At 40.9% G+C, this 144,179-nt stretch overlaps 3 protein-coding genes across 5 annotated transcripts; 1 reads left to right on the forward strand and 2 right to left on the reverse strand.

The window, feature by feature from the left end:
- Window positions 1–4,611: 4,611 nt before the first annotated feature.
- RNASEH2B (ribonuclease H2 subunit B) lies at window positions 4,612–41,925 on the forward strand. Of its 3 annotated transcripts, none has more exons than XM_089680323.1 (11): window positions 4,619–4,865; window positions 14,924–14,995; window positions 18,446–18,553; window positions 21,974–22,050; window positions 22,560–22,677; window positions 28,122–28,186; window positions 32,936–33,041; window positions 39,242–39,323; window positions 40,178–40,220; window positions 40,510–40,584; window positions 41,743–41,925. In XM_089680323.1, exons 1-11 carry the CDS (start codon window positions 4,802–4,804, stop codon window positions 41,848–41,850), a joined length of 918 nt encoding a protein of 305 aa, XP_089536449.1. In that variant the 5' UTR covers window positions 4,619–4,801; the 3' UTR covers window positions 41,851–41,925. The 3 variants fall into 3 exon arrangements, with proteins under 3 accessions (XP_089536451.1, XP_089536449.1, XP_089536450.1); XM_089680324.1 differs by lacking the exon at window positions 4,619–4,865 and adding an exon at window positions 12,577–12,714; XM_089680325.1 differs by lacking the exon at window positions 40,510–40,584 and having other exon boundaries at window positions 4,612–4,865.
- A 10,587-nt stretch (window positions 41,926–52,512) lies between these two features.
- Window positions 52,513–83,036, reverse strand: LOC149459948 (putative guanylate cyclase soluble subunit beta-2). Its single transcript, XM_089680353.1, has 12 exons — window positions 82,938–83,036; window positions 80,453–80,552; window positions 78,854–79,050; window positions 74,970–75,078; window positions 74,051–74,154; window positions 72,410–72,626; window positions 70,787–71,107; window positions 67,440–67,588; window positions 66,816–66,962; window positions 61,833–61,987; window positions 55,487–55,656; window positions 52,513–52,649 (listed from the first exon to the last, which is right to left on the reverse strand). The coding sequence occupies exons 1-12, from the start codon at window positions 83,019–83,021 to the stop codon at window positions 52,513–52,515; spliced, it is 1,890 nt and encodes a 629-aa protein (XP_089536479.1). The 5' UTR covers window positions 83,022–83,036.
- A 21,833-nt stretch (window positions 83,037–104,869) lies between these two features.
- CUNH13orf42 (chromosome unknown C13orf42 homolog) lies at window positions 104,870–111,684 on the reverse strand. The gene is made up of 3 exons (XM_089680355.1): window positions 111,115–111,684; window positions 107,425–107,572; window positions 104,870–105,844 (listed from the first exon to the last, which is right to left on the reverse strand). Exons 1-3 carry the CDS (start codon window positions 111,517–111,519, stop codon window positions 105,624–105,626), a joined length of 774 nt encoding a protein of 257 aa, XP_089536481.1. The 5' UTR covers window positions 111,520–111,684; the 3' UTR covers window positions 104,870–105,623.
- Between the last annotated feature and the right edge of the window lie 32,495 nt (window positions 111,685–144,179).

Genomic DNA, 144,179 nt, shown 5'->3' on the forward strand with positions numbered 1-144,179 from the left:
ACAACACTCTCATCAAAACCCTCTCATCCAGTCCTTGTCAACTCTTTTTTACACTTAATTCCTTACTCCACCCCCCATTGCCTCCACCCACCAACTTACTTACTGCACAGGAGATTGCCAGTCATTTCAAGAACAAGATCGACACAATCTGTGATGAGATCTCCAGTGTCAAGCTTCCTCCTCCAACCAACATACCAGGCCCAAAACCATGCTCAACGCTTTCCTCCTTCGATCCTGTTACCACCGAGGAAGTTACAGAACTCCTTTCCAAGGCTCACTCCACCACCTGTCCCAACACGATTATTGCAGCCTCCTTCCTGCTCTATCCTAAACTCTCTAACCCACATCTTCAACCTCTCACTGTCCATGGGCACCTTTCCTTCCCCGATTAAACATGCACTGGTTACCCCATGCTTAAAAAACCCTCGCTGAACCCCCATTGTTTGAATAACTTAAGACCCATCTCCCTGTTCCCATTTGCCTCCAAGCTTCTCAAGGGCCTTCTGCACAACCGTATGAACTGCTACCTCACCACCAACAATCTTCTTGATCCCCTACAATCTGGCTTCCGCCCACAACATTCCACTGAAACTGCCCTACTAAAACTCACTAACAACCTACTAATGGCTAAAACCAATGGCCATTACTCCATACTCGTACTCATAGACTTTTCCGCTGCCTTTGACACAGTCGACCACTGGCTCCTCCTCAGTAAACTCCACTCTATTGGCCTCCGTGACTCTGCTCTCTCCTGGTTCTCCTCTTACCTTTCTCAGCGAACTATCAGCATCACATACAACAACTCCTCCTCTGCTCCTCTTACCGTTGGTGTACCCCAAGGCTCTGTCCTTGGGTCCCTCCTTTTCTCTCTCTACACCTCCTCCCTGGGCCAATTGATAACCTCCCATGGCTTCCAATACCACCTGTATGCTGATGACACCCAGATCTATCTCTCCACTCCCCAGCTCAACCCCTTAATCTCCTCATGTATAACAAATCTACTAAGCAACATATCAGCATGGATGTCACATCACTACCTTAAACTCAATCTTTCCAAAACCGAGCTTGTAATATTTCCTCCACTGCATTCCTTTTCCTTCTGTACTGAAATGTATTGTAATTGTACTGTCTCCCTTATACTGTAAAGCGCTGGGCAAACTGTTGGTGCTATATAAATCCTGTATACAGTGGGGATCGAAAGTTTGGGCACCCCAGCTAAAATATGAAGACCATATTTGTACAAGTATCTCTTTCTAGTGGAATAGTGTACCACAACTCCAGTGTCTGCCAGATCTATCTGGAGGGATCGTGCAGTCAAACGTGGGTTTTGAATTGTTTTTCTCACAATCTTGCGAGCTGTTCTGTCTGATATTTTTCTTGGTCTTCCAGATCTTGCTTTAACTTCCACTGTTCCTGATGACTGCCATTTCTTAATTACATTTCGAACAGAGGATATTGACATCTGAAAACGCTTTGCTATCTTCTTATAGCCTTCTCCAGCTTTGTGAGCGTCAACTATTTTCAGTTTCAGTTTTCCTGACAACTGCTTAGAAGAACCCATGGTGCTGATTGTTGGGGCAAGGTCAGATGAGTCTGGGCATTTAAAACCTTTGAGATTGACATCACCTGGTCTTCCCAGACGATGATTGAGAACAATCCATGACACTGGCAGGTCTCAGCTTTGCAAAGGGGGCAGTGCATGCTATAAATTCTGCAGGGTGCCCAAACTTTTGCAGACGCCATTTTTTTGTTTTCTGTTATTTTGAAAGTGTAAATGATGGAAATAAAATCTAACTTTTGTTGACATATTATAAGAATGTCTAATCTGTAATTTGATGCCTTTTGGAGATTTTTCCATCTTTCCTTGGCTTCTTTATGCACATTAATACAAATTTTTAGCTGGGGTGTCCAAACTTTCGATCCCCACTGTAATAATAATAAGAAATTAATTTAAGAAATTTCTCGTGGGTATCCAAAACAATGCTGGAAAGCTTTTCATCAATAAGAAAAAAGTGTAGACGGCGGCAAACTTCTGTAAAGGATATAAACTACTATTTCCAAGCTTTTGCTATGGTTTGTTTTGCTGCCAGTAGTACATAAGTAGCCAACTTAAATTGACATTTGGTGAGACCTGGGGGTATCAGATGTAGAAGGACATGACAAGAGTCCCTTGGGAAAGGGCAGGCTAATAATGAGTGTAGGAGTTTAAGGACCTTTGTCCAGTACAGTATCCTCGAAAACAGGTGCCGGGGGCAGATGGGTGAAGGTGTGCCAGACGGGACGGGACCAGGTACCACCTTGTGACAGTTTTAACCTCCCTGGCGGTATTCCCGAGTGTAGCTCGGGGTTAACTTTCAGTACCAAAAGCGGTAACCCCTGAGCTACACTCGGAATTGCTCAGGGATTCCCTCAATCACTTACCATGTCCTTCGCTCCCGCGATGTCCCATCTGCAGCGTCCCCAGCCATCTCCTCCGGACGATGGCGGCATCCATCTTCCAGTCCCTGCGAGCATTGGGACATACGGGGGACGGAACTGGCGGGAAATTAAAAAATTTTAAAAGTGACATTCACTCAATACACTAAAATCACATAGTAGAACATTACTGTATCAAACCATTTCACATACATTTTGTCCCTAGTGCTTTGTCCTGTGTTCTGCCTGCATTTTTACTGTTCTTTCTGCCTGGAAACTGAGAAAAGTCCATGCCGTCCAAAAAGCGTCCCTTTAGGTCAAAAGCGATTTTAGACCAGCTAGAGAACAACGATAGTGAATTAGAACCACTTGCAGAACTGAGTGATGATTTGTGGTGAAATTCGTCATCAGACACTGAAAACGATTTTGTGACTAAGTGATGTGCGAACTTGGCGCTCTATTTCAAATTTCAGTGTTTTTGGTTTGATTACATTATTGAATTAAATTTATTATTATATTATTTTTTATCATTATATCATCGTTTATGATTGTGTTTCAAATTTTAACATACCCGGGATGTTTATTAGACTCTTGTTTGGACAGATTTCAGTTATTCCTAAGAATTACAGGCCTACAATAAAAAAATGACATATTTCCATGCAAAAAAATATACCGCTTTGAGCACAGAAATATTGACATAATCAGACCGCTAGGGAGGTTAAAGGCCAATTCAATAGTAAGAATATTGATGGAGCAGGAGGTCAAGGTTGTTCATATTTGTGAAGAGCAACCCCTATCTTTGGTGCTATGAAGATCTCTTTCCCACCTGGAAACGTAAGTGTGTTTGTTAGGATTTTGAAGGGTGTTTAATCGGGAGCAAAGGAAAAATATATGTATGGGGGAAAACGGTGTCCGGTGACAAATATGTTTGAACAGGGACAGTTGGGTCGTCGGTTCTTTGTCAAAAAGCACTTTAGTCAACCAATGTTTGATTTGTTGGAATCAGAAGAGTTCAGTGTTAGGGGCTTGGTATTTGTCTCTTATTTCTGCCCAGGTGTAGATAGGCCGACCAGTGAGGAATGAGTGGACACAATGAAAGTTGTGGGAAACCCACCAATGAAAGGCACTAGGGGACTCAAGGCCTGGAGAGAACAGAGGGTTGCCCTAAGGGGGGAGAAGTCGTAGATGAGGAGAGATTAGTCCACTGGAATATTTGGCGGAGTCCCATATCTGTAATGAATGGACCATTAAGCAATCATACAACTGTCATTGGTTATATCACATCTCCGCTACATTATGTGAAGTGACTTTTTGTAAACACTACACAGCGCATTTTGGGGTCAGTAGACTTCAAGGGACACCTGGCAGAAACGCATGTAGTGCATTTTTTATGCGGTTTTTTTTTTACAATAGGAAAATATTAACTTTGATGTGAATTTGGATGGGTGCCACTTTTTTTTTTTTTCGAATAGGAAAGTATGACAGTTCTGTTCATGTAGTGTGAGTCTGATGCGACTTTACACTCTCGGGCACTCAACTAGCATCAAAGTTGCATCCAAGTCACACCCATCCAAGGAAGCATCAATGTCGCAGCCAAGTCGCACCCATCCAAAGTCACATCAAAGTCAATACTTACCTATTGGCAGAAAAAAAACTCAATGAAAACGCAGATAAAACGTGTTCAAAAACCGCAAAACGCACTGGAAAAACACAAATTGCAACACGCAATAAATCAAATAAATTGATATGAACAGGAAAAATATTCCAAAAATCCACATTGCAGACGTACTTATAACGCAGCAATGGGATGGACATGGATGACCCGCTCAGGCCCAGTGGAGGGAACCCATGTCACCTTTTCCAGGGCAATAGGACAAAGGTCGGTACATCAACCCCCAGAAATGTGACGTCCCGGCTCCCCCATTTGTCAGATTATAGAAACATTCCCGTAAACTGTGCCTGATCCCGCAACAGTAAATATTAGCGCTGGTTGGCTACCGCAGACGCCAATATCTTAAACTGACCAATCAGATTCCACCTTTCCTTAGATCTCCGTCTATAGCCTCTCCCCGCATTCTGCAGGAAGCCCGGCGATATCCTCTTCCTGCAACATTGTAAGCACATGTGGCATGTACCAACTCCCGGAGGGGGCGGGGCTATACTTTGATAGTGGGAAATAGTACAGGATGATAGGTACAGTCCGCCCAGCTATTGATCAGAGTACCACACACGGATGAGTCTATCACTCCCTCACTGGCCTGTATATATTTGTGTCCTCCTACTCAGCGGAGTAGGTTAGAGCTGACACCCCCTCCCCTCTTCCCGGTGATGGACTGATCCGGAGGGCGCCAAGTGTAGCCTGCCTGTCTCTTTGCGGTGTGTCGGGATGATGTCCAGGAAGAAGAAGGTCGGGGATGTGCTGAGCGATCAGTGGGTGCTTCTAGCTCCAGGTACTGGCACCTCCAGGCTCTGTAGTCTCATCACCCAGCACAGGGTCCTGGATACAGAAGGGGGCCAGGGGCACGTGACTGCTGAGTAGAAACTATGAGGGGGATTTATCATGGTAGCCAATCAGCTTCCAGAATGTGGTGCGAGAAAGGCACACTGTATGGGCACACACTGCCCTTGTTTGTTGTGATTGGCTGCCATTAATTGGTAATGGAACCCCCAGTGCATCTAACAAAGGCAGAGCGTGTGTGGTCACCGGACCGCACATTACCATGTAGTTTGGTACAGCACAATTTTTAAAAGTTGTTCCTGAACAGGCTGTAAAAAATGGAATGTGTGCGTGTGCGCAAATGTGCATGTTTCTGTGAGAACTGGACCAAAAACTGGGCAATAAACTTTTTTTTTTTTTCATTTTGAATACAATAAAGAAGGGTTATACCTGCTGTCAGGCTTTTTCCCACCTGTGTCCCATTGCGGTGATTTCCCATCACTAACTGTCCCATTGCCAAAACAGGAAGTGAGGAAATCCCTGCAATTTAAAGAGGAGCTCCAGTCCAACCCCCCCTCCCAAAAAAAAAAAAAAATAAATTCAACAAATCCTGTAGCTGCTGACTTTTAACACTTGCCTACTGGCCTCTTATATCCCCTTCCTTACCAGGCCAGCTTTCAGCGCTGTCACACTTTGACCATTGCGCAGTCATGCAACGTTGTACCCATATGACATTTTTATCATTTGTTTTCTCACAAATAGTTTTCTTTTGGTGGTATTTACTTGCTGCTGGGTTTTTTATTTTTTAGAAACAAAAAAAGAGCACACATTTTGCAAAGGGATAATTTTTCTCCTTCACTGATGTGTATTGATGAGGCAGCACTGTTGAGCTGGCACTGACTGGTACTGCTGGGTGGCACGGGTGGGTGGCACTGCTGGGCACTGATCATCAGGGCCCTGATGATTGGTGCCGATCCCTCATCTGACACACTGACAGCCGAGACTCGGCAATTGCATTTCCAGGTGATCAGCGTGTCATTGGACACGGCTGATCTAGTGGTAAAAGGCCGCTGTGATTGGCCTTTTACCACCTCATGTGATCAGCTGTGTACGTAGGACACAGCGATCACGGAGATCACTGGGTGACCGCCCCTGGGGGCACGCAGGAGAGCACGTTCTAGGAGGACGTCATATGTCGTCCACCCAGAACTGGCTTCCACAGTGCTGCTGTCATTTGGCTATTTGCAGTAGGCAAGAGGTTAATATAAGGACACTTACCTATCCAGCAGGGATTTACCGATACTAGTTCCAATACTATGCTTTGCACAAGTACTTGTGCAATGCTCCAGTTCCTTTATGGTGCGATCTGAGCCCATACAAAATGAATGTGGTGCCTTTCTTGTCTGAATCATATGCGGTTTTCCTGCAGGTGTGCAATTAGAGCCATTCATTTTGTGTGGCTCGCACCCACAGGGAATCCTCATGGGAATCGCAGTGCATTTATTTTATAAGGGCTCAAATCGCACCACAAAGGTATTGGTAATACTTATTGGCGAGTCATTGAGCACAAGTTTTGGTGCTCAAACTCGCCGATTTAAAAAAAAAAAAAAAAAAAAAAAAACGGTATCTGTGCAACCCTACTGTCCAGGGATCCAGGTATGTCCTCAACTGAGCCAATTTTTTAATCGGCTTCAGGTCCAGGTGCCGGGATCTTGGGTAAGGCCGGCCATACATGGGTCGATTTTCGAACAATTGTTTGTTTGAAAATCGGACCAAAGAATATTCGGTCAATTTTCACTCTGTTAGTGGGGCAATGGCACCTGCCGATTTTTGTAGTTCCTCCCCATTTCCTTTATCGGGCATTCTGGAAAATTCATGAAAAACGACCGATTTTCGAAACTATTGGTGGCACCATTGGATTACAGAACGAACGAATCGTTCGGAACTCGCCCCCTGTATGGCCTGCTTAAGGGAAACTGGAAGTAAAGGCTTTCAGCTTTACTACTGTGCATATGCTCTGCACATTGTAAATGGGCTAGCAGTCTTCTGGGATCTGTGATGTGTCCTAGAAGGCTGCGGGGGGAGGAGCAAGAGCCGAACTTCGGTGTCCTGACCAGAACCAGGTACTCCCTCCCCCCCAAAAACATGTCAAATGTGGCAGTGGGGAGGGGGGTTAAGCAAACAGTACTTCTCCTTTTGGGCGAAGCTCTGCTCCCCCCAGGTCACCAGAGCTAGTGTCCCCATTGGAAGATTTCATCTCTATTACTTTTCTGGGGACAACCCAAAACTTGGGATTTTTTCTTTTACTTTCAATGATAATGGTGAACAGGACAAACAGAGAGGGGGAATCTCCCTAATTGGGGTACAGACTGCAATAAAAACAAAAATAAAAAAAAGTTTTGCCTTGAGTTATACTTAAAGTGAACAAGCTGAAGCTGGTTGGTTACTCTGTGCTGAGCTGCATTTTGCTGTGTGTTCGGTCACATCGGAGTTTCTTGCAGGTAGCCCATAGAAGTGGATGCAGACACAGTAGCCACACGGACACAGAATTTGACATGTGGGTGTATGGTTCAAAACGCAGACACCGAAACACCCCCCCTCCCCCCACAGCAGATTTTGGCAGCCGCTGTGTCTGCATCCATTTCCATGGGTTGCTTTTGCTTACATACACACAGCAAAATGCAGCTCAGTGCCTGTCTGACCCCTAGGTTCACATTTTTGTATGTGTGGTTGATGCGTTTTGGGTTTTTTTTTTAGATGATTTTTGTGTGTTTTTGATGTGCTTTCAGGCTTCATGTATTTTTTTTTTTTTGGTTTGAAGAGGCTGCATTTCTGATGAACCTCCATTGAAGTGTATGGAGCCAAAAACACGCTGTCCTGGGCGTATAAAAAACAAACAAACTAAAAACCTGCATAGATGTAAACAGGACCCATAGGAGCTAATGTTAACTAGGTTATAGGGCCTTTCTGCATTTCAGCAAAAAGCACAAAAAAAATGTACAGGTGTGAACCTAGCCTTAACCACACACTGTAGTTTACTGCTACAGTGCGTGCCGGCTGGGCAAAATCATGTGTATATGTACACCATTTTGCTTTTCCAGGTAGGGGGCATGCACGCACCTGCCTGTCTACCCGTGCTGTCATTGGCTCCCTGACATGCTGATCGGCATGCCATGGACAGTGATTCATGGCCAAGACCAGCCGATCATCGAAGCTAGTGACAGGACAGAGATATGTGTTGGTAAACAACACAGATCTCTACTGAAGCGGGGACATGCTCGTTTTGTCTTCCTGCAAAGCAGGGAATCAAAAACTATTGCATCCCCTAATAAAACAGTACACTTAAAATATAGTTAGGCACACAGTTAACCCTTTGCCCCAAATGTTAACCCCTTCCTACCCTGTGTCAGTACAGTGTCAGTGGATTTTATTAGCACTGATTACTGCATTAGTGTCACTGGGGATGCATTTGGAATCTATTGCTGTGAACCTACATCATGTTTTCAAAGGAGCTATGCATGCAAGTGAAACAGCCATTGTAAGGCTTCAAAAATGAAACAACTCCATCAGAGAGATGGCAGTATCATTAGGAGTGGCCAAAAGTTTGGTACATTCTGAGGAAAGAAGAATGCACTGATGAGCTCAGCAACTTAAAAAGGCATGGATGTCCACGGAAGACAACAGTGGTGTATGATCACAGGATCATCACAGGATGGTAAAGAAAAACCCATTCCCAACATCCAGACAAGTGAAGGACACTCAATACAATCAAGAGAAGACTTCATGAGAGCAAATACAGAGGGTTCACCACAAGGTGCAAACCATTCATAAGCCTGAAGAATGGAGAAGCCAGATTTGACTTTGCCAAGCACATCTAAAAAAGCCAGACCATGAAACTAAGATTAATCTGTACCAGAATGATGGGAAGAAAAAAGTGTGGAGAAGACTTGGAACAGCTCATGATCCAAAGCACACAACGTTATCTGTAAAACATGGTGGAGGCAGTGTGATGGCATGGGCATGCATGGCTTCCAGTGGCAGAGGGTCATTGGTGTTTATTGACGATGTGACAGAAGCAGCCGGATGAATTCTGCAGTGTTTAGAGATCTGCTGTCAGCCTAGATTCAGCCAAATGCAGCAAAGTTGATTGGACGTCATTTCACAGTACAGATGGACATTGATCCAAAACACACTGCAAAAGTAACCCAGGAGCTTTTGAAGGAAAATAATTGAAATATTCTGCAATGCCCGAGTCAATCGCCTGATCTCAACCCAATTGAGCATGCATTTCACTTGCTGAAGTCAAAATTAAAGAACAACTGAAGACAGCTGCAGTTAGAGCCTGGCAAAGCATCAGAAAGGAGGAAACCCTGTCTTTGGTAATGGGTTCCAGACTTCAGGCAGTCATTGCCAGTAAAGGATTCTCAATAAAATATTAACAATGCACATTGTATTTATTATATTAATTTGTCCAATTACATTTGAGTCCCTGAAAATTGAGGGACTGTATATAAAAATGGTTGCAGTTCCTAAAATGTGTACTTGATCTTTATGTTCAACCACTTGAATTAAGTCTGCACTTTAAATTCATTTGGATAGTTTTGTTTGAACTTCTTCCGTGGGCATACAGAGCCAAAAGTATGAAAATTGTTCCTGTGTCCAAATATATATGGACCTAACTGTATGACTTTAAAGTGATACTAAAGGTTCACGTTTTTTGTTCTAAAATAATAAACATGTTATACTTATGTGCACTGCAATGGTATTGCACAAAGCCACCCTGAACCTCCTCTTCTGGATTCCCCCACCAGCACTGTCCACTCAGCCTCTTTGTGTGCTCTCATAACAAGCCGCTTGTTATGGCGGCACACATGCGGGCACACTCCCGAACTCGTCTGTGTGCTTCCATAGAGGCACACACGTGTGCTTCTCAGCCTTGCTCACTCCTCACAGGATTTGATTGAAAACAGCAGGGGCAAATGGCTCCCATTGCTGCCTCTGTGCCTGTGAGAGCAGGGAGAGCAACCAGCGTAAATGAGCAGAGCACTGGATCGAGAGAGGGCTCAGCTAATGGAAGGGTTCATACCTTTAATGCAGGTAATGCATTAAGGCAAAATATCTTTTGGCTTTAGAACCACAATTATCCACAGTTACATATTTTTTTGCAAAGTTCTGACTAAGCCATATATAAAAAGTGATGCTAGATAGCTTATAATAACCCTAAAAATTATTTTAGGCCTGAGGGTTCGTTAAAGCTCCCAAACTTTTTGTATTTTCTGAAAGCAGAGACCCTGGAGAATAAAATTGTGGTAGTTCCAATCTTTTATGTCACACAGTTTTAGCACAACAGTTTACCAAGCACATATTTTCAGTGCAGTATGCATTAAGGCTTGGGCACACAAACAATATATTACTCCTGTTTTTTGGCAAATTACAGAGGATGACATTGCATAAAAAGATTCACGGTGGTGAAGTGGTTACCGCTTAGCATCACTAGGATCATCGGTTGAAATCCCAACCATGGCACTATCTGCCTGGAGTTTGCATATGCTCCCTGTGCCTGCGTGGGTTTCCTCCCACACTCCATAGAAATGCTGGTAGGTTAATTTGATCTGTCTACAGATGAAACTCGAAAAATTAGAATATCGTGCAAAAGTTCATTTATTTCAGTAATGCAACTTAAAAGGTGAAACTAATATGAGATAGACTCATTACATGCAAAGCAAGATAGTTCAAGCCGTGATTTGTCATAATTGTGATGATTATGGCTTACAGCTCATGAAAACCCCAAATCCACAATCTCAGAAAATTAGAATATTACATTCAATCAATAAAACAAGAATTGTACATAGAACAATATCAGACCTCTGAAAAGTATAAGCATGCATATGTACTCAGTACTTGGTTTGGGCCCCTTTTGCAGCAATTACTGCCTCAATGCGGCGTGGCATGGAAGCTATCAGCCTGTGGTACTGCCGAGGTGTTATGGAAGACCAGGATGCTTCAATAGCAGCCTTCAGCTCTTCTGCATTGTTCGGTCTCATGTCTCTCATCTTTCTCTTGGCAATGCCCTATAGATTCTCTATGGGGTTCAGGTCAGGCGAGTTTGCTGGCCAATCGAGCACCATAATCCCACGGTCATTGAACCAGGTTTTGGTGCTTTTGGCAGTGTGGGCAGGAGCCAAGTACTTCTGGAAAATGAAGTCAGCATCCCCATAAAGCTCGTCTGCGGAAGGAAGCATGAAGTGCTCCAAAATCTCCTGGTAGACGGCTGTGTTGACCCTGGACTTAATGAAGCACAGTGGACCAACACCAGCAGATGACATTGCTCCCCAAATCAACACAGACTGTGGAAACTTCACACTGGACTTCAAGCATCTTGCAGTGTGTGCCTCTCCATTCTTCCTCCATACTCTGGGTCCTTGGTTTCCAAATGAGATGCAAAAGTTGCTCTCATCAGAAAAGAGGATTTTGGACCACTGAGCAACAGACCAGGTCTGTTTTTCTTTTAGCCCAGGTAAGACTCTTCTGATGTTTGTTGTTCAGGAGCGGCTTGACAAGAGGAATACGACATTTGAAGCCCATGTTCAGTATCCGTGTGTGTGTGTGTGGTGGCTCTTGATGCACTGACTCCAGCCTCAGTCCACTCCTTGTGAAAGTCCCCAGTGGCCTTTTCCTGACAATCCTCTCCAGGCTGCGGTCATCCCTGCTGCTTGTGCACCTTTTCTTCCACACTTTTCCCTTCCACATAACTTTCTATTAATGTGCTTTGATACAGCACTTTGGGAACATCCAACTTCTTTTGCAATTACCTTTTTGAGGCTTTCCCTCCTTATGGAGGGTGTCAATGATGGTTTTCTGAACAACTGTCAGGTCAGCAGTCTTTCCCATGATTGTGATTCCTACTGAACCAGACTGAGAGACCATTTAAAGGCTCAGGAACCCTTTGCAGGTGTTATGGCTTAATTAGCTGATTAGTGTGGGACACTTTGAGCCGAGAATATTGCACCTTTTCACAATATTCTAATTTTCTGAGATTGTGGATTTGGGGTTTTCATGAGCTGTAAGCCATAATCATCACAATTATGACAATTCACGGCTTGAACTATCTTGCTTTGCATGTTAGAAATTAAATTTTATGATTCGGCACTTATATTGATGGCAAGCTTGCAAAATATTTGGTTTTTGTGATTAATCATAATTAATATTAATATGTGTGAATGGTCTTTTGACAAATGGTAGTATTACAATTCTTCAATTATAGCTGAGACCGAAAGATATGGGTAAGTTAGCTGAGACCAGCTAAACCAGCTGAAGACTATATTTAGGCATAGCTGGTTAAAAGTCTCTGGTAGTAATATGTCAAGGGTATTAGGAGTACTCATTATAGACTTACTATTACATAATGTATTTTAATAATATCTGTGTGTATTTAGTATACATTTCTAATATTGATACATATAGATTAGTGATTATACATTGATATGTTGTAAAGATATAATCTTTAAATATGAATAGCTGAGGTTACATCATTAGCTTATAGTATTATGTACATCAGCATACATATGTTCCTGTCCATCAAAAACATTATGTGAGTGTCGTCCCCTCCCTTCTATGCCATACAAGGTATTAAGAATCTCTCGCTACTACACACTCGTTCTGCATAAAAGGTCCATAAGGGACAGAGGACGAGAGCTCACACACGCTAACACTGACACTCTTTCATACATAACACACACGCACACACACGTATGAGAAGCTGGAACAGGTGCTTGCTGCAAGACAATATCGTCACTTCCGTCTATTTCCGGTTTCTTCCCTAAGTCTCGTGAAGGACAAGGAGAAGATGGACGTTGCACATGGTCAGACAGTTATGACAATAATAGTGACTTTTTCTTTAAACTTCTGCTTGATATTTCTACAGTAGTTTTATCTACATGGAACTGTTCATGATACACTTAACATTGTTATTTTAAGCCATTGTGTGATAGAATAAAATCACACTTTTATTTTTTATTTCAACGGCTCTTTCATTCATAATCGCCTCAAGACACTGAAGAAGTATTATGTGTCTAAAAATCCAACACATGTAATGAGTCTATCTCATATATTAGTTTCACCTTTTAAGTCGCATTACTGAAATAAATGAGCTTTTGCACGATATTCTAATTTTTCGAGTTTCACCTGTATATTGGTCCTAGTATGTGTATGTATGAATGTAATTTAGGGACCTTCGACTGTAAGCTCCTTGAGGGTTAGGGACTGATGTGAACATACAATATATGTGTGTAAAGCACTGAGAAAATTGACAATGCTATATAAATACCTGTAATGAATAAACACCCCTGTATAAAAAGATACCAAACCTGTCAAGTTGTCAAGCCTTAAAGTGGTTCTAAATTTAAAACCCTTTTTTACCCTAAAGTGACAAAGGCATTTTTTTTTCTATATAACAAACCTGTCATACTTGCTCTGGGTGCACTCAGCAGAAGGGAGGGGCCAGGAGCACCGGAGGTGGACCCAAGAAAAAGGTGCAGTGGTTTTTCACAGAGCAGCCCCAATCCTCCTTTTCTTGTAATGGGGGCACCCAAGCAGGCTCTGTCCTGAGCCACTGTTCTACGTGTCCATTCACACACTGAGGCATGGCTTGGCCCCACCCCCGTTTTTTCTTCATTTGCTCACTGGCTGTGATTGACAGCAACGGAAGCCAACGACTCAGCCAATGAGGGAGAATCTTTGGAGAGCTGAAGCTCTTCTGCACATCGTTGAATCGCAATAGGGCTCAGGTGAGTAGTTGGGGTGCCTGCTGCACACAGAAGCTTTTTAACCTTCATGCATAAAGGCAAATAAACCTTGAGTCTTTACAACCACTTTAATGCATCTCCTACATTTGGGGTGAAAAGTGGTTTGCCATCTGTTGTGCCCCCCCCAAACACCTGAGTCAGCAGTCACAGAATGCAGCTGCTGGTGCAAGCGAGCCCCTAGATTTGATGGCTGCGTTCATTTTAGGCTAAGAGCATTTTCTGCAAATGAAAAATACCTGGTGATCCTGCCACAAATGTACTGTCCTTTTACCTTCCTGTGTACTGAACTGAAGTCTCAAACATGTTAGCCTTCCTAGTTCATCCCTGTGAGCTACACAGCATCTCCACTGTGCTATACAGATGAGGAGAAGTGGAGTTGTTCTGTCATCCTAACACACTTTTTGTCCTAGAGTGACAACACTGACCCTCCATAGAGACAGTACAGTGAGAGTGCGTTGTCACTTTGACTGGAAGTGTGTTTGCTAGGTGGATCACCAGCCGAAAATAAAGGCAAGGGAAAATAAATAATGCATTCACCACATCTAAGGACTGGTAAGCTGCAATTTACTCCCTTCTAAGTATTTGCTGCCCTTGAATTTAACATTAAAAACAAAAAAAATAACGAACAAATATCCCCATTGGAAGCTTTTCTCTCAATTTCTATTCTGGTGGTAACACAAGATTTTGAATTAATTATCTTTAGTCCCATTTACATTGATCATCAAGGCAAATCTTCCTAATGGGGGACACAGAAAGTGATAAAAACCTGACTGAAATTTGAATCCCTCAATACTATATCCAAAACAAAACGTCTTTGCTTTGGATAAAGGAAAATGTGCCTCAGAGTAAAGTACACTTATCCTTTTAGTACCCTGACCTATTCTAACCTTTCCTGCCCCTCCACAGTCCCATCCTTATTTTTATCCAACATCCACAGTTCTGCTTATTTACACCTAGCACTGCAAGTCTTCATTATCCTGGCCACATACGCACAGTTAGTGCCTATAGACTTCTATGCAGCCATCTGATTGTCTCTAGCCTCGAAACACAAACTCTGAGAAGCCTATGGGGCAGCGCTGGGCAAAAACAAACAGCAAAACCGTAGCCATGGGATTGAGGTAAATTATGTAGAGGGGGAGGTTAGGGCAAGGGGTCAAAAAGCCAAAAATAGAGTATAATATGCAGCTACCCTTCATTATTTATAATAGACCATACGATATACAGTATATATTGTAAGCTTACTCATTCATTCTTTGTTTCCTTACAGAAACCTTAAAGGATGATGCAAAGAAGCCACGCAGTAAAACGTTATTTGCAAAGCTGCGCAGTCCGTTGACAGGTACCATGAAATACTGCTTTTTAGCTCCTTTACAAACTTTTTGCAATATGAGTCAAATTCTAAAATCAGTAGACTTCCTTTGCTAGATACAGTGCCTTGAAAAAGTATTCATACCCCTTGAAATTTTCCACATTTTGTCACGTTACAACCAAAAACATAAATGTATTTTATTGGGATTTTATGTGATAGACCAACAAAAAGTGGCACATAATTGTGAAGTGGAAGGAAAATGATAAATGGTTTTCAAAATTTTTTACAAATATCTGAGAAGTGTGGCATACATTTGTATTCAGCCCCCTTTACTCTGATACCTCTAATTAAAATCTAGTGGAACCAATTGCCTTCTGAAGTCACCTAATTAGTAAATACATTCCATCTGTGTGTAATTTAATCTCACTATAAATACAGCTGTTCTGCGAAGTCCTCAGAGGTTTGTTAGAGAACATTAGTGAACAAACAGTATTATGAAGGCAAAGGAACACACCAGACAGGTTAGGGATAAAGTTGTGGAGAAGTTTAAATCATGGCTAGGTTATAAAAAAAATAAAAATAAATAAATCCCAAGCTTTGAGCATCTCATGGAGAACTGTTCAATCCATCATCCGAAAATGGAAAGAGTATGGCACAACTGCAGACCTACCAAGATATGGCCATTAACCTTACTACCTTAACTGACAGGCCGGGCAAGTAGAGCATTATTCAGAGAAGCAGTCTAGAGGCCCATGGTAACTCTGGAGGAGCTGCAGAGATCCACAGCTCAGGTGTGAGAATCTGTCCACAGGACAACTATTAGTCATACACTCCACAAATCTGGCCTTTATGGAAGAGTGGCAAGAAGAAAGCTTTTGTTGAAAGAAAGCCATAAGAAGTCCTGTTTGCAGTTTGCAAGAAGCCATGTGGGGACACAGCAAACATGTGGAAGAAGGTGCTCTGGTCAGATGAGACCAAAATGGAACTTTTTGGCTTAAAAGCAAAATGCTATGTATGGCAGAAAACTAACACTGCACATCACCTGAACACACCATCCCCACCGTGAAACGTGGTGGCAGCATCATGTTGTGGGGATGCTTTTATTCAGCAGGGACAGGGAAGATGGTCCGAGTTGATGGGAAGATGGATGGATTCAAATACAGGGCAATCTTAGAAGAAAAGCTGTTAGTCTGCAGAAGACTTGGGACTGGGGCAGAGGTTCACCTTCCAGCAGGACAACGACCCTAAACATACAGCCAGAGCTACAATGGAATGGTTTAGATCAAAGCATGTGTTGGAATGGACCAAAGTCCAGACCTAAATCCAATTGAGAATCTCTGGCAAGACTTGAAAATTGTTGTTCACAGACGCTCTCCATCCAATCTGACAGAGCTTGAGGAATTTTGCAAAGAAGAATGGGCAAACATTTCACTCTCTAGATGCAAAGCTGGTAGAGATATCCCCAAAAAGACTTGCATCTGTAATTGCAGCAAAAGGGGGTTCTACAAAGTATTGACTCAGAGGGCTGAATACAAGTGCAAGCCTCACTTTTAATTTTTTTTTTTTTGTAAAAAAATATTGAAAACCATTTATCATTTTCCTTCCACTTCACAATTATGTGGCACTTTGTGTTGGTCTATCACATAAAATCCCAATAAAATTCATTTGTTTTTGGTTTTAACATGACAATGTGGAGAATTTCAAGGGGTATGAATACTTTTTCAAGGCACTGTAGATCATTTTGAAAATATGTGAGCATACAAACTTGAGTTTGAGCTAGTGAATTAGTGTGGTGGCCACTCCCTATCTTTAGTGGTGATTACTCCTTAAAGCTTTTAAAGTGGTTGTAAACAAAAAAAATAGATTTTGCCCCTGCAATGTAATGTTATAATTTGCTAGTATGCATTGCATACTAGCACATTATAAAAGACTTGCCTATGAAATAAGCCCTTCAGTGGCCTTGGCTGTGGTCACTTGAAATGCTGAGGCCATGATGATGTCACTCCCTCTGCACACAGCCCTGAAGGAACAGCGTACCCATAGCCCTTGATGGCGCCGGCTGCCGCTCACTAGAATGTCTCCTAAACAGTGCATGTTTAGGAGATACTCATTTTACTTAAAGGTAAGCATTATTATAAGTTTAACTAGGTAAAAGTATAACAAATAGTTACTATCTTTAAGGCCTAATATTCAGGGTGTAACATGTTATGAAAGGACTGGTCCGCTCCCCCTCGCTTTGACAGCTAGCAGGGGATCTTTTCCTACTGCTAGCTGTCAAAATTTAAATACAACACAGTTGTGCGGGGCTCTGCCCGCTTGTCCGTGTCACTCATTCACATTATTCTGTGAATGAATGAACTACCAGTCCAGACAGCCTTAGCAGTTATCGGCTTGTAGTTCTCAATGAACTACCATGGTGCTGTGGTAATTCATTGATTCTTCCTGTCAGTGTATCTGCTTGCTCAAACGGGATGTATGGGCAAGTAGATATACTGACAAGTCTGCAGGAGACCTGCATCTCCCAACGATCTGCGAATCGTTGATGCTATGCTTTCCAGGCTCCAAAAACAAAAATTAATACACTTTATTTTTGAATAAAAAAAAAAAATATGCATTTATTATTTCTTGTCAAGAGGTGAACTTCTAGTGTTTTTGGCCATGTGCATCCTGATTCTTCGGTTTTGGTCCAGAATTTTCATTTCGGTGCAGCACTAAACTGAATGAAATTGAGCTGTGGGTGGCCCTGTCAGAACCCACAGCTGTCAGGATACAGTAGCCGGCAGGGGACATTACTCCTAAAACGCTGTTTTACATCGATGGGAAAATCAATAGATTTCTCTCCTTCAGACCAGGGACTGAACAAGAGAAATCTTATGTGTGGCCAGATTAACAGAATTCCAGAATGCTGCTTGATTGGCTGGAAGCTTTCCAATTCCCGCCATCTCAAAGCTTTTTATATCTTTAAATTTCAAACCTTTAACATGGTAGTGATTGTCAAATAAAAAGCAATTTCCTCCCGGGACACACGAGTGGCAATTCAGTCAGCACAGCTGCTGGTGTGAAAGAGCCCTTAGAAATAGTTCTGGCTGGACATAAATTTAAAAAACTGTTTGGTTGTTATAATAGGTACATACAGTATGTAACTATATGGGTGCATGAGTGCTGTTTATGTTCTGTTTGTTCTGAGTTGTACCATATCACTTTTACTAATATCACTTTGCTCACTGAACCCCATAGAAAAAGTTCCAGCCAGTGCATTTGTTTTTCTCATGATTGCTTAAAGAATTCAGGCTTGTTTTGTCAAGTTATAACATCGGCTGTTCTTGGATCTGGAACTTTCACTATATGGCTCAGGTTGTCTTTCAAGTGGTTTCTGTTGTTTCATTCATTTTATGGTGCAGTGTTGCTGTGTATGTGAGACCTGTCATATAATGAAAAATACATGAGATTTGTTTTTAATTTTTTTTTTTTACTTTATAGAAAAAGGCAACATGTACCTGTTTATTAACTCTGGACAGCAGGTCTGTGAAGTGAAAGCTTTCCAAGAAGAATATCGATCTTGGTTCATAGGTCAGACAGTTCAACAAGGTAAGAGCCCTTAAAGCATATCTTAACCCAAATTCAAATGTTGAACTTATTGAAACATACCAATGTTTAAACTGTCTTTACTTTTTCATCCGTCGAGGTGCACAGGAAGCATTAAACCATTGAGTTATACTGATGCCTACAGGCGGATTGGACACTGGCAAACAAAAAATCTTGGCCAGCTGAGGATAACCCCTCCCACTTCCAGCATACCTCAATTTTTGGCTAGTGATCTAATAGTTGGTCTTTCCGTAGCTCTGCTGTACTAAGACTGTTTGTCTGTTTTTGTCGATCAAGATTCTGTATGATACTGCTTGGGCTTAGTAAAAAAAAAAAAAAATAACCCAAATTAGTTTATAACCAAAAATTATAATTTTTCAAAAACAATTTTTTTTTTTTAATATTTTTTTTAACATACTGTCACCCTAGCAGTACAGTGTCACCATAGTGACACTGTACTACTTGTGGGGGGTGATGATTTTTTTTTTTTTTTTTTTACACCCATAAAGGCTGTAAAAGCAATCATTTCTCCTTCTCTCTGGCTCTTTTCTTGCAGCCATTGAGAAATACTGTGAGAGCTGTGATTGGTCACAGTTTGCCACATGGCACAAGGCTGTTGTGAATAGCCTTGTACCATGTGACCTCTGTGATTAGACACATATTTCACTAGTAGTAAGCAATGATGTCAGCAAGTGACATCTTGTTTACTACTATTCATGTGATCACTGATTGGCCAATCAGTGATCGCATAATCAGGACCTCACACAGCGGTCCCGTACAGCAGGCACTGGATCGTGGTGCTGCGCACTCCCAGGGAGCACGCACAGGCAGTGAATGCGGGGCAATCTATAAACGGCCAACCACTTTGGCACTGCTCCCTTCCGACTGTTTATGTACAGTGTGGTTAAAGCTGAAGTGCTTAACTGGGCACTTACCATTCTGGTTGTGTGGATGTGCCTCCTCCCCTGATACCAACCTTATACCCCCCCCCCCCCCCCCCAGCAGATGCGGGATCTTCTTTCTGCTCACCAAAATTTAAAAACCGAGTTCTGTAAATGAATGAACTGCATCTACTGCCAGCCTCCTCAGCCAATGGCTTGTAGGGAGGATGCTGGTGAGGTTCACTGATTCTTCCTGCCATTCAGTAACTGGTACAGGCAGACAGCTGTACTCAGGGTCTGCAGGAGCCTGGTATTGCAACCATAATCTGCAGAGTAAAAAAAATTAAAAATGCAGTTTTTTTTTTTTGTTTGTTTTTTTTTTTACCTGCAAAAAGATGTGCATTTTTATTATTTTTTGTAAAAGGTGAAATTTGCCTTTTAGGCTACGTTCACACTAGCGTTGTGTGCAGGCGACAGGCGTTTGGGAAGCGTTTTTACCGTTTCCCAAACGCCTCTGCCAATTCTGCACATTACAGCACTTGCTGTTCTAACGGGAGCGTTTGCGTTGCGTCGCGGCAAAACGGACGCCTCTGGTCGAGTCAGGAGGCTTTGAAGCCTCCTATTCTCGTCTATGGTGCCGCTCCGCAAATGCCCGGCCGGCATTTGCGGTGCGGTTGCGGGGCGGTAACACCACTCAAACTGCATTATAGGCATTTGTGGGGCGTTAACGCTCGGCAAACGCCTAGCAACCGCCGCTAAACCGCGCCAACGCTTGCCAAATGCTATAGGGGCGTTTGGCAAGCGTTGGTAAAACAGCCAAGTGTGAACGAGCCCTTGGGAACCCAACCAAAAAGCAGATGGAAGCACTCTCTAAAGCTCTATTCTCACTGGCAGACTGTAACCTTGACCTGATTTTGTCTGTGCCCTTTACTTTTTCAGACCATGTCAAAATCTTTTAAGAGATCTAACTGCTGCTGAAGCTGAGTACACAATTAAAAAAAAAAAAAAAAAAAAAAGCTTTTTATCTACTTGGCCTTGGAGGGGCAGATTCTTGAGACCAGCTCTTGACAACATCAAGGATTCTACTGGGGGCAAGAGCACCCATCTTCCTCAGCAAAAAAAACATGTTTTTTTTTTTCATTCTCTTGGCTCCTGTGCATCTATTTATGTTTTGAACATTTGTACAAATCTAACCCATGTAGTGCATGTTTAACTATTTGTATGAATTCCAGACCCCAGTGGAACAAATGTGCCTACAAATGTTTTACACATGTGCAAACACAATTACTAAACATAGGGGATCTGATGTGCATAATATTTTTTTTGAGAAAATGTTAGCTGCCATAGGTCACAAAGGGCAGTGATGGCAAGAACAAATATAATAAAATAGAAGTAGCTCAGAGTTCCAACAATTCACAAAATAGGAGACTTGGTGCACCACCATGTAATCTTATTCCGGCAAGGATCAGTGCAAGGGGAAAACAATTATAATTCCTGCAAAATGCCTGGCAGACAGGTAAATCACAACATTCAAGTAGCAGCAGGTATTCGCACTATAGTTCCCAGAGTCCTGATATCGACATTCAGAATGTACTAGCACTACAAGTCTCAGTGTCTTAATATCAGCATACAACCGGTATTAGCACAACAAGGTCCAAGATGGATAGACGGATGTAATCCTCAGCGCGGCTTCCAGAGTAGTGCAATTGCTGTATTCCGCACGTGGCTCTTTAAAATGAACAGAGAATCCTATTCAACTCAGCTTTTGTTCTGTCCCTAAGCAAGAAGGTTTCCAAGACTCTTCAGCAGTGCATTTCTCTGTCTATCACTGGAGCACATTCTGAGTATTCTCTCCTTTTTTTCTAAAGCAGCAGGTTTTCAAACCAACGTTCATACACAAATTCTCATTATATTTGATGACTGTACGAATGACGTTCGAAAGCACTTTAAAATGTAGTTTGCTTTTAACAGTTGATTTTAGAATGAAGGAACTTGAAGAATGAAAACCACATACACTGCTAGAAAAACTTTCCTTCCTGTTTCAAATTTTCTTGTCGCTGCAGTCGAAAGCCAGCCAGCAGGGTCAATTTGACCCTGGTAATAATTAGAAAATTGAATGAACGTTCTAGAATGAACATCTAGTGTATAGCCAGCTTTTGCACAAGTCTGTTTAGCAATCAAGGACCTGAGCCCAAATGTCCTCCCTATTTCCTTGGTGCATGATATGTTAAATCTTGTGCAACCTGCTGAGGAACCTCATCTCTAGATCACCAACCAAACACCCACTTCCCATTAGGACATTCCCTTAGTGGCATTCACTAATCTTCCATGCACATTAGCTGACTAATGCATATAATGGCTTTCTTTACAAATGTATTTTTATTATGTAACATAATTTTGTAGAGGTTATTGATTGAACTTCAAAATATTACTGATACTACCTTTACAAGTGCATGCTAAAAAATGCAAACTAATGAGATAACAACATAGATGGTATTTACTGTCACAAATACCTTTTCTCGTGTTATTTTCTGTGTTCTAGATGGCAGGTTGCTATATGCAACTCCAGTGGATCCTCTGTTTTTGGTGATCTACTACTTAATAAAGGCAGACAAAGAGGTATAGTAGTATTTCTTTACACATAAACAAGAGATTTAAAAGCCAGTTTGTATGTGTTCGTGATGAGCATGTGATCTTACACACAAAAGTATCTTTTTTTTTTTCAGCCTGCTCAACCTGTTATCATTTACTCACAAGTATTCTATTTAAAATATTTTGATACATTTTGTATACACACCCAAAAGGAAGTGCATACCTTTTGACCTGACATCTTTTGCTTCCTATAATAGCTCTGAATGTTATGCAAACAAAAATCAGTTACTTAATTGTTCTCCACCCATTTCTGATTCACAACTGGAAAAATATAAACCAAAACTTTTAGTTTGTTGGATGACTTCAACACTCTTTCTGTCTCAGAGTTGAGATTTAGCTATTGGGAGGGGTGATGGCTTTCAGTCCACTAATTTAGCAACTGGTTAAACCAACTTCTTTTGCTTCCAACATCCCCTTTTTATATCATTTAAAATTTAGCATTCTCATTTTTAATACTTTTAGTTTTTGTCTTTTAGCAAGGAAAATTTCAGCCAGTGGAACAGATTGTGATGGATGAAGAGTTTCCATCTTGTAACTTGTTGCTGCAGTGCACTCAAGTAGAGAAGTCCCTCCATCATGTGACAGAAGAAAAAGGTGCCTTCTTACATTTCTTGTGATATTAGGGAAATTGTTGTAGTATTACATATCAAAATGGGCATTAGGAAAACAAGCCTTCACATTTCCAAAATATTTTTGCCATTTCAAGAACAAGTGTCTATGTTTAAAATGGGATTACAGGTCCTTGTTTAGACATACTCAACATTTTATCATGGTGAACAAAAGCAAAACAGGGCGCACTCTCTTCGTGTATTACCATGGTGAAACACAAATTTATTTAAAAGCATAAAAATGCATACTCACAAACCAAAGGAGGATAAAAACAGAGAACTGTTGGTAATGACGGTTCAAAGTGACAGTAGACCCTTGGTGAGGTAGACTACCGCGTTTTGGGAGATGTGCTCCCTTCTTCAGAGCTTTGAACCGTCATTACTGACTCTTCTCTGTTTTTATCCTCCTTTGGTTTGCGAATATGCATTTTTATGCTTTTAAATAAATTTGCTTCACCATGGTAATGCACAAAGAGAGTGCGCCCTGTTTTTCTTTTGTTCACCAGTATCAAGATTCCCCAATTTAAGGGCTGCACCTCAACGAATGACAGTTACAGCAATCCTAGTCTGCATGAAGATTTGAGCGCTGGTTTCGTTTGTTTATTTCAACATTTTATCATACATGAATAGTTTCATGTGAATTTTGCATTTTCTGAATGTTCAATGGTATTTCCTGGCCTTCTTTCTCAATTCCTATAAATTAAAATTGATTCCACCTTCCTGGATAGCTTAAAGTGATATTAAGGGCATTTAAAAAAAAAAACAAACACGTTATACTTACCAGAAGTGTGGAAATTTTTTTTTTTCTTTATAACTACTTGTCCAAGGGACTAAATGGGGGTCCCTATCTACTTGTCCTGTTTCGAAAATAAATCCTTTTAACCAAAACGGTATTTAAATCTGAGGTGCTTTTAGGAATGTCTGGGGCCTTTTTAAATGAAAGAGGCTTTATGGTGACTTTAAACTTTTAATGGTTTTTAACATTGCACTGTTTATCTCTTACCACCCTGCCTGTCTCCAGCACCGCACCCGGGGACTAGCAGGGAGGGGAGAGACCCTTTTCATCAGAAGGGAAGTGTCGGGCTCTCTGAACGCTCAGCAGAAGCGCATCTGCTGAGTGAGTAAATCTCACTCCAGCCCCAATGAGAAAAAACAAAATGTATTCCTTCAGGTTACCCTCGCACACAGCACTTGGGGGCTCAGTACAAGCGCATACTGAGCAGCCACATCAAGCTCTGGTATCTGTTATGCTAAAGGATAAGTTCACTAAAAAAAAAAAAAAAAGCAATGCTAATTTTTTTTTGCAGGTTAGTTTTACTATTATTTATTTTTTAGGAGCCTGGAAAGTATTACACCAGATCGCTTGTGCAATGCAGGACTCCTGCAAACTGTCAGTGTACATCATACAGGCAGCCAGTTTCACACTGACAGGCAGAATTAATCAGTGGTAATGCTTTGAGAACTACATGCCGACAGCCAAAGGCTGTTGGTACTTGTAAATTGTTCACAGAACTCTGAATGAATGACACGGCTGTATGGGCAGAGCCCCGCATGGCCGCGCTCTTTTCAAAATGGTACAGATGGTATGGGGAACTTCTCCCTGTACTGCTGTCACACAGATAAACGGGCACTTTACAAGGGTGTGTGTGTTGGGAAGCATTTGGGCGGAAGCAGGAAATTATAAGTTACGCAACCCTGCTTACCTGCTCTGTCCAGTGGTTTTGTACAGAGCAGCCCCGATCTTCCTCCGGTGCTACTGGCTCCTGCCTAGTGGCCCCAGAGCAAACCGCTTGCTATGGGGCACCCAAGCAGGGTCGCTCCTGAGCTGCTGCTCTACATGTTCATCTACTCATTGGGTCACTAGCTGTGATTGACATTGATCTCAGCCAACGAGGAGGAGAGTCCCCAGAGAGCCTAGACTCTTGTGCACATCGCTGGATCGTGATGGTGCTCAGGTATATATTGGGGTGGGGGAGGTTGAAATGGCTCCTGCACATGGAAGTTTTATTTTACCTTCCAGCATAGAATGCATGAAGGTAAAACACCTTGAGCCTTTAAAGCGAAGCTTCAGAGAAACTGCTAGCTACATCATTGAATGTATATGTGGACATTGACTCTCCCACCCATTCACAATTTAAAAAAAAAAAAAAAATTACAGAAAACCTTACTCGCCTCAATTTCATATGACCCTTTGCAGTACAATTCTTTTTTGCTGCCTGTCATTGTGACAGAATCATGCAGCCAGCGGACTCTTCGATACCGTGAGAGGACCCTGCTGATAGACAGCAAATGGAAATTATCCACTTTACCAGGGAGGGAGCATCCTGCTTTTAGAAAAAGCCCACTCTGGTACAAAAGAAAGATAACTGAGGACCCAGCATGTCATGTGACCAGATTCAGGTAAGTATTTGGGCCATTTAGTTTATTTTTAAAGCTGAACTCTGGGGAAAAGAAAAAATCCTCCCTTGCAGCAGAACTGCACTCATATTGCAAGGGTTAAATACTTGGCTATGTCTCAGACACAGGAATAGCACTTTTACTTCTCTGATTCTTGCTGCCCTATTCCCCAGTGGTGGACTGTTCATCAGCCCTGCATTGGCCATGTTGTCCTAGGACATCTGAGCCCCAGGGTGCAGAGGGACAAGAGGTTTCTTGGAACGGTATAACAGTGCAGAGGAGCCAGCTGGAGTGGAAGATTGAGTAAGTGAAAGTGCTTTTTCAAGTCCCCTAGACATAAATGCAGTTGCACATGACTCTTGCAGTGTGGGCACAGGCCCACAGCAAGGGAGCACTTTTACTTTTCTTGGAATTAAGCTTTAATCTAAATAGAGAATTAGCTCAAGGTGGGTTAAGTTTGAAGGGAGAAGGGGTGTTTAGCCTGGGGATCATATTCAACCCTCTATAGTATTTTTTTTTTTTTTTTAAATTTCCCTTTAACCAGTCTTGTGATTTACTCCATCTGCCTTTTGTTGCTCCAGTGCCTGAAGCATGTCAGATTGACATCACTCTGCATATGTATTTTCTCACAGTGTAATCTCTCATTCTCACTGACATATTTGCTGTGCAGGGGATTGCAGAGGAACGTTCAATTACTTGTTTGCCTAAAGTTGCGCTTTGAAGAGCACCTGTCGTGAAAGGAATGTGTACCTTTCCATGCTTGCCTTAATACTTCACAAACCTAGAACAAACATGCAGCAAATGAAAGACAGAGAAAACAATGAATTCCTTATTTGATATACAGTATTTGTTCTGTGATCAGAATGATGGCTCAGTATCTATATCACCAGGAGTCGCCTGCTGTTTCAGGGTTTGCCTTAAGTGTTGTGTGATGGTCTACAAAAAACATGAATGATTCTGCAGGAGAGAAAAAAAAAACTATATAAGTATCAGAATAAGGTCTCATTCACACTGAGCATTTGCTCAGCTCCTCTGAACGCTCCTCTGAAGTTGCGTAAAATCACAGTAAAAGCCATGTATTGATCATACATTAATGCATTCTGTTGACCAGAATATTAATTTATTCTGGCCATTAGAGTGCATTAATGCGCCTAGCTTTTATGTACATGCTGCCTTTTTTCTACCCTAAAGCTCCTCTCCTGAACTCGCTTGTGATGTGGTGTTTTTTTTTGGTTTGTTTTTGTTTTTTCATCCTGTAAATGCTGTTCTTCTAATACACCTGTAAATGACTATACAGTTGTGACCAAAATTATTCAACCCCCACTGAAATTGAGTGTTTTGGCCAGTTTGACATTGCTTTTGATCATTCAGTCATCTTGCTTACATTTACATTAAAGAGGCACTTGTAGGTCAGACAAATATAACATAACAGTTATAATGAAATAACCACAAATGTCTTTTCTGTGCTCACAGCATTATCAGTTTTATTCAACCCCCAAGTGACATTCAATCTTAGTACTTAGTACAGCATCCTTTTACAGTTATAACAGCTTTTAAACGTGAAGCATAGCTTGACACAAGTGTCTTGCAGCGATCTACGGGTATCTTCGCCCATTCTTCATGGGCAAAGGCCTCCAGTTCAGTCACATTCTTAGGCTTGCGCACTGCAACTGCTTTCTTTAAGTCCCACCAGAGGTTCTCAATCGGATTTAAGTCTGGTGACTGCGATGGCCACTCCAAAATGTTCCAGCCTTTCCTCTGCAACCATGCTCTAGTGGACTTGGAGGTATGCTTGGGATCATTGTCCTGTTGAAAGGTCCAACGTCTCCCAAGCCTCAGGTGTGTGACGGACTGCATCACGTTTCCATCCAATATCTCCTGGTACTGAAGAGAATTCATGGTACCTTGCACACGCTGAAGCTTCCCTGTACCTGCAGAAGCAAAACAGCCCCAAAGCATGATTGACCCTCCACCATGCTTCACAGTAGGCAAGGTGTTCTTTTCATCATAGGCCTTGTTCTTCCTCCTCCAAACATAGCGTTGATCCATGGGCCCAAACAGTTCTAATTTTGTTTCATCAGTCCACAGAACACTATCCCACAACTTTTGTGGTTTGTCCACATGGCTTTTGGCATACTGCAGTCGACTCTTCTTATTCTTTGGAGACAGCAAGGGGGTACGCCTGGGAGTTCTGGCACGGAGGCCTTCATTACGCAGTGTGCGTCTTATTGTCTGGGCTGAAACTTCTGTACCCACATCTGACAAATCTTTTCTCAGTTCCTCAGCAGTCACACGGGGACTTCTCTCCACTCTACGCTTCAGGTAGCGCACAGCAGTCGAAGTCAGCATCTTCTTTCTGCCACGACCAGGTAGCGTTTCAACAGTGCCCTTTGCCTTGAATTTGCGAATGATGCTTCCTAAGGTGTCTCTTGGTATGTTTAACATCTTTGCAATCTTCTTATAGCCATTGCCCTTCCTGTGAAGAGAAATCACCTCTTCTCTTGTCTTCCTGGACCATTCTCTTGCCTTCACCATGTTTGTAACCACACCAGTAAATGTCTAGAAGGAGCTGAGTATCACAGTCATTTTAAAGCTGCCTAATTGGTGCTTATTATGCTTGATTGCTGCTCGGTGACATCCACAGGTGTTTTCAATACCTGATGGAAAGCACCTGTATGAACCTCTGTTCTTCAGAGTGGTAGTCTTTAAGGGGTTGAATAATTGTGGCAATGAAGAAACCACATAAGAACCATTTACTACTGTATTACATAAACAATTGATGTCATTTTAGTTGCATTTGGGTAGTTACAACGTCCTTGTAGGATTTGATTCTGAATACAATTCCAAATGTACACTATAGTCCCTAAACCCCTTTACAGCATTGGGGGTTGAATAATTTTGGTCACAACTGTACATAAAGGTGCGTTTAGGGGCATTAAAAAAAAATGCCTGTCTGTAAAAGTGGCATTTTTTTAAAGTGTGCATGAGCCCTATATCTAAATTAACATTTGTCTTTCCATTTTTTTTTTCTAGAAATTGGCAGCAAGAAGTTTTTTAAATACAACAAAGAAAAAACATTAGCATGGCTTAAGAAAAAGGTGACTTTTTTTTCTTTCACATTTTACCATCATCGTGAGTGCAGTTACTTTTTGGTGAAGTTGTTGTATTGACTAGTTTACATTTCAAGTAATGTTCTATGTGAGCTACAGATGGACTGACTAAGCTATCCATGCTATTTAAAGCAGAACTACACTGCATCTGAGCACCAAAAATTCATTTTCAATATTTTTAAAGCAAACTCCTCCATCTATCCGTGCTTTATTTTGCTGAAAGATCACTTTGGAAAACGCCCCCTAACATTTCTGGCCATAGCCGTCTTGAGTAAGGGCAAAGGTTTCATGTAGCATTTTTTACTTATTTTAATCCATCTGCCCTTAGCTCAGGCATGAGGTTGTGCTCAGGTGTGAAACCACTCCTTCCCTCTTGAAGACTCCTGAGATATATTACATGATTTGGTGTAACAAAGGTATAGCGAGCGCTACAAGCAGGTTTGTGTAAGCAGCTAGAACACCGAAAAAGGTAACCAACCAACCTTACAATAATCAATAAAAGGAGAAAGATAGGTGCAGCGCTTGAATCTGAGTGCAAAAGGAATGCTCTGTGCAGGTATATATGCATATAAATATAAACGCTCAAGAAAGTAGGTACAATAGTAAACAGTGCGCTAATCAATGAGAGAATGTTAAAGCACACACACAGTCCACATCCCAAGTCAATGGTTGTAGGAGGGGTGAAAAATCCTAGGAGCAAATAGAGTGCGCACTCACCAGAAGTGCGTATAAAATATGCATGTAGAGAGGTATACTCTTCAGAATGTCTCTGGCATCAAAGCTCTGGTCAGATCGCACTCCACACCATCCTCTGTCTCACCACGAAGAGCAGTAACCAGGGTTCATCAAACAGTATGGGCGTCAAAGGTACTCCTTAGTCCAGATAGGCACTGTGGGAGATGGTGCTCTCAAGGAGAGCCCAATAAAGGACACCACATAGTGTGATGCTGTTTGACTTAGGTTTATTAGTCAAAGCAAATACAAAAAATTACTGACCATAGAATGTTGGCCACATGTAGTGGCTAGATGTCCATGTGCTGTAGCCCCCCCAACGCGTTTTGTGCGATGCACGTTCTCAAAGGGTGCAGGGCTTACAGCAGGACATCTTACCCCATCTATTTATACACAGAAATGGCAATCGCGCTAGTCGCGGCGGCCATTTTGCCGGCGTCATGCGCAGTACCTCTGCGCCATTTTGCCATGGATCACTAGGGAGAATACACTTGTTTCCCCTAGTGTCCATTAAAGCCATACAAGGCGGCGCCATATTATAGGTAGGAAATATATTCGATGTCTCTCACTGTTTACTATTGTACCTACTTTCTTGAGCGTTTATATTTATATGCATATATACCTGCAGAGAGCATATTACATGATTTGCCTATGCCAGAAACCAGGAAGTAACTGAAGAAATGTAAAAAAAAGTTTAAAACCAGTAAATATAATATACATTCTCATCTATTTACTAATGCTAGCAGCTTAAGGTTTAAAAATCGTCAATGTTGATAGATTGAAGTTCTGCTTTAATCACTGGGTTTACTCCTTTTGGTGAACATGGTGTAATGTCTTAAATTGGGAAAGGGGTCACCTAAAAGGGGTTTTGTAAAGGAGAATACTGTATGAGTTTAAACCCATCTGTCTTTTTAAAATATTGAATATAGATGGTTTGTTTTCTGTAGGTTGCTGTTGTCCTAATTAACCTCCCTGGCGGTATGATTCTTTCCGATTTTTTTTGTGCTGAAAGCGGTACAATTTTTTTGCATGGAAATATGTAGTTTTTTATTGTAGGCTGTAATTTTTAGGAATAACTCACTGAAATCTGTCCAAACAAGAGTCTAGTAAACATTCCGGATATGATAAAACTTGAAACACGAAATCATAAATTATAATTTAATAAATAATCATAATATAATAATAATAAATTTAATTCAATAATATAATCAAACCAAAAACACTGAAATTTGAAATACAGAGGCAAATTCGCACATCGCTGAGCAAAGTCGCAAAATCGTTTTCAGTGTCTGATGACGAATTTCCCCACGAATCATCACTCAATTCTGCAAGTGGTTCTGATTTTCTATCGCTGTTCTAAAACCGCTTTTGACGTAAAGGGACGCTTTTGGACGCCATGGACTTTTCTAAGTTTCCAGGCAGAAAGAACAGTCAAAATGCAGGCAGGGCACAGGACAAAGCAGTAGGGACAAAATATATGTGAAATGCATTGAAACAGCAATGGCGCCCGTATGTCCCGACGTCACAGGGACCAGAACACGAAAGCCAGATGCCGGCATCGGCCGGAGGAGATGGCCGGGGACGCTGCAGGGGACACATCGCGGGAGCGAAGGACAAGGTAAGTGCTGCAGGGACCCCCTGAGCAACACCGCATGGTAAGCCCGAGTGTAGCTCGGGGTAACCGCTCTTTGTATTGAAATTGTACCCCGAGCTACACTCAGGAAAACCGCTAAGGAGGTTAAGGCCCGTTCTTTTTGTTGAAGACTGGGTGTACAACTTGAACCAGGCATTTCGTAGATTACAGCAGTTCACCTCTTCTAAAAGCACTTTCAAGCTGGTCTGTGGACTATTGCATGTTAATATCTTGTCAGTGACATTAATCTTACATCAGATGATGGAGGGAAGCTGCTGAAGGGGCAGATGTGTTAGTGCAGCCAGAAGAGAATCTACTGCTGCAGACATTCATGCCTAGACTTATCTGAAGTGTAATTCTTCTGTTACCCTTGTAGCTCTACTTAGTCAATTCTTATTAATGTTTGGTACTAAATTACTTTGGTTTGTAGTATATTAAAGAAAACAAGTGCTTAAAGTCTGTTGCAGTCTAAGTCTCTCCTCTGTTGTCATTTTTCAGTCTTTGGAGCAAACTTTTTTTACCAATTATTATAAACAATTTACTTGGATTTTAAATAAAACCGTATTCAGCAATAGCAAAATGTAGCCTATTTCAAGTGCCTACATTTCATTGTTAATTTGGCGCTTGCATTATTAGATGATTGAATTTGCTGGAAATTTTGTTTCTCCCAGCAGTCACTGATGTAGATGGTATTACCCATCAAGCATGCATGTTCCTATGATCTGCAGATAGTTGCATCATGGGGAAGTAAAACAACTGTAACAGTAGTATTTTCCTAGTATGAGGGTAGTCTGCAGACAGTACAAACTTCCTTTAGAATGCATAGAACATGAACAGAGGAGAATATGGAGATCTGTCATTGCAGACCTCTCTCTGAAAATACTAGATACTAGGGATACACAGATACACTTTTTTGATCTGCGAGTACGAGTACCGATCCTTTTGGTCAAGTACTTGCCGATACTGAGTACTGTTACTTTGCGCTGCGATTTGTGACAATACAAAATGCATGGGCGCAAATTGCAATGCAAAGAATCGCATGCGATGTGAACTGGAGTGCAATTCCTATCCAAATCGCATCTGGTTTCCCCACTGCTCCTGTGTTAACCCAGCCTTGTCATAGCCTGAGTTAACACAGGAGCGGTGCAGGAAAGCTCCCTGCACAGATCCCATGCTGTCACAGAAAGAAAAGCTAGGAATTTTAAATCCTTGTGACTTTCTCCTCTCAGTGCAGGGATGACGGGATGAGCTAAAGGGGCTTTGGTTAGTCAGCAATGTCGCTGTAACCCATACTGTCATCTCTGCAAGGAGGGGAGAAAAAGCCGCTACACAGGACTGGGGATTTAATATCCCCATGGCTTTCTCTATATAAATCTGTATACGGCTTAAATATACACTGCTCCAAAAAAATCTAAGGAACATTTTTTTAGTATAGCAGCAAGTCAATTAAACTCCTGGGATATTGATCTGGTTAGTTAGGTAGCAGAGGGGGTTGTTAATCAGTTTCAGCTGCTTTAATGAAATTACCAAGTGCACTAGATGGGAAACAATGAAACTACCCCCAAAACTGGAATGGCTTTACAGGTGGAGGCCACTTACATTTTTTTCCCTACTCTTTTCTGACCTTCACTGGTTTTGCATTTGGCTAGGGTCAGTGTTAGCTTGGTAGCATGAGATGATACCTGGACCCTACAGAGGTTGCACAGGCAGTCCAACTCCTCCAGGATGGCACATCAATATGTGCCACTGTCAGAAGGTTTGCTGTGTCTCCCAGCACAGTCACAAGAGCATAGAGGAGATTCCAGGAGACAGGCAGTTACTCTAGGAGATCTAGACAGGGCTGTAGAAGGTCATTAACCTATCAGTTGGGCCAGTGTCTGCTTTGAGCAAGGAGGAGCGCGATGAACACCGCCAGAGCCCAGCAAAATTACCTCCAGCAGGCCACTGGTGTGACCAAACGATCAAAAACAGACTTCACGAGGTTGGCCTGAGTACCCAGATGTCCTCTAGTGGGCGCTGTGCTCACTGCCCTGCTCCATAGAGCTCGATTGATATTGCCATTGAACACCACTTTAATTTTTTTGAGCAGTGTATTTTAGGTTCAATGCTTAATCCCTTTTAAACCAAGGTCAATATAGCCATGACTGGTCTCCCTCTCGGCAATCTCCAGGTATTTCAATCCACATCGATCCTTGCCACTCCATGAGAAATTTTTTCACTCAAGGCTCATCTGTTGCAATTTTTATGGACATAAAAGCTGGAAAGGATGAGCCTTGAGTGAAAAATTTCCCATGAAGTTTTTAAAGAGCAATTTAAATGAATACCAGGATTTATTATTACTGTTATAGTGTTGCTTGCATATCTTTTTATAGGTTGACCAGACTGTCAAAGTTTTAAAGAACAATGATGTGTGTGTGGGTGGAGGAGTCCAATCTGCCAGCTTTGTTCGGAATAAGCAGGGTTCTGAAGTAAAAGAAGGTAAAATTCTCCATTAAAAAAAAAAAAAAAAAAAAGCATCTTTGTTACTCTGACAGCTGCATTCCTTTGTTATTTTCTTTTTTACACTGACTATAAACAGAAGGGCCCTTGGTGAGCTGGAAGAGAATTGTTTCTTAATGACCATAACCTACATCACCTGTCAAGCAAGTTTTCATGATGCAAGAAGATTTTGTTGAAATCCTGTGTATGGCTAGCATTAGCTGTGTTCATTTCTGCAATATAAGATACATTTTGTAGTAGCTTTCTGTTAAAATAAGTTTAATAGAAAACTATTATTCAACAGTTCATGTTCTATTGACACACCTTTTGTTTTACACCCTTTCTAAACATTTTAGGTCATGTTTGAGTTGAACTATTGCAATTTTGCTCATCTGGCATATTGCTTTAGCATGCTGTGAGCAGAAGAGGTTTTATATATCTCAGCATGTCCCGCATATGTCTAGCATTAAAACAGATTTAGGAAGCTTTTTACTTTGGAGAATTCAGAGGAGGCCTAGGCACATCTTTTTCTTGAAAGTTGGATGCTGAATTTTACATTCTGAATTAGTAGTTAGAAGACTGCCAAAAGCCAGTGAGTGGTGGAGGATTGGGTTGCAGGATCTCACATTTAAGAATTCTTCCACCTGGAGTTTGCAGTGTGAAATGTCAGTTGGTGAATTTAAAGTACAACTAAAGACTTCTTTAAAATGAGTTCCAAGTTCAGTTATGTGATTCGCAAGTGAAAGAGCCAAATCCTCTTTTGTTTGTGTCTCCTACAGTCCCCCCTCCCAGACACTGCGGTTCTCAGTGAGAGGGTTTCAACCACATAGGCTGTGCTGTCAATCCAGAAAGCAGTGCGCGGGGCAAGGTGTAACTAAGTGCTGATTGACAAGCTTCGGGCTTGTGAATCAGCAAAGACAATGCTTATAGCCACACCACAGAAACATTTTCCCATCCCACTGTAGAACAGGAAGAGCCTGCTTTAGTAACAACTCTGCTCTGAATTCAAGAGTAGTGAAGCATTTGCCATGACATCACAGGAAGCTGCATTAAGTAGACTTAATGGCAGGTTTAACAAGTATTTGTGGGACTTTGCAATGGGGCCACTCGTGTACCCTGTGGAAAGCGGCTTCCTATGGGGGCAGAAGAGGAGGAGCTAGGACTGCCATGGGGGGGCGGGAGACACCCAAGTGCAGATTCACTTCTAATTAGGTGCTATAGAACCTTTTTGTTTTTTTTTTTTTAATGGGAGGCAGTAATTCTTTAAGGAAAATTATTTTTTTTATTTTTTCAGTGAATGCATATTTGATTTAGTATTGTAGTGTTTTACCTGCAAATTTTTATGTAACTTTCATATTTTTCTAGTTTGTTCTTCCGCATTTTTGTTGTTTTAAGTATACATATTTGTTGATTTGACTGAGTCAAATTGAGTGCGTTTCTTGGCTCAGGTCAGACATGACTGGGAGAAGCCTCCAATGAGCTGAATTGAAAAAGGTCATTGCATTATTAGTGAGCTGTCCTGCTTATTGGAAAACATAACTTGTTAACTGAAACAAAAAAAAAATGGCCTAATTTCTATGATTTCATGGCTTTTATACATGAAGCCAAACAGGCTGCCTACATTTAAGTTTGGTCATATGGGAGATTATTATTAATATACAAGATTTACCGTATTTTTCGCTCCATAAGATGCACTTTTTCCCCCAAAAAAAGGTGGGGAAATGTCAGTGCGTCTTATGGAGCGAATATAAAGCGACCACGTCAGAATACCGGGCCGGCCGCTCAGCTGTTCTCTGCTGCAGGACCTTACCTGTTCCTCGGTCCAGCACTGTAGTCTTTCCGCGCTGGCTTCTTCCCGCGCTGGCATGTATGACAGTCGGGTGCCCACTGCGCATGCGCGAGAAGTGCTGCGCTTTGTGAATGGTCCGGTGTCTTCTGGGACACATGACAGGTCCCAGAAGATGCCGGGCCAGTCACAAAGTGCAGCGCTTCTCGCGCATGCGCAGTGGGCAGCCGGGTGCCCACAGTAAAGGGAGGACAACTCCATGGAAGTGGGAGCGGGTACCTGTCAAATTCAGGTACCCGCTCCCCCTCCCTCCCTAAAGGTCCACAGTCTCTGGTCATCTCCTGTACTGTCTGCAGTCTCTTGGTCGTCCCCTGTAGTGTGTCTGCAGTCTCTTGGTCGTCCCCTGTAGTGTGTCTGCAGTCTCTTGGGCGTCCCCTGTAGTGTGTCTGCAGTCTCTTGGTCGTCCCCTGTAGTGTGTCTGCAGTCTCTTGGTCGTCCCCTGTAGTGTGTCTGCAGTCCATTGGTTCAGAATATTTTTTTTCTTGTTTTTCTCCTCTAAAACGCGTCTTATGGTCAGGTGCGTGTTATGGAGCAAAAAATACGGTATATAGTGCCAACAATTTGCTCAGCGCTTTACAATGTAACGGGAGACAATATAGCAACAATACAGTTCAATACAAGCGGGATAGGAGGGCCCTGCTCCTTGGAGCTTACAATCTAGGAGGGAGGGGCTAGTGGTACAAAAGGTAGTAACTGTGGGGGACAGACTGGTTGGAAGAGTAGAAGATTCCATTATTAGCTGAGGGCAGGATAGGCTTCCCTGAAGAGAGAGGTTTTCAGAGATCGCCTAAAAGTGAGCAGAGTAGGCGATAGTCTGGTAAATTGGGGTAGAGAGTTCCAGAGGATGGGCGAAGTTCTGTAGATGAGCATGGGAGGAGGAGACAAGGGAGCTATACGTTATTGTTAATGTTTTGAATTTTATCCGTTGGGCAATGGGAAGCCAGTGGAGGGATTGTTAAAGAGGGGTGGCAGATACAGAACGGTTAGTAAGGTGGATGATTCTGGCAGCAGCATTCATGATAGACTGAAGAGGGGATAGCCTGTGATTAGATAGGGCAATGAGGAGGGAGTTACAATAGTCAAGGCGAGATATAACAAGGAAGTGAATAAGTTGCTTAGTGGTTTCCGAGGTTAGGAACGGCCGTATCTTGGAGATGTTGCGGAGGTGAAGTCTACAAGATTTGGACAGTGATTGATTGGATTTGGGGCTGAAGGGACAGATGGGAGTCTAGGATTACACCTAGTACCCTGGCATGAGGGGAGGGACTGATGATTGTGTTATTGATCTTGATAGAGAAGTCAGGGGAGGGGGCATGGGCTGGGGGGAATACTAAGAGCTCAGTTTTGGAAAGATTGAGTTTGAGGAAGTGAAGTGACATCCATGCCCATATGTCACTTAGTAGGTTAGTAATGCGAGAGGGGACTGAAGGGGTGAGTTGAGGGGTAGAAAGATAGATTTGTGTGTCATCAGCATAGAGATGGTACTTAAAGCCAAGTGACCAAGGGAGGAGGTGTAGATGGAGAAGAGAAGGGGTCCAAGGACAGATCCTTGAGGCACCCCTACAGAAAGAGGGAGTGAAGAGGAGGAAGCAGAGTTATAGGTAACGCTGAAGGAGTGCTGCGATAGGTAGGAGAACCAGGAGAGAGCAGAGTCTCTGAGGCCAAGAGAGTGGAGTTTTTTGAGTAGGAGGGGATGGTCAACCGTATCAAAAGCCACAGAGAAATAAGAGTATGGAGTAGTGGCCGTTGGTTTTAGCTGTTAGTAGATCATTAGTGAGTTTTAGTAGGGCAGTTTCAGTGGAGTGTAGTGAGTGAAAGCCAGACTGTAAAGGGTCAAGAAGGTTGTTGTCAGTGAGGTAGGAGCTCAGGCGATTGTAGACTAAACATTCTAGGAGTTTAAAGGTAAATCGCAGCAGGGAGATGGGTCTTACGTTGTTCAGGTTGGTGGGGTCCAGGGAGGGCTTTTTAAGTATGGGAGTGATGTGTGCATGCTTTAGAGGGGAAGGCACCAGTAGAGAGGGAAAGATTGTAGATGTGAGTGAGGGATGGAAGAAGAGGGTGGAAGAAGAGGGTGACCGTAGTAGTTGTGAGGGGACAGGTAGTGAGACGGGCTTCTGAGAAAACCTTTAGTGACCTCTTCGGTAGTAGCAAGGTCAAAAGAGGAAAGTGTTGAGGGAGGTTTAGTATAAGGTATGCTAAGTGGGATGGATGTCTGTGCAGTGGCAATGCCCCTACGAATTGCGTCAATCTTGTTTTTGACATGATTTGCAATATCGTAAGCAGTGAGTGAGGTACTGGGTGGAGAAAGTAGAGCGTTAAAAGTAGAGAAGAGACGACGAGGACTGGATGACAAGGTATTAATAAGAGTGGCAAAGTAGGCTTGTTTGGCAGCATGAAGGGAGGAATTGTACGTTAAGAAAGCAGATTTATATAGGGTGAATGCTTGTTGAGTTTTGGTTTTACGCCACAATCGCTCCAGCGCAAGACTATGTCATTTAAGATTTCTGGTGTCGCCAGTCTGCCAAGGTTGTAACGGTCGGGGCCTGATGCTTCATGTTGTTAGAGGAGCAAGTGAGTCTAATGTGGATGAAAGCGAACTGTTTGTTGTAGACAGTAGTGGCCAGGGCAGGACAGGGGAGAGATTCTGTCATAGAGTTGGTCCGTTGCAGAGTGGAAAGGAGCAGGGTTCAAGATGTGAAGGTTTCTGCGGGTAATTGTTTGCTGCTTGGAGGGATAGGTGTTTGAAGACGAGGACACTGTGAAGGTGATGAGATTGTGATCAGGGAGAGGAAAAGGGGGTGTTTGTGAGGTTGTAGGGAGTGCAAGGATGGGAGAAAACAAGGTCTAATGTATTCCCATCAGAGGGAGTGGAGGACTGTATACTGTACATTGTGCTAATGCAAAAGATGAGGTTATGTTGAAGAGTTGGGATGTAGCCGGGTTGTTGACATTAATAGGGATGTTAAAATCTCCAAGAATGATAGTGGGTAGTTCAGAGGAGAGAAAGTAGGGTAGCCCAGCGGAGAAATCATCAAGAAAGCGGGACACCAGTCCAGGAGGCCGATAGATCACTGCAATCCTCAGGGTAATGGGAGAAAACAGCCGGATGCAGTGAATCTTGAAAGAAAAGGATAGAGAGGGAGGGCTATGGAGGACTTGAAAGGTGCTCAGTGGGGATAGAAGCAAACCAACCCCACCACCTTTCCGACCACTGGGTCTGGGTGAGTGGGTCCAGAGAAGGCCTCCATAGGAAAGTGCTGCTGGAGAAGCAGAATCTGCTGCTTGAAGTCAGGTTTCTGTAATTGCTAGTAGGTTACGGGAGCGGGAGACAAACAGGTCATGGACAGAGGTGAGCTTATTACAGGCGGAGCGGGCATTCCAGACAGCACATGAAAAAGGGAGGGTGGTTTTTAGCAGCACTGGGACTGATATTAAATTGAGGGCATTGCGGCTATTCCCGGAAGAAAGAGGATGCCTGGTGTGGGGGTGAGATACTGGAGGACCAGGGTTTGGGGATTGTAAGGATCCTTTCCTGAAGGAAGGACAATCCCTACTCTGACACAGAGCCTGCTGTTGTTTTAGGCTGCCAAAACTGAAATATTCCATGTTTATATTATAACTCAGACTTTGTAAGTGTAAGCGAGCGTTTGCTTTATCCCCACCCTCCCTTGCTACATTTTGATAGATTGCCTTTGGGACTTAGCAGCCAAAGGTTTGATGCCTTCTCTCCGAGGAAACAGTTGTGATCTCAGCAACATGGCTGATGGTGTTTTTGATTTACAATCTTCAGCTGTGCATGTCTGCACTTGCAGATTAGTGTTCTGTCTGATGGTGGCTACATAGTTCTGATGCAAACTCCATTGATAAAACACGAATGTAAGGGGAAACTTGCCTGCTTATTACTGATCTATGCACCTGGGTTCTGGGTAGTATTTGGAAGTGCCCCTTCTTCCATAGGAAATTTTTATCCTCTATGTGAATATAATCTTTTATTGCTGTTTTCATGTGCTATATTGCACATCTGCCATATCGTCTGAACATAGGGATAGCCATAAATTCTTAATCCAAATGTTCTACGTGTGTTATAACCTGAAGATCACTGCACAGGTTACAGTCAGACTGCACATTCTCCTTTTAGATCTTCCAACAAGTTTCTAGTGCAAGGGTCTGTCTGATTGAACAGGTAGTTCCTCATAGTACATGGCTTTGGTAAATGTAAAGATGCTTGTATAGAGATTGTATGTATGGACCTAAAGCAGATGTTTAAACACTGAAATATCCAGACACTGTACTAAATGTGAACATTGTTTTCAACCTCATATTGTTAATATTTTTTTTTTTTTATGTTGGACAGATGACTACCTCCGCTATGCTCATGGCCTCATATCAGAATATATACCAGAAGAACTCCGCACTGAGCTTTCCCAGTATCTAAAGTAAGATTTGCACTCCATTTTAAGACCCTTTTTAAATTATTAAAATATAGTTATGTAGTGCAAGAATAAGGCTAGCAATCCTCATGTAGTTAGGACTAAAGTGACCGTATCTCTGCAAAGGTTTGCTCTGGACATCCTTCTACTCACTTTACCTGTGTTTGCTTGATGCCTCTGCAGCAAGCACTGAAATGACCGATATCCATAAACCAAGGGGATAGTGACGTCAATGCCCCCCGTCATAAGACTGGGTTTGGGCCTATGCTTGCATGATCTCCTGATCATGTGCTCCTCAGTCCCCAGAATGCCAGGCATTGTGTGAGCTTGCAGTGGAGGAAGAAATGTAGAGGGATCACCAGTAAGTAGAGTATATAAGGGTTGAGGGGTGCAGCCTTTGCAGAGACACATTTGCGTTGCTTGCGCAAGGTGACTGGTTTTTGAACTGGTTAAAACTAGTATACCATCAAAGTTACAGTAAACATTTCCAATAATTCCATAATCCAGTTACTGTTAGGAGACAAGGTTATTCAGAATATTTTGTTCTTTTTGGTCCTTCACCTTGCATCCAGTGGAATGCTGAAAAGCCATAACCCATGCAGCAGGCTGCATACATATATTTTGTCATCAGGCTTTGTGGATAGCTCATAGAGAAGAGTTAAACAAGTAAAGAGGGGATGGACATGAACAGTCTGTGACATTCTAAGGCTTATTTGCTAAACAAATTGAAAATGTTCACACAATAAATTGTGTAAAGACTTACCTCAGTTCTTCAAACTTTTTTGACAGTTCTAGTTGTGACTTGTTCTAAAAGATAAAATGTTAACTTAAATATTTCACACTTTAATTCTGCCATGCAGCATCCCAGATATCTCCAGTCCAACTCCTGAACCTCCTACAAAGGTAAATGACACTGAAATGTGTGTATACTGCAGTGGTGAGCTCTGTAGTTTCAGAAAATTCAACTAACACCTTTCCTTCTTCCTTTTTAATGTGATGCACTAAAATTTCACTATCGCGCTCTCAGAAACTTTCATATTATCGGGAAATAATGGATCGGCACTGGTTGCGCTTCCTTGTTTTTTGCATGTAATTTTGAATTGAAGGTTAATTTACACTGTAACTAGTGGGAAGTTTTCATAAAATGATAACCGGGCAGTAAATTGAGAACTTCCTCAATCTAAATTTGCAGAAAAGGAAAATGTCTGAAAAACCTGTGGAAGCAGAAGAGGACTACACAAAATTTAATTCCAGTTCAACAAAAAAGGTGGGCCTTTTTAATCTTCCTAGTTCATGTAATTTTTTTTTTTCTATATTTTATTTTCAATGATGATTGCGTGTGTAAGGCATGACTGCTTTACATGTGTGATGCATACATAATCATAGCTCTGCTGTATGGAGCACCAGTTTAATAGAAGGCCCTACTTCAAGACCGACATGCCTATATGCAGACCATGTCGCGGTAACCTTCCTTTTTTTTTTTTTTTTTTTTTTCCGCTTGTGCGTAATTGTGTGTTTAGAGGCTTGTCAATTTTGGAATATCTTCTTTATCTATCCATTTGATGTAAGTTACGTTTTAGTTAATAGCTTATTTTTGAAGATCCCTTTTTTTTTTTTTTTTTTTTCTGTAAACAGTTGGCTTGACTCTGTGATTCTTCTCTCCTCCTTCCTACTTATGCTCTGCCTCCAGACCCCCTATGCTTCTATGCACTTTACAAAATCCTATGATTGCATGATATTTTAAACTGTGGCAACTCAAGTACTTTTGAAGTTCGTCAGTTGCATAGAGATGAACAGCTATTTTACAGTCTAAGTCTACAGTCTAAATTGCCTCAGTATCCGTTAAGTATTTTGAAAATTATATATTTATCCATGATATTTTCCAATATATGAAATGGCCCACTTTCAGTTAGAAAAAGTACCTCCTTTAAACCATTGAGCTCTGATTTGGGAAGAAAAAACCAGTTGGACCCTCTTTTACCGTAGAGGATCATATACAGTGTATGTGAATGAAAATATATATATATCTATTATACACTCTAGATCCACAGCAAATGCTCACAGGTGAGTCGGCATCAGCGGTGTAATCTCCAGGTACGGGTGCTCCCTTAGTCGGAGCTGCAACGTTCAAAAGAGAAAAAAGTTTGGATGCTGCACTCCCAGTCAAGATCCAAAAAAGCCTTTATTGTAAAATAAACAGAGCACACAGATGCACAAGCAGTGGAAATGTCTGGGTTTTCACAAAGCACAGTTCATGTGTGAAATGCGTTAGCCCTCTTTCCCTTGCTTGTACATTTGTGTGTGCTATTTACAATAAAGGCTTTTTTGAATCTCAATTGAGAGTGCAGCTATTCTGACTTTTTTCCCATCTGATAAAATGTATGAACCAGCTTCTAAGTTAATTATTATTTTGCTTTTGTTGTAGGCCAATAGCAAGATGACTGCAGCCCAAAAATCCTTGGCTAAAGTGGATAAGACTGGGATGAAAAACATATCTTCTTTTTTTAGTCCAAAAGGGAAGAGCACAAAATAGAAAGTGTTGGAAGGGTTACAACTGTATGTGAAAGAAAAGATGTTTTATTTAAATAAAAACAGTGTTATTTTTGAATCGTCTGGCAGTCTGTTTTAAAACAGGGCATGTAATTTATATGCTGTAATGGAATTTGTAGTAAATACCTTTTTGAGTGAACACATTTGGACTATATTTTTCGGTAAACCATGATCCTGCAGCTTCAGCATTCACTAAGGCTCCATTCACATTAGGGGGTTTCAAATAGCGGGCGGAATCGCCGCGATTCTGCCTGTGAATTGAAAATGCATTGTCACAATGTGAAAATGGGCGATTTGATTCTTGCTGCGATTGATTCTAGCTGGGATTGCAGCGCGTTTAGAGTAGATTATGCTTAAAGTGGTATTAACCCTATCACCGCGAGGTCTGTACGTCATATGGACCTGACAGCAGGGGATTTTTTACACAATCCAGTGGCTACAGCCACTGGGATTGTGTATAGTACTGATAGACAGATCCCTGCCTGTTGAGTGGAAGCAGTCCCAAACGCTTCCACTGCCCCTGGTACCGGGAAGAATGTCCGCTCTCCTCCCATTCTTTCTGTGACCCCAAAGACGACGTGTATGACGTCACTTCCTGGTCATGGCTGTCACAATACATGTATTGCACTATGATCTGCATTGCAATACATCTAGTGGAGACCAGAGTGTCTTTTTGACCCTGCATGGCTCAATAAAGAGAACATAAAAATCATCACATAGGGGATGTCCCCTATGTGATGGGAAAAAAAAGTTACGCTAAAGTTTTTTTTAATTGCAAAAAATAGTTACACCCAAGCACTTAACATCCCTGCCAAAAAAACATTTTGAGGCTACCCCACCCCCACATGTACGAACGCAAACTCACACGTCTGGGCTCCTACACGTGAAAACGACGATTGTGATACAAGTTACATATTGCCGTGCACACCATAGTCAGAGCAATAATTCTAGCACACGTAGGCTCCATAACACTAAACTTATGACCTATAGGCACTTTTGAAGCATTGCCTATAGATTATGTAGGGTACTGAAGTTTGTTGCCATGTCACAGGTACACAGAAATTTAAGGATTTTGCATGTGGGTTATCTTTACTCGGCGCAACTTCATCCTTTATATTTTACCAAAAATGTGGGTAATTTATTTTGTTTACCAGAATTGAGTGTTACTTGTGAGCCACTAATTAAAATCAACACAGGTGCGCTGACATCAAACACATCCTCTATTCATGTGTATAGAAGTACCAAAAAAATGATTAATAAATGTTGCGCTCCCAATCTGAGTGAAAATATAAAAAATATATATAAATCAGATCAATAAATCCCTAAAACATAATCTAAATAATAATCCCCCATAAAATCTTAATGATCAAATCCAAAAACAATGTGATCAAATAAATATATAGTGACTACTATAAAAATAAATATTGAATAATGCAAAGAAGTCTCTGTTGAAATAAGGTGACAACTCCCAGTGATGTGATTCAAATAAAATATACATTTCCGGTGATTCCTTAGTGTGATTAACTTGTGCGCTCACCTCCTTATTAGCCTATGATAGGCATACTGAGCTTTTTGTTCACTTATGGAACTTTTGAAACCTGTGTTGCATCATATGAAGGGTGGTGGGTATCTCTGTTGGCGTCCTGTACTCCTATCCCTGCAGGGATCTCTCTCTCCTGCTGCTACTCTCTTGTTTTCCTCCTTAGGTGTTCCTCAGTGGGAGAGAAATGCAAAAATAATGCCTTTGTCCTTTTTAAGGTTAAATTACTTTATTATGTGCCCAAATGGACTCACATTCAATGTAATTTAAAATCGCTTTGTTAAAATCAATAGCCGATTACAGTGTGCTATGTGTATGAATATAAGTAATATTCAATGATGAAAAAGTAGACTAACTAGGGCAGCTACTAACATAGCTAGAAATGTTCTCTTTATTTGAACCATTCTCTGAAACCTTGGAGATGGTTGTGCGTGAAAATCGCAGTAGATGAGCAGTTTTTGAAGTACTCAGACCAGCCCATGTGGCGCCAACAACTATACCACGTTCAAAGTCACTTACAGTGAAGGAAATACGTATATGATCCCCTGCTGATTTTGAATGTTTGCCCACTCACAAAGAAATGATCAGGCTAAAAATCGAATGGTAGGTGTATTGTAACACAGATACAGAAAAGCAACAAAAAATTCAAAATAAATGCATGTCTAACAAATTATGCACTGATTTGCATGTTCATGAGGGAAATAAGTATTTGATCCTCTTCACAAAACATGACTTAGTTCTTGGTCATCTTGGCAAATCCCTTGTTGGCAATCACAGAGGTCAGACGTTTCCTGTACTTGGCCACCAGGTTTGCACACATCTCAGGAGGGATTGTGGCCCACTCCTCTTGGCAGATCCTCTCCATTTCATTAAGGTTTGGTGGCTGACATTTGGCAACTTGAACTTTCTGCTCTCTCCACAGATTTTCAATTGCATTTAGGTCTGGAGACTGGCTAGGCCACTCCAGCAACTTAATGTGCTTCTTCTTGAGCCACTCCTTTGTTGCCTTGGCCGTGTGTTTTGGGTCATTGTCATGCTGGAAAACCCATCCATGACCCATTTTCAATGCCCTGGCTGAGGGGAGAAGGTTCTCACCCAAGATTTGACGGTACATTGCCCTGTCTATCGTCCCTTTGATGCGGTGCAGTTGTCCTGTCCCCTTAGCATAAAAACACCCCGAAAGCAGAATGTTTCCACCACCATGTTTGACAGTTGGGATGGTGTTCTTGGGATCATAGGTAGCATTCCTCCTCCTCCAAACACGGCAAGTTGAGTTGATGCCAAAGAGCTCGATTTTGGTCTCATCTGAGCACAACACTTTCAACCATTGTAAAAATACAGCGAGCGCTCACAAAAAATAAATAAATTATATATAAATAGATAAATTATATAAATATAAATGTCATAAGCTGCATATGCACCAACGTAGGGACCCTAGAACCTAGTAGATATCAATAAATATAGAAAAGGTGCAGCGCTAAAATTATATACTAAATGAAATTTGGTCATCAATAAAAATAACCTCAGAAATCAGTGTTCATGATCATAACAAAAATAAGTGAATGTGGCATATTGTCAAGCGCCAAATAAGAACGTGGTTATATCAACAGTCTATAAACCAAGAAAGTGTTCAAAGATTAGTGCAAGCTTGACGTGGTCAGGTCAGCAGATTAGTGCTCCATCAACATATACTTTCGTGACTTTCAGTAAATCCGTGCAATTCAATCCGTGTGAGAGACTGTATAAAATGCGCAACCACCAGATGCACATAAAACGTGCATTAAGCTGAATATGACTCTGTAGGGTGCCCCTTTAGGTAGATCTGTCAGACAGCCTGGAAGAAGGATCCCTCCTCTGGATACAAGCCTCCTTTGCAGCCATGCTTCCTCTGGGGTCCTCTGTAATCTTTAGCTCAGGTCAGAGCCAGTAATATAAATGCCTCCTAGCAGGGGCGGACTGACCATTTGGAAACCCGGGCATTGCCCGAGGGCCCGGAGTCAGTAGGGGGCCCCATGAGATGCCCCTGGTACCTTTTTCATAGGCTTTTTTGAGTTTGGGCAAGGACACAGGGGCCCCATAATCCCCTATTGCCCGGGGGCCCCCATGAGTTGTCAGTCCGCCACTGCCTCATAGTGTTGTAATTTAAAGGTATTTATTGTTTAAAACTAAATATAGATGATCAGTCAGTCATAAAGTGCATATATTGCATACAATTCTGAATAAGCTAATGGCTTCCTTCTATATGGCATGTGGCTGATCAGCCACTCTCCAAGATGGCTGCCGGACCTTCGTGCGGCTCTGGCGGTGTGACGTCACGACGTACAGCTCCTCGTTGACGCGTTTCATGCCAAGCACGTTATCAAAAGGGGTGTGCCTCACGTTGGACGTCCATTGCATCATTATATACTCTTAATGCGCTTGCGCACTTTGCGGGCGCCATTTACGGGCCTGGACATGTGCTTCTTGAGCAGAAGGACCTTGTGAGCACTGCAGGACTTCAATCCTTGTTGACGTAGTGTGTTACTAATTGTTTTCTTGGTGACTGTGGTCTCAGCTGCCTGGAGATCATTGACAAGATCCTCACGTGTATTTCTGAGATGATTCCTCACTGTTCTCATGACCATTGACACTCCACGAGGTGAGATCTTGCATGGTGCACCAGACCTAGGGAGACTGACAGTGTTTCTTCCATTTGCGAATGATTGCACCAACTGTTGTCAACTTCTCACCAAGCTGCTTGGCGATAGTTTTGTAGCCCAGTCCAGCCTTGTGTAGGTCTACAATCCTGTCCCTGACATCCTTGGACAGCTCTTTGGTCTTTGCCATGGTGGAGAGTTTCTAATATGATTGTTTGATTGCTCCTGTGGACAGGTGTCTTTTACACAGGTAACAAAATGAGATTAGCAGCACTCCCATTCAGAGACTGCTTCTAATCTCAGCTTGTTACCTGTATGAAAGACACCTGGTAGCCAGAAATCCTGATGAATGATAGGGGATCAAATACTTATTTCCCTCATGAACATGCAAATCGGTGCATAATTTGTAAGACATGCAATTCTTTTGAATTTTTTGCTGCTATTCTGTCTTACAATACACCTACAATTCGATTTTTAGATTGATTGATCATTTCTTTGGGCAAACATTCAAAATCAGCAGGGGATCAAATACTTATTTCCTTCACTGTAAGTCCCCTTTCTTCCCCATTCTTATGCTCGGTTTGAACTTCAGCAAGTCTTCTTCACCACATCTCTACATGCCGAAATGCATTGAGTTGCTGCCATGTGATTGGCTGATTAGCAATTTGTGTTTCCAAGCAATTGACCGAGTGTACCCAATAAAGTGGCCAGTGAGTGTATGTAAATGGGGAAAAAAATCGAAATAAAGGCACGTAAAATAAAAAGGAATTCACATACTGAATGTTATCATCTTGTATTAACTGCTTACAGTTATCAGATTATATTTTTTTAATGTGAGAATCAACTAATTCTTTCTGTACCTTTTCTTTTATTGGTCTTTTTCATATGTTTAAATGTTAATTGTGGATGCAGTTTTATAGGTTTTGGGATATCTGAGAATGTATTGGTATCTAAAAACTGTTTTCTAAAATCAGCATCGATTCTGTTCTACCCGACTAATTATGTCAAGCTTTTAAATCCATAATCTAAATACTAGCAAACTGGAGGACATTAAAGCAATAGAAGAAGTCCACCACAACTAAATGACTGATTACCACAGATCAACTGTGACCAAAGCCAGAATTGCAACCTCAAGCTTTTGAACAATTATTTTCTATCCAGAGCAGTATTTAGATCTAGTGATTATCAAGGCTCAGATCTGTTGATAATGAGGTGTGAAACTTTGAGGCTCATGCATGGGGATTGCCATATTCCCCCAGTGTCCACATAGGCAATTATCACCTGTTGCCTTTGAAGGAACAGGTGTGACCACTCAGGGATACATTTCTTGCTTATTAGAGAGCATGTCCAGTAATTGTACTCCACCTTGCTGAAATAACTTGCTGAAAAAAACTCATTTTGTACACTGCAATTACACAAGTTTATTTTTCCATGTCCTGTACACTTTAGAATTCACAAGCTTTTAATTGTACACATGCCAGCAATACCAAATAATATTATAGTTTTGAGTACAACAAATCCCCTTTCTTGTCCTGCTTAATAAACACTAAGGGCCCCATTTATAATGGAGAACAGATATCATCTGCACCTGCTATATTCTTGTAGTCTGCGGTTTAAAGACCACTCAAGGTGTCTTCATGTTTGTCGTGGGGTCGGTTTCATAAGGTTATCGTAGTGACAGGTGTAGTTTCACTCAATAATGGATGACTAATGAAAGAAATCATCACGTAATACGCTTTAGTTGTTCATGCATAAAAACAAAATACACTCTCATATGCACGTAGTTTACACACCGAAAACAAACATTCACTAAATCTATAGTTTCACATATAACTAAATATCTTCAGATTTGCTCATGGCTATAGCCATATGTATGAGGTGCACCCAACTTACCCACCTAATCGGGATTGGGACTGAATATTAAATGGGTGAGATATTGGGTTTGATTTACTAAAGGCATGAAAGTGAATGAGGAATAGATCTGAATTCTGTCATCCAATTATGCGCAAGCAGAATTGCTGGGTTTTTTTTTGTTTTTTTAATTTTCCTTGCAGGTAATTGGGTATTTGCAAAGTGAAATTTCACCACTTTTACCAAGCTCAGGGGAAAATTCCCTTGTAATGTGCAACTTCTCTTGCAAATTGAACAGCCTATTTGCCTTTAGTTAATCTACCCCACTGAATAAAATTTGTCCATATATACATGGATCACATACACCAAGGGTGCTCAACCTGTAACCTGCAGACCACATGTTTGTTGTCCTTGGAGCCCTCTGATGTGGCTCTTGACCTCAAACCAGGAAAGTGAATGCCTGGGGTCAGCAACCTGGTGATTACGATCTGGGCTTGCTGACCCGCCATCCCAGAGCAGAGTGCATCGAGCTGGCGCCGGCAGAGGAGGAAGCAGGTGGCTGTGGAGAGAGCAGGAGCTGCATAAGCTGATGCTTCCTCTGTAGCACCAACTCCTGTCATGCACTTCACCTGGGACCTTTCTAGCAACCTGGAGAGTGATGCGATACAAAAGGTCAGTGTATTTAACACATACACTGTGCTTTTGCAATGGGCATTTCAGAACCTATAAAAGGCCTAAGAATTTTTTAGGCTGCTTTTACACTGATCCATAGCTGCAGTACAGTGCACCTGAATGTTTCCTGGGGGTTACCTGCACTGAGCCATAGACTTGAATGCAGGCGTTTTGATGTGCTTTCAGAAAGTGCTCCACACCCGCAAGGTATAATGGAAATCTATGGCAAAGCATGTGCGCTAGCCCGCAGGAAAGCTGCAGGTACATTGTGCTGAACCCGTGGAGCAGGTAAACCACAGAGCATCAGTGTGAAAGTAGCCTTAAAAGTGGCTCAGGACAGCAAGTTCTAGTTCACACCACGTGCAGTGCTATTTTCCTGCATCAAAAAAGCATGGAAAGTAGGTTATATGGGTTCCAATGGCATAGTTCACACCAGCGCAGTGCATTCCAGTGCTTTTCACTTTCAGAAAAAAAAAGTACAACATGCTGCTTTTTTCTTGCACAGAACTATAATGGAATGCAGTAAAATATCAAAAACTCATCAGACCCCAGTACAGTGAAAAAAAAATGGGAAAAGAAGTTAGGAAAAGCATTGTCTTGATGAAAATAAAGATTTTGCTATTGAAATGACCCAAAAATGGAATGCATAAAAAAAGCATGTGCAGAAATGCATCTGCAATGGATCTGGAGGATGTTTTTATGGTGTGAACTAGCCCTTACATTTGCGGTTTGAGGGTTGGTAAGACCCCATAGGTGAGACGTTTTTTCCACACACCCCAACCACTGGTGTAGCATCAGGGGTCACAATGGCGACTCTGCCCCATGCTCCAGGGGTTGCCTGTGATCTCCCAGTCACATTCTGTTTTATGCTTGGACAGGAGAAGCGGCGTTTACAGGAACCGATCCTCTTCATTTTCCTCCTGCAACTCCTGAAAACCTGCTTCTCCCTTCCATCAGCTTTCAGCTGCTGCAGGAGGAAACTGTTCATTATGCTGTTCAAAATAAACAAATGAGAAATTCTGAACTATTTCGTCTCCTTGTGACCCGACCAGTTACCAAATTTAGTTAAGTGGCCCTCGCTCTTCAAAAGGTTGAGCACCCCTGATATACGCTACTTGGGATGTAATGGGGATAAGGATCACACAGCTCAGCTCCCACTGGTAATATTTCACTTTCTGTTCTAGTTACAGTAGTCACTGGAACAATAAATGAAGGGAAGTCACAAACACATAAAAACAAACTTTTTAGTAGTGTGAGTAAAACTCCTCATGGGAATGTAGACAACCAGACCCTAATAGTCTAGCCCTTACCCGTTCAGTCCAGAAAAACAAATGACTGGAAATACATTGTAAATCATTTTATTGTAGTTTGACACTAGAAGTTGTCATATAATTGGACAGTAAATATATTGCTTACATCTGCAGACAATCCATGAGAAACTAAAGCTAAATATAATGCTAATTATTTAGAAATTCTGGCTGATCATCTGCTTTTATATTTTGAGTGCTGACACAGATCCCGAGCTGCAGATCACAATGATCAGATAATATTTAATGTCAGTGGAGAGCTTATTAACATCTAGAGGAGCAGATGTCTTGGAAGCCTATCTGTTAGATTATAACACCCAAGAAAATACAATGCAAGGAAATGTTACTAGTGGTAAAATAGTGACAGTTGTTTCTTCCTGTAGAGATAGACAGTGGTTATTTTTGTACTGTTTGTTCTAAAATTATGTTCAGTCAAAAAATATATTGCACTTATTGAGAACTGAAGAGAAGTGTTTCATGAATACACAGCGGGTATAGAAAAGAATCACCCCCCTTTTTAGAATTATCACATTTTGTTGCTTTGCAGCCTGAGATAAAGACAGACAGTTTTTGTTTTATCCAGCTATATTTACTCAGTGCAACTTATAACATCAAAGTGAAAGATATATCACCAACATGTCAGAGTTGGAAAAAGGATCGCTCCCTCCTAAAAATGACTTTTTCTCAATCTGGTGTAGCTGATCACCTTCTCAGTGGCACACAAAGCCATTGAACTTTCAGCTGTAGTCATTTTAATTCCGCATGAAGAGCTTTCCTGGAGCCTTTCATTCCCCGATAGTGTAACTGAAGCAAACAATTCAAAAACCAAAGTTTCGAGTTGGAAAAAGGATCGCCCCCTTGGGTCAGTATTTTGTTGAGCCACCTTTTGCTTTAATTACAGCCTTTTAGTCTGTTGGGGTATGTCTCTACTAACTTTGCACATCTAGACTTTGCAATATTTGCTGTCTCTTCTTTGCAAAACTGCTCAATTTCAGTTAAAGTTGATGGTGGTCATTTGTGGACTGCAGTCTTCCAAGTCATTTCACAGATTTTCAATGGGGTTTAAGTTTGGCATCTGACTAGGCCATGAAAGGACATTCACCATGTTCTCATTCAACCACTGTGTGGTCATTTTTGCTGTGTGCTTTGGGTCATTGTCATGTTGGAAAGTAAGCATTCTTCCCATTGACAACTTTCTGGCAGAGGGCAGCAGAGTTTACTCAAGGATTTGATGGTATTTTGCCCCATCCATTTTTCTTTCTATCTTGATAAGTGCTGCAATCCCTAGTGCAGAGAAACACCCCCCATGACTGGATATTACCACCTCCATGCTTTACTGTAGGAATGGTGTTATTTGGATGGTGAGCTGTATTGGATTTGTGCCAGACATATATTTTAGTGTTGAGGCCAGATAATTTAATTTTAGTCTCATCTGACCAGAACACCTCTTTCCATGTGGCCTCAGAATCTTCAAGGTGCATTTTGGCAAAGCTCATGACTGCATGTGGCCTTTCTTGAGGAGTGACTTTTTTCTTGCAACCCTCCCATACATTTGTGGAGAATTTGTGATATTGTTGTCACATGCACACAATGATCACTCTTTGTCATACATTCCTGCAACTGCTTCTGAGTTGCTGTAGGCCTTTTGGTAGATTCTCTAACCAGTTTCCTCCTCGCTCTTTTATCCAGTTTGGAGCAATGTCCTAAACTAGGGAGGGTTTGTGTTCTACCAAATACCTTTCACTTCTTAATAATATTTATTTCAGGTACTTATATAGCGCCATCAATTTTACACAGTGCTTTTACATATATATTGTACATTCAAATCAGTCCCTAACCCTCAATGGGTGTACAATCTAAGGTCCCTAACTCACATTCATACATACACATAGAAACTAGGACAATTTAGACAGGAGCCAATTAACCTACCAGCATATCTTTGGAGTGTGGGAGGAAACCGGAGTACCCGGAGAAAACCCATGCAAGCATAGGGAGAACATGCAAACTCCATGCAGGATGCGCCATGGTCGGGAATGGAACCCATGACCCATTTACTGCAAGGCAGACATGCTAACCACTAAGCCACTGTGCCGCCCATAATAGACATCACAGTGCTTCTAGGCACTGATAAGCCTTCAAAAAATGTTTGTATCCTAACTTATGCCTGTTCACAACTTTATCCCGGGGATCTTTTGACAGTGCCTTGCCACCCATAGTTGACTGTTTGCTTCAATTGCACTACCAGGGATTGAAATACTTCAAGAAAGCTCTTTAATGCTGAGCTTATCAAAGTGACCACAGTTGAAAGTCAAATGGCTTTGTGTGCTATGGAGAAGGTGATTAGCTACACCTTATTGAGTTTACAAGTTATTTTTAGGAGTGGGTGATCCTTTTTCCAACTCAGTGATTCTGTTTTTGGATTTTTAAAAATTTTGTATGACAAGTTGGTGTTTTATCTTTCACTTGGATGTGTAAACACAGCTAGATAAAACAACTGTCTGCCTTCATTTTAGGCTGCAAAGCAACAAAATGTGATTATTTTAAAGGGGGGGGGGGGGATGATTCTTTTCTATACCCACTGTATATTATCTAACAAAATGTTTGTCAAATGCTGGTAAACGTTTTATCTACAATTTTGTCTACAGAATTCGGCATGTTCTTGAAGTAGCAGTGGTTGTGGGCTGATTGTTTGTATCACTGGTCTTCTGGTCTAATGCAACGTCTTCTTCTGTTCCATGTATTACATAATCCTCTATATTTTCTAGTTGATCCGAAACTGCAATAAAGAACATTTATTATACTGTATTTCACCTACTGCAACAGTACATGATCGATGGGCTTGTCAAAATTCTTCTGTCCTGGTAGAAATTTACTAGAATCCCTCAGCCCGGAAACAGCATTTCATCAACAAAAAAGTTAGCAACAATGTATAAAAAGAAATTTAAAATGAAGCTCCCCACTGTAGAAACCATATAGATGGGTAACCTAGCAAACTCAAAATCTCATGCATGAGGTTACACACAATCCTACATTCCTCAAACTAAGCCAGCAACTTCATTCTACTACACCATCTTATGTGTTGGTATTCTTGCAACACATTTTAAAATTACTCTCCTTGTAAACAAACAAAAAGCAATCTTGATTTCCTACCCCAAGTGAAAACCTGATTTCTAGATTTATGTGAACACAACTCCAAATTAGTACATTTATGTGTTCCTAGTGAAAAGTACTATTAGTGCTACAGCATACAGTGCAAAGTTGTTTTAGACAGTTTTGCCCCTCGAAACAATTTGGGGAGGGCCCTTTTTTTACTGGAATTACTGTTCCCTGTGCACAAGGCCAGGTCCACGTTGAAAAGAATTTAGTTTGAAGACATTTGGGAATCTTGCAGAGAGCTCTTACCTCAACCCCACTAAACATCTTTGGGATGAATTAGAATGCCAATTGTAAGGCATACCTTCTTGGCCAACATCAGCACCTGACCTCTTAAATGCTCCCCATTCAATGTGCAGCAGAGTAAAAGCCTTCTTAAAAAGCAAGGAAATCACATATCCCAAAACTAAGAGGATTATTCCTCATTGATTCAGTTGTAGGGCCTTTTGATTTCCTTTTGGATCTTCTCACCATAATGTGTATAATTGTACAATTCCATTGGGTCCCAAGCCCTACTCCATAGAAGCCATAGTATCCAAACAATGCATTAATGATGGATGAAAAAGCCTGAAACAGCTGTATGTAGGTGAAATAAATGTATTTATAATATTAGGCTATATTTGCACGATAGGCTAGCAGCTCTAGATGTGCATCTTGCTAATGCAGTGCAAAGGAATGATTTGCATTGCTCTGCCCACTGTCCTGAAATGAGGAATAATCCTATTAAGAGTGATGGAATGAGACGTGAATAACTTCTGTTCTAAAAAGACTACTGTGCATTGATTCGGTTGGTGGGATTTTTGATTTCTTTGGCCCCTTCTCACCATAACTTGCATAGTTATACTGGCTCAGGGGTTTATTTACTAAAGCTGGAGAATGCAAAATCAGGCTCGCTTCTGCATAGAAACCAATCAGCTTCCAGGTTTTATTGCCAACGCTTAATTCAACAAACTGAGGTTAGAAGCTGACTGGTCTCTATGCAGAAGTGAGCCTGATATTGCACTCTCCAGCTTTAATAAATAAATAAATGTTTGCTTTGAATGTGAGAGCAAATGAAAATCTATCAACAACTTTATTTTTATTCTCATATTAATATGGTCATTTACGTAGGACTAATAAAATTTACATGTGTACCTACAAAGCATAAGAAAATGGGATTATCTTTAAAAATAAAGTTGGTCCGTTCTGAATGCTAGTGATATATAATGAATTGAAGGTAATTCTGAAAACAGGCAGCACAGTGGCTAAATGGTTAGCCATTCTGCCTGGCAGTACTAGGGTCATTGGTTTGAATCCCAACCATGGCACCACCTGCCTGGAGTTTGCATGTTCTCCCTGTGCCTGCGTGGGTTTCCTCCGGGTACTCCGGTTTTCTTCCACACTCCAAAGACATGCTGGTAGGTTAATTGATTCCTGTCCAAATTTGCCCTAGTATGTATGAATGTAAGTTAGGGACCTTAGATTGTATACCCCTTGAGGGTTAGGGACTGATGTGAATGTACAATATATATGTAAAAGCGCTGCATAAATTGAAAGCGCTATATACGTACCTTAAATAATAAACAAAAAAAAACAGCAGTACCTACTTTACAAAGATTCTGACCATTCCTCACTCCCTGCTTTTAAAACTTCCTTCCCTTCATATCATGTTCCAAGAACTACTTGTGATCAGGACAGGAAGGGGAAATATGGACAGCAATAAAAAAGTCAGTAAGTATCAGAAACCAGAATTATCATTTCCTTTCTACCCACAGGACCAGTTTAAATCTATAACAGGAAGCAAAGAAAGACCAACCCCATTCTCCATAAAAATGACAAGATCAAAAAGGAGGGTTCTGTATGCTGACATGGATTGGCATCAGGAAAGGTAAATTACAGGAAGTATTTGATAAAATATTCAGTTTTCCCGACGCCTTCATTGCAGTATACTTATGATACCTAATGAGCTAAACAGGGAGGGCTAAAATGTATAACCAAACTTTATTACAATAAACATGGAGGCCTGAATCATCATTCTGTCTAAGTCCACTGACGTATGAACCTCTGGATCTTCCCTGTAGCACCTGAGGCAGGTGCACTATGGCAACCATCCTGCTGTTTTGCTGATGGTCCCCACAGACATTTTGCATGTGCTGTCCGAACATATAGATGGAGCAAGTCTCTCTTTACTTCCTTTTATAGATTTCAATAGGCTCTGTGGGTGAAGATAGAGGTGTAGCTATACCATATGTTTGCTGCCATGTTGGCATCAGGTAATGTTATTGGTATCTGTGCAGTTTATTGTTAATCCCTGCTGGCAAAATTTCCTGACCCTCCCTGTTCCAGAGTCAACTGTTACCGGGACAAGAAGTGAAGGAAAATCTCCTAATTAAGTGGAAAAGTAAAGCTAAACATCAATTGGCTTGAGTGGGCTTTAGCCAAAAGATTTACAAAATGTGGATTACAAAGGCCATCACTTACCTGTAGCCAGATTACATTCTGCCTGAAGGTCTTCACATTCTGGCATGCCCATAATTTCCTCTTCAGATAGAGCTAAGTTCTTAATTAGGAAATATGTGTTCATTTTCCCTTTGCCTTTTACATCAATAACTCCTCTTTCCACAATGTCAAAGTCCTTGTGTTTCAAGGCCCTGTAGAATGATTTAATTAAAAGTTTGTTTTTGAATCAGATAAGATCATTTCATTTATTTCTGTCATTTCTAAACAGGGAAAGGATCCTGGTGAAATGGAACATTACCACTCTGTTTCCCTGTTCAATAACGATCTTAAATTACTAATGAAGATTCTCGCTAATAGGATCTCCTCTTTTATGAATGTGTATGTACACAAGGACCAAGTAGGATTTATCCTGGGCTGACAATGTCCAGATCAGGTGAGATGAGCGATTGATATCATGTCTCTGCTTCACTCCCGCTGGGATGGAGTCCATCCTCAGGAGGGGTTGTTGCTCTCCATAGATCTTCAAAAAGCTTTTGACTCGGTTTCCTGGTCTTATCTGTTTCAATGCTTGGGGATTTGGCCCTAACTTTCTTATTGTCAAGATCTTATATTCCAACCCTAATACTTATATATCACAACACTTAAACCTATAATATCCCAGAAAAGTGATCTACCTTCACCCTTGAAGGCCAGCTAAACAATATATATGTGACTTTTCTATGAGCAAATACATCAGATCAAAAGATAAAACCAAAACTAATATAAAAAATTATAAAATTATATATAAAAAATTATATATAAAAAAATTATGTCCAAAAATCCCACCGTGTCCAAAAATAAAAATAAAATGATAAATAAAAATAAAAATAAATTCAAAAAGTCCCAAAAAATAATCCTCACAAGTGTAATACAAACACTCAAACTTTTTCTTCTTCTTTTATCACCAAAACCTTCTTAATACCCGCAACACTTGATATTCATGCACCTCAAAAAAAGAAAACTCGACATAGTGTCATACCTTAAATAATGTAAAACACACGTGCCACTCGCTGTGCAGCATGCAAAATACAATAAATGTGTATACTCTAACCAAGTGTCAAAACACATACAATTAAGTGAAATGACAATAAGAGTGAAAACACATTCACATAAGATATGCCATGCAATGTGTGAAAAACCACTCCACAGATAACACTGCCAGTGTATCACACCACACCCTATATATATATATAAAGTGATAACCAAACCACCACTCTCCAACTCTAATATGGATGGGTAATTACCCTATAGCAGAGACAGCAGGGCAGATTAACCACTCTGGGTTACAATCTCCTCTCATTGATTTCCTCCAACGATTATGATTTCCTCCTCCACTTTCCTCCAGAAAACCAGTCACAATATAAAAGGTATTCTTCTTTATTAAAACTCACATAAATTTTGTGGTAACAGCTCCTCCTCACAAAATTTATGTGAGTTTTAATAAAGAAGAATACCTTTTATATTGTGACTGGTTTTCTGGAGGAAAGTGGAGGAGGAAATCATAATCGTTGGAGGAAATCAATGAGAGGAGATTGTAACCCAGAGTGGTTAATCTGCCCTGCTGTCTCTGCTATAGGGTAATTACCCATCCATATTAGAGTTGGAGAGTGGTGGTTTGGTTATCACTTTATATATATATATAGGGTGTGGTGTGATACACTGGCAGTGTTATCTGTGGAGTGGTTTTTCACACATTGCATGGCATATCTTATGTGAATGTGTTTTCACTCTTATTGTCATTTCACTTAATTGTATGTGTTTTGACACTTGGTTAGAGTATACACATTTATTGTATTTTGCATGCTGCACAGCGAGTGGCACGTGTGTTTTACATTATTTAAGGTATGACACTATGTCGAGTTTTCTTTTTTTGAGGTGCATGAATATCAAGTGTTGCGGGTATTAAGAAGGTTTTGGTGATAAAAGAAGAAGAAAAAGTTTGAGTGTATGTATTACACTTGTGAGGATTATTTTTTGGGACTTTTTGAATTTATTTTTATTTTTATTTATCATTTTATTTTTATTTTTGGACACGGTGGGATTTTTGGACATAATTTTTTTATATATAATTTTTTATATATAATTTTATAATTTTTTATATTAGTTTTGGTTTTATCTTTTGATCTGATGTATTTGCTCATAGAAAAGTCACATATATATTATATTCCAACCCTGTGACCAGTTTAAGGATGTCTGGTAGCTACTCAGACCCAATCTCCATTGCAGAAGATACCAGGAAAGGGTGTCCCCTTTCCCCCTTTTTTTTTAGCAAATGCTCTCTGGGCCAACTCTAATATATATGGCGTCTTTTGTGGTTCTCAGGTCTACAAATGCACCCTCTTCGCTGACGATCTACTGCTCTTTGTTACGTCGACAGTAGTCTCGCTCCCGAACATCATGCAATTGCTACCAGTGTTTGGTGATATCTTGGGCCTTATGGTAAACGCTAATAAATTGGTTGCCTTGAACATTTCAGTCGCATTCTGGACTAACAAGCAAGCGTCCTTCCCTTTTGGCTGGAGGAAGGTTTATATTCAATATCTTGGAATTCATGTAACTGCGTCATCCTTATGTAACTGCTGAATCTTGTAGTGATATAAGGGACACCAGAAGGAGCCATGTGACACAGGACTCCCAAATTGCCAAAGAGACTGACAACAGCTGCAGCACTGGAATGAACAGGAGACACAGACCACAGTAGAGGTAAGTATAATGATCTTTTTCTTTAACCTCCTTAGCGGTTTTCCCGAGTGTAGCTCGGGGTAAAATTTCAATACCAAGAGCGGTAACCCCGAGCTACACTCGGGCTTACCATGCGGCGTTGCTCAGGGGGTCCCTGCAGCACTTACCTTGTCCTTCGCTCCCGCGATGTGTCCCCTGCAGCGTCCCCAACCATCTCCTCCGGCCGCAGCCAGCATCCGGCTTCCGTGTTCCGGTCCCTGTGACGTTGGGACGTGCGGGCGCCGGAATTTGAAATTTTTAAAAAATTTAATTTTTGCTGTTTCAATGCATTTCACATAAAGTTTGTCCCTACTGCTTTGTCCTGTGCCCTGCCTGCATTTTGAATGTTCTTTCTGCCTGGAAACTTAGAAAAGTCCATGGCGTCCAAAAAGCGTCCCTTTACGTCAAAAGCGGTTTTAGAACAGCGATAGTAAATCAGAACCACTTGCAGAATTGAGTGATAATGATTCGTGGGGGAAATTCGTCATCAGACACAGAAAACGATTTTGCGACTTTGCACAGCGATGTGCGAATTTGCCTCTGTATTTCAAATTTCAGTGTTTTTGGTTTGATTATATTATTAAATTAAATTAATTATTATTATATTATTATTTTTTATGATTATTTATTAAATTATAATTTATGATTTCGTGTTTCAAGTTTTATCATATCCGGAATGTTTACTAGACTCTTGTTCGGACAGATTTCAGTGAGTTATTCCTAAAACTTACAGCCTACAATAAAAAACTACATATTTCCATGCAAAAAAATGGTAGCGCTTTCAGCACAAAAAATCGGAAAGAATCATACCGCCGAGGAGGTTAAGGGTTTTATGGGTACAAATGATTTTAGAAAATAACATAGTCTGTAGTCTGTGTAAGTAGTGTTTCCTCATAGTGTATTCCTCAATCTAGTATGTTTTAAATACTTTCTTCAGCATCCAGGCCCAAAGCATTAACTTTGGCTCCAACATTATGCAGCAGTCTGGTATAGAATGAGAGATTCACAGATATTAGGGCTGATTTACTAAACTGGAGAGTGCAAAATCTGGTGCAGCTGTGCATGTTATCCAATTGGCTTCTAATTTCAGCTTGGTCAATTAAGCTTTCAGGAAAAAAAAAAAAAAACCCTGTGAGCAGATTAGATTCTATGGAGAGCTGCACTAGATTGCCTACTCTCCAGTTATAGTAAATCAATCCCACTGTGTTGTCTTGGTTTTATGCACCCACCGGAACTTGATTAGGTACACCTAGCTATTGCCAAGAAAATATCCCCCACACCATTACACCACCAGCCTGAACCATTGATACAAGGCAGGATGGATCCATGCTTTCATGTTGTTTACGCCACATTCCGACCCTACCATCTGAATGTTGCAGCAACCAAACTGTCTATTATCCTCTGACATCAACAAGGCATTTTCATCCACACAACTGCCACTCACTGGATATTTTCTTTTCAGATCATTCTCTGTAAACCCTAGAGATGGTTGTGTGAGAATCCCAGTAGATCAGCAGTTTTTGAAATACTCAGACCAGCCTGTCTGGCACCAACAACCATGCAATGTTCCAAGTCACTTAAATCCCCTTTCTTCCCCATTCTGATACTTGGTTTGAACTTCATCAAGTCATCTTCAGCATGTCTGCATGCCTAAATACATTGAGTTGCTGCCATGTGATTGGCTGATTAGCAATTTGTGTTATCAAGCAATTGAACAGGTATACCTAATAAAGTGGCCAGTGATTAGATAAACATGATGTATATTATCTTATCAAAATATGTTAACATAGAATTATTTTATTTGCAATCTCTGTATTAAAACATTGTACCAGATAGAAACCTTAAGTCTGTAAAGTGCATCTTAACCGAAAATACAAAAACTTGACATACTGCAGCTTACCAGTCCTTAGATATAACGACTGCATTTGTTTTCTTATTGCAAGTCTTTTCTCACTTTATTTTCACCTGGTGATTCTGTAAGTAACACACGTCCAGTCCTAGAATGACAACACTCACTCACCCTTCTGTGCCAGGAGAACAGAAAGAGGAGGCTACAGAACCCTTCCTTCTATTGTTCATTACATTTTTAGGGTGTGTTTCTGCACTCCTCATAGCTAACTAAGAACAATGTTACAGCACAGGAAGTTATCAGCTCACAATATGTTTGGCAAGATTGACAGTTTTTTTCTTTTTATTATCAAACATATATAACAAAACACTTTCAACTGTATATCTAACCACTTCCCATCCGACCCATGTATATAAACGCATTGCAGGAGCGGGTGGCCGTTTATAAACGTCCTCCCCGCTTCCCTGACTGTGCATACTCCCTGCACCACGCGCACTCTGTGTGAGGTCCCGATTATGTGATCACTGATTGGCCAATCAGTGATCACATGAATAGTAGTAAGCAAGATGTCACTTCTGACATCATTGCTTACTACGTGTGAAATCTGTGAATGATCACAGAGGTCACATAGTACAAGGCTATTCACAACAGCCTTGTACCATGTGACAAGCTGTGGCCAATCGCAGCTCACACAGTATTTCTCAATGGCTGCAAGAATGCAGCCAGAGAGAAGGAGAAATGATTGCTTTCACAGCCTTTATGGGTGTAAAAGCAATCGGTGTAAAAAAATAAAAAATCTTCATCACCCCCCACAAGTAGTATAGTGTCACTATGGTGACACTGTACTGCTAGGGTAACAGTATGTTAAAAAAAATAAATACATAATATAAAAAAATAAAAGTTAAAAGTTAAAAAAAAAATTTTTAAATAATTTTTGCTTATAAACTAATTTTTTACTAAATAGATGAATACATTTTGGCTAAGATTTATGAAGAATGATTATTTATTTGTAAAATTTTATAAGAAAAACACTTTTTTTCAAAATGTTTGGACTTTTTAATTTATAGAGCAAAATAATAAAATCCCAGTGGTGAATAAATACCACCAAAATAAAGTTTTCTCTGTCTCAAAAAATGCTAAAAAATTCATATGGGTACAGTGCTGCATGACCGCGAAATTCTCATTTAAAGTGTGATAGTGCTGAAAGCTGAAAATTGGCCTGGATAGGAAGGGGGTGAAAGTGCCACACTCCAAAGACCTGCTGGTAGGTTAATTGGCTCCTGTCTAAATTGTCCCTGGTATGTGTATGTATGAATGTGAGTTAGGGACCTTAGATTGTACACCCCTTGAGGGTTAGGGATTGATGTGAATGTACAATATATATGTAAAGTGCTGCGTAAATTGACAGTGCTATATAAGTACCTGAAATAAATAATAAATAAGTGTCCGGACTTAAAGTTGTTAACAGAACAAAAGGGACCACCTAAGAAAAGTTCTTTTTAGGGTTTAGATATGCTTTAAAAGCAAAGGTAAAAGTTGTTTAGGCAGGAAAAGTATTCATAGGGTCATTGTCAAGTTAACCAAAGCATACTGCCACTGCTAACTTGGGTCTGGGCATTTAGCTATTGTGTTCCTCCTCAAATTGGCTTATATGCAGCAAACAAATACAGTATATTATAACCTGTCATATTTCTATATTTTTTTAAATTTTATATAATTATATATATATATATATATATATATATGATACATTCTTACTGGAAAGTTGTTGGACTAAGGTGGATTTTATCTGGAACCCCATGACTCTCCATCCTGGAAGCTGTGTTCACAGTGTCTCCAAATAAGCAGTATCTGGGCATCTTATCACCAACAACTCCTGCTAATACAGGCCCTGTGTGAATCCCAACTCTGATCTGAAATAAAAAAAAAAGTAAGTTCTCAATGGTTATGCTATAAGTGTAAATTACCAGCACTGTACTTAGCTAGCAAATATGTTTTTATGTCGTTTGCATAGACAAGATGAAAACTTGTTCTTAATAGTTTTTGAAAAATGTCTTCTAAATTATTAATCCTCACAATCTGAATGTACTGCTCATCTATATCTGATCAAAAATGATATAAACATAAAATAGTCAGAAAAGAGGCCTTAGCCTTTAACCATTAGCCACCCGGCCTATAGCCGTTTGGCGGCGGCAAAAATGTATTACCTTTCCGGGTGCACGCCATTTGGCGTCCTCCCGCACATGCGCGTTCGTGCGGTTGCAGAGCCGCACAGCGGCGCGATCTGTCACCGGCCGTGTACCTCGGACACGGCCGATGACAGATCTGAGTACCGGCCCCTGTTGCCGGTACCATGTGACCTGCTGTGACCAATCACAGCAGGTCACATGACAGTTGTATACAATGGATGGCTTCATTCATGCCATCCATTGTATACTAGTGCCTAGCTGTGAATGGTCACAGCAGGTCACATGCACATGTCATGTGATTAGCTGTGGCCAAATCACAGCTAAGCACAAAAAAAAAAAAACCCTCAATGAATCGATGTCATTCAAGTAAATGCTTGCTTATAGCAAAGTAATTCTTTGCTATAAGCAAACTGTGTAAAAAAAAAAAATACTGATCACTTCCCCAAAGTAGTACAATGTTACTATGGTAACATTGTACTACTTTGGTCATAGTAAAATAATTTTTAAAAAATGTAATAAAAATTTAAAAAATAATAAAAAATATATATATATATATATATATATATATACCGTATTTTCCGGCGTATAAGACGACTGGGCGTATAAGACGACCCCCCTATTTTTCCTGTTAAAATATAGGGTTTGGGCTATACTCGCCGTATAAGACTACCCCCCTCTTCCAACCAATCACGGCAAGCAATGTACCAGTATTTTCTGTGCACACTGTGCACACTGCATACAAAGCCTGCTTGGATTGGGTGGGTCAGCTCTCCCTGCCTGCCCAGCCCTGCCTGTCTCCAAGATACCATAAATTGCACAGAACTGCCACAGACATTATAATATTAATAATTAATTACCGTATCTCATAGAAGTTAAGGGGACAAGGTCGGATGCAGCAGTACCATACCTGTACTTCCGAGCTGACGCTTCTGCACGTCTTCGGCAGCAGTAGACGATCGCTGATCACCATTCCTCGCAGAACTGCATGAGACGTCGGATGCAGCCGTTCAGTGCTCGATTGATCGTGACTGAAACTGTGACATGCGCAGAATCACTGTGTATCCCTTCTCTGCATATCACAGTTTCAGTCAAGCTCAATCGAGCACTGCTGCATCCGACGTCTCATGCAGTTCTGCGAGCTATGGTGATCCGCGATCGTCTACTGCTGACGAAGACATGCGCAGTAGCGTCAACCCGGAAGTACGGTAAGGTTTCAGCACAGCACCCGGCGTATAAGACGACCCCCGACTTTGTAGACGATTTCCAGGGGTTAAAATGTCGTCTTATACGCCGGAAAATACGGTATATATATATATATTTTTTTTTCATACTGTCACCAGTCAGTGTCCCTGTTCACTGCCATGCCAGTTATATGATGACGCTGTACTGCACTGGTGACAGTATGTAAAAAAAAAATAGTGAAAATAATTTTTTTAATTTTTTAATTTTCCGAAAAATTATGACAAAAAAAATACAACTTCAAAAAACTCGCCATTCCTCTTATGAAGTACGTCGGACTGTCTACTTTGCAAAAAGGGGTCATTTGGGGATATCTGTACTATTCTGACATTCTTGGACCTCAAGATATTAGATTGGCTGTCAGTACTTCAGGATTGATCAATATTCAGATCTATCCCATAGTTTGTGAACTCTATAACTTTCCTACAAACTAAATAATACATCCTAATTTGGGTTATTTTCACCAAAGACATGTAGCAGAATACATCTCGGCCTAAATTTATGAAGAACAATTATTTATTTGTAAACTTTTATAACAGAAACAAAGAAAAACTTGTTTTTTTTTTTCAAAATTTTTGGTCTTTTTTTGTTAATTTAGCAAAAAATAAAAACCCCAGCGGTGATTAAATACCACCAAAAGAAAGCTCTAGTTGTGTGAAGAAAATGAAAAAATTTTAGTTTGGGTACAATGTTGTATGACTGCGCAATTGTTATTCAAAGTGTGAGAGCGCTGAAACCTGAAAAATGGCCTGGGCAGGAAGGTGTAAAATTGCACGGTATTGAAATGGTTAAGGATTGAAGTATAAGGCCTCCCAGAATGCAAATATCAATCATAGAATATGGGCTGTATTGGCATATGGTCTTTGCAGGTAAAGTACATACAGTACAAAAAGTGTCTTACACAGAAGGGTAGTTTTTTTTGTTTGTTTGTTTTTTGTTTTTTTTTTAAATTGGATAATTTTTATTACAAAGCTTTACCTTGCATACATCATGGACTTTTGTAAGATGGTGAAACCCTGAGTACATTGCAGTTGAGGATTTGGCTGGGCTCACAAGCAGAACATGTTTGTAAATGTCACTATATCAATGAAGATGGAAACTACTTGTTAATGGTTTTTGAAAATTGTCTTCTGAATTATTAATCCTTGCAATCTAAATGTGTTGTATATATGATGTCTAACCAAATATGAGTGCAACATGAAACGTGGTCAGAAAAGTGGATTTACTGTTTAAGAATTAAAGTGGGATTGAACTCAAAAACATAATATATTGCAGTTTACCAATCTTTAGATGTAGTGGCTGCATTAGTTTTCTTTTTTTTAGTTGTTTTCTCTGTTTTCACCTGGTGATCTGGCCAGTAACATACCTCCTGTATTAGACTCTGGATGAAGGAGCACAGGGGACAGCAGCATTGTCAGTCTGGGGGCAGGAGAGTGTTTAATGTACTAGCAGATTTAAATAAACTAATAAATTGAAGCTGCACTACAACTAACACTTTATGAGCAGTTACAGTAAACAGTTTTTTTTTTATCCTTTTGGGATAAAGGTTTTACATAAATAAAAGCTGATCATCGTAAGCATCCCTCTCAGTGGTAATGGTTTGTCTCAACCCTGTAATTGATACTTCTGCAGGACAGCTTGTTCTGTTGAAAAACAACAGATTTACTGGCCAGATTACCAGGTGAAAAATTAAGGAAAGAAAGCCTAAAACAGAAAACAAATGCAGCCATCACATCTAAGAATTGGTAAGCTGCAATATAATATGTTTGCTGTTGGGTTTAACCAGTTAGGGACTGCAGCAGAGAGGCCCTACTGCCCCGGATCATGTACATGTACGTGATCCGCCGCTCCGACTGTGCTGTCATTCACCACAGCACAAGCTGATCAGCCGGTCCCAGCCATTGATATATGGCCAGGATCTGCTGATCGGCCAAGCGAATGAAGAAGAGAGCCCTGTGTTGGCAAACAACACAGGGCTGTCTACTGAGTGCAGAGATGTGGCTGGTTTTTTTTTCCTCCCTGCAAAGCAGGGGGTAAAATCAATCACATTGCTTACTAAAAGCAGCACACTTTACAATTGTTAGACACACAGTTAACAATTTATTGCCCCTAGATGTTAACCCCTTCCCAGCCAATGTCATTAATACACTGACGGTGTATAATATTAGCACTGATCACTGTATTAGTGTCACTGGAGATGCCAGTGGTAGTTAGTTCCCACAAAGTGTCAGTTGATGTCAGATTGCCTGCCGCACTATCACAGCCCCACTATAAATCGCTGATCACAGTTAAAGACAAAAAAACAACCTGGGCACAGAGGTAGGTCATATATCCTCTCCTCTCAATGTTGAGTATTCAATCCCTCCGCACAGGTTCCTTTTTAAAGGTGAGATAGATTGGTAGAATGGAGAATTAGGTATTTAAGGGCACATAATCTGTTCACAGTCAATAAAATGGGGCACTTTCACTCCATATACAATGCCCATTTAAGGCCTGAAGGGACGTAGGAGGGAGGAGTGGGAGAGTAGGAAGAATATTTAGATTTATACAAGATTCAACTCTTTTTTTTTTTTTTTTTTTTTTTCTCTTCTTCTTAAAGGTGAGATAGATGGGTAGAAGGAAGAACTAGTTAATAAAGGGCATATAATCTGTCACAGTTAATAAGATTTTCCACTTCCACTGAATATGCAATGCCCATTTTGGGCCTGAAGGGAGGTAAGAGGGAGGGTAGGGAGAATATTTAGATTTATACTCAATTCACCTTTTTTCCCCTCTCACAATATTATCAATATCATTGTCACATTGAGATGGCCTGTAAATTCACAACATAAGTAATAGGTGGAGGTTGGGAAAACAGTGGGAGGAAGGAAAAGGGGAGTGTAAGAGAGGATATGGGGAGTAGGTGGTAGGGCCAGATAATTTTTAATATGTCATGCATTCCAATTTAGAGGACCTCCACCCTTCCTACTGTCCCCCTTTTTTTATTGTAAGGGGAACAAGGCGGGAGATTATGAAAATAGAACAGGGACTTGGGACATACACTTCTCTACAGTATGTTTGGTTGTTTTTGTTTTTTTTCTCTTTGTATGGGAGGTACGAGTTTTTAATGTTTGTAGAAATCTGTTTTTTGTATATCTGTTAGTCGCTGATCAACACCATTACTTCCGGAGCTTAAGTGGTTAATGTCACTTTAAGGATTTTTCATAAATGTATAACTAACTTGTTAAATAGATAGGTTAGAATTCAATAGCATGTAAGGCAATTTTCTGGGTCTGCTATCAGAGGGAATACAAATGCCAAAAATGTCAGTCACCTGGATAGGATCTCCAGTTATTGGACTGATAACTTCTCTAGCTGCAATTCTCATGCCAAGGGCAAAATTTGCAACTCTCTCCACATGAGTTTCCACAGGTACCGGAACACCTCCCACTACCATATACGCATCCCCTATGGTTTCTACCTGTAAAAGAAACATATTAGTGGAGTTTCTTTTTTTTAATAGATGTACATTTTACTGCAGAGTTTTCCATATCTACATTATTTGTGATAACTCATAACACACCAGAAAGACATCTTTAGTTTAACATTACCAATTAATTTTTAAAGTAATATTGTGTATTATTTGTCATAATATTTTTACATATATATTTAAAAGGAGTCCAATGCTTCTGTATTTGGTGCACACTTTCATGGTCCTCTTGTCCTCCCATAATGCAGTGCTCAGTGCCTGAGTGGCCAGTTGGAGTTCATATGTGGACTGGGGGGCTTACAAATTCCAATTGTAGGACATGGTCCATATTGGCATAGGATCTTTGCAAGGACTATAATAATGATGTGGGTATCAGAGATGTGCAGATACTAAAGGGTGACTTTTACATGGAAGGGTAGGTTCCTTTTTTTTTATTTTAAATGGTTCATTTAAATTCTGAAGCTTTACCTTGTATACATCATGGACATTAGTAAGACGGTCAAACCGTGAGTACATTGCATTGAGCATGTTGACGATTTGGATGGGCTCACAAGCAGAACATATGTTTGTAAATGTCACGACATCACTGAAGAGTATTGTGCAAGTCGAAAATTCTCCTGCATGGGACAAATGATCAGTTAGTATACATCAAGACATGTAGCTATAGAGGGGTGCTAAGGGAGAAACTGGTCATGTGCTCTTAAGGTGAATGGACAACTGATTTAGAAAATAAATCAGTGTTTCTTTTTTCTATTCTGTTAGAGTCTCTAGTAAGCCTGTGAGGTTTAAAAAAAAGTTGAAAATATAACCAATATTTTTCCAAACATAGTTTATAGACTACATGATAAAGTCAAAGTGGTTTTTGGAAAAAAAAATATGCATACTTGATAGAATAGAGTGCTGGTATTTTGTCCCACCTTAAAGTGATTGTAAACCTTTAAATATACCCATAGTACGCCGCTTGTTATGGGGGAACTCATGTGTGCTCTCCTCCGAGTCCTGCTCTGTGTCCATAAACTTCCCCCCCCCGGTCACTCCCTCCCCACTGGCTGTGATTGAAAGCAGTGGGGGGCAATGGCTCCCATTGCTGTATCTGAGTCAATGAGGAGGGAGAGCCTCTGCTGTCATTCACTTCGCTAGACTGGGATCAAGCTCTGGTGAGTATAAGCAGGGGCAGGGAGGGGAGAGAGGAGCAGCATATTGAATGTTTTTTTTTTACCTTAATGCAGAGAATTAATTAAGGTAAAAAGAACTTCAGGCTTCAGAACCACTTTAAACTGAATAGGTTGTTTTACAAGGTGAGAGTTTACATACACTTTAAGTCTCTAGGTCAGTCTTTCTCAACATTTTTATCCCAGTAGAACTCTTGAAATAATTTTCACATCACAGGGAACCCCTGCTAAGATTAGTCCATTGGGGGTCTTTAGGAAACTGCCCCTTACATTAGTGGTCAGTGGGAAAAATGCCTTCCTTACAGTTGTGGTTAGAATGCCACCCTTACAGACAGCTTACAAAATCAGTGTTGTCATGCAACTGGATCTGGACCTGGATCTATGAAAGCACTATCAGATGGGAGGTCACTTAGCCACAGCTCAAGGAACTTCTAGCAACCTCTGGAGGAACTGTAGGGTTCCATGAAACCCTGGTTGAAATGATTACTCTAGGTCTTCTTCCTTAGCTGAGTAATAGAGGAAATGAAGAGCAGGCAGATAAGCACTTTGGTGATCCAACTACTCTAGACCATGGATTTTCAACCCTACACATTTTGTGGAATATCTCTAATACAAGGATTAAAGTGAGTACAGTAATACCTTTGTTTACGAATTTAATTCGTTCTGCAAAACCTTTTGTATAGCGAAAAATTCAGAAACTGAAACACCGTTTCCCATAGGAATGCATTGCAAACCAATTAATTCGTTCCGGAGGTCAGAAAAAAGTAAACGCTACTAAAATACTGCATGAGTTATTTTATTAAGTCATGCAGTATTTTAGTAGTGAAAACCATGTGTTAATGTTTCAGCGTGGGATTCCCCCTCCCATCTATACCAAGCCCTTCGGGTCTGGTATGGATTTGGAGGGGAACTCCCTCGCCAAAATTTTTTAAAATATGGTGTGGGGGTCCTCCCCAAAATCCTTACCAGACCCTTATCCGAGCATGCAGCCAGTCAGGTCAGGAAAAGGGGGGTGAACGCCCCCTCGAAACATACCAGGCCACATGCCCTCGACATGGGGGGGTGCTTTGGGGAAGGGGGCTCTCCCCCCAAGCACCTTGTCCCCATATTGATGGGGACAAGGGCCTCTTTCCCACAACCCTGGCCGGTGGTTTTGGGGGTCTGTGGGTAGGGGGCTTATTGGAATCTGGAAGCCCCCTTTAACAAGGAGGCCCCCAGATCCTGCCCCCCCCATGTGAATGACTATGGGGTACATGGTACCGCTACTCAGTCACAAAAAACAAGTGTAGTGTGAAAAAAGACAGGACACGGTCTTTGACAAGTCCTTTATTAAAAGAAAAAACGAAAAGAATGTCCCCCCCAGTAGATCCAACGGCAATCACGATGCCCGCCGCCGACCCGAAAAAAGAAAAAAAAAAAGGTTACGTTCCCGACGATGGCTGCCTGCCCTCTGCCTGCCACAAAGCACCCCCCCCATGTTAAGGGCATGTAGCCTGGTATGGTTCGGGGGGGGACACTCACTTGTCTCCCCCCCTTTCCTGACCTGCCGGGCTGCTCGGATAAGGGTCTGGTATGGATTTTGGGGGGACCCCCATGCCATTTTTTTTTATTTCGGCATGGAAGTTCCCCACAAAATCCATACCGGACCCGAAGGGCTTGGTATGGATGGGAGGGGTGACCCCCATGTCATTTTTTATTTATTATGGTGCTGGTTTTAAAGCTCAGAAATTCAGCTGTCACTTTCCCCCAGCTAAAAGAGATAAAGTTTTTTCTTTTAGTTTATTTCCCCGAGTTAAGAAACTAATAGGGAAACATTGTTTCTTTTAACAGAAACAAAGTTTCCTGTAACTCCAAGAAAAGTGACAGCTAATACTGTGAGCTGTAGTGAAGAAAAAAAAGCCAGCAATTGCATTTAAAAATCAGCACCGACATACACTTCGTATTGTGAAAAAAAATGTGTAAAAAACTCGTAAACCGAAGCATTATTTTCAATGGATTTTCATTCGTAAACCAAAACTTACGTTAACTGAGGCATTCGTAAACCGAGGTACCACTGTACTTCCAAAACGCATATAGGTGCAATAATGTCTTAGGGTCCCCTTCTCACCTATACAAATTAGGTAGCACCCATTATGAAATGTGCATATCACATGTATGTACTGTATTTGTGTGATATAAATGCATGGTAATGTGCATTTATGTTATTGGGTAAAGCAAAGTCATGGAGCAACTTACAAAAAAATTTTTTATAGCTCACATGCACTAAAAATATACATTTATACATGATACATATAGATTTGTGCATTTGCCAAATAAATGGGCTTGGTTAACAGGCCCATGCATTGGCACACAGAAATGTTACAAGTCCTAGTTTTATTGAAATAATCTGAGCTGCAGCTTACACATGTGAACTGGTCACATGAAAATAAAGGGGATATCTACTTGTGTTTTCAACTCATGTGTTTTACTGAAGGAAAACAGGCGAGTGTAAACGGGGCATAAGAAAGGGTTTCAGAACTTATGATCTGGAGAGACAGGACTGACTATTGTCAGTGGCGAAATCACTTTTAACTTCATTAAATGTTAGCATTCTAATAATAAAAAGGACAAAACAGGACAAAGATAAATTATTGAAGGAAATACCTGCTTGGACTTTCTTGCCTTCCTTTAGCTGAATGGCCACATGAGGGGGAAGCATGGCATAAAGTAAAGTCTCTGTCTTCTTCTTCTCGATCTCCAGGTTTTTAGACAGGATACGTAACTCTTCCTTCTTCCTTTCCAGCTGGTTGGACAGTTCTATCTCAGCCAGTCTCTGGTGATTCAGTAGAATCAAGTCTCTGGTTACATCATGTTTTGCTATATCAGATATGTGCATTTTTCTCTCTTCTAGTTCCTGTAGGCTCCGTAGCTTTGGAGAACACATGTAGATCATACATTGTATGGATTCCATCCAAATCATGTACCCTTGTAAGAATGGAAATGGAAAGATTTAGAACAGTTTAATGGTCAATGAACATCTAATTGGTGATGGTAAACTGAAGTTGGAGCCAATTTTATAAAACATTTTAGTCTGAATATATATAACAATCTTGTAAAGTGTATCATTATGTTTTTATAGTAGCAGTTCCACCACATAACATGTGGAGGATTGTAATATCAGTTATATAGCATGACTTCTTTGAAAGTATTCTATGTTGAAATTTAAAAATGGTAAATTACCAAATCCCCAAACTGATATCATCTGTGAAAAAAGAAAAGGCTAGTTCATTTAGTTCCTTACAGAAACATTGTTTTGAGCGTTCAGTTTGGGGAAGAATTGGGACACTTACAGGCAGCTTAAAGGTGGTCTTAGAAGGGAAAATTAAGCATAATGGCACACCGCCTGCAGTGAAAGTCACACCCGCACTGGGAACCGCACTTTAGTGCGTTCCTAGTGCAGGCTGCAATTTCTGGAAAGGTGCAGGGACCTTTTCCCTGCGTTTTGCGTATCACAGCAGCCCATTCAAATTAATTTTCAAATGAATGAACTAGTGTGAACCAAGGCTAATGCAGAGCTGCACCAGATTTTGCACTGTCCAGTTTTAGTAAATCAACTACATGGAGTTTTGCAGTGGGATGAGGAAATAAGAGCAATTGTTCAGTGCTGACTTCTGGTGCATAAAATAGAGCCCTCTCTCAAAGTGATATTTTAAAAATGTGCTGCAATTTATGTCCGGAAACTTATGTCATGGGGTCATTCAAAGTAATCATTTTTGCAAAGTAGGCACGCTTATGTCAGTACAGGCTGGTTCTGTGAAGCAGGAATCATAGAAATACACAGTACAAAAAATGTAAATAATGCAGCCCTATTACCCAAGTTAATCGCAGAAAGAAGACAATAGTCATCCAGTTCTACAGAAACTGAAGAAATAGGGACATCTGTGTCCAGTCAGCAGACCTAAATTTAGTAGAAGGTTGTTGCGTAGATGGATTTTATTTTCTACCAACAGTATCAGAGTATAGTTTACAGATCATTATGCTTGCAAAAGACAAGTGTATATACCATATTCCTCTCAAGGGGATGGGGAAATATCTTGCAATAGGATTGCTTACTGAAAAATGGCTACCATCAACTCTGGCCAACTCGAAAAATCATAAATTACATTTAAATACAGTATATACTATATATTTGTTTATTGTAATTTGTGTAAGAAGCAGTGGTGTCTGACTAAAGTATTACAAATACAAGACAACTCTGTACACAGATAAGTGCACAATACTACATACCTCTGAGTTTCAACATTGGTTGCTTCTTCCAGGATTCTGGCATCATTTCCCGCTTTGTTCTCAACACAAATTGACTGTTGGTAAAAGTCTGAATGTTGGCAATGGTAAATGTGACTTGTGGATGCACAATTGTGAAATATTCATCTAGCCTGATGTCCATTATCTGTACTCCAGGGACGTATTTCTGTATGTTCACTCCAGCCTGTTTTACCCTTAGCTGTACAATGAAAAGATAACACAACCTATATATTGTTTCATTAAAGAAAAAGGACTCAAACCCAAAAAGGGATCAAGTCTCATTTGCAGATCTTCATACTGACTTGAAGGATTATATAAGTGCATTAAGCACTTGTAGGCCAGGGCTTAGGGATGATGGCTTAGACATATAGCACCAAACCACAACATTTTCTAATTGAGTTTTTTTCTTGATACTTGTCATTTTCTGTCTGCCACTGTACATTCTTGGGTAAATCTAGTCCTTATCAGAGGTAAAGGGCTCTTGGAAGGCATCACAGAAATAAAGCTGGTCATTTGAACGATCGTACAGAAATTCTGAAAAACCATTTGTTAGGACATTCTTTGTCCATGTGTGGGGCTGATTTACTAAAGGCAAATAGGCTGTTCACTTTGCAATAAAGTTGCACTTTAATCGGGAATTTTCCACAGAGCTTAGTGAATGTGGTAAAATGTCACTTTAAAAAATATACCCAATCATCTGGGAAAAAAAAACAACATTTTTGCTTGAACATGATTAGATGAAAGTCAAAAGAGCTTCACCTCATTTACTAAGCTTTGGGGAAGTCTCCCTGCTGTCAGAATACAACAGCTCAGCAGATGAATAAGGGAATTGGGTCATTTTTTTTGTACAACCTGCTGGGTGAATGAAAAAACTTAGGCTGCCTTAGCCTGTTATATTTTGGATTTGTGATTGGTGGCAGGTAAATCAAGTAAATTTTTCTATTAAACAAAAATGTACTGGATGGTATTTTCTTTTTATAACCAACAAGTCCTTATTTTGTGAATTTGTGTTTAAGTAACAGATAAAACCTACAAAAACAATTTTGCAAGAAAGTATTTTGCTTATCCATACCATCGCACTTAGAGGGGGTTGTTGGGAATGTTTGATGTGCACTTCCCAACTTATATATTTATAGAGAAGCATAACTGTCAATCTGAAGTGAGTCATGTGTGTATTGAATCTAAAGGGACCACTGAGGAATTACTTTCCAAAAGTGTGCTTGTAAGTTTTTCATTTATTAAAAAAATGTCCATGCACTGTTTAACTCATGTAAATTATACATATTGCTTCTTGCATGTTTTAGAAGTGGTTTGTTTGGCTAGGATATGAGATATTTCAACCAGTGTCAGTACGTTTTAGCTGACTTAAACTGTTAACGAACAGGAGACAATTATAACTAGTGATGCTACATAATTATATGTCTTGATTATTGGGAGATTAGATAATTTAAAACCTTTACCTCTTTCAGACTTGGCAATCACTGCATATTCTAAATCTAGTAAACAAATAGCTGCCTATGCTCCAGCCTATACTGGCTCAGATAGCACATGGTTGGCTCAGATTAGCTCACAGCACAATGCTTTCCTAGTTACTTTAAAAATTAAAAATATTTTTACTTTTACCTCTTTATCAAATACAATATGGAAAGGAAATTCATTACAAAATGCCTTTTCATCCATCCACAATCTGTCTGGGTATACTGGTTGGAAAGATTTTAACAAACTTCCTGAAGAAAAGTAAGCAAAGTGAAAACAATTCATAATAACTGATTTTTACTGTAAAAAAAGTCTGCATTTTTTTTTTAATTAGATATTTTATTTAATGTAATCAGTTTAATGCTCTTCTTTAGTGCCTACATTGTGTTTGCACCTTACAATTAAATATAAGTCTTTAGTCTGCCTTGACTGAGAAAAATACACTTGCTATGTAACTTATCATGTTATTAATTTGATCTCAGCTGTTATACAATATTTACTTTAAGCTGCCTCTAGATATAGACACAAGGGGGCAATTGTTCATGCATGGACAATCTGACTATTCTTGGGTTAATTTGTCTGCAGAGTGCTAAACCTGTAATGTTGACTTTGCTGACCTCACAGTCTTAATTCATCAGAGCATCCAAGGAACCAGGGTCAGCAAGGTGTTGCAAATTTCTTGAGAAAAACAAAAGCAAACAATGCAAATTTAAAATGTATCTAATAACTTTCCCCAAGAAGGATCAGCCCCCCCCCCCCCCACACACACACACACACACAAACTTGCCTTCAAAATTTACAAAAAATGCCTTCAAATAAAAATTGTATACTTATGTTTTGAAGCCTAGACACTAACATGATCACTTCTGAAAGAGAGGATCAGCTAATCTAAACTTTGAGCTTCACTTTCAGTAGAGATTACATGTACCTTAAGACTGCCATACTTCTAAAGATTTTTAAAGCTTTGGAGGTATTCCCTATGTAACATCAGTGTTAAGTTCATAGGTAATATTAATAGATGTGAGCTGGGTGCAATAGGAGATCATTCAAACTGCAGGTCACTCACCTCTTCCGAAGATGACCACATTTCTTATGATATCCCAGTGGGACTTCTTTACTGGACAGCAAGAGGATCTCTTATGTACATCCCTGCTTATTTCCATATCAATATTATCCTGTAAAAAAAAGAATAGGCAGCTGTGTATTATTATGAAACATTGTCTAATGTAAAAAATAAGAAATACAGTAATTTCCTATAAACTCATGTTCTGTAAAGTTCTACTGACACAATTCTTATGTAACTGCCAGGTTAAAAATACTAAAGTACAAAAATGGCCAGCACACCAAAATGTAATGATCTCAAACTTTACTGAAGTATTAGTTGTAGTAACAGGATATTTAGCACATCAAAACCAACATTTCTGAGACATGGTGGCCTCCTTTCGCAAGGTGACATATCAGTAAAGTTTTGAAGTCTTTGCCCATTGGTGTGCTTCCCTTTTTTGTACCTTGGATTTTGTGATATTACCATTGACCATGCACCCCCCCCCCCCAAATAAGTGTCTAAAAAAGGTACTTTACAGGATGTATTTTTGTTCAGGTTATAAAAACTGCCAGCTTCCTTAATATGGCCCTTGGCATCAATGTAATACGAATTTACGATGGTCATGATGTACAACACAGAATGGATAGCTATCTAGACATGGAAGGGTTCAAGGCAACAATGAGTATTTATGTGCCTCACGAGGATTCAATAATAATTGAGTACTATCCGTGATATTATTTTATTTGCACTAACATATAGCTTTTAAGGACAAGCGTTTGGGGTGTACCTCCTTCTACAAGGTCCAAGCAGCACTGATGTACAAAGTTTTAGCAGAATGGTAAAACAAGACAATCTCTGAGGGAAAAACAAACAAATGTACACAGCAATGGTAATTAAACTAGCACAGTTAGTGAACTAGCTATAGACGGGGGGGGGGGGGGGGGCCGTAACAGAGGGGGTCGTAAAACTGTTGGATAATAATTTAGAAAACCCAGGTCTAGATTTAGGTAATTATCTTTTGTGTCAAATAGAACTATCATTTTTAGTTCAGTTCCTTTCCTGAATAGTTTTGAAATTCCCTATAAGAACCAAGACATTGAGGTCTTCCATAGTGTGGTCTGGTTGTGAGAAACGATATCCGATAGGTGTGCAGAAACATTCTTCCTTATGTTCCTTGTTCATTCTTGTTTGTAACTTCTGTTCTGTTTCACAAACATAAGATCGTTTGCTACATTGGATGAGGTACACAACAGTACTGGAGGTGCAGCTGTATGATCCGGTGATATTGAAGGTCCTTTTTGAGTATGTGCCACTTTTTTATAGATTGACTTGGTTGCACAGTTTTAATCTTTTTTTATCTCAGGGTTTCCATTACATGGAACTTCATGATCGGAATTAGGTTTTCCTGTTGATTAGTTTGTCTGAGGTTGCGTGGTTGTCTGAAAGCCAGTATTGGGGGTTACTGGAATATTTCTTTTAGAGTTTCATCCTCTCTTATGATGGATAAAAATTTGATTGTCTTTCTTATCCCTTCTAGTGCTGGATTATATGTGGTTACTACAGGTACACAATTATTTGTTTTTTCTCTTTGTAATGGAGTAGATTTTCTCTTTGGGTTTTCAAGCTTGTGATTATGCTGTGCTGGTGCTGATGGTTTTGTCCCTGTAGCCTTTCTTATGGAAGGTGTCTGCTAGTGTTCTAAGATGTTTATCTCTGTCTTCTGGGTCTGAGCATATTCGGTGGTATCTGATGGCCTGTCTGTGTATGATGACCTTGAAGAAGTGGGTACGCCTTGAAAGCTTGTCCTGAAAAATTGTATGTTAATGCAAATGAAAAAAGTATCACGGACACTACTCAGTTGTTTCTGTCGCAAGTGCGCTAATACAGCTACAATCACCTCAAGGAGGATTCAATAACAAACACTGACATTTTCTAATGTTTGCCTAGAATTCCCTAAGGTAAAAAGGGAGTATCATATCTACAAATTAACCAAAAAGACTACAGCAGGTTGCTGTGCTCTTATAATGAGCAAGAAAGAGCAAATATCTCACCTTCCTTACCCATTGCCATGAATGAGACATCTACCTACCTGTGTCCATGGTTACTGTAGGTATTAGATGGCAGGTCTGGGTTTTCAACTTCAGAGCTAGCCTACTCTCCTAAGAGTGGTCTTTCAATTTTTTAAACAGCAAAATGATCTCTTATATTATTATTGATTACCAACTTATTCGCTATAATCAATGAGCACAACTTGGTCCCTAGCTATGGCATTTAGGTAAACCTGTGCTAAATTCATAAAATTAAAAGCATGAGCTGTTGCCTGAGTCTGACAGCTAATACCTTTTTTAGATTAATGGTCCTTATAGTGCTGCCCATTTCAAAATCTCTATTTACATAACAATTTGCACAAAATGCCATCCCCCACTTTGCAGTGCCAAGGCTTCACTCATTGTATTATGAGATGAGTCCAAGGGACAAGGATGGTCTACACCAGTATTTCTCAACATTTTTTTCAGTCAAGGCAACCTTAAAAATTCTGCACCCCATTGTGGCACCCCATTTTAAAATATAAAAAAACTAAACTAAAAGTTTTACATGACACAGCAACAACTGCACACACAGGATACTGTTCTCCCTCAATTTATTTCCTTCTTTCAGCTAATATGATCCCAGTGCTGATGGAGAGGGGCAAACAACAATGCTTTGCAGGTGCCCAATGTCTTCCTTATCAACCAATGACAACATTGGTTGTTAGGACGCTGGCAGCTAGAAGGATGTAACGGGGCACAATTAAAGCCTGTAGCTTTGAGTAACTAAAAGGCAGGCTTGATCCACCCGCTGGCTTGTATTCAATTTTTAGGCTATTTTAAGGCATTTTTTGCCAAAGCACCCCTGGAGACACCTGAAAGCACCCTGGTTGAAAAAGGCTGGTCTACACTACTACAAAATGGAAACAGTGCAGGGGGCTGCAGATAGCACTGGAGGGTCTTGTTGAAGAAAAATTGACATGCTGTAAGCTGCCAGAATTACATCATAGCTTGTGTGATCTAAGCTTACCATAGGTTTACATTAATATTGGTCTTAGTCCCTGGTCATACTGGTGCGAATTGTCATTCTGTTTCAAATCGCATGACAAGTTGCACCCTATTGTCCGCAATGGAAGCAGTCAAATAGTTGGAGTCACACCGATTTTTAAAGTAGTTCATGTACTACATTTTGGAAGTTCAGATGCGACTTTCTCAGACGTCTGTGCATGAAGCCACACAGATGACTTTTAAGTGGCACCTGAAGTCACATTGCATGATTTCCAAGTCAGATTCGGTGTGAATGAAGTCTTACTGTCAAATAATGGAACCCTGTATCCACAATAGACACGCTTAAGTGATACTAAACCCAGGACCCTGCATTCACTATATCTGGTCTCCCACAGTACACACAGCATGGAAATGCAATTATTTTAGTAAATATAAACTGCAAAATACCTTTTCTCATCAGCAGTTAGAGCAGTCTTGTGACCAGCAAAGCACTGGTTAAAACTTGTAGGAGGAGTTTTCTTTCTGTTCTAGGAAGATTTGAAACCTCTGTCTGGACAGTGCTGATTGGCCCTGTGCTGATCACATGCACCCTCCCAAGAAAAAAAAAAAAAAACCTCTAGCAATACACACCAAACTGAGCATGTGCATGTTCAACCGCAGGTTCAGTCTCTATCATGGTCATTTGAAGAAAGGATCAAACAGCCTTTTTACACAGTGCAGAGGATTAACCCCTTAGGTTCCACAGTGAGTATAACAAGCATGCTTTGCTGCATATACAGACTGATTTTACTGTTGTGGGTTTTGTAACAATTTAAAAAACTGTTAGTCAGTTGTTAAGGCTCTTTATACATCTGTGATAATAAATGCTACCTGATCTTGAGGAAAGCAGTTTTTTGCTTCTATTTTTTGCCTTGGCTTTATTGTTTTCTTCTGAACTTCTGTATTCTGCAGAACTTCAAATATAACATGTTCACGCTTCCCAGTGCGATCCTTCTCCTCCGTCTGATAGATAATGTTCATGGTTATTTCGCTGTTAAAGAAATCTTTTGCCACAGATTCGATTATTCCTGTGAGAGCAGGTAAAATAATCAGGGCTTCTAAAGGGTGAGGAGATTAAAAATTCAACAGAAATGACATAAAAACAATGCAGTCGGATGGGCATTGTACTATCAGCCAAATTTGCATAGTTTTACGTCCACTTTTCTAACAAAGCACTTTTCAGGGGGTCTTAACATGCTGTCTAATAGGAACCAGATAAAAAGTGGAGTTCCACTCACTCTTTAAAAATATAAAAGGCAGCAGCTACAAAAACTGTAGCTGCTGACTTTTAAAAAAGAGCCACTTACCTGTCCCACGATCCCGCGTTGCCCACGCCGTCCTGTATTCCAGGCGCCGGCATCTGCAGTGTGGGCACCCGGCTGTGACAGCTTGCGGCTTCACAGCCGGGTGCCCACTGCGCATGCGCGAGTAGCGCTGCGCTTCCTGAATGGCCCCATCGTCTTCTGGGACCTGTCACGTGTCCCACAAGACTTCGGGGAGGGAGGGTAGGAGGACAACTTCTGTTTCTGATCCCCTAGGTGATTGCAGCGGAAGTGGGAGCGGATACCTGTCAAATTCGGTACCCGTTACCCCCCTGCTCCCCAAAGGTGGCAATCCTTAATGGGGAGCGGGGGACCAATCTTTAAAGCGGAACTTCCCCTTTTGGGTGGAACTCAGAATCCAAATTTAATTCAAAGTTTGTCATTATACTAACGTTTCTTCGATTTTCTAATCATTAGCGGGGTCAAATCAAACAATAATTTTCGATTGTAGTGATTACAAAATTTGAAGAAGCAGGATTAAAATTTTTTCTTGAATGAACAAATTTCTAATAGTGTATGTGGTTCTTGCCCAAGAAAGTGCATTCATTCCAAACTCAAATTTTAAAAATAAATTTTGAAATACTTCCGAAAGACATTCATCAAGACATCAGATGTACTGAGAATTTTCACATAAATGTACGCATTTTTGGACAAATGTCGATTCAAAAATCTAATAGTGTATTGCCAGCATTAGACCCAGTACTCTCAGTAATCAGCACTCATTAACAGAACTGGTGTTGCATTCCCCCTTTCTTCTTTTTCCTGTAAAAGGACTCCCTTTTGATCAAGGGTGTGACTGTTAGAGTGCTAGAATACGAATGTGTGAATGCAGGAGGTGGATTTACACCTAACCTGAAGCTGATACCACCTAAAGAAAAAAAAAAAACTATTGTATGGATAATGTTTATGCTCTAGACTTTCTCTTAAATATATCAGAGGGCCACGTGCAGATGGTCCACTAACCATATTATGCTTAGATTGACAGACATGCATCTCTTCTAGCATATGTTGTATTTACTAGTTAGCCAGTCTGGGACTGCACAGTGCCATTATTACTACAATGTTTATATATATTCTGACCACACCAAATACAGGAGAAAGCCTATACCTGGCACTATATGGAAAAATCCACTTCTGTCCGAGTAGTAATGAAGAAACATGGTGCCATCATTTCTTTTCTCCACTCGAAAAGATGGTGCATTCATTTCCTGTGGAATATAGGTGGTTATTAACATAATATTGCTGTGATATAGTTACAAATGATTGACCAGCAATCAGTAGACACAAGGACATCAAACAAATGAGCATTGTCTGCGTGCATTTATCACTGGGGAACAATAGGCTAAAACTGGAAAAGCTACAATTTCTGGAGAAATTGTGTGAAGTGTTCTTGCCTGCTCACACACCTGGGTTCCTATGGCAACTCACTCTACAGCAAGGGCAGAGAAGAGCGGTTAAAAACAAACTGCTCCAGCTTGCTCACTTCACTGGCGGTTGCCATCTTCAAATGGTTGTAGTTTAAAAATTATAAACCCTACACCGAAGAGCTTTATATTGTGAGAATCACAAGACCCAGACCTACATTTTGATGCATAGTATGTTTCTGAAATATTAAAAATGAAGGCACAGTCGCAGTTTAGAAATTGCCCTTCACATTTGAGGTGGCTAGAGTGGAGTTTCAATGAATGTCAATGGGCGGCGTGAGTTGCAAACAAATGGTCATATTGTGAAAACTATCAGGACTATGGCTTAGCCGTGGACATTTTTAGTGGCAGCAGGGATAGCTGAACGTTTTGATATAAGATTTGTGTAGGTGGGCTTGAAAATGAGGGAGTGATGGCAGTTTAGAAATCATGTCCTGATTTTTCTGCTCACACTCTAGCTTTTGTCAGCTCCCACTCTAGTTTTGAACATTCCGCCATTCATTCCTATGGGACCAATTTCACCACAAAAACGGCGATATTTTGTGAACCATTCGGCGAAACGTTCCGCAAAGTAATAGCACACCAATCGGGAACAATCCGCACGTTTCGGTGTATTACTGTCTATGTAGTGTAAAAACTGTGGGAGGAGTTAGGGTGGTAAATTTGGCTATAATAATAAGAATATATATGTGAGATAACAGTAAGTGATCTTGCCATGCAAGAACACTTAATAATCTAACCCTGTTTATAGAATTTTCCCCAAGGTCAGTTGGCATGTTTGCTGAGGTCTGTAGTTTCAATGTGGTTTTGTCATTGATGTGTTTATGCTTGGTGAATTGTGGGCCACTCGTCGTGCATGTGAGGGGTATCCTTTGCCATGCACATTGCTCAGCAATTCTGGGAACCAAGCGGGGACCATGTTCCTGTGAAAGTCAAACATGGCAGTTCCCTGACTTAGAGATAAGCAGTGCACTGTTTGTAGTTGTGTAACATGCAGTTTCCCTGTAAAGCCTTCCGCTCCATTTCACTACACACCTTTCTCATAGTTGCATTGAGGAAGGACACCACTGAGCCAATGCCCTCTCCACCTGTCCAGCATATCTCTGCCTCCTCACTCTCAGTGAGAGAATAGGGTCCCATTGAGCGAATAGCATGGATCTCATGCGGTCCTGATATTTTTGGGAAGCCGTCCACTGGGGAGGGAGTAAGATCACCGACCCTCTCGCTACCGGATGACTCTCCGCCATGCTAGGTATCACACTTTTTGACTGTCTTCTGTACACTTCACACCATTACTTGGTTACCCTTAGCAACTGCATTCCTCCTCCACTTGACTTGCAGAGTTAACCCTTTTTGTACTGGCCTTACTTCATACCCCATATGTGCATTACTGACCCCGTTCTTTCATATTCCAGAGACCATCATTCACCCCTTTAGAATAACTTCAGACCAGCCTTCAAAAAGGTAATGAAACTTTACTGCAATTCTTCAAGGCAGAACAAACAACAAGCATCACAAAGTCATGACCCTAAGCTCACCAATAGAGGTAGTTGCCCAGGCATACCCTCGTAGGTGTAAGTACATAGCTGGCGAGCCCCATGACTGGTAGAGTATCTCAGTATCTTGAGCTGATCACATACTGATCCAGGTGCTCCAGAGTTCCTTGTACTCATGTCTTTCTTCTACATCAAGTTCATCTGGTCACACTTTCCCTCTCAAACTGGACCTTACCCCTATTTATATATCACATGGGCCCAAGACAAAAAGCCCCCCAAAAACTGAGATGCTGGAGTTAACCCTTACCCCAGTCTGGGCAGGCATAACTACCTGATTAGTACAGAAAAAAACCCACACTGTAGGCAACCTGCCTATACTTTTTCAGGTTATGACTATGGATTTCACCAATAAAAACAGCCCCCACCTCCTATGGAATTTTGTGGGCAGAAGGTCATGTGCTTAATTGTCAGCACTTCCGTATTAGACTGAACCTAAAGAGAAAGGGGAGGTGGCTGTGTGCAATTTAAGCAGCAAAGAATCCTGGGACTCTCTATACAGGAACCTACAATGATGGCTGAGTATGACAAGAGAAAAATGCTGAAAAAATAGATGCAATCAACAGTATTTATGGAAGTCAATAAATAACACGTAGAATGTTATATGAAGCATTACCTTATAAGAGAGCGTCAGAAAACTGTGAAGGGCATCTAGATTCTCAATAAATTCTGTTAGATTTCCCCCCAATGTTCTTAACATTCTGTCATATCCAGACTGCTTACAAAAGGAGAAAAAATATTCTCCAAATAGCTTTAATACTTCTTCCTCTGATACATCTGAAAATACAATGATACATTTACACTGTTAAAAGTTATGAATTTTCCAGTATGGTTTACAGAGTTAAAGTGTATCTAAAGCCAAAACCCCATGTAAGGTTTAATTCCTGTCTGCGTCTCTGCTCGGGAGAGTCACCCTTTTTATTTGGCCTGGTTACCACTGTCATTGGATCAGAAAGCAACCAGAAATCTAAAAGTTTATAGTTTATACAGGAAATATCTGCCAATGGACACACCTATGTCACTGACAGCAGTCCAATATGGGATTTCCTTACTTCTTGGGGAGATTCCTCTTAACTTCCTGCTGGGCCTCCAGGATAGAAAATAAAGGGAAATCTCCTCAATGGCACACAGACAGTTTTGTTGTACTGCCTAAATAATAAAGCAGGTTTAGGCTTTACATTCACTTTTTTTTTTCCTTTTATGTAGCACCAGCAATTTATGTCCAAGCCATGAATCCTCAGTGCCTGGTGATAGATGGATTTAAGGTAGGACAGTCAACCTGGAAAGAAGGAGAATGTGCAATGAATTAGGCATGGAGCAATGAAAAGAAGGCGGGGAAGCATATCAAAATCAAGTAAAAAGAAAAAAAAAGGAGAAGGTAGGGGCATTGGAAAGGAAGGACACACTGGAAGGGCAGGACAGGAAGGGAGCACCAGAAAGTGGAGAGAAGGAGATGGTAAGGGGTAATGGAAGAGGACTTTGTTTACATAGTAAATATCAGGGCTTTAGTATTGTGATGTGGTGATAAATTCAAGTTTATGCAAAGCTGTGTTTGATAATATTAATAGTACAGCCTCATGCACACTGGACATTTTTAATGTGGTTGTTAGGGGCATCTGGCGTTTTTTGTTCTGCCTCTTCTAATGCCCTTGCATATTAACGTACAGTATGTGTTCATACACACATAAGCATTTAGAGGCAGAAAAAAAAACAGCCAGCATGTTCAGGAGCAGTAGCGTTTTGGCAGAAAAACACTCGACACGAGGAAACGTGTCTAAGCGCACATTAATGCTAGATGAGTTTAGCGCTTGAGCATTCATTCATTTTGATGGCCAGATTAAATCATTATTCTGGCCAATTAAATTAATTTAATGTTCAAGTGCTTGACACGCCTAAACTGTCCTAAATGCAGTACATGTGTTTACAAGCGTCAATTGTTTTTTTTGTCAGGAGGAAAGACATCGAGGAGAGGTTATCAAAACATTTAGCATGCATTAGGCCTAATAGAACACTTACTGAGCATATTGCAAGCTTCTTTAACCATTCGTATTGTAACAACATCATCATAAACTTCGTAAGTCATGAATGTATCCTGAACACCAGCCAAACTTCTGTAAATGAAATATACATCTGTTATGCTTTAGCGCTGACCAAATATAAATAATGCAATGTTATAAACAAGATCATTCCTGTCTCCGGAGCTGCCCAAACTGGGCAGGTAGACCACACCACTAATTATTAGTACTCCCTGAACCAGAGACATTATTGGGTTAACTATACATCTTAACTGTGTGATCTGTACTTTGGCAGAGTCTGGCCATAGATTGAAATTCTGTCAGTTCAGCATGGACCGGCTGAATTTCAATCCATCTTTGGCTCAACAGAACTCAATCTAACAATCTACTTACAGTATGTCAAATGGGAAAGTTAGAAAACTATTCTGACAGTGGAAGAGTCCCCAATGTCAGAATACAATGGTACTGCGGGGAGGATTCCTCCATCTCTCCTTATCTTTTTTTCATTCAGATTGTTATAGGGGTAACCTAGCTATGTGGTGCTTTGCCTATCCTCTTATCTCAACACAAATCAGCCAAAAAAGGAAGTCAATAGACTTTCTGTAGTATCCAATAAAATGTAATACCCACAGTGCAAAAGACCATGTGATTAGGCAGTACCTGGCCACCCATAAAATGACTTAGTTGCCTTGGGTCCAAAAGCTTGGGCTCTGTCACTCCTATCCTATATACATTCAGTTCTTCAACTGGATTTAGTAAAAATGGATCGGTATGAATAAAAAAGTTTCCAGTGACTTATCTACATAAAATGTATTTAATTAAATATAGCTTGTATAACATGCTTTTAATCCTGGCAAATCAGGATAAACATCTTGGTATGCTTTGCATTGGCATGACATGTTATAGCCCAGAATGGCAGCATGCAGCTTAGGGTGACAACACTGTTCCTGCATACAGATTCTGAAAAAGAGTGTTGTCACTCTATGGAAGGAAGTGGCTGGGAAGACCTTTTGAAAGGTTAAATAACTGAAAACGAGCCTCCCAAGGCATGACAAGGCACACATCTGTAATCTGTTAAAGACGGGGAAAGAAATTTAATTTTTGCCAGTTTATAAATGACATAGGATTCACAAGCATCTTTGAGGCACAGTTTGAATGAAACTAAAGGTTGGGCCATCAGATAAAATAAGAGTCACTGCTGTGTAAACAATGGGCTTTTTCATCAAAAGTTCTTGTAAAATGTTGAAAGGAGTGTAAAGTTTAATAATAGAAAGTAGTATGCAAAGATGGGATTTTAAAACTTCTATATTTTTAACAATTTGGTGTTCCTGGGTACCTAAAAAAAAATCCTTGCATATTACTTTCTGTTTTGTATACTAGGGATGTGGCACCTCAGTAATTAGAAGTGCTTAGATCTATTTGTATTTAAAGATACGAATAGGCAAAACCTTTTTTTGTAGTTTAGGGAAAGGATTAAAATAGGGAAGGATTAAAATCTCTGTCAAGTTTTCAACTGCCCCCCCCCCCACCCCCAAGGAAAATCTACCCTCTTTATTTGTCTTGGTGGCCACTGCCAAAATGCACTTTGTTGACTAACAATACCATGCTTACATCTACCTGAGGACTGGTCTAGGGCAATAAACACAAATCTAGGTATTACGAACATCTATTTACCAAGCACGCCAGTGTGAAATTGTTGGCTTTTGTCACAGGTGGTTATCTCCAGTAGCTGGCTTTGGATAATCCCTGTGGTCTCTTGTGGGCCCTGCAGACCTTCTTGTTCTTTGCAGGCCTGGGGTATCGCCATCGATTTTAATATGCTCTAATCTATATTTGATGGTGATGCCTTGAAGATATTTAGATACCTTTTCTGCCCCCCCCCCCCCCCCCAATGAAGATTTAGGAGAAACTAATTGAAACGTGTTGGGGCTTGCCCGGCAGGGCAATACATACATAAAATTCTTTTGATGAACACATTTGTACAAATAACCCTGACAGAGAGTGTAGGATTATTACAATATATCACATTTACCATGGAGTAAGTATATCACAGCATCTGTGTTTTTTAGGATATGTTTTCTTTCAATCTTTTGTACGAATAAAATACATTGATTTTATGTAAATTCTTTATCTTGTTGCTCTGTAAAAGTCCCATGGGAGAAAATGGTATTGTAGTGTAATGCTAGCGATGTGGCAGCATAGAACTATTGTAATGTAAACTAATGTAAACTAATCTTTCTTGCGTAATGTAAAATTCTGAATTGTCTCTGGAACAGAAATAGAGGATAAATCTTTCAGGCTTCACACTGGCTTAAATAAATGTTTCTCCTAGAGGAGTTTAGCATTTTGCCTGTAGCAGCAACTAATTTTATCCTCTGTTTCCATGCACATTAGGTAGTCTAGAGGTGTTTTTTTAAACCTTTTGCTGCCAGATCTGTACATCATATAGACCTGACAGTGGGGGGGACTTTAAACACAATCCTGTGATTGCAGCCACCAGGATCGTGTATAAAACTGACAGGCAGACTTCTGCCTGTCAGGTCGAAGCACTTGGGTGGCTGTGCTGCTGGCTGATTGCTTCCAGAGCCTCCGGTGCAGGTGCCCCCCATGCTCTTGCTCACACAATGTGTCCAGGACCCACTTGCTCAACTGTGGGCCCAGGGAGTGCCATGGCGGGTGCCGAAGGGGAGAGAGGAGAGTGGACGAACGTCTGCTCTCCTCCCCTTCTTTCTGTGACCTAAAAGGCGATATGTATGACGTCACTTCCGGATCACGGCTGTCGCTGGCTAGAATAGCCAGGAAGAGATGTATTGCAATACATCCAGTGCAGCCCAGAGGAGACATGCAGGGTCTTTTATACCCTGCATGTCTCAATAAAGAGAATATGTCACCTAAAAATCATCACACAGGAGAGTTTGTGTTCCCTATGTGATGAAAAAAAAAGTTACGTAACAAACATTTTTTTTTAATTGCAAAAAAATAAAGTTAAACCAAAGAACATAACATTCCCTCCCAAAAAATTTTGAGCCGCACCCCCACATATGCACACTTACAAACATAAACAGATATGTTGGGGCACCTACGCATGAATACATCAATACACATGAGTGAGAGCAATAATTCTAGCACAAGACTTCCTCCATAATGCTAAACTGAGTATCGCCTATAGAAAATACATAGGGTAAGTTTGTTTCCATTTCATAAGTGCACACAAATTTAAGATTTGGCATGTTGATTATCTATTTAGTCGGTGCAACCTCGTCTTTTATATTTTACCAAAAATGTGAGTAATGTATTACATTTGTTTGCCCTAAAATTCACTTTAGTGTGTTTTTTTTACTAAAATGTTGCATTTCCTAGACCTTTGCGGTAATATTGTGTGACATACAAAATTGGAAATACCATTAATTTATTCTCTAGGTTGTCTGCTTTCAGAACATATATAATGTTTGGGGGTTTTGTGTAATCTTCAGGCTTAAAATGATTTTTTAAGCGTGTGCAAAAAATGCAAAACTAGCTTTGGCAGCAAAAGGGTTATGCTCAGGATCTAGAGGCAGAAAAAAAACCCTTGCGTTTTTTAGAGTGTTTTTCTGGCAGAAAAAACACTAAATGCTCATAAACGCTAGTACAAAAAAACACTCAAAATTAGCATTTTTTTTCTGCCAAGAGCACTGACCTTTTTTAAGCCAGCGTGCATGGAGCCTCAATGTGGACACCAATTCTGGTGACACCTCTATAAAAATTGAATTCCTCTCATTCCTCAATCTTCCTGTTTCATCTCTGGAACAGGAAGTGAAATCTCAACAGGATTCACAAAGCAAAAAAAATAAACTGATAGCTGTTTTAACCCTTGACTATTCTATCCAAATCACACCAGAAAAATGGCTACACATACACTTTAAAACTCAGCTTTCCTGCTCAAATGCAGAATGCAAGATCTGAAATATCTCCATTTTTTTGGCAAAATATAATTTTTTTTGATACCAAAGGGCTCTTTTTTTAAAAAAGTACTGGAATATACAAAGGATAAGGGTCGATGTACACCATAAATATGCAGTCCAGATGCGTTCTGGATGCATTTCTGCATGCACAATTTTGATGCTATTTTGATGCTTTTTGATGCCTTCATTTTTTCCCCCTTCTTTTCTTCAATTTAATAAGGACATGTGCAATATTCTAGTACAGTTCAGAGCAGAAAAATGCAGCATGTTCTACTTTTTTTTTTTCTAGAATTGAAATACACTGGAACTGAACTGAACCAGCACTGGAACTGGTGTGAACTATGCCATTAGAAACCATATAACCTACTGTCCATGCATTTTTGATGCAAAAATACCCACACTGGACTGCATGTGATGTGAACTGGCCCTAAATGTTTTGCATAACATTGATCAGAGAACTAAACATGGGATCAAAATGTTTTCCCATGCAGGGGTATGGAAATAGCTGAGGTGTACAACATGGTTGAGAAATTACATGGATCAAAATTGTTATGCAGTGGAAAATAGCGTACATCACTGTTAGCTCTTAAGGCAAAACTTATCAAGGGTCCTGCAACCTATCCCCTAATCTATGCAATAGTATGCAATTGTGGGTGAAAAACAGAATGAGAAGGTCGCCCAAGGAATCCATTTATTTGCTTGACGAGGAAAAAGGGTCTGGGCACATAAAACAAGACCCAGCTTGTGGCAATAAAAGCAAGGGGGGAGGTCTCCCACAAAAGAAAAAAACATTGGAGGGGGGTAGAAACAGAAGAATATTATAAAGAAAAGAGGGCAAGTAAAAGGATCAAGGAATTTCTGCCACAAGAGATCAGCAACTGCGATACTATCCCCCAAAGCCCAGGAAGGGTGAGAGCAGTGCACCAGGTCAAAGGTGAGTCAACCTTAAGGTGAAGCGAGAGACCAACAGATAATCAAGCCAGGGCTGACAGATGAAATTATTGTGTTTGTCTTCCAGCACCACCATCAGTTTTTTATTAATAAAAATCCTTGAATTCTAGATTTAACTTATTTTAAGTTTAGAAAAGGTGACTTCCACATAAGCTATAGTCTGCTTTGTTGCCATAAAGAAGAATAAGATGAGGGCATGGAGCTGTCATGGTACATCTTTGAGCAATCAGAGAAGGGCATCCCCCCGGGTTCTTTCGGATTTTAAGTTGCGTAACTGCTAGAACTATATTGTACACCCTAGACCACAAGGCAGGACTACCAAATGTTGCACATAGTCCCTTTAGCCCCTAATAATAATGGGTTATAGCTGGGAACATACTTAGAAATGCACTCTGGTGTAAAATACCATCTAGATAGAACTTTATATGAGTTCTCCAATGCTTGTATGTAACGAGAGCATTGAGAAATGACTTGCCAAATCGGCAAAATATATTTTTTTCAAACAATTGAAAATGTTTAAAAAATGTGCTCCTTGGTAATGCAGCTGCATCCACAAATGAAATGAACTGCACTCATAAGGTGAAGTGACATCCGTGAAGAAAAAAAACATCTGTGAAAATCCTCCACCATTATGCACTCACCAGAAACAAAATAAACCAGGCCTATAGCAGATAATCCCTCTAAGGAATGTATTGCTCCTCCACATTGAGAATGATATGAGACCTTTCCGTAATGAATCCTAAAAGAGCTCACAATACAGAGCCCAGAAACAAGGGTATATAGTGTAGTATTTATTGATTAATATGAAACAAACACAGAAAAGGACAACAAAACAGGTGGCCGCACTTACAAATATGGCTATCGGACCATCAACATGGACTTGGCGGCGTGACGTCAGTATGTAGGCTCCTCTCTGACGTGTTTCATGCACACACACGTTCTCAAAGGGACCTGCCTCGTACTGACGCCATCACAATCAACCTCTTAAATAGCCAGCAGGTGCACAAATTATCGGACGCCATTTTCTTGTAGAATCTCATCTTTAAAACCAGGTTCTTATGAATTGGGACACCGTTTTCTCAGAGATTATACAAACGACAAATGAATGTCAGAAAAAAATCCCCAAAACACTTAATCCCAACCATAAAGGTATTAAAATCGCCTCAAATAGATTAAAATTAAAAAATTTTAATTACAAAATAAGAAAGGAGCTGGCTATTTAAGAAATATAATAAAACATATTGAACAGAATCAGTCTAAATAATATAAAAATAAATATGCGAGTAACTTAAAAAACATACATTGGAGGTATATTTAGAAACAGTCAACATCCATCTTATAGGTATGTCCAAACTATATAAATATATGACCATAATGGACCACAATGATATATTGAATACAAACCAACTGATAAAAGATCAATGTGTATATCAGAGGGATTAACTGTCATCAATAGAACAGTTAATGTCTATATCTATATTTAACCCTCGAAGGAACAAAGTCTGCATCTCATAAATTCAGTTTCAAATTCATTAGTTTCAAGCATGGATGCTGCCCTACGTTTATTATTTCCCCTCCAATGGGGGCGAACAAGGTCTATCCCCACAAACTTTATACCAGAAGGATTTTTGTGGTGACATTCCCTAAAATGTTTGGAAACAGAATGTTCCTTGATTCCCATTTTGATATTTGAAAGATTTTCCCTAAGACGATCCGTTAATCTCCTAGTGTAAAAGTCCCGTGGGAGAAAAAAACTTTCAGGTGGGAAAAAAAATTTAATTTCATTTGGTGAATCTACTATATTGGAAGCTATTTTATTTCTCAACATGAGTGCCTTACAAAAGATAACCTCTGGGTTGTCCAGTAAAATTCCTGCCAGAACTGGATCATTTTTAAGGACACCCCAATTTTCTTAAAGACCTTAACTATTTCTCTGTGTTGGATGGAGAAATTAGTGATAAAGGGACAAACTTTATCAGGCCTCTTCCAACTCTTAGTAGCCAACAAAGATGGTGAATCCACATCAGCCGCTTCTCTAATGGCCAGCTCTAAGGAAGATTCATTATATACTTTTTCAAGGAATCTAATTTAAGAACCTCCACCTAAGAATGATAATCCTCTAAATTATCACAGTTTGCACAGAGTGCATAGTGGTGGAGGATTTTCACGGATGTTTTTTTCTTCACAGATGTCACTTCACCTTATGACTGCAGTTCATTTAATTTGTGGATGCAGCTGCATTACCAAGGAGCACATTTTTTTGCACTAAAGGACACTACTTTGGACTTTATATTTGTTTGTCAGTATAATTTATTTATTGAAACTTTCATTGTTGTGTAATAATATACACTCATATAGCTTTTTGAAATATGTTAACACATAGGGGTTTGTTTAGCATATTAGATTGTATATGTTTTCCAACACATAGCGCAGTACCTTTGTTTATTTTATTTTCTGTGAATGAAGTGGGTTCCCCATTTGTGCTAGCTGCTTTTTAGTTGGTTTGTCCTAACGCTCACTTGAATTTATTTTTTCTAATTGAAAATGTTTGTAATCCTGGTCAAAATAAAGAAATAAATTATGTACACAACCATTAAATATACCTTATACAAGCATGTTTTAGAAGTTTGGGCCCTTGTGTACCGTATATTATTTTAATTTGTATTTAAACATAATTTGAATCCATTAAAATATGAATGCCTAATAAATTAAGAAATTAAATATGTTACTGAAAGTATCTTGGATGGAAGGATCATTTTCATATTAAAACAAAAAACTTGGTAAATTTTAGTACATACTGATATATGCATAGTATTTATTTATTTTATAATTTACTTTGTCCTTTTTTTTTTTTTTCAATACCTACTATAAATGTTTTTGTTAAGAATTGTTATCTTACAACAATGTTGTACCTTATGTGTTAGTAGTATTATTACTTCCATTAATTATCATCTGTAAGAATCTGTGTTAAAATGTAAAAAATATAACTAAAAGAGATAACAAAAACAGCCCACCAGCTAAAATGTCAAATAAATATGTGACTTTAGTGTTTCTACTTACTTTAACTTTTGCCAAGTTTCACTCCCAAATTTTTCCATTACTAGCGATTTTAAACAAGTATTAATGAATCCATACTAGAAATGCAGAGAAACAATAATTTAAGAATTAGAATTTAACTTGCTTAATGCACTTTAATCCACACAAGATATATTAAAGCATTTTAATCAATATTAGATATATATTATAATAAAGTACAAAATAAGAAACTAAATTGAAAAAAAAGTGCAAAATCAGAATTTAACATTTAATTAACTGAATTTAAGATTAAGACAAAAATACATTTGATAAATATTTTAATTACCAGGACATCATTGTTTTTCACCCAATAAGGTTTCATATAAAATGCTGTATAAAAAATTGTTTGCTTGATCCTATGAGAATGACAAGTGACTTAATGGTTTACCTACCATGGTTGAGCAGAGAAAAGCAGAGTGTCTGTGTTCTCTCCAGGTGACTCGTTAGTGGACTCTCGAAATATCTTTCTCTCTTTCTGTCTTTGTGCTGTTTTGACTATGCCAATAATAATTCACAGATTACATACAACCACTGTTCATTTAGCAAATCTGTCTGGAGGAGTGGGAATAGAGGCATGGCAACAACAAAAAATATGGACTTCAAGCTAGGTTAACTAGCAGCAAATTACTGCTCTGAATATAGTATGTAAAAATCTAAAAGTATATAAACTTTTAAAGTAACTTCATAGAAATTCATAGCCCAGGAAATAATGGAGTAGGGTTGTAGCAACCCCAAACCTCTAATGTGCAGGGCTAACCCCAACCAATGTCCAGATCCCTGTAGCCTGTCCCTTGATTGCTCAGCACATGGTATCACTTCCTTAGAGGGCTAAGAGATGCTCTAACAACCATGGATATTAAGGGTTAGTACAGAGGTCCTGAAAATCACTAATATTTGCAAATAAGCAGACCAGAGAAGTGAGGACATGGATATCATCTTGGATGTAATGTTTCTCTTTCAATAGATTTTTATTTTTTCAATTTTATTAAAATACAAACACCTCCCTGAAATGCATGGGAGCAAAAGAGGAAAACAAAAAAGTGCAATATTTCCGTCAATGAAGACATATAGGCACATTCCAGTGTGTCCAACATAAGTAAGGGTACAGTAGTAACATTCTGACAGTACATAAAGGCCCATTATGGGATGATATGTCAACAATAAACTCAATAACAACTGTGATTACAGAGAATATAGAATGAGAGAAGGGAAAAAAAAATAGAAAAGTGGGAGTAGAACAAGAGAGAAGGGAAACCTCACGGGTAGGTGGACGGTCCCAATTCACCAAGAACTCGATAGGTATCTAAGCCATGGGTCCCATACTCCTTCAAAAAGGCCCATATTATCTTGAATCGCCATCAGGCGTTCATCATAATCCATGTCAGCTTGGTCTTCAGAAGTGGAATGGAATAACAGGAGACTTCTATGACCGCGCAATAGAAATTCTAGCTGCCGTAAAAATGTTAGTAACCAACGCTCAGGTTTCGGCGCCCCCTCCACTGGTTTACCGAGTAGGGCCTGCTGAGGGCTTTTCCTAAGATTCATCTGGGTGAGAAAATAGATAAAGTTATATGTTCGTATCCAAAACCGCCGGACCTTTGGACAGAACCACCAAATATGGAGCACTGTCCCTGCCTGGGCAAAGCCATAAAAGCAAAGGGGTGAGGCATCTGTCATATAGGACACCACCTGCACCAGTACCATGTACCATTGGACTTTATAATTAGCGAAGTTTTGATGAGCGACTGAGAAGCCGGCTGCACAAGTCTACTCCACTCAACCCCATCAATCTTATCACCCAGATCGCACTCCCATGTATCCATATAAGGCAATTTAAAGGAGTTGGAGTGTAATAAGTCATAAATCTGAGATATAAATTCTTTCTACTTATCATAATGCTTACATAAACGTTCCATAGGTGTGAAAGCGGTTAGATCTCCTGTGCGCCTTAAGGTCATTATGAAATGAGCTATTTGGTTATCAGTACATTTCTGTGGACGGGAGCTGGTACTGAGTCATTAAATAGTGTTTTGTCAAAACCCCTTTATGGTCACATAGGTCTGCAATACGGAGCAGTCCCTTATTTGTCCACCAATCGAAAGTACATAGGCTGAGGCCCGGGACAAAATTGGGGTTACCCTGCAGTGGTGCCAGAGGTGCGTGTGGGGATTTGAAATTATGTTGGACAGCCAATCTATCCCAGAGGCCAAGGGAAAATGACAATGTTGGGCAAAGTATGGTCAGTCTATCCCACGCCATCAACCACTTCAAATGGCTGACATGTTTCGTCGATAGGGAAGTAGATTCTAACTTCATCGATTGGGGTCAGGGAAGTCGTGAGTGGAAATTAATCAGTTGAGCCAATTGGGTCGCATAAAAAATATTTCACCAGATCTGGTAATCCCAAACCACCTTTAGCTTTGGGAGTGTATAATGTGCACCTGTTTACTCTAGGCATTTTATCTCCCCATACAAACTTTAATATTTTCCTTTGAAAAAGGGTCAAATCATACCGGTTTATCACTATTGGCAAGGCTATAAATAGGTACAGCACTTTAGGTAGGATATTCATTTTAACTGAATGCAGCCTCACAAAGCATTAGGGGAGACTGGAAGCCCATCTATCCATGTCCTCCGACAATTTCTTAAACAAGGTGGGATAGTTTTTCTGGTACAATGTCTCGAGAGAAGAAGTCAGCTGAATAACCAAATACGGCAGAGAGTCATTTTGCCATCTAAAGGGAAGAACTAGTGCAAGGTACTAACAGTGCGATCACCTAGAGTCAGGTTTAGTGCTAGCAATTTTGTGTGGTTGATTTTTAGACCCAAAATAATGGTGAAAGAACGTAGGTCCGCAAACAAGTTATGGATTGACGTGATAGGTGACATAAGTAGCATCAAAGGTCATCCGCAAATAAAGCACATTTATGTTTCCTATCCCCACATCGAATGCCCTGGATATAAGGGTTATTTTGAAGCTTAATAGCCAGTAGTTCAAGGGCCAAGATAAACAGAATAGGAGACAATGGGCATCCCTGTCTGGTGCCCCTGCGAATGTTGATAAAGTCTGATTTATAGCCCTTAACTGACAAATGTGCCTTTGGTGAACTATATAGAGCATGTAGTACGTGCAGAAAGTGTCGTCCAAAACCATAACGTCGTATAGTCTGAAAGTGATAGTAATATTGGGAGATAATTTGCACAATCTCTCGAATCTTTTCCCGCCTTGGGAATTACATGGATGAAAGCGTAATTTTCATGTGTAGGTAAAGGGTTACCATCCCGGATGTGGTTGAAAAACGAGCATAAATGTGGGGTCAGGATCTCCATATATTTCCTGTAATAATGATTAATGGATTTTATCGCTCCAGCCACCTAAGCCTCCGTAAACCTCTCCTCCATAAGCTTCACGTGTTCTTGAGAAACTTGCGGAAGGGGGAGGCCCCTAAAAAAACTGTCTGGGATGTGGGATGTCACATAGGGGATGCATATATATTCGAGTAGAAGTCATGTAGGATCAACTGAGGATTTTGGGTCAAATGTCCCATACGGAGCCGCAATTTTGGCATGGTGGGAGCGTAAGGGCATGGCATCAATTTCCTAGCCAGCAAGGTTCTGGGTTTATCTCCCATCGTATAATAACATTTCCTAGACCAGCGTATCGATCTCTCCACCTTAGTAGTCAAACTAAGGTTCAACGTAGTATGTGCCACGTCTATCCGGGACCAAAGATCTAAATGGGGAGAAGATTTCTGTTCCCGTAAGAGATTCCTAAGAGCAATCTCTTGTTCACAGATAAGTAATTTGTGATTATGTCTAGTTCACACGGCTATTTGAATTAACTTCCCTCGAAAGGTAGCCTTGTGAGCTGCCCAATTAATCGATGGGGATGTATCCTCGGAAATATTTCCACTAAAATATTGGCGAAGTGAGGCTTCGACTTCGTAAAATATGGTGGGATCATTGAGCAGAGAGGCATTAAGGCACCAAGAGGAGGGTCCAGGCCTAGTCCATAACTCATCCACTCTCATTTAAACTGGGGAATGGTCAGACCACGGAGTAGTTAACATTTGTGCGGATTTGATGAAGGGGAGCAGCAGAGCAAGTGATCTATTCTAGAATAGGTTTTGTGGACATATGAGTAAAAAGTATAATCTTGTGTCGTGGAATGGGCGTCTCTCCAGACATCCACCAAGTCATGGGTATGAAGTAGGCGGGCCAATTTTGTGCTCTGTCTAGGAACATGCTTCAGTGTCATCCTGAGAAAATTGGATTTGTCTAATATGTGGTCTAGCTGTCACCTCCCAATATGACATGTCCCGCTGCATGAGGTAGCAGGACCTGAAGCATTTCCCTAAAAAATGCAATCTGACCAGTGTTACGAGCATAATTGGAAATAAAAGTAACTTCATGTTCATTAATCTTCCCTCCCAAAATAAAGTACCTCCCCTCCTTGTCCCGTGTTATTGTCCGGGGGGTAAACGACACCTGTTTAGCCAAGCAGTTAGCCATGCCCCTTTTTTGTACGGACCATTTAATAAATAGAATTGGGGATAGTTAGCATGAAGATACTTCGGATGAGATTTTCGAGAAAAATGTGTTTCCTGAAGTAAAAGGACATCACTTTCCAATATGAGGTAGTACTGGAAGGCCATCATTCGCTTTGTCAGGGAGCTGCAACCTTGCAAATTATGAGTCAGGATTTTAAATTTAGTGGGGGTTATAGAAGACATAATCAATCAGCTAATAGCACTCGCCTGTTATAGAATCGTAGCAAACCCCACCTGAAGGGTCCCATCACCCCTCGGATGCCACTGTCAGAGAGAGAACACACCTGTACTAAGAAGAATCAAAAAAAACAGAAGAAAGAAAGAATATAAGTAACGAGCACAAAAACCAGAGAAAACAAAAGTGTGTTTATACTCAAGTGCAGGACCAGTAACTCTTACAGAACCTAATGTTCCAATCAGTCTTACAACTGGTTGAGGGGACCAGTACCCCATTACCTTCTGTGAGTTTGGCACCCTCCCTAGAGAGTGTGGCAAAATCACCTGGAGTGGCACGTGGTTCCCCCCCCCCACCTAAACAGAATATCAGCTATCAGAAAAAAAACGGGGGGAAGGGAATAAGACGAGGGGGAAAGCCCTGTACAAACCTAGAAAATCTACCATTTATTTTTACATTCACATCATTGATCCAAGGGTGAAACCCATTAACAAGCTGGTAATAGATACTATAACCATCTGTCAAAAATATCTGAGGTTAAAGTCAGTTAGAGTATTGTAACCGACCTGCTGCCAAAAAGAAGGGGGAAGGGAAAGGGTTAGAGAGAGGGAAGGAATTATAGTGGGAGAATACTTGTCCTTCCCGATGCTCCTCCTAGGCCCGTCATCTGGTTGGAAATTCTTGTCAGGGATCACGGCTACGAGTGGCTCCGTGCATGCGCAGAGCGCCGATCTATACTAGCCGGCGGACACTAGGACCTGGACGGCGGCGGCCGCGCATGCGCACTCACGATTGCGGACTCTCGCCTGGCACCAATGGCAGGGCAGGGCACACTATTTAATCCTGCGCTGCACTTACACTCATTGCCGTATGGTCTTTTTTCCTGTGTTCCTGTTATTTGAGATTCATTGCTGACTTTGCCTGAACCTGACCTCTGCTGACTTCTCCTGCTCTGACCCCTGGCTAGTTTGACCTCTCTTCTGGATATTCCTAAACCTGATCTGAACTACTGGTATCGACCCCGGCGAGTGACCTGACTATTCTTCTGCTGCCTTGTACTACGCTGACCCCACTGTTACCGACCTGGCCCGTTTGACCACGCTCATCCATCCATCCATCCGCACAGATCCAGCCATCCCCGCTTCTGCCCTCTGCCTCTTCACGTCAGGCTTTCCACCCGCATAGACCCCCGGCGGATTCCTCTACCTCAGGCAGGTGTACTCAGGGGCCGCGACCTGGTTCCTGTCTGCTCCAAGTCCATCCCCACCATCAGGGGTCCTGGTGAACAAGCAGACTGGGGCTTAGACTCCGCGCTCTGGGGAATCCTGTCCTGTGGACTGCTAGAGGTACCGCCAGGCGGTTGCTAACACTTCTATACAGCAAAGTTTGGCCAAAGATGAGGAAAAGGAAGCCCAGCAGACCTTCCCTTCCGGTGAGGAAGTCTGACTCTGACCTGCCAAGCTTTGCTGGTCATCAAGGAACAAGGCATAAAAGTTGCAATTTTCAAGTGTTCTGTAAAGGTTTTCTTGATGTTGATCGTTGCGGTCTGAATGGAGATGTCAAGATCTGCCTGAGTGGAGATCTAGCGGATAACAGGCCTAGTCTAAGTAACACTTCCTCGCCCTCCTGGAGATTGGAGAATGAGTGCGCCTTCCCTTTATACATAAAGGATAAGCAAAATGGGAAGGCCCAACGTTATTTAATTTGACGGTTGATCAGATGGGTAAGCACAGTCTTTAGGGAACGTCTCTTTTGGATAGTCAGTTGGGATATATCAGCAAATATTTGTATAGAATATCCCAATAAAACTATATCTCCCCTGGATCTCACTGCTATCTTAATTTTCTCCTTGATTCTATAAAAGTGTGGTTTAACGATCGCATCTCTGGGTATGCCATCAGACCTGGGAGCCATCAGAGCTCGATGAAAGCATTCCAATTCCAAATGATGCTGAGAAATATCTTGGATGAGATCACGGATCAATGTATGTATGGCCAATTCCGATCTACAATGGTTTCAGGTAGGCCCCTTATTTGGAAATTGTAGTGTAGAGATCTGTTCTCTAGGTCTTCAGATTTTTCATTCGCCTGGTCTAATTGCTCCTGGATAAAAGAGATCATTTTGGTGTTTTGGTTCATCCTTTTCACTGTACCATCCATCTTAGACTCTGTGGAATCAAGGCATTCACCTTTACACTGAAAGTCACTTTTAATATCTGTAGTAATGATTGTGCAGGCCTTTGATAGTTCTCGCTCCAAAAGGGCAGAAAATCTGGCAATGAGTACAGCATCTCCAGATTAAGAAACAGAAGGCATAGGTGGATGATTGGTCATATAACTAGTTTGGCTTAAGGCTATGCCCTCCAGCTCAGCCATATTCTTGCCCATTGAGGAGGCAGGTGAAGGAAGATCCCCATCCATGTCACCTCTCAGGCAGGTGAAAGAGCATTGTGGCATCTCACCTGGTGATGATCAATTGCTCTTCCTGGGACTGAGAGGAGAAAGGGTCCTGCACCTCCTCTCCCAGAAGTGGCTGCCCCGCAGGGGCTCGCCGTGGTTGTGGGCTGCCTCATGGTGTAGGCTGCTGTACCGGTGCCATCTTAGCTGCCAGAGGCTGTGCATGTGAGGAGCACTGGCGCATCGAGCCAGGCCTCTGTGGCGGGTGTGGAGGCTTCTTTTTAGCTGTACCTGCTGTCCGGCAGTTCAACGTAGTCTCCCCTCTCTGTCTGTGCCTGAAATGGGCTTCATCCCTCACCACAAATTGCGAATTATGGTGGAGAAGTATGAGGCGTGTGGAGTTTGATCAGAACATGTCTGCTTTCGGCACCGTGCGCATGCACTCTTAGATGTAATTTTTCAACTTCACTTACGTTATCATTATGCAACAATTTCCACTCCATAGATTTGCATATATTGGCCATTGAAGGGAATTTATAATATTTATAAAGCTTCCGAGAAATATATGTGAACGCCATCAGCTTAAATTGAACCTATAGCCTCACTTTACCTATGAAAGTGTCCTTCAATATTGACTACAGATGGTGGCACCTTGAGGTGCTCTATGATCTTGGGCAATCAGGTTCACTGAAATATAAATAATCTTCGAAATGTTTTGAGTAAACTGCACTCTACTGAAGATGTTCATCAGCATACAGTATAAACAGGGTCATCAGAAATTTTCGTGCCCCTTACACAGCTTTAGACTTGGGCCCCACAGGTCTGACCACCAACATTCCCCAGGGCCCGCCCACTGACCGTCCCACCAAGTCCTTCAGTGCACCCACTTTTATTTTAGCACTCTTACAACTTAATATATGAAAATTAAAAGTGTATTCCAAGTCATCAGTGCCTTCAAGATTTAACAGTAAGGAATTATAGTTTGGCCAAAAAATATGAAACCTGCCACCACAACAAGGTAGATTCTTTTGAGCAGGACCCCACACTAACAGTAACTGGACTACCTTTTCAATGCTCTCCCACCCCCAATCTATCCTCCCTAAAGGTGGGGTCTAAGAAAATAAAAAAAACTCCAAAACAAAAAACAAAGAGCCCTTAAAATGTAATCTCCCCCCATATATTCAGCAAAGAGACATCCCAATCCAGCAAAGAGACATCCCCGTATATCAAAGAGTTGGCCCAGTCCAGCAGAGAAATCTACATATATTCAGCAAAGAGACATCCCAATCCAGCAAAGACACGGCCTATTGCAGCAGAGACATCCCCATATAGCAAAGAGACAGCCCAATACAGCAGAGACATTGCTATATATTCAAGAGACATTACAATCCAGCAAAAAGACAGCCCCATATATTCAAAGAGAAGGCCCAATCCAGCAAGGAGACAGCCACATATAGCAAAGAGATGGCCCAATCCAGCATAGAGAAAGTCCCATATAACAAAGAGACATCCAAATCCAGCAAAGGAGACAGCCCCATATAGCAAAGAGATAGCTCAATCCAGCAAAGAGACATCCCAATCCAGCAAAGAGTCCCATATAGCAAAGAGATGGCCCAATCCAGCAAAGAGACAGTCCCATATAGAAAAGATACATCCCAATTCAGCAAAAAGATGGCCCATTCCAGCAAAGAGACATCCCCATATAGCAAAGACACAGCCCCATATAACAAAGAGACGGCCCAATCCAGCAAAGAGACAGCACCATATAGCAAAAAGACAGCTCCATACAGAACAGCAAAGAGGCATTCCAATCCAGCAAAGATACATCTCTACACCCTGTTCCAAAATATTATGCAAATTCTATTTAAGTGTCACAAAGATTAAATAATTTGTTTTTCAGTTTAACTCATGGATGGCATTGTGTGTCAGGACTCTTTTGATAACTGAAAACAATCTCGGACACCGGTGATAATTAGATTGGCAGGTGAGCCCAATTTAAGGAAAAACTGCTAAAGGAGGGTGTTCCACATTATTAACAGAGCACCATTTTCAAGCAATATGGGGAAGAAAAAGGATCTCTCTGCTGCCAAAACGAGTGAAATAGTTCAATGCCTTGGATGAGGTATGAAAACATTAGATATTTCACGAAAACTTAAGAGTGATCATCGCACTATTAAGAGATTTGTGGCTGATTCAGAGCACAGACGGGTTCGTGCAGATAAAGGCACATTGAGGAAGATTTCCGCCAGATCCATGCATCGGATCAAGAGAGCAGCTGCTAAAATACCATTACATAGCAGCAAACAGATATTTGAAGCTGCTGGTGCCTCTGGAGTCCCACGGACATCAAGGTGTAGAGTCCTCCAGAGTCTTGCAACTGTGCATAAACCTTCTATTCGGCCACCACTAACCAATGCTCACAAGCAGAAATGGCTGCATTGGGCAGAAAAATACATGAAGACTAATTTTCAAACAGTCCTGTTCACTGATGAGTGCCGTGCAACCCTGGATGGTCCAGTTGGATGGAGTAGTGGATAATTGGTGGATGGCCACCCTGTTCCAACAAGGCTGCAACATCAGCAAAGCGGTGGTGGAGTCATGTTTTGGGCCGGAATCATGGGAACAGAGCTGGTCGGCCCCTTTAGAGTCCCCAAAGGTGTAAAGATGACCTCCACAAAGTATGTGGAGTTTATGACTGACCACTTTCTTCCCTGGTACAGAAGGAAGAACTATGCTTTCCGTAATAAAATCATCTTCATGCATGACAATGCACCATCTCATGCTGCAAAGAATACCTCTGCATCAATGGCTGCTATGGGGGTAAAAGGAGAGAAAGTCATGGTGTGGCCTCCATCCTCCCCTGACCTCAATCCTATTGAGAACCTTTGGAGCATCCTCAAGAAAAAGATCTATGAGGGTGGGAGGCAGTTTACATCCAACCAGCAGCTCTGGGAGGCTATTCTGACATCTTGCAAACAAATTCAAGCAGAAACTGTCCAAAAACTCACAAGTTCAATGGATGCAAGACTTGTGAAGCTGCTATCAAATAAGGGGTCCTATGTTACAATGTAACGTGACCTGTTCAAATGTTTAAAAAGTTAAAATGTTGTTAAAATTTCTATTGAAATAGCTTTTGATTTCAGTAAATATGCTGCAAACACAACAAATTACAATTTTCAGTTCTTTACAACCTATAAAGTGTTTTGAAACTTACTGTGCGTAATAATTTGGAACAGTGCATTGTAAGTGTTTTGTGTTTAAAAAAAATCCTGTTATCATTAGGAGGTTTGTTCAATAAAATGTGAATTGTACTCTTAATAGTTGATAACATGAGAATTATGCTGACTGTTATTTACATCAATTATTTAGGTAAATGAGAAAAATATCATTTGCATAATCATTTGGAACACGGTGTATACAGCAAAAAGACAGCCCAATCCAGCAGAAACATCCCTATATATTCAGCAAAGAGACTGGTAGCTAACTGTTCTGGGGACAGACTGACTTGGGGGGGATGATTGCACTGCGGGTCCCCCCAGTAAATTCTTCCCCCTCCCTAGCCAGATCAGTTAGCTCCCAGTCAATCTTCACAATATCTCCCTTACATACCTCAGCGGCATACATTGCAGTTTTCTTCCTCCTGGGCTTTTGCTGAGATCATCGCCCCGCCCACCAGTGAGACCAAGCCAGCCCACAGACAGCTGCATAATGACAGCAGCTGACCTATGTGTGACTCAGTCACACAGGATGCTGTGACTGGAGCCAGGCAGGATACCAAAAACCACAGCTGTAACTGACCATCCCATCCATAGGTGCAGTGTGTCAGCGCACAGTGGGCCCCACCCCCGTCGGGGCCCGTTGCAACCATAGATGATACAGCACTGCCCGGGCCCCTGGGGGCTCCCCTACATGGGTATCAGCTGTCCCCCCGATGGCGGCGCTGAGTATAAAACATGCATATCTGATATAAATTTAAAACCAGACACAAAAAAATTAAATACAAAATGATTATATTTTATTCAATGCAATTTCACGGTGAGTTGATTTTTCTGGAAGACCGAGCAAACACATGGCAAACAATTCATCATATTCAGTAACAGGAGCCATTCTTCTTTCTTGAGAAATCCTTCCAATTCCAGTCTCATATATTACCACTATTTTAATTGCTGAAGTTCTGTTAATTATAATACATGCTGAGATAATTGTAGCAAACACTTGTACAATGTACGTAAGTGGCACTTTTAACTTGTTTTCTACATACAGTCCAGTTGAAATTATATTTACAGTTGAAGAAGCAACTAAAAAAGCCATTGTTTGTTCTACTTAGTCATGCATTCTATTGGTTACACATTACATTTCCAATGATAAAATAAAAAAAATCCAATGCCACCAAATAAAATCTGGACACATTTTGCAGTTCTTTCCAACTGATCCTTCACATTCACAAACCAATTGCTGCATGATGTTGAAAGGCACTAACGTCGTTTGAATGAATCAAAAATCTCTTTCTGTATATAGCCATATTAAAAGTAACTTAGAAGGACAGAGGTTTCCATGAGGGAAGACCAAATCCAATTTCTATGTTCAGTGGATTTTACGGAGTGCTTTGAGCTTTAAAGCTTAACACCAAGCAGGGTGATAATAGTATTTATTATAATCATTGCATTTATTTTAAAACACAGATGATATCAACACCTCAATTCATCTTGATATTAGCTTTGTGTAATCTCCTCACATTGGCACAGGCTAGCACAGCCCTCTAAGCCAGTCAGGATCCACATCATTGCCCAATGCTGTCACTCTGATACAGGGAGTTTGCTGACAGGAGCTCTATGATGACCCCATGCTGATGCTTCCCTACTGTCTAATTATCAGGGTCAGTGAGAAAGCTGTGTTGTCATCAACCTGCTGCATTGTCTGGCAGAGGTAACTGTATTACCAGATTAAGTACACAAAAAAAAGAAAAAGAGTGTATATGCAATTACAATTTAGCTTTTTGTTTGATGCTGGCTTTAAAAATAAATACAAGTACGGACAAAATATTTGGTGATCCTGCCTGAAATCTAATGAGCAGCTAACTTTCTGCTGTTGGTTAACACCAAAATCCCAAGCAGCATTGTCAGTCCTGCCTGTTTACTATCCTGCTGGGCTACAGAACTCAACTGACCCTTTCCCCTCCATTTCCCTTTCCATAGGCGTACATTTATTTTTTCACAGAAAACAATGATGCCCTGCTGCCTTAACTCTCAAGAGTCTGCCCACATGCTGTGTGTAAATAGCTCTTGGGAGACATAGATCTGGGGACTGATGTAGAGCACCCTGTCAGTCCCTCTTCCCAGCAGCTGCCCCAGCAAGAATTTTACAGCTTTACTGATGACATTACAGGGTTGTCATAATTAGTACAAGTAAAAAAAAAATAATGCTAGAATATGCTTGAGAGGGAGATCTGGGGATGGATTTGGGTCATGTCTTTATAAATCCTTTCATTTGAAATGTTCATTAGCTTGGAAAAGGTAACTGAAGACCAGAGATTTAAGGACATTAGTAACGTTCACATTATCAATAACATTTTTGTGGTGTTTTGTACAGTGTAATCTTTGTGAGACGATAATGTATTTATTCCATTAGGTACTGTAGATACTTTTGAGGATGCTGCTGTAAACTTAATTGCCTACATGTAAGCAGATATTGATGTCTTCTGGCCTCCTGTAGAATGTCTGTTGCAATGTACAAGTGATCCAAACCAATGTGTATTTTCAGTAAAGATTTCCTGAATATCTAATAGTATGTGTTACTTAGACTCCATTGGCAATGTTACTTTCCCTTGGTTCTATCCTCTAACTGTAAAATAAGTGAAAAGCCACCAATGTGACTCAGATCTTCTCCTAATGTATGTGGCATGGTGGAAATATTGAGTTCTCTAGAGTAGAGAACACACCACTTGAGCCTCTGACAGAGCCCCTGACAGATACTGATAAAAATTAATTGTTGACTAAACCTGCCATCATATTCCCAAAACCACGGAGATGGTTTAACTGGACTGACCTTAATTCTTCCTTCAGTTTTATCCAAACTGGAATTTTCCATATCCACTTAAGTACCATTGGTCTGTCTTATCAGCAGCAATGACAACTAGCCCTTATGCCTAAGCATTTCAGGTTAAAATTAACATAGGTCTTTTAACCATTCTACACTTCACTTATTTTGCCTTAGGCTTAAATTTCAGTGTGTTAAAGGCCCCTTCTACAGCTTTCGGCAAATAAATTGGATATCGTTCTATCCTCTTGATGCTTGTGGTCCCAAAGCTACTTCTCCAAGACTGATTGTAGGCTGATGCTTTAATAATCTCTTCTGTGGTTCTTCGTGGTGCTCGTAGAATCCAGTTTGAATGTAAACTATGTTCTCTGCTACTGGTGGCCACTGCAGAAAGAAAGCAAACAGTATTAGTTCCATATTGCATAAATATAGATTGCAGGCATACAGTCTATGTCCTGAGAAACAAAAAGGCTCTATAGTGGCTTGAATGAATTAGACAGTATTTTTGATTAGATAATATCTTTGTTCTGTGTACCAGGCTCACTTAATTCTACTCCTAAATAAAATAAACTCTATGCGAAGCCTAAATTTTGTTCCTCATGGTGTAGCTCCAACCAGCAAAAGGTGTGCAGCTACCATATCTACAATGACTTGGGTTAAAGACAGGTGCTACAATGCTTTGCACTGTGATATAGAATCTAGGACCTTCACACCATGCACACCTTGACAAGGAAACATGTTTGGAGGATGTACCCTATCAAAAACGTAATTGTAGGCACAATACGAGCTATACTCCTAATGTCATTTTTCAGCTGAACAATTTTTCTCCCAGTGTGTGAGTGAGATTTGTGCACATATGAGAAGGTGGGTGTTTGTACATTCATGCAAATTCTGTACATGAATGAGACTAGTATGATCACAGTGACTGGTCCTGGGAGATGGTCAATTGGGAAATGTTGTAAAATGTACCCTGCTGATACAGCAAAGTTCAGCTAAGTGAGGTGTGTGAACTAAATGTGCATTGTAGATAAAAAGGATTGACTAATCAGATCCCTTGCATTTAGCCAACTACTTAAATAATTCAGTTTGTCCATTGGATATAGGGCTCACCAAACTTTATAAACAAAGGACCAGTTTATGTCCCTTCAGAATTTAAGGGGGCCAGACTGTGGCCAGTGGGAGTAAACAATGCCTCAGGCTTGGTGGTCAGTAGGACTAAAAAAATTGGTGTCAATGGGAAGAGTAATGCCTCATTGGCGTCAATGAAAAGAATGGTGTCTAATTGTGTCAGTGGGGGGAAGAGTGCTCAAAGGCAGGATTAAGGTAAACAAAGGGCCGCATCTTGCCCCTGGGCCACAGTTTGGTGAGAATTGGCCCAGAACATGTTGAATAAAACAGGTTAGGGTGAGTGTGGGCAGCTTGGACTTTTCTGTGAGAAATATGGAGGCTCAGTAACCCAGAACAAGTATGCAGATTAGCACTTAAAGGGAAGCTTTCCATTGAAGCTGCCATTGTTGATATATTTTCTGTAAATGCTAGTTGCCCAGTTGTCTTGCTGACATTTTGACAGTGGTACTTTGATTTGCTGAAGCTGGCCATTTACTAATATATTTTCAAATTAACTTTCTTATGAAAATTCATATGAACAGCCTCAGTATGTTCGATGACTTGATAAATGTTGTTCAAAACTACATTTAGTTTTACTATAGTTTTACTATGCTTTTTACATTTGATTTCAGAATAAATGGACTTTGTTTTTTAAGGAGATCAGCAAAGGCAGCTCCCATATCTCTTATAGGAAATGCTCAGTCTTTCTAGATATGCATACTTTTTTTGGGTCAGTGACGCAAAAGCCAGATAACCAGCAGTTCAGGAGGAGGTCAGCAATGTCTGCCCAATTTTTCTCTTCGTAGGAAACTTTTAGACCATCTTTTTATGATACTAATGTAATGAAAAGCACAAACCATCAAAGTCAACGTCTGCATGATTGAAATCACTTGGGAATGTCCTTATTTTCCTCTCCGTGTCCAGTTCTGCAATAACTGAGTCGAAATAGGCAATTGCATCTTGGATATCACTGTTGGGATGATGCTGCAAACATTCCTTTGAGACCTGAGTAAATAAACCGGTTGTCAGCTGTGTATTCCCCAACAACTTAATTTTTTTCTGCTGTTTAATTTCTAATGACAGACACTATGAGGAAGATACAAAGTGCAGTAGTGTAACTTTTATCATAGCAGCCCAGCACATTGATACGGGACAGAAGGACCTCTAATGAATTGCCCTTGTATACTTACCATTATTTTCATCCCAGTCTTCAGAACACCTACACCATGTCCCACACTTGATATGTCTACCTCTCAGTTGGTCACGCCCCTGAATATAGGAAACTGCCTTCTCGTGGCCATGACCCCCTTGGCTGATACTCTTTTTTTGAGTTATTGCACTTGCTCTGTAACTCAAATAAGGGTGATGCTGTGATCTTGGGGCACAACCTAAGACACAGTATTAAATATAAAAAAAAACAGGCTGCGCTTCAGTGTAAACAAAATAAATATCAGGCAAATAATAAATATCCAAATGTGCAAAAAAAGAAGAAAAATATATATATATAAATAAAGTCCAAAATCATACTGACCACTGCTCCTAGAGCAAAAAGCGCTTTATGCTGGTGTATCACATATCAGCATATTGCTCTGGTGAGTTTGATTTAATCGTTTCTGGTGGTGGATTCACTTGGTGATATTAGTATTTGGACATTCATTGATCATTTGAACATTTTTTTTGGACTTTATTTATTTATATATATATTTTTCTTCTTTTTTTGCACATTTGGATATTTATTATTTGTCTGATATTTATTTTGTTTACACTGAAGCGCAGCCTGTTTTTTTATATTTGGCACATCCTATATATTTTTGTAGATTAAGTTTTGCAGCTTAGTGATTTTCATATATATTTTCTGTGGCGCTGGTTCCATTTATTATATAAAACACAGTATTACCAGGACAGAATAGAACTAAAAGAGAGAGTGCATCTCCCTAATGCAGAGTTTCTCAACTCCAGTCCTCATGGACCCCCAACAGGTCATGTTTTCAGGATTTCCATTATTTTGCACAGGTGATTTGATCAGTTTCACTGCCTTAGTAATTACCACAGCTGTTTCATCTGAGGGAAATCCTGAAAACATGACCTGTTGGGGGTCCATGAGGACTGGAGTTGAGAAACACTGCCCTAATGGGAACACAGATATCAATAAAAACCTATCCACAACTGACAAATGAACGGTGATCACTGAGTGTGCAGAAAGTAAAGGCAACAATCAATATACAACTCTGCAACAATCACCTAACAACCCAAATACACTATATTGCCAAAAATATTGGAACACTCTTCCAAATCATCGTATTCAGGTGTCCCAATCACCGCCATGGCCACAGGTGTATAAAATCAAGCACCTAGTCATGCAGACTGCTTCTACAAACATTTGTGAAAGAATGAGTGCAATAAGTCCATCCATTAAATTTCCTTGCTACTAAATACCATGGTCAACTGTTAGTGGTATTATAACAAAGTGGAAGCAACTGGGAAAAACAGCAACTCAGTCATGAAGTGGTAGGCCACGTAAAATGACAGAGCGGGGTCAGTGCATGCTGAAGCGTACAGTGCACAGAAGTCTCCAGCTGTCTGCATAGTCAATAGCTAAAGGCCTCCAAACTTCATGTGGCCTTCAGATTAGCACAACAACAGTATGTTTAGAGCTTCATAGAATGGGTTTCCATGGCCAAGCAGCTGCATCCAAGCCTCACATCACCAAGTGCAATGCAAAGCGTCGAATGCAGTGGTGTAAAGCACGCCGACATTGGACTCTAGAACAGTGGAGACGTGTTCCCTAGAGTGACAAATCACACTTCTCTGCATTGTGCCAAATGTAACGTTTGGTGGAGGGGGGATTATGGTGTGGGGTTGTTTTTCAGATGTTGGGCTTGGCCCCTTAGTTCCAGTGAAGGGAACTCTTAAGTCGTCAGCATACCAAGGCATTTTGGACAATTTCATGCTCCCAACTTTGTGGGAACAGTTTGGGGATGGCCCCTTCCTGTTCCAACATGACTGTACACCAGTGCACAAAGCAAGGTCCATAAAGACATGGATGAGTGAGTTTGGGGTGGAGGAACTTGACTGGCCTGCACAGAGTCCTGACCTCAACCCGACAGAACACCTTTGGGATGAATTAGAGTGGAGACTGCGAGCCAGGCTTCATCTGATATCAGTGCCTGACCTCACAAATGCGCTTCTGGAAGAATGGTCAAACATTCCCATAGACACACTCCTAAACCTTGTGGACAGCCTTCCCAGAAGAGTTGAAGCTGTTATAGCTGCAAAGGGTGGGCCAACTCAGTATTGAACCCTACGGACTAAGACTGGGATGCCATTAAAGTTCATGTGCGTGTAAAGGCAGGTGTTTCAATACTTTTGGCAATATAGTGTAGCTTTGGGTCTTCTGTGCATCTGCTATGAATAAAGATCCCAACAAGGACTCGTTCCCTCCTCCCTCCTCCTCTGAGAAATGTTCTTTCATTGCTTTCACTGCCTGTAACATGATGTATGAATGGGGGAGAGTCTGGTGAATCACAGCATTCTGTCCCCCATTCACAGATCGTATTACAGGCAGTAAAAGCAATGAAAGAGCATTTCTCAATGGAGGAGGAGGGAGAAGGGGTGGGTCCTCATCAGGTACTTTTTCATGGCATCTTCACAGAAGACCTAAAGCTATTAACCCCAGCAGCACTGGATGGTCAGAGGCAGGAAGAGGACAGGGCACCCTGCACAGAAGATTTCTACATGATACAACACAGAGCTCTGTACACAGGGAGCAATCTGTCAGTTTCTCATCCCTGCAAGCAGGGATAAGAAACTGAAAGATTGTTTAGTAAAAGCAGCACACTTTACACATAGGCACACATTTAACCCCTTGATCACCCTAGATGTTAACCCCTTCCCAGCCAGTGTCATTTGTACAGTGACAGTGTATGTATTATCACTGATCACTGTATTAATGTCACTGGTGATGTCAGTGACAGTGTCAGATTGCCCATCACACTCCCGCAGCCCCATTATAAATTGCTGATCGCCACCATTAGTAGTAGTAAATAAAAAACAGTATTTATCCCATAGTTTGTAGGCACTACAACTTTCATACAAACCAATAAATATACACTTATTGGGATTTTTTTTATCAAAGAGATATAGCAGAATACATTTTTTTTATTGGATATGTTTTATAGCAGCAATAAAACATATTGTGGTTATTTTCCAAAAGATTCGGTCTTTTTTTCATTTATATCGCAAAAAATAAAAAACCCAGTTGTGATCGAATTGCACCAAAAGAAATATCTATTTGTGTGAAAAAATTATATAAGTTTCAATTCGGTACAGAGTTGCATGACTGCACAATTGGTAGTTAAAGTAGTGCAGTGCAGTATAGTAAAAAACTTTGGCCTTTTTCCAATTTCTATCTTCTATATATATTTATGTATATAGTTTATATGCATAAACCATTACTGAGGAATAAAATACATTTATAATGTATATTGGGAAGCAAAACACCACCTATTTTTTTAAGTGTCAGTCATATCCCATAAATCTTTTCTTACCTTACAGTCACCATTCTCATGGGAGATTGGCTTTTTGGAAGACTTGTTGGGTGGAGAGCATTCTGAGACACCCGTCATACACCTCAAGTTATGGAGACTGCTCAGATATTTTTTTCTAAGTGCTAACAGGTCCTGGAGGTATTGCAGGAAGTCCTGTGTCTTGGCAAACATCCATGCGGAGTCCTCATCTTTGAAATGGCAACATCCCATCACCTCAATATTGGTGGTACTTTTGTACTTCTTTAGTGACTCGCTGGAAGTCTGTTGTCCACCACTAACCACATACATGGAAGTGCTGCGGACCAGGCGTACTGGTGATAGGGTGCCATTGTACGATGGGTTACAGTCCACAAGATCACGACTGCAGGAGTTTGGATGAAAGGCTAATTGGATTTTCTTTAGCATATTTTTCTTTGTATAGGAGAATGTTTCTGAGAAAAAAGATCCACGTTACATGTGTATAGCCTTCTTAAGTAACTGAGCCCTTCTCAGCAAGCACTGGCCGATGTTGGTCAATGTATGAAGGAGTCTGGCACTTATGATTGTAAATGTGGATCATCCATCCATGGACTTCTTTAGTGAATGCACAAAGAAGATTCTTCATCAGAAACCTTTTATAATAAATAAGGAAAAATGAAAAAATAAATGTTCTACAATACTTCTTGACCCAGCATCTTATGAGGATTCTGCAAAGGTAGACAGTCCAGACACAAAGACCCATCACTGATACAGTCTGTGACAGAGGATCTCAAGTTTTTTCACCATGGTAACAATGAAGCACAAGGATATCTGGTGTCTGCCTATTGTCGGAAAAATGGTAGAGTCAGATAACCAGATGCAACTTACACTGAGCCGGAAATTCACCACTGTAGTTAATTTATTACACAGGTGGGAAATGTGCATACGTTCTAACTCATACCACTCAGTTTAATTTCTTAAAGCTGAACTCTATGTGGATATATAAAAACACCAGTCCAAGTAGCTGTATAAATAAAAAAACAATATTCAATTTTAAATTCAAACAGTGTATAACCCTTAAAGTGTAAGTTCGCCTTTTTACAAAAAAGTGAACAAATTCTAAATTCTGACCCCACTGGACCCCGCTGCACATAGTGGCCCTAATGCCCTGTACTGTGGGTGTAACAGCTCATACACCATACACCACAATAGACAGCCCCAGAGTGGGCATCCATCATTCTGCTAACAATGGAAAACGCTATTAGGACAGTGCAGCCACGTGACCATTCTGACCAATAAGAATGGCATCTCAGACTTCTTCCTCTGCCAAGGTGTCCCAGAAGAAAGAAATGCTTAGGTTTTATTCACATGACCATACAAATGTTACTGATGTTATTCCACATGTTTTCTATCAGAAACATTTCTATGTATTACTATTATTAGTAAAATACTTGCTTCTAGATGTGTTTGAATGCATAAAGACACAGATGCGTACATAATTTGTTTTTATGATTATGTATTTTTCCCCTTTGTTTAGACTTCATTTACGTGCGTACAAATGCATATACATGCATTTGTATGCTTAAGTGTGTAAAGCGCATGTTCTTAGATGCAGATTTTTGGATTCTGTGTTACAAATTTGAAAGTACCTGTTTACATACCTGTGGGAATGGCTCAATTGAAAATAATGCAGCTGCATTTAGATCCGTAATTAAAAAACACTTCTATATGTGTATTTCTACGGTTGTGTGAATGGTTTCTACGGTTGTGTGATATTTGATATTTTTCTTCATGTTTTGATTTGGAACAGAATGTGTAGTGTTCCCAATGCATTTGTGTGTATGGAAATAAAAGCTATTAGAAGGATTTTGAGCTTTATTCACTTTTTTCAACACACTGCTATTATTTTGAACACAACTGTAGCTTCTAGTCCTCTGCTGCCAGTTGCATATTCAAAAAAAGAACAGCCTTCAAAATACAAAGGAAAATACATAATTAATAAAAAATGCTTTAAGTCATCATACAAATTTGCATTTGAATGCAAATATTAATTATTATGTAAAAAAACATGGTGTGGGCTTTCTAGGGGGAGGATCTACCAATCACAGGCTGTTTCATGTCCCTCCAGCCTATGTCTGTTGTTTGTGTTTAGAATTACAGAGAGGTGAAGTCTCTATCAATCAACAATATCCCACCCATATTGTGTTTATTTGTTTATTGGGGGATGGAGTGGATTGTCATTTATCTGGAATGTATACGCCCATATGTGTAACTATAGTCATGTGGGCAGCACAGATAAGAAAAAGGTGGAAATGAACAGCTAAGAAGGGAACTGAAAACTACACAATGAGTGAGTGAGTATGAACAGCATGTAATAAAGCATGCTGTTTTTAATGATGTGGGTTTAAATGACACTTTAATGCAAGTTGCTTCTGTGTTCACAGAAAAGAAATCAAAATCAAATCAATATTTGGTATGACCACCCTTTGCCTTAAAAACAGCATCAAGTTTTCCAGGTAGACTTGCACACAGTTTTTGAAGGAACTCGGCAGGTAGGTTGTTCCAAACACCTTGGAGAACTAACCACAGATCTGGGATCTATGAATGTAGGCTGCCTCAAATCCTTCTATCTCTCCATGTAATCCCAGACAGACTCCATGATCTTGAGATTAGGGCTTTGTGGGGGCTAAACCATCAATTCCAGTACTCCATATATTTTTTACTCCACCCCATTTAATCTTTCATTCCCTCAACCTAATAGGGAGTGGCGTACAAAATATATGGTAATTTGTACAATTGGGATGGGGTGCCTGAGGGGAGCTTTTGTTGATGGCCTCCCCAAAATTTACTTTGAAAATAGTTCTTAATGATATCAGCTGTATTTTTGGGGTCATTGTCCTGCTGCAGGATACATTTGCTGCCAATCACATGCCCCCTGATAGTATGGCATGACGATTAAGTATCTGCCTGTATTTCTCTTTATTGAGCACACTATTTATCCTGACCAAATCTCCAAGTCCATTTGCAGAAATGCAGAACCAAACTTGCAAGAAACCTCCACCATGTTTCACTGTTGCCTGCAGCCTCTCTGTATTGTACTGCCCTTCAGACCTTCAGCCAACAAAATGCCTCCTGCTATAGCCAGATATTTAAAATTTTGACTTATCAGTCCAGAGCACCTGCTGCCATTTTTCTACACTCCAGTTCCTATGTTTTCATACGTAGTTGTGTTGCTTAGCCTTGTTTCCATGTCAGAGGTATGGCTTTTTGGCTGCAATTCTTCCATGAAGACCACTTCTGGACAGACTTCTCCAGACAGTAGATGGGTGTACCTGGGTGCCACTGGTTTCCACCAGTTCTGTGTTGATGGCATTGCTGGACATCTCCCAATGTTGAAGGGAAATAAGCATGATGTGTACTTCATCTGCTGCATTAATTTTACTTGACCAAACACTTCATCTATGTTCCTCAATGTTGCCCCTTTCTTTGTGCTTCTGCAAAAGAGCTTGAACAACACATATTGAAACCCCAGTCTGCTTTGAAATCTTTGCCTAGGAGACTTTGCTGTTTGCAGTATAACTACCTTGTGTCTTGTTGCTGTGCTCAGTCTTGCCATGGTGTATGACCTGTGACATAAAACTGTCTTCCACGACCTCACCTTAATAGCAGAGTTTGGCTGTTCCTCACCAGTTTTAAGCCCCCTGCACATCTGTTTCTTGTTAATGACTGTTTCAACGTATATATGAAATGAATGATCATTAGCGCCTGCTTGGTATAATTTGTTAACCATACACCTGACTCTAATCTTACAAAATCTCTGACTTTGTGAAAGTGTAAGAATTGATGCTGGTTTGAAGCCAAAGGGTAGTCACATCAGATATTGATTTGATTTAGATTTTTCTTCTGTTCTCCAACTTTGCATTTTATAAATTGGAAAAAAAATAAACAATTAAAATATAAATTTTTGAAATCTCTTGCTTTACAGCATTTCTTCACACCTGCCTAAAAATGTTTGCACAGTACTATACATTGGTGGCAGCAAAAGGGTTAAACATTGCACCTTGATGCAACTATATATGGCCAATAATTGTGTGTCATTTCCTATTCAACATAGTTTAGCTTTCAAAATAATGGCTGATTTAAAGTATATGTTAACCCTCACCTTGTAAAACAAACCACTCAGTTTAAAATAGAAATTAAAGGCAAAACCTTTGTGTATAGATAATAAAAAAAAACATTAGAAATACCTTTTCTTCGCTTTTTTATAAGTGATCATATTCCCTCTGTTCTCAGCTGTATAAGCTGTGTGGGAGGAGAAACAGCAGAACACTGATCTTCCCAGTGAATGGCTTACCCGGGGGGGGGTGTCAGGACAAGCCTAATCATTGGAGGAGAACACACTGACCTGATTTTTCTCTGCTGCAGTTAAGGAGAAACACACAGGTCAAAGAACACTTTTCAGAGATCAAAGTATGTGAGCAAGCCTTTAGGCAACCTGTTAGTTTGCCCTATGTGCAACAAATGTACCAAAGAAACTTTGCACATATTTTGAACGATTTGAAGTCCGGCCTGCTTGCAGCCTTTGGAGTGTCATTAACAATGAATGACACTGCAAGTGCAATGTGTTTTTCACATGTGAATACATTGGTGTGAATGAAGCTTAAAGAATGTTGCTTCCCTGCACCCCTCTGGTTGTGGAGGAGGAGTATTTCATGACAGAGTGTCTGCTAGGTGGGGACACAATCTACCCATCACTTTCCTGCGATCTGCCCAATCATGATAGAGAAACCCTGCATTATACTGTACATTGATCTTATTATGTCACTTGAAATACCAATAAATGTCCACTAGATGGTGATACATGACAATTATTTGTCTTATTTATTTCTTAAAGAGACCCTTCAGTAACATTGTACCAGACTGATGCAGTTGTGTTGATTTTCGAAGAAGGATCTGCCTCATTACTGCCTGCAACTAGAAAACAGAACATGAACTGAAGAATGGCTGCTTCCATCAATGCCTAATTACACAGATGTGTTGTTTTGTGACAAAGCTCCTTTAACCTCCCTGGCGGTATTCCCGGGTGTAGCTCGGGGTAAAGTTTCAGCACCACAAGCGGGAACCCCGATCTACACTCGGGAATACCCTGCAGCGCTGCTCTGGGATCTCTTCTTCACTTACCTTGTCCTTCGCTCCAGCGATGTCCCTCCTGCAGAGTCCCCTGTAATGTCCTCTGGCCGATGCCGGCATCTGTCATCTGGGTTCCGTCCCCTGCGATGTCGGGACATACGGGGACGGAACTGGCGGGAAATTTAAAAATGTGAAAAAGTGACATTCACTAAATACACTAAAATCACATAGTATAACATTACTGTATCAAACCATTTCACATACATTTTGTCCCGAGTGCTTTGTCCTGTGCCCTGCCTGCATTTTTACTGTTCTTTCTGCATGGAAACTGAGAAACGCCCATGGCGTCCAAAAAGCGTCCCTTTAGGTCAAAAGCGGTTTTAGACCAGCTAGAGAACAGCGATAGTAAATTAGAACCACTTGCAGAATTGAGTGATAATGATTCGTGGGGAAATTCGTCATCAGACACTGAAAACGGTTTTGCGACTTTGCTCAGTGATGTGCGAACTTGGCGCTATATTTCAAATTTCAGTGTTTTTGGTTTGATTATATTATTGAATTAAATTTATTATTATTATATTATTATTTTTTATGATTATTTATAAAATTATAATTTATGATTTAGTTTTTCAAATTTTAACCACCTCCCACCCGCCATGTAGTAATATGATGGACGCAAGGTGGTTCTCTTGTTCTGGGAGGACGTCATATGACATCCTCCCATTCTCACCACACATGCACGACTCAGGAAGCACGCAGTGCGGTAATCTGCAGTGCGCTGTGTCCTTCGGACACAGCGGACCACCGATCCATGGAAAGAGCCGAAGATGTCGGCTCGGTCATGTGATCAGCTGTGTCCAATCACAGCTGATCACATGTAAACAGGGAAATGCCGGTATTGGCATTTGTCTCCTCTCGAGCTGTCACGCTGAGAGCTCGTGAGGAGAGGAGAGGCGGTAATCAGCTTTCCGCGGAGGGGACATGTACACTGATCATCAGGGCACTGATGATCAGTGTGCCCTGATGATCAGTGTAGCCCCAGCAGCGCCACCTGTCAGTGTCCATCAGTGTCCATTGTGTCAGTGCCTCGTTCCAGTGCCCATCAGTGCCACATCAATGCCACATATCAGTGCCCATCTGAGCTGGCTTTCAGTGTCACCCATCAGTGTCTGTCAGTGCCACCTAACAATGCCAATCAGTGCTGCAATCAGTGCCGCCTATCAGTGCCAGTCAGTGCTGCCTATCAGTGCCAGTCAGTGTCGCTTATCAGTGTCTGTCAGTGCTGCCTATCAGTGCCAGTCAGTGCCGCCTATCAGTGCCAGTCAGTGTCGCCTATCAGTGCTGCCTAACAGTGCCATATATCAGTGCCATGTATCAGTGCTGCCTTTCAGTGCCCATCAGTGATGCCTGTAAATGCCCATCAGTACCACCTACCAGTGCCGCCTCATCAGGCCACCTATCAGTTTCCATCACTGCAGCCTCATTAGCACATGTCAGTGAAGGAGAAAATCACCTATTTACAAAATTTTATAACAAAAACTAAGAAAAAACTTTTTTTTCAAAATTTTCGGTGGTTTATGGTTTGTTTAAGAAAAATAAAAAACCCAGAGGTGATTAAATACCACCAAAATAAAGCTCTATCTGTCACAAAAAAATGATAAAAATGTAATATGGGTACAGTGTTGCATGACCGCGCAATTGTCATTCAAAGTGTGACAGAGCTGAAAGCTGGAAATTGGCCTGGGCAGGAAGGGGGTATAAGTGCTCTGTAGGCAGGGGCGGACTGACCATTTGGAAACTCGGGCACTGGCCGAGGGCCCGGGGTCAGTAGGGGGCCCCATGAGATGCCCCTGGTACCTTTTTCATAGGCTTTTTTGAGTTTGGGCAAGGATACAGGGGCCCCATGATCCCCTATTGCCCGGGGGCCCCATGAGTTGTCAGTCCGCCCCTGCCTAGCGGCTGGCGGTTAACATACCCGGGATGTTTACTAGACTCTTGTTCGGACAGATTTCAGTGAGTTATTCCTAAAAATTACAGGCCTACAATAAAAAAATACATATTTCCATGCAAAAAAATGTACTGCTTTGAGCTGAGAAATACTGACATAATCAGACTGCTAGGGAGGCTACGAAACTGTGAATGTTTGCACCCGCTGCATTTTACTTGCTAGTTCATATAACTGAGAAGGCCTGACTGTATTGTATTTTCAGTCTGTTGAAAAAGCTAACAGTTGTCATCTGTTCAGTACCAACATTTCTGCTTAGCAGCTTACCCTCTTGCCACCCAGGTAATACATACTGTATCTGTGGCAGCAAAGAGGGTGGCTTTAACACCCACATAGCCTCACACATGTGTCTATGGATGGCCAGACTTCGGTGCTGAGTGTGCTCTCAGCACAGTGACAGACTGACAACCAATCACAGTGATCACGTGATCAGTAGATCCCGCCCCTAGGCACAAAGACCCACTTAAAGGAATGCTGAGGCTAGGTGAGGACCGGTTGAGGAGCCTGACATTCCGCAGTAAATAACGGAAAGATATAGTGTGTTTTTAGTAGGGATGAGCTACGGTTTGAGATGAACCTGTTGCAAACTGTCACTTGATAGTATGCCACCAGCCATGGAATTCCCAGCCATGCAATCGCATGTAACAAAGAGACAGCAATTCTAGCAACATCACTGACCTAATATGGGCACCTGGCCATATCTGGACTATGAGATACACCGAATATGTCCATGTGGCCACATTAGGTCAATGATGTCACTAGCATCTCTGCTCCTTTGTTACGCATCGCTGTGGGACAGGGAATTCCATGGCCACAGCCTGCTATCATATGACAGTTTTCCAACATTCAGTTTGCCCTGAACCTTAACTCATCCTTATTTCTGAATTATTTACCAGAACCAGTTTGAAGTGTGTTACGCAGCTCATTCAAAAATGTTAACACGTGACTTAGCACTTGTTAACGCCACCCAAAGGTGTGAAGCTGGACTTAAAAAAGAACTCAATTCTTGTTTAAAAACTAAAAGTCAACAACTACAAATACTGTGAAATACTATGAAACAAACACTTACCAGCCCATGGAGTCCAGTGTTGTCCTCCCAGCAGTCAACAATTCTTGGTGGGCTTCTGTTCTCCAGCTCTGCCATCTTGCATGTAGGAGCCAACTCTAACTGTGACCTCCTGATGTCTCACAGCTGCCTTCCCAATGCGCATTCATGAGACACAGCTATGCTGTAGGACTGGTCCTTCAGTATTCCAGGACTTGTGATGTGTCCTAGGAGATTGGGAGCGAGTGGGCATCCAAGGGGAAGAAAGTCAGAGCAAGTTAAAAAAAAAAAATGAAGATCCACTTTAAATTAACTTCATCTGTTGAATAGCTAGCTGCCTGATTTTGGTAGGTAAACAGACTACTATCTGGAAGCAGGGGTCCACAAAGGACCCCTTATTTGGTGATACTTGCCTGTTCATGCAATAGGCCACTTTAGTGTATGGGGGTACCCTTTTGGACTAAATACATGCACCAAAAAATTGTCTAGTGAACTGAACATGAGATCTCTTTGCACAGTGATAGTAAATAAGACTCCTGTGTATTGATTCGTTGTCTTTCTAATGCTTGTTCCCTGTATATTTCCCAGGCCTGGATACTGCATTTTGCATCCCCAAGGATTTCACCACCTAGAACCAAATAAACAATGAGCTCATCACTATCCACATAAGAATGCGACTTGCTAGCATCCAGTGCTTAATTTACCGTTGTCATGTACATAATGAGGAGTGATTATCACCACAGGAGCTTCTGATAGAAAGTTCTGAAAAGGAAACGCTTCATTATAATCACTAGCTTTTGGAATGAAGGGGACATAGAAGCAAGGACATCAATAAAGAGCCAAGGAATAAAATCCAGGCTAATGGAAAACATGATATTGGGTTGATGTGGAGCTTTATATATTTTTTTCACAGATAAATATATTTTTAGTAGTTTATAATGTGCATGTATATTCAAAAGCTTTATTTTTTTTTTAGGCAGAGTAGGGAAGAGTTAAATTCTGGATTTATATTGAAAATATGGTCAACAGTACAAGAGAAGTGAATCTTCTCAGCGGGGACATTGAAAGGAATAAACAATTGACAGCATGGGGGGGGGGGGAGGTTCACCTTTCCCCACTTTATCCAAAACTAAAAAAAAAAGGTTTTTGCCTAAAGATACACTTTCATTTTATTATCTACTTTTATTTTTAGCTGTAATACCTTTGCAAGAGATCAGCTCGCGTGAAGCCCGGTGCTCAATGCCCTAAAAATATTGTGCAAATGATGTACATCCTGATGTACTATCTTTGTACAACCTCCATTATGTCTGCCAAAATGTTTTATTATGAGGACCTACCTAAACCAATGGTTCTCAAACTTATCAAGAACAGGGCTCAGTAAATTCATAAAACCTTCTTCTCCCCAACAGTAAAAAAGAAAAAAGTTTATACCCACACAATGAAAGTATGGGAATACATAGTGTAATATGTATAGAAATGCTGGAAAGCTCTGGATAGGGTTGAGTGTCACTGTGGGGGAATGGGGTTTCTGGAGGGGGTTGAGGGACTCTGTAGCAGACTTGGTGGCCTTGTAGGGGATGAGGTTTCTTGAGACAGCTGGGGCAACTGTGGAGGCTAGAACCTCTGAAGGAGAATGAGGGTCTCAGGAAGGTGGAAGCTTCACGTGTACACTGTGGGAAACTGGGGGTTATTGCAATAGGTTGGGGGGCACTGTGAAATAATGTTAGAAGTTGGGGCTACTATGGGGGGAGGGGGCTGGAAGTTCTGCAGCAAACTAGGGGGCACTGCAAAGGGCTGGGTGGCAATGTGGGAGGTTTGAAGGGACTGTGGAGGCTGAAGGCTCTGAGAGTACCTAAGGGTACTGGGAGAGGTTGAGGGCCATTATGGAATGTTGGATGGCACTGTGGGAGCTTAGGGGATTTGCCGCTGTCTGAAAGCCTAGGAGGAGAAAGCTGTTGAGCCACAACCGAGTGGTTGAGAACCACTTACCTAAATTATCCAATGAACTGTGTTTAGGACTACTTTTGCTATAGAAGCCCTGATTACCTCTTACACCACCCACTGATAACATCTAGCATCACAACACACTCAAAAAACCTGGGTTTTTTTAAATACAAGTTTGCTAAGTAGTTTGCTACGTAATCCCACAGGTGTTTTGGCGTCTTTACACCCGCCAGGTGGATGCCCGTGAGGCAGTCCTGTTGTTGACTACATGCTGTTTTGACCTACAGTACCCATCTATGCTTTAATAAAAGTGTACATGAGTGGTTGTACACTATGTGTGGCCTCTGTTCCTTTTTATGAGTACCATGATGTCTGGCCCAATATGCTGATACATGGAGCCATTGAAGTTAATACAGGCGGTTCACTATGATCATTGAAGGATACATAGATGCTTGAGACCAACATGCTGTTTGATCTCTGTGATAGGGGTTACTTATATTTGGTAAGAAGCCATTGTTTCTTGTGGTGGAAGGCACAAGGTGTTTTGATCGTCCTTTCAAGAGTTTTTCACTTGATGGGTGAAGAGTTGAAAGCTCCATTTTTTAAAAACTTGATCTATTACATGGCATGGATGATGTTCACATTTACTAGACTGTTTGGTGTCATTATTATTACAGACTTCAGTTTATTTATTTATTTAGTAATTATTTTCTGGATGCGCACTTAATATATGTATTTAATTTTGGATGGATGAATGATCTCCATGTTACTACACACAGTAACATAGGGGATTTCCATTATTCTTGAAAAAACATTAAACTAAAGGTGGAAATAAATAAAGGTGGAAATACACGATTAAGAAAAATCGGTCATCTGACGACCGAGAGGCGTTCGTTCGTTGGTCAAAATCGTTGCCCACATTAACCAATCTAAAAAAAAAGCATACGTCAGGCAATACGTAGTGTTGACGTCTTCCGTACAAGTGGAAGTGATGCAGTGTGCATGTGACCTTGTAGCCACGCCCTTCCGGCCAGAACAAGCGATATACACAACAATTATAATTACCAGCAATGAGTATAATATAGTTTATTACATGACCTATATACATAAATAGTGATACATAAAATATAATATGCAGAATTCTGGTTTCATTATCTCATTAGGACAATCTACTTTTAACATTTGGATTTTTCATTTGTGTTTACGAAGATTCCTTGGACATAAACATCCGGGTCATCTTCTGTTTCCGCTCATGCGTGATAGCTCTTGATAGATTTTTTTTTGTACGACCGTCATACCACCGCATAGAAAATTGGTCGCTCGTGTGCGAAACGACAACATTTTTCACTGTTGTTCAACCGGATTTTTTCATTCACAATATTGTTATCGGTTAAAACATCCAGTTCATCAACGAAGATAAATCGCTCGATCAGTGGTTCTGTGAAATTTTTTGTACGATTTTCTAATCTTGTGTACGGGGCATTAGAGATAATTGTGTTTTGTTTTGACTAACAACCAATCAGATTTAGAATTACTATAGTTTAACTAATAAAAGTTTTCTGATGTGTCACTATGAACTTTAGTGCTTGATGAAGTTCCTCTGCATTTTTAAAAGTTATTCTAAAGGCAAGACATTTTTTCATGTAATGCTTTTCCTGCACTAAAGTAAAAAATGTCTCAGTAAGTGTATTGCCTCTTCAGCTTGCTGTATACTTACCTGAGTCCTATATCAATTCAGCGCTGTGCCCATCTGCAGCCAGTGCTGCTCTCTCTCCCTCTTCACACAGGCACAAATCCTGGTGAGGAGGGAGCGGCACTGAGCCATTCTTTGTGTCTCAATAGATGCACACAGCCCGGCTCTGGAGCGAGCCCGCAGGTGACCTCAATAGGAAACAGCATCCTATGGTGGTGCACCAAGGATAGGAGGAGCCTGGAGAGTCAGTAGGTGAAACCAACAGAGGAGGATCAGGGCTGCTTTGTGCAATACAATTGCAAAGACCAGGTAAGTATAACATATTTATTTTTATGGGTTAAAAAAAATAGAAGCCTTTACAATCACTTCAAGCCTAGGTTCACACTGTTGCGGTTTATTCAGGCACAGCAGCCTATTCATTTGAATGAGCTGTTGTGCCCACTTTTCCCACAGGAAAAAGGTGCAGTCTCAGGGAAACCACATGGTCTTTTTGACCATACAGTTCCTGAATTATGGCAGCCCCACGCATCTCATAAGATGCTGCAGGTGGTTGCGGGTGCGCGAACAGGTGCGATTCCTGCACCCTCAACAAGCTCACAAAATGCTAAACATGGGTTCAATTTCTCCTACTGAACATTTTCTACTACAGGACATGTCCTACAGGACATTTTCTAGTCTGACTGGCCTCAGTCCAGCCTCCCCTAAGGTCTAAAGCACAGTATATTGGCCCTTTGTTTAGAAAATTTGGAGACCCCTGGTGTAGGATAATGTAAGCATTGCATTCCATACCTGTAGCTTGTCTGCTGTCTGCATCATAACTGCAGATCAGAACTAAAAGCAATACAAAAAACATCTGTTCTATCATGTCTTTAGTGCAAACTCATACATTTTAATATCCATATTGCTCAGTGAAACTCCAATCACAAGTTAATACTGTTACCAGACTTCAATAGACCACTTATAAACTTTTACATGCTAATAGCAATTTGTACAAAAATGAGTGAAAAAGTAAAACCACACCAAGCCATATCCCCTTGAAATAAAATTTTTATTATACCTAAAATAATAAAGGTACCCTAAAATATAAAACCCATTCAAATATACCCACTATAAACCCCCACATGCAATGAGGGGACTCCCCTAGAACCACGTATAGATAGTGCCTTTGTTTTCTATATTGCAAATTTAGAGGAATCTCAGCACACTAATGGCTTATAACCAGTGAATATTAGAACAAACATACAAAAAGTCCATAAGTCCTAATAAAGTCCATAACTATATAACAGCTTTAGGTGGCAGCTGTCCCAGAGTGAGCCATCTCTATTTGTGTAATAAGGAAAGATCACGCTGGTTACAGATACTTCCAGTTCCAGTTTGGGCGACGGTGCCTGGGACTCCTGACCACCTACAATGTTCTGGGACCCCCTCTACCACCTACGGCAGCCATTACCTTACCGGACAGATCCCTGCAGGACACGGATGATGGCTTTACAGTTAACCTTACTGATGGGCTTTTTTAGCACCTCATTATTGTGAGTTTTTATATTTGTGGCTTATTAAAACCTTTTTAATACTGCACTTAGAAGGCGCCTCTCCTCTTTCCTTTTCTTATTACTTCTTCGTTCTCAGTCCTGGTCTGAAGACATTTGTTCCCTACACTTTAACTAAACCTATGTAGGGTTTATTTCAGCAGTTTACAATCTTTTTCTCCAGTGTTTATAGTGGTGCAGAAATTATAATTCACATCTCCTCACACTAAACACATTAGGGGAGATTCATAAAAGGTGCAATAGACATCCTTTAGAACTCTGTTGGGCCACCACACTGAAATTGTTGGTGTTTACATCTGATTCATGTACCTGTCAGAGACAGGTACATTCATTTTTCAAAGCCTGGCACTTAGGTTGGACCAGGGGTGGACTGACAACTCATGGGGCCCCCAGGCAATAGGGGATCATGGGGCCCCTGTGTCCTCACCCACATTCAAACAACACCCAAAAAAAAGCCTATGAAAAGGTACTAGGGGCATCTCGTGGGGCCCCCTAATGATCCTGGGCCCTCGGGCAGTGCCCGAGTACCCGAATAATCAGTCTGCCCCTGGGTTGGACTGTCCATACTGGACACTTCTTCCTCAGTGCACTCCCTCCTCCTCAGCCACTGTGCCCATCACACAAACAGGTGCTGAGAACTTTTGTAGTGGGGGTAGGCAGAGCCTGATGGGGAACTGAGAGACTAGTTCCCTATCAGGCTCTGCCATGCTACTGATTAATAATGCACAGCAGTGTGAAGATCCATAGCCGCTATTCAATTCAATAGCGACTTTGGTATCCTCCCACCACCATCTGCTGCCACACCAAAGTAGTCTCTCAGTTCCCCATCAGGCTGAACCCACCCTGTGACTCAAGCTGGTCTTTATTGCCACCAGTTTCCTAATCTGTGAACTGTCGGTAATTCTGTGAATCTGTTGCTGCCATTGCAGTAGGTTCTTCACGTGGTAATAGTTGGAATTACCTGAAATTGTCATCCTTGATTTTAGTGTTACTGCAAATGCTTACGCAGCAATTCTAAAGGGACCTAATGCCAGAAAAGTGTTGTTATGACTTTTGTGAATTCCCCAGATTGACTTGGATGTATATAGGGCAGATGTCTTCTTTTTTTACAATTTGTATCTGCAGTGACGGACTGCAGACATGTTGAATGTAAACAATGTATGGTTTTCATTGACCTCAGCCTCTAATGACATCTCTAATAGTACATGTAAAAGAGCAGATGTAAGATTTTATCTCTGATAACCTACTTGGTATCCATGACTATATTAAAAGAGCTAATGTGTTTTAAAAGATCATATTCTTTAAGACATCTCTAAATACAACGTGCAGGCCTAAAAGTTTATTTGAAAATGTCAAGCAGCAATTCAATATTTGGGTATAATGTGGGATAGAAAGAATGTAGGAATGAAAGTGGAAGAGAAAAAGACATTTGAATGTTCACACATAAAAATCCCTAACGGCCCTGCTCATCATTCATTTCTGGATGGGACACTAGTATCCTTATAAACAAGCTGCGTTCCAATGGTCCCTGTCAGGGGAAGTCATACTTGATGCTGAAGAATGCTGCTGGAACAGAGCAGGAGCCCACGGAGAACACAACATGGCAGCATGCAGAGCACATCCATCCAGCCCATCGGGGTCCCTCATTTACATTCCTCACCATTATACAATACATTCTTTATGTGCTTACATTCCTCATGTCTTGGTTTATTTATAGCTCAACATGCTAAGTAACATGGTTGTTCTTTTACAAGAAAATGTTTAGAAGCCTAGAGACAACAGAAGTTAGGATGGCCACTTAAATAAGAAGTGGAACTTTCACTGTGCTTGGCTTAATGGGACCCCAAAGGCCCATTTTGTTCTTAAGTATCTCCGCATGTCTCAAAACCTTTACTTCAGTATTTATATATCCAGGCTTTGAAATATGGAATGAGTGTGGTCCATATTGGCACTAAATTTATATAAAAGCTTTTTTTTTTTAATTTTCTTTGTAGATATTCAATTTATCATTGTACAAATACAGCACATAAACTATGAGCTCACATTACATGATACATAATTTGCAACCCTGATTCCAATTTTGCCATACCTCTTTGGATGAGGGATTTAAAGTGCACTACTGCACCATTGCTAGCCTTCCAAAGTTAAAATAAACTTGAAGCCTAACCACCCCAGTTGCTTGCTTACCTCAGGGACATAGCCTCTGGCCTGCCCCTGGAATGTGGCTTTGTTATATCTATAGTCAAAAATCCTATGCTGAACTTGCACAGTGGGCCCCAGTAGATCTGTATAGAGTTGTAACTGAATAGATAGCATTTACAAGCCAATGTGGGATCACTGTACAAACCTGGACAACTCTGAATACAGAAATGTAAGCCTGTCAATGTAAAGTTGCAAATCAGGGCAGGCTGCAATTTTGTTTCTTGAAGTAAGTAACTAACTGGGATTCAGAACTTCCAGTTTAGCTAGGAAGGCAAGAGATAGTCGGTTAGTGCCCTTTTGAAAAAGTTTACGCATTATCCTCCTTATCAGGGGTGGACTGACAACTCATGGGGCCCCCGGGCAATAAGGGAACATGGGGCCCCTGTGTCCTCACACACACTCAAACCACACCCAAAAAAGCCTATAAAAGGTACCAGGGGCATCTCATAGGCCCCCTACTGACCCCGGGCCCTCGGGCAGTGCCCGAGCGCTCGATTGGTCAGTCCACCCCTGCTCCTTATTAACTTAGGACCCAGTGGCCTATATATACTTTGTATACCAGTGGTTTTCAACCCCTAAGCTGTGGCCAGGGCTCCAGCAAGCTACAGATCCACTAACTTCCCACAATCGCTCCCAGCTACAATAATTCCGTCCAGCCTACCATAGTGGCCCACAGTGTTCCTAGGCTTCCTGAGAACCCTCAGCACCCAAAGTACCCCCAACCTCTCACAGTGCCATCCAGTGCCCTGCAGTGTCCTCTAGCTTACTGCAGAGCCTCCAGTTGCCCCATGATGCATCCAACCTCCACCAATGTCTTTAAGCAGCCAGATGTCCCCACACTATCCTACAGCACCCCTGCAAAGCCTCCAGCCTATTAAAGAGACCCCATCCTCCACAATTGCCCCCAGATCCCTCATTTTTTACAGGGCCAAGTTGGCTGCAGAGTCCCCTAACTCCCACCAGAACTCCATCCCCCATAGTTAAATTCAGCCCTATCCAGAGCCTTCCAGCATTTCCATACATATTTTGTATTGGCAGACATTTATTGTGTGAGTAAAACTTTTTTTTATACTATTAAAACATTGAAGGTTTCGGAAGAATTTGCCAGGCCCTGGTCTCGATAAGGTTGAGAATGGCTGCTCTAAACCTCTATTAGTATCATACTGTTGTCTATAAAAGTGCTATTTTACTAATAAATAACAAGGATATGCCTGATATAGGCCCCTCCATCAAGTGAGACTTTTACAATGAGATTCATGACAAAAAACTAAATGGAAAGGGGAAGGATCTCCACATCATCTCAAGTGTCCACATTATCTGAAGTAACAACTGTAGTGAGAGGGAGCTAGTATAACTTTTGACTTGACCGAGTGCTGGATTCATGGCTGAACTATTGCCTGGTGCGAGCTCTGTCTTCTTTTGTGCTTATTACATATTAAGGATTGCTTAGATTTTATTAAATACAGTCAGGTCCATAAATATTGGGACATTGACACAATTCTAACATTTTTGGCTCTATACACCACCAAAATGGATTTGAAATGAAACGAACAAGATGTGCTTTAACTGCAGATTGTCAGCTTTAATTTGAGGGTATTTACATCCAAATCAGGTGAACGGTGTAGGAATTACAACAGTTTGCATATGTGCCTCCCACTTGTTAAGGGACCAAAAGTAATGGGACAGAATAAGAATCATAAATCAAACTTTCACTTTTTAATACTTGGTTGCAAATCCTTTGCAGTCAATTACAGCCTGAAGTGTGGAACACATAGACATCACCAGACGCTGGGTTTCATCCCTGGTGATGCTCTGCCAGGCCTCTACTGCAACTGTCTTCAGTTCCTGCTTGTTCTTGGGGCATTTTCCCTTCAGTTTTGTCTTCAGCAAGTGAAATGCATGCTCAATCGGATTAAGGTCAGGTGATTGACTTGGCCATTGCATAACATTCCACTTCTTTCCCTTAAAAAACTCTTTGGTTGCTTTTGCAGTATGCTTTGGGTCATTGTCCATCTGCACTGTGAAGCGGCGTCCCATGAGTTGTGAAGCATTTGGCTGAATATGAGCAGATAATATTGCCCGAAACACTTCAGAATTCATCCTGCTGCTTTTGTCAGCAGTCACATCATCAATAAATACAAGAGAACCAGTTCCATTGGCAGTCATACATGCCCACGCCATGACACTACCACCACCATGCTTCACTGATGAGGTGGTATGCTTAGGATCATGAGCAGTTCCTTTCCTTCTCCATACTCTTCTCTTCCCATCACTCTGGTACAAGTTGATCTTGGTCTCATCTGTCCATAAGATGTTGTTCCAGAACTGTGAAGGCTTTTTTAGATGTCGTTGGCAAACTCTAATCTGGCCTTCCTGTTTTTGAGGCTCACCAATGGTTTACATCTTGTGGTGAACCCTCTGTATTCACTCTGGTGAAGTCTTCTCGATTGTTGACTTTGACACACATACACCTACCTCCTGGAGAGTGTTCTTGATCTGGCCAACTGTTGTGAAGGGTGTTTTCTTCACCAGGGAAAGAATTCTTCGGTCATCCACCACAGTTGTTTTCCGTGGTCTTCCGGGTCTTTTGGTGTTGCTGAGCTCACCGGTGCGTTCCTTCTTTTTAAGAATGTTCCAAACAGTTGTTTTGGCCACGCCTAATGTTTTCGCTATCTCTCTGATGGGTTTGTTTTGTTTTTTCAGCCTAATGATGGCTTGCTTCACTGATAGTGACAACTCTTTGGATCTCATCTTGAGAGTTGACAGCAACAGATTCCAAATGCAAATAGCACACTTGAAATGAACTCTGGACCTTTTATCTGCTCATTGTAATTGGGATAATGAGGGAATAACACACACCTTGCCATGGAACAGCTGAGACTCCAATTGTTCCATTACTTTTGGTCCCTTAACAAGTGGGAGGCACATATGCAAACTGTTGTAATTCTTACACCGTTCACCTGATTTGGATGTAAATACCCTCAAATTAAAGCTGACAGTCTGCAGTTAAAGCACATCTTGTTAGTTTCATTTCAAATCCATTGTGGTGGTGTATAGAGCCAAAAATGTTAGAATTGTGTCGATGTCCCAATATTTATGGACCTGACTGTACATTACAAGTTTGCTTTCAACCATCAGTTTGAACTTTTTTTATGACATTGTCTATGGGGCAGTTATATCTACTCAAAAATTTAAAGAGAACATGTCAGGACACAAATTTTAGAATGGCCATTGTTGACTTGTTTTTGAAGGTTATCATCCAAACCTTAGCTTTGTTGCTTAGTGATGTCCCTGATGCTCTCAAAACACAATTATAAAACACATCATTGTCCTTTATAATTACATGGTAGTTGTTTTTCTGACCTTTAATTTTTTTTGGTGAGCCTGGGTCACAAAAGATTAGTTGATTAGATTAGTTGATTCAATTTTGTGGTCATTGCAACTTGTGGCATACCATGTGGCAGCACAGCTAGGAGCTCTTGCGTCATGTCACCACATATACAGTTGTGTTCAAAATAATAGCAGTGTGTTGAAAAAAGTAAATAAAGCTTCTAATAGCTTTTATTTCCATACACACAAATGCATTGAGAACACTACACATTCTATTCCAAATCAAAACATGAAGAAAAATATATCAAATTTGTGTTGTTCGTCTAACAAAATTGAAGAAAAGTGAATATTAGACTGTTCAAAAAAATAGCAGTGTTTGTATTCTTCTTTACAAACTCAAACATTCACTATATAAACTGAAAAATGTTTGAAGATTTTGCTTTCTTTTGAATCAATTAATATTTAGTTGTATAAGCACTGTTTCTGAGAACTGCTGTACATCTGTGTTGCATAGAGTCAACCAACTTCTGGCACCTGTGAACAGGTATTCCAGCCCAGGATGATTGGACTACATTGCACAGTTCTTCTCTATTTCTTGGTTTTGCCTCAGAAACTGCATTTTTAATGTCACCCCACAAGTTTTCTATTGGATTAAGATTCGGGGATTGGGCTGGCCACTCCATAACGTCAATCTTGTTGGTCTGGAACCAAGATGTTGCACGTTTACTGGTGTGTTTGGGGTCGTTGTCTTGTTGGAACACCCATTTCAAGGGCATTTCCTCTTCAGCATAAGGCAGCATGACCTCTTCAAGTATTCTGATGTATTCAAACTGATCCATGATCCCTGGTATGCGATAAATAGGCCCAACACCGTAGTATGAGAAACATCCCCATATCATGATGCTTGCACCACCATGCTTCACTGACTTCACAGTGTACTGTGGCTTGAATTCAGTGTTTGGGGGTCGTCTGACAAACTGTCTCCAGCCATTAGACCCAAAAAGAACAATCTTACTTTCATCAGTCCACAAAATGTTGCGCCATTTCTCTTTAGGCCAGTCAATGTGCTCTTTGGCAAATTGTTACCTCTTCAGCACATGTCTTTTTTTCAACAGTGGGACTTTGCGGGGGCTTCTTGCAGCTAGCTTGGCTTCACATATGCGTCTTCTAATTGTAACAGTACTCACAGGTAACTTTAGACCTTCTTTGATCTTCCTGGAGCTGATTGTTGGCTGAGTCCTTGCCATTTTGGCTATTCTTCTCTCCATTCGAATGGTAGTTTTTCAAAGAATGAATGACCTCACTAATAGAACTCCACATTGCTATTATTTTGAACATGCCCCTTTCAATTAGTGATTCAATTACACAGAATCAGCAGCATGCATGTCATGACTGTTGGGTCTGTTGAATTTCTATTACTCTACTACACCTGCTAGTAAATTATTTGCCTCTAGAAATATCATTTCTACCAAAAACAGTGATTGATCAGGTAAGTGATGTCTGACTGCTATTATTTTGAACACAACTGTATGTGTACAGCTGGCGCAGCTCTTTTGTGCTGGGAGCATGTTCACTCAGTGAGCAGCCAATCGCAATGATCAGGAGCCTGCCCACCAGCCTCAGACATAAAGTATCCCTTAAAGGGCCAGTGGAAGCCAGTTGTATTGGGGTTAAGGCTCTACTTTTGTGACCTTTACAACTATCAGGTAAGAAAAGTAACTCTACTTTGTAAAAAATGATTATGTAATTTAAAAAAACACATATTCAATACACATTTGTAAGACATACACATTTCCGCCACTGCAAGTACTGAAAAATACATTAAGCACTTCCAGAAATGTACTCAGCTCCTAATGTAGAATTATGCTCACCTTCACATCAGCAATGCAGTGTCCAGGAGATCCCTGCCAGCCCCTGACATCTTTGGCTGGTCTTTTGCACCTGTTTAGGAGTTCATTCATCTCAGCAAATGCCCAAATAGCATACTGAGCTGCTCATGTACAATGCAATTTTTTTTTATTAAAGTTCCATTTTGAGTCCTTTTGTGTGCTGACAACACACAGCTTTTTTGTGAACTCAGTGTTGTCAATCTTCCCAGTACCTTTTACTAACCTACTCAGTCATTCCTACTCTCAGATTTCTTTAAAATAAAGACTGATTATGTAGTCCAAGACAAGGTTATAGATATAACAAAATTCTTTTTATGGTATATTAAACAGTCCAAGGGAGCAAATAAAAGAATTATAATTTCATTGAAAATAGACAAAATTAAAATGTTTACAATGTATAGCCGTGACAATGGGGGAAAGGGTTAACATCTCAGGTTTATGCTTTAGGTCTCTATAGGAACCATACCCCCACTTCTGGTTCCAGTGACTGCATTAATTGAGATAGGAAGTGAAGGGAATTTTCCAAACAGAAAAGCAGACATCAATTAAAACCTAAAAGATTATAACCAAATCCCCACTCTGGTAAACATAACCTATTATTTATTGTTTTATATATATATGAATATACAGTATGTAGCGCTACCCTCTTGAGGGCCGTTGAGTTTTTGGGTCCCCCTAAGCTCTGCACAGCGAGGCAACACACATTTTATTAGGGGTTAACAACTTGGATGGGGTCTAGGGGTATATGGGATGCCCAATGGAACTGAAACATTGAGGACAAATTCTTAGGCACAAAAAATGACAAAAATCCAACAAAATCACGAATGAACAGATCCTAGGCGATCTACTCTTTCAGGAGGGGCTCTAATGTTCTGAAGAATCAGCATACAGCCTTTGCAAGGAGCACTTGGTCCCCTTAAATGAACCTCCTCACACCCCAGATGAAAATCTCCTCATCCCCTGGCTGTCTTGAGAGTATCCCAGGGCAAGGGATTCTGAGACACACAAGTTATGCAGGGGCCTCGGAGGTGACGTCACCACGTATGGCTGAGCTGCCGATGTCAAACTGTGACTGGAGCAAACCTATGATCAACATTGTTTTATGTGTTATATGCTAGTGTCGGCTGTGACACTTTTCACTGTGAGTGGATCTGAAGCTTTTAACTTAATAAAATGCCTGGATGGTTTTACGTTATGTAGATTCCTCTTTCTTTCCTTTATGATCCCATTTGAATGCATGAAGATTCAAATTAAGGAGTTGCAATAATCAACATGTGCCTCTGCAGATTGTTGCTCCCAGAGCCAAAGCGCTTTCTGCTGGTTTATAACTTTACCAGCATGGCGCTCTGGTGAGTGTATTTACTTAGTTTGGTGGTGGATCTCATGTGGTGTTGGGTTATACCAGTGTTTCTCAACCTTTTTTCAGTCAAAGCGCCTTTTGAAATTATGGACAGTCTTGAGACACCCCAGTCTAAAAAGGGGTGCCTCAAGACTGTCGATCATTTTAAAAGAACACCCCATTCTAAAATGTGAAATACTATTCTAAAACTATTCTAATAGTTTATAACGCAGCAACATCCACACATGTAGGGCACTCAAAATTAGAGGTGATTTATTCTTCCAAAGCAAATACACTTTTGCACACTGGTACCGACTAGTATTCCAATGTTTCTCTTTTCTCAGTTTTTCTCCATCACTGAGCTAATTTGACCCCAGCACTGATGGAGAGGGGCAGGGGAAAGTCAAACTAGGATGCTGTGAGTGCAGCTAACATCCTCCTTATCAACTGATGATGTCATTGGTTGTCAGGACACCAGTGGCTAGAACAGCAATGGGCAAACTACGGCCCGCGGGCCGTATACGGCCCGGCGGACCTTTTAATCCGGCCCGCGGAGCTAGGCTCCCGCTAGGCTCCTCTCACAGTCCGCCCTGAAGACCGGTGTAGCATGAAAATCTGTCTCCTATGCGGATCTGTCCCCCTCGACGTATCTGCGCATGTGCCGGAGATCGCCGATCGGCTGCTAATGCCTGAAACTGGCACATGCGCAGATACGTCGAGGGGGACAGATCCTCATAGGAGACAGATTTTCATGCTACACCGGAGTGGCGCGGGAACACGGCGAGAGGAACACGCGGAGCAAAGGTAAGTGAATTGACACGGGGGGACATGGGGGATGAATTACTATATGGGGGGTGAATTACTATATGGGGGATGAATTACTTTAGGGGATGAATTACTATATGGGGGATGAATTACTATGGGGGATGAATTACTATATGGGGGATGAATTACTATATGAGGGATGAATTACTATATGGGGGATGAATTACTATATGGGGGATGAATTACTATATGGGGGATGAATTACTATGGGGGATGAATTACTATGGGGGATGAATTACTATATGGGGGATGAATTACTATGGGGGATGAATTACTATATGGGGGATGAATTACTATGGGGGATGAATTACTATATGGGGGATGAATTACTATGGGGGATGAATTACTATATGGGGGATGAATTACTATGGGGGATGAATTACTATATGGGGGATGAATTACTATATGAGGGATGAATTACTATATGGGGGATGAATTACTATATGGGGGATGAATTACTATGGGGGATGAATTACTATATGGGGGATGAATTACTATGGGGGATGAATTACTATATGGGGGATGAATTACTATGGGGGATGAATTACTATATGGGGGATGAATTACTATATGGGGTATGAATTACTATGGGGGATGAATTACTATATGGGGATGAATTACTATAGGGGGGATGAATTACTATGGGGGATGAATTACTATATGAGGGATGAATTACTATGGGGGATGAATTACTATATGGGGGATGAATTACTATATGAGGGATGAATTACTATATGAGGGATGAATTACTATATGGGGGATGAATTACTATATGGGGGATGAATTACTATATGGGGGATGAATTACTATATGGGGGATGAATTACTATGGGGGGTGAATTACTATGGGGGATGAATTACTATGGGGGATGAATTACTATATGGGGGATTAATTACTATGGGGGATGAATTACTATATGGGGGATGAATTACTATGGGGGATGAATTACTATATGGGGGATGAATTACTATATGGGGGATGAATTACTATGCTTACTATGGGGGAATATTACTATACTTACTATGGATGACACATACACATCATTCATCTACTCTTGGTCCGGCCCCCGGGTCCAATATATGAACCCATTGCGGCCCTCAAGTCAAAAAGTTTGCCCACCCCTGGGCTAGAAGGTCATAATGGTGCACAATGAAAACCTGTGGCTTTGTGTAACTAAAAGGCAGGCTTGTTCCACTCGCTGGCTTGTAGACAAGTTTTGGGCAATTTTTAGACATTTTGCCAAGGCACCCCTGAAGAAATCATAAGGCACCCTAGGGTGCTTGGTCACCCTGGTTGAGAAAGGCTTGGTTGTACAAAACAGAAGGTTTAATAATAAGAATTTCTGAAAAATGTGTATATATTTGTGTTTTCACTATATACATTTATGGACATTTCTTTGGACATTTATTGATTTATTTATACAAATAGACATTGAGTCACTGTTTTTGCATGGTATATTTTAGTGCACTAATGTATCTATGTAATTATTAATTTTTCTTTATGTGCACTAATATACTGTAGATGAGACTTTCTCTGATACACTAAGAGGTATATTATGAGTGAGGAGCACCGTCTTAATTGATTAATTATCCCATTTATCACCTTGATTTCAAGGATCAGATAGCTGCTCTTCCCCGTTTTTTAGTTATATTCATCTAATATTTATTTTGTGTTTTTTCTATCCAGTGGCACTGTCCACATTTTTTAGTAACACAAGTTATGCAGTCTCAGAGTTGGGTTTTGCGACTGACCGCCCTCTCCCTCTTTGGCCCAGAGGGTGTAGAAGTACTCACACTGTACTGTTTCTGTAGCTTTAAAGTTTGAAGCTGCTTTCGGGGCTTACGCTGAGCTGTCTCCTTCCCTGCTGACAGGCTATCTTTCCCCAGTAGACTGTGGGACAGTAGAGGTCCTTCTTTCTAGCTTCCAGAATGTAGGCAGCCCCCCCCCCCCCAGGTTCCACACCAGCAGCACTCCCTCACTTCATCTTCCACCAAATTCCCCAGTTGACCAGGCTGACCAGGCTCTCTCTTATTTAAGAGCTGGCCTAGCCACCATGCCAGGCCTCCTGCCTGAGGATTGGCAAGATTCCCTTAAGCATGCCGATCAGCCCCTCCTCACCTTTGCCCACTGGTTTCTAGAAACTTCACCAAGTCAGAGAACTGACCTGTAGAGCCCTTCAAAAAAAACCTTACACTAGAGGGCGTAACATATATATTTACACTGGGGAAAATAATTATTTTATCCCCTGCAGAAAAAACACATGATACAAATGTTATAAATTGAGTTGCAGGTCAATGAGTAAAATAGGTATTTGATCCCCTACCAGCCAACAATAATTCTGGCTCCCACAGACTGACTATGTGCTCATGTGGTATACAGATTAGTTCTGTCGATTTAAGAAGGTGCTCCTAATGATACTCGATATGTGTATATAAAACACCTGTCCACAGAATCTCTTTCTTGGATACCACCATGGGCAAGACTAAAGAGCAGTCAAAAGATGTCAGCGACAAGATTGTAGAACTGCACAAGTGGGAAATGGGCTACAAGACCATTAGGAAGAAGCTTGATGAGGAGACAACTGTTGGAGCAATTATCCGCAAATGGAGGAAATACCAAATAACCATCAATCTCCCTTGGTCTGGCGCTCCATGCAAGATCTTATCTCATGGAGTAAGGATGACCATGAGAAAAGTGAGGGATCAGCCCAGAAATACACAGGAGGAGCTTGTGAATGATCTCAAGGCAGTTGGGACCACAGTCACCAAACAGACCATTGGTAACACAATACGTCGCCATGGATTGAAATCCTGCAGCGCTCACGAGGTCCCCCTCCTCAAGAAGGCACATGTACAGGCCCGTCTGAAGCTTGCCAATGAACATCTGAGTGATTCAGAGAAGGATTGGGAGAACGTGCTGTGGTCAGATGAGACCAATATTGAGCTCTTTGGCATTAACTGAACTCGCCATGTTTGAAGGAAGAAAAATGCTGACTATGACCCTAAGAACACCATTCCTACAGTCAAGCATGAAAATGGAAACATTATGCTTTTGGGCAGTTTCTCTGCTAAAGGTACAGGCCGATTTTGCAGCATTGAGGACAGGGCCATGCAGGGGCGGACTGACCATTTGGAAACTCGGGCACTGCCCGAGGGCCCGGGGTCAGTAGGGGGCCCCATGAGATGCCCCTGGTACCTTTTTCATAGGCTTTTTTGAATTTGGGCAAGGACAAAGGGGCCCCATGATCCCCTGTTGCCCGGGGGCCCCATGATTTGTCAGTCCGCCCCTGGGGCCATGTATTGTAAAATCTTGGATGAGAACTTTCTTCCCTCAGCCAGAACACTGAAGATGGATCATGGATGGGTCTTCCAGCATGACAATGACCTAAAACATACTGCCAAAGCAACAAAGGAATGCCTCAAGAAGAAGCACATTAAGGTCCTAGCCAATCTCCAGACCTTAATCCTATAGAAAATTTATGGAGGGAGCTGAAACTTCGAGTTGCCAAACAACAGCCAATAAACCTTAACGATTTAGAAAAGATCTGTAAAGAAGAGTGGACCGAAATCCCTCATGAAATGCGTGCAAACCTGGTAACCAACTGCAAGAAACGTCTTACCTCTGTGCTTTCCAACAAGAGTTTCTCCACCATGTACTAAGTAAAGTTTTGCAGAGGAGCATGGCCAAGATGGCAACTTGGACGGCTGCACTTGCCATAGCTCTGCTGGACCCGTTCTCTATTTATCTGGCTTTCCTGTACAGACTTGCCCAGACTGTGCCTACTTACCCTCCTGATGCGTCCCTGACCCTCTGGCGCACCTGCCAGTAAAGGGAAGAAGCTCGGTTTTCCGCTGCTTGAGGAAGCTGACATTGTTTAATGTATACTTTTTTTGACTTGTGTCACTCCTTTGTACAGCCTGCCATCCGGGTCCAGCAGCGTGGAGGTGGATGTCCCACCTTGCTTTACACCTACCTACTAATGCCCGTTTTCTGGAATTTTATAGGGACCTTTACTCTTCTCGAGTGTCTTTTTCTTCGTCCGATCTCTATTCCTTTCTAGACACTATTCCCCTTCCGCATTTGGCTGTTTCAAATAGGGAAGCCTTGGAGGTGGATATTTCGCTTGAGGAGGTGCAGGAGACGATTGGGCGGTTGCAGAGTGGCAAGACCACTGGGGCAGATGGTCTCCCAGTAGAGTTCTACTCCCAATTTTCAGAACTGTTGGCCCCTCAATTGTTGGCTCTGTTTTCTGATTTTTCGTCCCTTGAGTCACTTCCTGAATCTATGGAAGAGGCCATCATTGTTTTGATTCCTAAGCCTTTAAAGGATCTGCAACACTGTGCTTCATATCGTCCTATTTCCCTATTAAATGTGGATGCAATAATTTTTGCAAACATCCTTGATAATCGTCTATTGAAGGTAATTGAAGACCTTATTGACGTGGATCAGACGGGTTTCATGCTGGGCAAGGGAACAGACATCAATCTTAGACACCTTTTTATGAACCTTTGTATATCCCATGCTGATTCTGGTACTAGGGTCGTTGCATACCTTGACGCCGAAAAGGCATTTGACTCGGTAGGGTAAACCTATCTTTGGGAAGTCCTTAAACATTTCGGTTTTGGCCCGAAATTCCTGCATTGGCTTCAATTGTATAGATCACCCAGGGCGTGAGTCCGTACCAATGACAGACTTTTGGAGCCCTTCTCGCTTCATCGAGGCACGCATCAGGGCTGTCTGCTATCTCCCAGCCTGTTTGCCCTCGCACTGGAACCTCTGGCAGTGCTGATTAGGGAGTCCTCGGAGGTTCGGGGTTACGAGTGGGGACTTTGGAGGAGAAAATATCCCTATATGCTGATGATGCCCTTGTTATACCTTAACGACGCTGGTCCATCACTTTTCTGGCAGCACTTCATTTATTTGATATGTATGGGTCCTTCTCTGGTATCAGGATCAATCGGTCTTAATCACTTCTCTTCCCCTTGATGCCCTTGTCTCTAAATCTGCGAGCCCCTCACCATTATGTTGGGTTGATGAATTCCTTGGGGTCCAGGTGACCAGGAATTTATCTGGATATTTTGACCGTAATCTTTACCCTCTCCTTTTGTCCCTCAAAGTGCAATGCTCTACTTGGGCAGACCTCCCTTTGAATCTTCTCGGCCGTATCAACCTTATCAAACTTATATACCTAAAATTAATTACAGTTTTCGACATTGCCCTGTTTGGGTCCCCCCTTCCTTTTTTACTGATAGATGTGTCTGCTTCTTTATTTGGCACGGCTCCGTTCCCCAGCTGGTGAAGACTACCCTCTGGTTTTCTCCCAGACTGGGCGGGCTGGCACTACCCAACTTTCGAGTGAATTTTTGGGCAGCGATACTGGTTACTGTTTGCTGGTGGTGCGTGGGTTCCAAATCTAATGTGTGTTTGCAGGCAGCCTTCCTGGGCTCCCTGTCAGACTTACGTAATGTCATATCTAGAGGGCCGAAGGCATATCAGGGGGTGCCGGAGCTGACGTGTGCCACGTGGAGGGTGTGGGTGGCTGCTTGGTACCGCTTTGTGATCTTGGGCCAGTGATCTCCAGCTCAACCACTCAGGTGTAACCCTTCTCTGTTCCAGTTCCATACCGTCCTGGACCTCCAAGTCTGGGCACGATATGGTATTAAATCTTTGACTGATATCATGCCCCTGGGGGCCTTTTTGCCCTTCTCCCAACTCTCCATCTCTTTTGTACTACCGCCGCAAATGTTCTTTAGATACCTCCAACTAAGGCACGCTGTGAGAATCCAGTTCACCCTGGCGCCTATCCTCCAGACTGACCCTATTGAAGAACTAGTGACTTCAGGAAACTTGGTGGAACCCCTTTCGATCTAAACTAGTCAATTCCTCTAGAAATAAGCTGATTCAGGTCAAATTCCTCCATAAAATTTACTACACCCCTCTGAGACTTCACACAATCTACCCTGAACGGGACCCTGTTTGTCCCCGTTGTTGTGTATACCCAGGGTCCTTTTTTCATATGTTTTGGTCATGCCCCAAGAATATGGCCTATTGGTCTGAGGTTTACACTAAGATAAACCTCCGGTTGCATTTGTCACTACCCCTTTCACTGGCGTTGGCCCTATTGGGTATTCATGAGGGTGACCAACGATCACACCATGCTAAACCTCTAATCACATACCTACTATTTTATGCTAAAAAAGAGATATTGTTTAAATGGACCTCCCTAGCTCCTCCAGATTTGTCGGCCTGGGAGGCGCAGGTGGATGCCACTTTACCTATGTATAAACTTACTTACATTAATCAGGGTTGTCCTTGGTAGTATGCTAAAGTGTGGGCTCCCCCCCCCCCATTTCCCCCTGTTGTAGGGATCTGTCCCCATCTCCTTTTTTTCTCCTCCCCACTTGTATTTTCTGTCCCCTCCCTCTTCTCCCTCTGCTTTTCCCGCCCCCTTCTATCTTCCCCCCCATTCCCCCCCTTCCCCTTCTCCCCCCTCCCCCCTTTTCTCCCCCCCCCTTTTTATTTTTTTTTCTCTTTATTAGTCCACTTCTTTAATTATGATGGGGGTGTGGAATTGCTAGTGGTTTGTCATACTCATCTCTATATTCTGTTCATGTAAATCATCTACAACTGGCTTTGTCATTGTCTCAGTGCTGTACTACATGGATGAACAGTTTTTGTTCATCGTTCTCTTTGTTTCTTCTTCTCTGCAGATTGTGTTTCACGTTGTTCTTTACATGTATGCTGTATTATATGCTTGGTTAATAAAGCACTCCGTTTGACGTTAAAAAAAGTAAGGTTTTGCTTGGGGAATCACATATTTATCTTACTCACTGAACTGCAATTCAATTTATAACACTTGTTTCGTGTTTTTTCTGGATTTCTGGTCAATATTCTGTCGCTATCATTTAAAATACACCTATGATAAAAATGATAGACCCTTCATTTCTTTGTAAGTGGGCAAACTTACAAAATCTGCATGGGATCAAGTAATTATTTTCCACATTGTATATATATGTATGTATATATATATATATATATATATATATATGACTACTAGAGTGATCTCCTGATGCAGTGTATCACTTCTAGCCCTAATTACCATTCTTATTATATGTGCTGTCTTTTTACAAGAAAAGCTAACATGTTGCCTATAGTATTATTTTCTTCACTGTCAAAGCAAACATTGAAAATGAAACAGAAAATGAAAGATGGTTAATTAGTACAGACCAAAATCACAATTTTTCTTTTGGCATTGTTTTTGTAAATCAGGCTGAGTAGTTAGGAATATTTCCTGAAGTACCATAGTCAATCCCATATGTAGTGCTTATCCCTGAAGGAGCTGCTGATGTTGAGTACCCTAATTCTAGATGACAAGGACCTTTCTGGCAATGCCACACTCTCTGGCACTTCAAAACTAAAGGCTAGTTAACACCAGAACAGCAAAGGAACACAGGCTGCATTCCTGTGAGATTCCTGTGTGTTCCCCTGCAGTGCAATTTAAATGGGCTGCAAATTGCACTGGAACAAATTGCATTACTTATAAAAAAGCTAATTACATGGTACTGTATTAACATGGTAATGCATTACCATGCGATCTACTGCCCACAAACTTGCATGGAGCATGCCTTTCCCACACTGCATTCTGGTTTGAACTAGGTGTTAATAAAGTAGATATATTTAAAAACTACTCCCAACAAGGCAACACAACAGAACAGTAATAGAAATAAACAATAATAGATAGTACGCTACACTAACGATGGGAGGACCAAGTCTGTACCTGGACCTGTACTCAGAAGCTGGGGAGGTCCTAACTAAAGGGGCAGTATTGAAAGTTAAAGGTCCTTCAGCCTCTTCAAAACCTTCCCACTGGCCAGTTTAGTTTAATCCTAAGTTCCTGCATTGGAGCACTCTGGTTTAAAGGGGATCCCACAGTACAGGTTGTAAGTACCCAAATATTATCCTAAAGTAAGGCGACACCATCCTTTTAAGATGTGGGCAAGAAAGTTTTGACCAGTGGCCCCTCTCCACCAAGCAGTCTGTTATTACGCCTCCATTGGCCTCTGTAACTGGTGAAGTCTGCAGCAGATCATGACATGGCAATGGCGATCTCTCACAGAAACAATGATGTCAGCAGTGGCTCAGGACCTGGAAATAACAATCTCTCACAGAACTGGTGAAGTCAGTAGCCAACAGATGAAAAATGATCATGACCTTTTTTTCAAAAAGCAACCCACCACAATACATGGTGTATGCATTAAGATGTTTTGTACTCTACTGAATAATGCAATGTGGTCAGATTCACAAAAAATGTCAGGGCATATGCAGCAGCTGCGTTGACATGCGTTGTAGCAATGTGCCCCAACACATAAGTGTGAATGAGTCCCTTAATGTTCTGCATATTACATTGTTTTCTCATGTGCATTACCATGAAGATTAATGTATAACATCTGAGCTCAGTGTGGGGTACAGTAAAGAAGACTGTATAGAGAAACACTGATGGGGTATGGGACTCAGTTGGTAAACTGGACATTTTGTGGCACTAATGCCTTAAAACAAGATGCCACCATTTTTATAAGTAATGATCAAAATTATGTTATGAATCTCAAATACTGTACATGTCATGACTACAAAAAAATAATTAGATCTACATTACAATCTGTAGATAGAGATCTTTTGTGAATATTACAGTAATAACACGTAATTTTTTTCACAAAACGTTTTTGAGTTGCCAACAATCTTGCTGTGCTGATAATAATAACTTGTAGCCACAGAAATTCTTCACAGTACCCAAACAGCTTTGTGGTTATGCAATTTAGTCCCTGGTCACACTAATGTGACTTGTTATGCGATGTGATAGCTTCAAATCACATGACAAGTCACACCCTATTGTCCACAATAGAAGTGGTCATATTGGTACGATTCCAACTCTGTCAGAGTCGCATCGATTTTGAAAGTACTTCATGCACTACTTTTTGCACGTTCAGGTGCGACTTGCATAGTCATCTGTGCATGAATTTGCACAGATGTCTTCCAAGTCGCACCTGAAGTCAGACTGACATCCAACTTTGAAATCGTGCAAATTCAAGTGAAGTCAGATTTTGTGTGACCGAAGACTTATGGTGCAATTCCACTGCTGTTGTTTTAAAAAAAAATATATCTTGTTTCCAGTTTGCTTCAAGTTTCCCGGTGCACTGTTTCAGGTTTGCATGCTTGTTTGTGTAAGTATGTTGGCAAGGCTTAACCAGTATACCAAAATAGTAGGAGTCAATTTGGAATTTAAAGAGTGTCTACAGTCAAAATGTAAAATCATACTGTACAATAATTTCCACATTTAAATTCAATTATTTGTAACCTACTCTTATTAATCTGAATAATCTTGAAGTTTTTAAACCTACCTTTTTTAAAATATATAAATAGTAAAAAGGCAAACCTGGAGCCTATTGGCCCCATAAAAGGATAGACAGGGACACCTGGTTACAAGTGAAGGCAATGGTGTTAAATAAATTCTTCCCCCTTTTTTTTTTTATTAAAAGGGTATAACAAACACTATGGTATTGTTATAAACAGAGGACAGAATGTTCTTATATGGCTAACGGAAGCCAGTGTTCAATTAAGACTGGAAAAACATAATGTGAATAAATCACCAAGAGCACATGGGTTACACCCAAGAACATATCCAGGTCATTGCTAGACCATTATTCCTAATCTACATGGAAAGCTTACTAGCGAAAATGGTACCAACTGGCTGCCAAAAAGCTAACATAGTACCAATATTCAAAAGAGGCCCAAGATATATACCAGGAAACTACAGACCACTTAGTCTAACATCAATAGTATGTAAAATATTGGAAGTGGTGATAGGTGAATATATGCTGGAATATGCTTTTGCAAATATTATCCTTAGTAGTAACCAGCATGGAAGCATGGATTTATGGAAGATTGTTCTTGCCACACCAACCTTTTCACATTCTATGAGGAGGTAAGCTACAATATGTATAGAGGAAGGCCAGTGGATGTGGTGTATCTGGACTTTGCCAAAGAATTTGATACAGTTGCCCATAAACACTTAATTTACAAATTGAGGTTAGGCATTAACAATACTATGTGTACCTGAATAGAAAACTGGTTACAGGAGCGCGTCCAAAGGGTGGTGAT

This window comes from Staurois parvus, unplaced genomic scaffold, assembly GCF_062004578.1.
Source record: "Staurois parvus isolate SC_StPar_1 unplaced genomic scaffold, SC_StPar_1.0 ptg000242l, whole genome shotgun sequence".
Lineage (NCBI taxonomy): Eukaryota > Metazoa > Chordata > Amphibia > Anura > Ranidae > Staurois > Staurois parvus.

Bases quoted from the DNA above. Each gene is read 5' to 3' on its own strand.
- LOC149459948 (XM_089680353.1), bottom strand. From the start codon at position 83,021: ATGTTAAGAACATTGGGGGGAAATCTAACAGAATTTATTGAGAATCTA. The intron at 66,963-67,439 runs GTAAAGCTTCAG...TTTCTTTTACAG, and splicing joins ATGTCCATGATGTATACAAG to GTAGAAACCATAGGGGATGC. The intron at 52,650-55,486 runs GTAAGTGATGGC...TCTTTATTGCAG, and splicing joins AGAATGTAATCTGGCTACAG to TTTCGGATCAACTAGAAAAT.
- CUNH13orf42 (XM_089680355.1), bottom strand. From the start codon at position 111,519: ATGCTAAAGAAAATCCAATTAGCCTTTCATCCAAACTCCTGCAGTCGT. The intron at 107,573-111,114 runs GTAAGAAAAGAT...TTATTTACTCAG, and splicing joins ATGAGAATGGTGACTGTAAG to GTCTCAAAGGAATGTTTGCA. The intron at 105,845-107,424 runs GTTTGTGCTTTT...TTCTTTCTGCAG, and splicing joins TGCAGACGTTGACTTTGATG to TGGCCACCAGTAGCAGAGAA.
- RNASEH2B (XM_089680323.1), top strand. From the start codon at position 4,802: ATGATGTCCAGGAAGAAGAAGGTCGGGGATGTGCTGAGCGATCAGTGG. The intron at 22,051-22,559 runs GTATAGTAGTAT...TTTGTCTTTTAG, and splicing joins TAATAAAGGCAGACAAAGAG to CAAGGAAAATTTCAGCCAGT. The intron at 40,221-40,509 runs GTAAATGACACT...CTAAATTTGCAG, and splicing joins CTCCTGAACCTCCTACAAAG to AAAAGGAAAATGTCTGAAAA.